We start from the raw sequence: 144179 nt of genomic DNA on the forward strand, positions 1-144179 counted from the left end.
GGGGACGGAAACATGGTGATTGACATTGAATGGAGGGAAGTGTGAAGTGATACATTTTGATGGAAAGATTAGGAAAGCTGATATGAAATTAAATATAGATCTGTAAAGGGGGTGTAGATGGAGCTGGGGATGCATAAGAGTCATAGAGCCTTACAGCATGGAGACAGGCCCTTTGGCCCAAACTGGTCCATGCCAAAATGTCCATCACGTTAACCCCATTTCCCTGCATTTGGCCCATATCCTTCTAAATTTTTCCTATCTATGTATTTGTCCAAATATTTTTAAAATGTTGATAATGTACCTGCCTCAACCGCTGGCAACTCATCTCATATGTGTACCAAACTCTGTGTAAAAATGTTGTCCCTCAAGTTCCCTTTTATTCGTTCCCCTCTAACCTTAAACTGATGCCCTCTAGTCCTCGATTCCCCAACCTTGGGAAAAAGACTGAGTGCATTCACTCTATCTATGCATTTTATGATCTTATACACAGATATAAGCCACCCCCCACTTAGTCTCCTACACTCTGCAGAAAAATGTCCCAGCTTGTCCAATGTCTCCCGATAACTCAGACCATTGAGTCCAGGCAACATCCTTGTAAATTTCTTCTGCACTCTTTCCTGTTTAATAATGTCCTTCCTATAACAAGGTGACCAAAACTGAACACAATACTCCAAGCACAGTCTCACCAATGTCCTGTATAACTGCAACATAACTTCATAACTTCTATACTCAGTGCCCTGACTGAGGAAGACCAGCGTGCTAAAAGCTTTCTTCACTGCCCCATATACTTGTGACTCCACTTTCAGAGAACCATGCATCTGAATTCCAAGATCCCTTTGTTCCACTACATTCCTTAAGGCCCTACTATTCACCATGAAACTACTATCTTGACTTGACTTTCCAAAATGCAGGGCCTCATGCTTCTCTATATTAAACTCCATTTGCCATTTCTCAGTCCACTTCCCCAACTGATCAAGGTCCTGCTGCAATTTCTGATAACCTTCCTCACTGTGTACAATACCGCCTATTTTACTGTCATCAGCAAAATTACTAATCATGCCTTGTACATTCTCACCCAAATCATTGATATAAATAACAAACAGCAATGGGCCTAGCACCGACCCCTGAGGCACTCCAGTAGTCACAGGCCTCCAGTCTGACAAGCATCCTTCCACTATTACCCTCTGCTTCTTACTATCAACCCAATTTTGTATCCAATTTGCCAGCTCCCTCTGGATTCCATGCAATCCAACCTTCCAGTGCAACCTACCATGTGGAACCTTATCAAAGGCCTTTCTGAATTCCATATAGACCACATCCACTGCCCTGTCCTTGTTAACCTTCCTGGTCACTTCATCGAAGAACACCAACACATTTGTGAGGTATGATCTCCCACTCACAAAGCCATGCTGACTACTCCTAATCAAACTCATCTTTCCAAAAGCATGTATATCTTACCCCTCAGAATCTTCTCCAGTAACTTACCCAGCACAGATGTGAGGCTTACTGGTCTATAGTTCCCAGGCCTTTCTTTTGAGCCCTTCCTGAATAATGGCACAACATTCACTAAGCTTCAGTCTTCCGGGACCTCACCTGTGGATAATGATGATGCGAAAATATCAGCCAGGGCCTCCACAATTTCTCTCCAGCCTCTTGCAGGGTTCTTGGACCTATCTGGTCAGGACAGGAGATTTTCCCACCTTCATTCATTCTAATACATCCAACACCTCCTCTACTGTGATATGGATAGTCCCCAAGATATCACCACTAACTACCCCAATTTCCCAAATCTTCATGTCTTTCTCCACAGTAAACACAGTGGAGAAATAATTATTGAGAAACTCACACACCTCCTGCAGTTCTACACATCCATAAGGAACCCTATTCTCTCTCTAGATATTCTTCTTCCTATAATATCCTTAAAGTACCTCTTTGGATTCACCCTCATCCTCTCAGCCAAGGCTATCTCTGCCCCTTTTTGTCCTCCTGATTTCCTTTTTCAGTAAACTCATGTATTCTCTTTGTACCTCCAGGGATTCCCTTGATCCCAGCTGCCTGTACATGAGCCACACCTCCTTTCTTTCCTGGTCAAAACCTCAATATATCTTGTCATCCAGGGTTCCCTATTCCCACTAACCTTGCCCTTCACCCTCACAGGAACAAATAGATCTTGAACTCTAGCTATCTCACTTTTAAAGGCCTCCCACTTGCCAGAGATCCCCTTTTGTACAAACTACTCAATCAACTCCTGCAAGTTCCTGGTCAATTCCAAAAATTAGGAACTTGAACCTGTGAACCAGTTTTATCCCTCTCCATAACTCTTTTAAAATTAATGGAACTATGGTCACTGATGCCAAAGTTCTCCTTCGTTGTCACCTCCGTCACCTGTCCTACCCTATTTCTCAAGAGCAGTCCATGTTTTGCCCCTTCCTGAGTAGGGCCCTCTATATACTGCTTGACGAAGCTTTCCTGAACACACTTAACAAATTCCACTCAATCTAAGCCCTTAACACTCTGGCAGTCCCAGTCTATATGAGGAAAAGTAAAATCCCCGACTATGACAATCCTATTGCTCCTGCCAAGTCTCCCCAATCTCCCTGCATATTTGTTCTTCTAATTCCCGTTGACTATTTGGGGCTTATAGTACAACCTCAATAATGTCACCATCTTCTTCTTATTTCTTGGCTCCACCCACAAAGCCTCGCTGGTTCTTCAGTTTTTTTCTTCCATGTGATACTCACCTTAATCAAAAAAATGCAACTCTCCCTCCCCTCCTTCCACCATCTCTGTCCCGCCTAAAGCTCCTATACACTGGCACATTCAGCTGCCAGTCCTACCCTTCCCTTAGCCATGTTTCTGTAAAGGCTCTAATATCCCAATTCCATGTACCTATCCACATCTTGAGTTCATTGGCCTTACCTGTCAGCCCTCCTGCATTGAGATAGATGCAAGTTAATCCAACAGGCATTCCTTGCTCCCTGTTGTGTTCCAGCCTGACCTGTCTCTTCACCCTATTATTTCTGATTACTATATCTCCTTCCAGTCTCACACTTGCTTCCCTGCTGTTGAGGATCCCACTCTCCTGTCAATCCAATTTAAACCCCAGGTGCAGGATTTGTTGATGGTGACAGAGCAGTTGAGAAAGGAGTTACAAAAGTGTCCAAAAACCAGAGTTTAATAAATAGAGACAGAGAAGCACAACAGGGAGGTGATGATGAATCTTTATAAAACACTGGCTCTCCCTCAACTCGAGTGTGAGTTCTGGAGCCCGCGCTGTAGGAAGGTTGTGGAGGATTCAGAAAAGGGACAGTAACGATTGACAGGAATGGTTCCAGAGGTGACGGTCTTCAGTTCCCTGGAGAGATTGGAGAAGCTGGGACTGTTCTCCCGAGAGGGGAGAAGGGAGAGAGGAAATCAGATCGAGGTGTTCAATATCAGGAGAGACCAGGACAGAGTGGAGAGAAAGGAACTGTTTCCATCGGCAGAAGCAGCAAGAACCACCGAACACTGAGATAACGTGAATGGCAAAGGAACTAATGACCAGAGGGAAAAATAACAACTTTCTAACTGCAGGATGCACGATTTGAACATTTGAATCTCTCACATCTTTAATGCCCTTCCTGAGAGTGAGGTGGAGACAGATTCAATCGGGGCTTTCCACAGTGAATGGGATCAGCAGCTGAGGTGGAAATAAACCTCCTGGAAACAGTGGGGGGAGGGGGGGGAGGGGAGTGGATCCTGTGGGACCAGGTGAGGGCCTCTTGCAGAGAGCAGACCCAGAGACAAGCCACATCTTGTTCTGTTCTGTGCTGAACCTTTCTATGGTCACCCCATCGATCACCCAGGAACCTGGGTGAGCACTCCCCTTGGTGTTGGATGAAGGTTGGTGTGGGATCGAGGGTTTAAGGAGGGAGATATTAGATCAAGTTTGTATTTCACAGACACTGCATTTAAAAGGCAGATAAATTCATGTCAGCTCCTTTACAAGATAATTGTGATATCCCTATCCTGTTTCATGGGATTCCAGCCTTACCCCGTTATTGAGATGCTGCCAGACAAACTCATACAATAAACCCCTGGAGACTGCAGCACTCCACTCACTGCTTGGTCAGACTGTGTCTGACAACAAGCACAGGATCCACCCCAGGAATGAATGGAACAAATGACTGGATGTTAATGGGGGGTTTGTGGATGATAGGTATAAAAATTACATTACAGTGACAGAAATGATACAAACAGATCCTCGATCCATTTGATCAGGACATCCTTGCTTACTATAACCTGCTTGTACTGCTCGAAAACAAAGCTTTTCACTGAAAATTTGACAATAAATCAATCAGTTACTGGTGTAAGTATTTTAAGCTAATAATGGTTCTTTTTATTCAAATATCAAACTGTCTTTATTTTCTAGCAATGGGAAGACAATTCTGTCTGGGTTTCCCGGAGACTTCTTCAGTGAGTGAGAGAGATTCAAGCAGCTTATATAATATCTGTGACCATGGTGCTGCCTTCATAGGGACTGAGATCATGAACAACGAATAATTGAGAACATTACAACAATGACACAGGATCAGCACCATGGAGACTCAGAGTCATACAACATGGAAACAGGCCCTTTGGCCCAACATGTCTATGCTGATCAAGCTACACTAATTCCACTTTTCTGTACTTGGTAAATTTGAAACAAGACTTTGTTGCTTTTATATTCTATGCCCTGGCTAATGACAGCAAGGATCCCAAATACCTTCTTCACCACCTCTATACCTGTGCTGATACCTTCAAGGATTACTGGACTTGCACACCAATGTCCCTTTGTTCCTCAGTACTCTCTAGCTTCCTACTATTCATTGTGTGTATAATAGATCTCCCTTGGAGAGAGTGCAGGAGGAGAGCCTAAGGGGAAGTGAGTTCTTCATGACACCCAGTCACCTTCACCACGTTTTTCTAGAGATTGGTGGGAATATCGGACGATAATATACCTCCCAGAATGCATCACCTGGCATTTATCCTGATTAAATTGCATCTGTCATCGCTCTGCCCAATTTATCAGCTGATCAATATCAGACTGTAATCTGAGACCATCCTCCTCACTATCAACAACATCACCAATGTTCATGTTATCAGCAAACTCACTCAATATACTTTTCCATTCATATCCAAAAGGTCATCAGGTCATGTCATACAGAAATGGAAGATGTCATTATCACAATCAATCGCTAAAACAACATTTATTCCTCAGTTCTCTGATTCCCATCCTAGAAGGAGCTAAAATCTTTCACATCGGGATCAGTTTGGGAACCAGTGATACCAATTCCCCTCAATCCCTAATCATTACAAACTGGTCTATATTTCCCATCCTGTGAAGGGCCTGCCCTGATCTGACCCCATCTCCTGTGGGAGCTCCCATCAGACATATTCCTCTCTCATGAGGGTCTGACACACCCAAGATGGACGTTCACGCAGAACACCATTCCTTTTGTCACTCCTTCTTCCTCCCACCCAGTTGGAGGCTCAGAGCTTTGAGCTGCCTCACAACTGGCTCTATTTAAGACAAGTATCAACAGTTCAGTGTCAGGATAAGCCCGGGAAACCTGATTCTTTGTGCATTTTCACATATATTGGGCTCCCAGTCTCACAACAGATGACCAAGGCTCCCCCCCCCACGACACACACCCCCCCCCCACCTCCTCACACGCTCTCTCTGACACTACACATACTTCCACATGCCCACCAATCTTTGGGAAAATGAGGTACCCATTAAAGTGAAGGAGACTGTGTCTCATGGCGAACTCATGTCCCCTCAGGTCCTCCCCCGCCCCTTCTCCAAGAGAGGGAGATACAATCTGAGGGAGATTTGCTGGTCTGGGAACAATTTGATTGAAATCCTTGGGATTGAATGTCCCCAGGGAGGGGGAGGAGTTGGGGAATTCTCTGGCCTTAGAGTCATAGAGATGTACAGCATGGAAACAGACCCTTCGGTCCAACCCATCCATGCCGACCAGATATCCCAACCCAATCTAGTCCGGAGAAAGTAGTGAGCCCAGAGAAATGTTGGAAACAGCACCAACATGATTCCTACTGGTCTCCTGCCCCAAGCTGCAGCCAATTCTGGGCCTGCCCTTTTGGAAGGATGTCAAGGCCGAAGGGATGGTGCAAGGGGAGATTTCCCAGAATGGGACCACTGAACTTGGCCATCTGTGCTTGGGACTGCTTTGGGACTGAAGGATATGAAGGAGAGCAGCAGGCTGCCAGTCACTCCCAGGACAAAATTCCCAACCCGTTCCTATCCTCTCTCCACCCACACATCCCTGTCACCGTTTTTCTTGTACTGGTAAAACCTTAAGTTAACTCGGGAATGTGGCTTGAAAGAAGTTCTGGGATTTACATATTAATCATTCGAAACCAAATCCCCAATCTCGGTGATTAAATACTTCACAGCAATCTGGGTTTGTTCAATGCGTTGCATCAGTTGTATGACGCTTTGATCTTTTACAATACATGATGTGTCCTCTGATCCTGCCCGACTAGCTACCTGGTGAAAGAGCTGTGCTCCGAAAGCTAGTGTTTTCAGAAACACCTGTTGGGCTAGAACATGTGTTGTGTGACTTTTAACTTTGTCCATCCCAGTCCAACACCGGCACCTCCACACCCTTCCCCCTCATCGTCCGGCTTCAGCGATTCCCTCCCTGTCCCTGCTCAAACGCTGTTTATTCCTCATTCTACTCTGGGGGTTGTATCCGCCTCTTGAGGGAGTCACTGAGCTGCAGCAGTTAGAATCAGGAAGTGCTGAGTGTGAACATGGATTCCAGGCAGCAAGGAGAGAGCTGGATGGAGGATTTAAACTGCTCTATTTGTCTGGATTTCTTTACGGTTCCGGTTACGCTGGAATGTGGACATAGTTTCTGTCGCTCCTGTATCACCCAGAGTTGGGAAAAACGGGAGACGAACTCCTGCCCGGAATGTAGACAGGGGTTTCTGGAAGTAAACTTTAGGGTGAATCGTGTTTTAGCGAATCTGGCCGAGAAAGCTCGAAAATTCAATCAGAAGCCACAAGAGAAGGAAGGTGAACGTTACTGTGAGGAACATCAGGAAGAACTGAAGCTGTTTTGTGAAACTGACAAAAAATTGATCTGTGTGATTTGTAGAGATTCCCGGAAACACAAGTCTCACAACTTCCTGCCACTTAAAGAAGCTGTTGGAATGTACAAGGTAAAAGTTGTCAAACTAAATAGTGTGGGAAAAGATGAAGTGTGGGAAGATGAAATCTGTTAAAGAAGGAAGACAATGTAAGAGAACAAGGTAGCAATACTTGAAGCGATAATCAGCGTGACAGCCAGGGCCAGAGCCTCCAAATTTAAAGGTTGCACCAGGTGACAAGGCTGGGATTGCAAAAATGACAAAGTACAGAGTTCAAGATTCTGTATCTGAGTATGCAACCAGAGATTAATTAACAGTTCCAATCGAAATAAACATGCATGATCTGAGAGCTATTACAGAGACATGGCTGCAAGCTGACAAAGGCTTTGATCTGGTGTGTGACATTTCAGAAGAGCAGTAATTTAATGAAAGGCAGAGTATCAGGTCTGTTAATTAAGGATGACATTATTACATCAGGGAGAGATTACTTTTGTTCCAGTATCACGTTTTGGATACATTTGGGTGAAGATAAAAAGAAGTAAATTGTGAAAAGTTCCTTTTGGCAGTAGTTTAAAGGCTGCCTAACATTGATCACACTGGAGGACAGGGCAAGGGAGGAAAAAGTGGGGGGGGGGGGGGGTGAAATAATCACGAGTGATTTTAATCCGTCTACAGATTGAATCACTTTGAATAGCAAAGGTAGTGTGGAAATTGGGTTATTGAGTGTTTTTTATGATCGGCTGTTCGAATAACACATCCTGAAGACATCCACACAGCAATCAATCAGCTAATGTGCAATGAGTCCAGGTTAATGAGTGATCTCGTTGTAAGGGCTTCACTTGGTCGCAGTAGTCATAATATGATTGATTTTCAAATTGAGTTTGAGGGAGCTCGTGGTCAGTTTAGAGGAATGCTCTGAACTTAAATAAGTATATTTACAAGGATATGGAGAAAGAGTGGGTAAAGTGAACTGTGAAGTTTGGTTACAGAATAAGTCAGTTGACCAGCATAGTTAGTAAAAACAAAAACTGTGATGCTGGAAATATAAACTACGGATTTAAATTGGTGTAGGTACTTAGTAAGTTTAGCAGCATCTGTGGAGAGTAAAGCTTGTTCAGTGACCCTTTTTCACAACTGAAAATAACTGAGGATGGGGTGGGTTTGGGTAATGGAGAGAAGAGAGTGCTCAGAGGGAGAAAATGAGGCAGAGACAGGGTGTGTGTGTGTGTGTCTGAGTGAGATAGAAAGAATGAAAGGGATTGACAAACAAAGAGATTGCTGATAATAAGATTCAGTGAGAAGTCACATGACTCCAACAGGTTTCTTTTGGAGCATTGCTGCTTCAACAGGTGAAGTCTTCAAGGCTTTTTTTGTGAGTAAATTGCAATGTACCTCCTTTTAAGAAGTGACAGCACTCCGAGAACAAGTTCAAGGAATTAAGGATTTGCGAAACAAAATGAACACCCCAGTGAATTTGGGAGATTTAAGCTGGGCCTGAGGGGCAAATCTTTCATGAAGATCGGCATGTGTATATGGAATGAGCTGCCAGAGGAGGCTGGTACAATTACAGCATTTAAGAGGCATCTGGATGGGTATTTGAATAGGTAGGGTTTAGATATGGACCAACTACATTAATTTAGGATATGTGGTCGGCATGGATGAGTTGCTTCCATACTGTGCATCTCTATGACCTTATGACTCTATTGAACTTTTTTCTCATGCTTTCTCTTCCATCCAAAACACTGAGTTTTATTTATGACATTCTGTTTATATGTGGGCATGGGCATTTTAAAAAGCTGTTACTGATACAATTGTAGATATTTTCTAATCAACCTGTTCAGAGATGTTACGACACACCTCAGGAGCAGGTGGGACCTGAACCAAGGCCCCCCTTCTCAGAGGTAAGGACACTACCACTGCACCACAAGAATGTTTCGAGTACATTTTACATGTTGACAGTTCACAAACCTTTCCCTGTGGTTAGCATTTACTTATTAGTAGTAAATGGCAGTTGTTAAGTACAGAAACCTGGTCTGTGTTTTCTGTTAACCAGAGTCTAATCAGGCAGGTAAATTGGAGACTTTGCAAACTTTTTCTTAAAATTTTTTAATGATGATTCTAGAATTTTCAAGGTGCTACCCTGATGGATCATGACAAAGTTTGAGGGGACATCTGGGATTAGTTTGAAAAAGAGATGAGGATTTGGATGTTTTATAAATAAGTAATACGGTATTGGTAAAGAAATAGACAGGTTTCATTCTGCAAGTAAGGAATAGAATTGGAAATTCATAGATTTATAAAGTGCACAAAAAGCCTTTCAGTTTATTGAGTCTGCATCGACCTAACTACCACTAAAAGAGCACTAACCCAATTTCCTGTAGTTCTCGCATATCCTTGAATGTTATGATATTTCAAGTAATGATCCAAAAATATTTTCTAGATTGTAAAGTTTCCAGTGTCCACTATCTATCCAGACAGTGCATTCCAGATTCCCACCACCTGCTGACCGAAAACAAACAATTTTTTTCCCAAATCACCTCTGAATCCCCTACACTTACTACAAAACTATGCCGTCTTGTGACTGACCCCTCAACCAAGGGGAACAACTACTCTCTATTCACCCTGTCCACACCCCCTCATAATCTTATACACCTCAGTCATGTCCCCCTCACAGTCTTCTCTGCTCTAAAGAAAAACAATCATAAGAATTGCAAAGTATTTCCTGCAGGTGGCAGAACTATCCTTGACAAGTCTTAAGTGAATTACAAAAGCCAGACTGATTGAACCAGCAAATATGTTGAGGATGAAATTGCCTGCTGAAGCCACGAAAGCAAGCATAATTGATGGACTAGCATAATACTTGGCTTAAGTAGGAATGGAAGAGACATCAGGTACGCTGAGAAGTGAGACACCAGGAATCAGGTAATATTGAGTTACAGTTAAACAAGCTTTCCCATAAGGAAATAACAAAAAAGTGAACCATGGAATTCCAAGGAGAAGAAAATGCCAGAAAGCAACAGGAAAAGATAATGCTGTATCAAAATTTGAGGAAAATTTGAGTGAAGGCATTATTTATGTCCTTTGAGAAAAAAGCGACACAAATGAATCAGCAAAAGGAATGCTGGACATTGTCCATGCAGAGTGAGTTAGCAGGTGAAGCATGGGAAATGCATGTTTGATTGTGAGAAGCAATTTCTACATATTTATGACACTGTTAAAAGAAAACTGTTTTGGCTGAATATGAGTTGCTACCTGACACATTTAGGCAAAGACTCCAGAATGTAAAGGAACTGCCAAGGCAAATCGACCTTGAATTTGAAAGTGTTGAGCAAAGTAGTTTTGACAGGTGGATACAAAAATTACAAAGTAGATCTGAGTTTGCAACTCTTTAAAACAAAACTTTCAAAACTCATTGGCTTTCGTCACAAGAATCCTTTGTGAGGTCCAGAAGTCACAACTGCTGGACAACAGCAATAATGACTGATCCATTAAACTAAACATTACTTTCTGTTACTGTCATAAATTCAAAAGTGATAGAAAGTGGGAGCAGAAAAGAAAGGCAAATAGCCAAAGGAAAGAATGGATAGTTGGGAATGCTGAAGATTTTCTTCTCAACTGGGGATGCAAAGTACTGAAGATTGAGGTAAAAGTTGCAAGCCAAAGTGTTTCCACTGTAACAAGGTGAGATATATTTAATCAGAATGTGGGAACATAGATAAAACATAGAAACTAGGAGCAGGAGTAGGCCATTTGGCCCTTAGAGCCTGCTCTATCATTCAATATGATCATGGCTGATCCTCTATCTCAATGCTACATTCTCACTATCTCTCCTTACCCCTTGATGCTTTAAATTTCTCAAAAATTGTTGCAGAGGAAATCCATGTGATTTCTTAGTGTTTTTGAAAATGGGTTTGGAAAGAAACACAAAACAAAAAGGCCCTAGATAGAAATGTTGCTTTGACTACAACTCCGATACCAGAGGAAAAACTGCTGACAGTACAGAGGAAGTATACAAGGGAGATGAGAAATATAATGGCTTTTTATCCAAAGAGAAAACACCCAATTTTCTTTAGGTGATGCAGCCAAGCCCATAACATTTCAGACACAGAAGCTACTCAGAACTTTTCGTTAGGGAAGGATTTAGTTTTTCATTAATTAAAATTGAAGTGCTGGTAACTGAAGTAGATGGAGACTATATTTTGGTTCTTTTGAAGAAAATCCTATTGGCATGTAACTTGTTATCTGGACTAATGGTAGTTGGGCAGTTATAACAACATTTTCTGTGTCCATGGAGTTAACATACACCTGAGGGAAATAACTTCACCTATAATCACAGAGAATGGCTATGTAAATGTGAAATGTTGTTGCTATTTCAAATCAACAAGGTAAACTTGAGTATTTATTTCAGTCGAGTAAGAGTATGACGGATATTTCTCATGTGGCCCAGTAACTCTTTGCGAAATGAACAATTTATTATAAAGAATATGGGAACATAGAGAAAACTCATTGCTGTGGCATATTGGTCATCACATCTACATCATGGATCTTTATTCATAAAAGCAAATACAGAACAGAAATTAGAATCACCTACCATGTAGAAATATTATTGTCGAGTTCATTCCAAATGATATAATGAAAGCCAAAACCTCCTGTGATGAAAGGTGTGTAATTTACGTACATGTTACTATCATTCTTGAAAAATGAATTTCAAAATGGTTTGCACACAGACTTTGGATACTTCTGTGAAGGTTTTTTTTGAAAGCAATGCTCATTTTGGCTAACCTTTTCAGAACATATGTATCGTTGACAGCAGATAATCGCATTCCTTGTTCAATGCTAATGGAATAATATGTTTAACGAGTAGAATAAACATGCAAGGTTAATAACTTGCTTTCAGTTCAGAACAATTCAAGATTGGTTTTAGCTTAAAAATGCAGGGAGTGAACTACAATTCTCTCTTCTGTCACTTTTTGATGGCGCCATAAGAAGCGACATTGTAAACTTTTCACTGAATGATGTTAATTGTTTTGACATTTACATTTGGAAATTGCACAAATTAATTCACATTTTCATTCAGGAGGAACTACGAACCTTCCTAAAACCAATCAAGGACAAGAAAGAGGAATGTAACACAGTTATGAGAGATTATGAAAAAATATTAATACACATTCAGGTACATCTGACGTTATTTTGTTTCATATTCTGTAAACAGTTTTAGAATTGTGCTGTGCAGATTCTGATCTCTGTTAAAAGGAGGGGAAATGATCTGTGGAAAAGCTGGCCATAATCAATCACAAAGATGAGACCAGAATGTCATGTTATACTGATTGGGAAAGATTGAGCAAGGTTGAAGGTGACCTAACACTGGTCTTTAAAATTATGAAAGCATTTGGGAGTCTAGACAGAAACAAGATGTTTCCACTTGAGGGAGAATTTTAACTTAAGGGATTTAAAGACAAAATAGTGATTCTTAAATCAAATGGAGAAATTAACAATTTGATTTTCAGTGAGAGCTCCCTGTTCTGAACAAATAAAGACACAATAGAAAATGAATTAATTACATTGTATGGTGTTAGAGAATATTTGTCATTGTACTCAAAGAAAGCTCGAGTAAACCTCTCAAGATATCTTGCTGGGAATTAACCAAATTGAGAATGTGTTTCACTATAACGTTTTGAAGTGAACAGCAGCAAATTTTATTTCAAGAAATTCCCAGTCATTTTATCAAGTTTCTCAGGCTGTGCAACATTTTAAAAATCCTCATTTGCTTTTTCAATTTATCATTTTCCAAAGGACCAAGGTGTAAAAACAGAGAAACAGATTAAAGCTGAATTTGGAAAACTTCATCAGTTTCTCCGTGAAGAAGAGAAGATCTTGTTGGAAGATTTGAAAATGGAGAAAGAGAACAAGAGTCAGGAGATGGAGGAGATGATTGAAAAGATAACAGAGGAAATCTCATCCCTTTCAATCACTGTTCAGGATATTGAACAAGGGCTGAGGGAACAGGACAGCATCACATTTTTAACAGTAACTATTTTTCTCTCCTTTTGTTTCTCCTTTGAGTTTGATTTTCAGATTGTCCAGAGTACACCAATAAAATCTGTGATAAACCCCACTGAACAAAATCACGTCAGTGATCTGTGAGATTTGTTTTCTGTCTCACACCCATGAGCACTAACAATTTAATGACTCAATCTGGAGTGTGTTTCCTGGAGGCAAATATTACAAGGGAACATTTTGATGAACTGAAATAATGAGTAAAATTGGCTTCATGTGGAGTGAGATCTCCTCGGGATGGTCAGACCATTGTCGATATTCCTAGCTGGAAACTGGAATGATTCTGATCGAGGGAGCTCTCTACAATGTCAGACACTCAGACAGACAGAGTTTTCACCCAGTAGTTAAATATTCAGACAATCCAAACTACAGTGCAGGATCCAGCCAGGCTGTATCATGTGTACAATGTTCCTCACTTGAACTGTACTGATTCTGTTCAGGAGAGAGAGTTCTCCACAGGGTCAGATATAGACACAGGTAGAGCTTTCTCCCAGTGGTTAAATAGTTAAATGGAAGGCCGGAGTACAGAGTCTCCACAAGGCAGACATTTAAACCAAACATTTAATTTTGATTGTACAAAATTGCCAGAAAGTTCAGTGAGACAACCCCCTCCCCGATCCCAACCCTGAGAAAATTCTATGTATCGAAACAATGATTAGTCTGTGTTGACAAAATCTTCATGTTAATGTTTAAGTTTAAATGTTGACCAAGACACTGGGAGAACTCCAGTAGTCCTCTTGGAATCCAGGACTGTTTTCAGATCTTTTCCCTTCATCTGAACAGAGGATCCTCGATTTAACAGCTCAGCTGAAACCCAATTCCCCCAGACAATGGAGTTGCACTCAGCTGTTTGGTCATTGAACTCAATAGTGTCCCAGACATTCGAATTCATTCTATATGGTTCATGGTTTCAGGTTGCATCAAGTGGGCTGACACTCTATCTGGAATATAACTGCAGACAAAGATTCCGAGACTGTCTGAGTCCTGATGCTGAACATAAAACTAACTTTGCAGCTTCACCATCTTTCCAGGAGAGTCAGTGATTTCTATTGGACAATCCTAGTGTAGATTCCCAGAAACATTTTGTCTCCGTGACATATACAGATTATATGGAAGCATAAAGTGTATAAGTCCTGCCCTGATTTGCCTTTCTAATTTTGTGGAGTAACTCAGTTCAGTGAGGACAGGAAGAGACCGTCCAATTTCTTGAATTTAACTTGTTCATATTTTGGGGAATCCAGTCTGGGGCTTTATGTTTTGTGATAAAATAATCTCTAAGTAATAACAGGAAACATTTTTCATGTTCCACAGAAATTTCCGGATACACAGAAAAGGTAAAATTTACATCCTTAGTTTGATTATTATTTCTAACATATCTCTCACCTACAATGGATTGACCCACACAGACTTTTATCTCTTGTTTCAGAGTGAAGCAAACTCTCCCAGAGCCACAGAAGGTTTACCCTTTAATAAATGTGGGCAAGTACATTGGCTCCCTGCAGTACAGAGTGTGGAAAAAGATGCTGACAGTGATTAATACAGGTGGGTGTGAGCTTCCTGACACCAGCTATTCAATTGCTCTCATGATTATCATTCTCTTCATAAATATACAACTGCATTCACAATGTACTATGTTTTCTCTGTCATGTGCATATTGATATTCAAAATTGCCAGAACCACTCCCATTTTTTGCTATATGGTATCATAAAGTCACACAGCACAGAAACAGGCCTTTTGGCTCCCCGTGTCTTATGTCAATCAACAAACACCAAATTACATGACAGATGTGAACTCCCATTTTCTTGACACCAATGCCTTCAAACCTGCTGAGCTTCTTCAGCAGTTATTTTATCTTCTCATTTCGAACATCCACAGTTCGTTCTTTTTTTTTAACCAATTGTCATGGATCCCATTTACCTTCCAATGATCCAAATCCAACTACATCCTGGCATTTAAAGTGCTCACCTAGCTGCTGCTTAAATTTAGGGTGTAGGTTTGCTCGCTGAGCTGTCGGTTTGATACCCAGACGTTTCATTATCTGGGTAGGTTACATCATCAGTGGTGACCTCTAAGTGAAGCAACAAACCTTGCTGCTTAAATGTTATGAAAGTAACTGTCTTCACCACTTTCTCAGACAGAGCGCTCCATATTTCTATTACTGTCTGGGTGAATTTTGGTTTCTTAGATCTCCTTTGAATCATTTAGTCCTCACCTTAATGCCCTCTGATATTAAATATGTCTGCCATGTCCTCTGGCTCCATGCAGAGATTGCCCCTTTGGTCTCTAATAGGTACCACTCTATCCCTGGTAATTCTCTCGCTCTTAGTATTTTCCTTCATCATTTCTTCCAAAGGGTATTTCATGGCCACTCTTTGTCCTCCATATTTCTTTCTTTTTTTTTCAGCAAACACCCTCCCCCACACATTCTCTATACTTATGAAGATCCTTCCCTGTTTTTAATGCTCTGTCCCTAACATATGCTTTCTTCTTTGATTAGATTACATTACAGTGTGGAAACAGGCCCTTCGGCCCAACAGTCCACCCAGATCCATTCCCAGACTCAGGGTTTGAGTCATATGGATAGGCTGGGACTTTTTTCACTACAGCGTAGGAGGTTGAGGGGTGACTTTAGAGGTTTATAAAATCATGAAGGCCATAGTTAAGGTAAATAACAAAGGTCTTTTCCTAACTATGGCCTTCATGATTTTATAAACCTCTAAAGTCACCCCTCAACCTCCTACGCTGTAGTGAAAAAAGTCCCAGCCTATCCATATGACTCAAACCCTCCAGTCCCGACAATATCCTGGTAAATCTTTTCTGTACTGTCCTTTCACCAGCTTCATTCACAAGGATGAGCTCAAGCACTGTTCCACCTCCAGTTGGACTATCACCATACTCATTAAGGATGGTGTAGAAGTTGGCAAACATAGATTGAGAGCAGCTGCTTGCAGGTTAGTTTACTTTTAGAAAGTAGGAATCTTAAGTAGTACAGTGAGTATTCAGGACCATTGTGTTTTGGTAAGAGTAAAGGGCAAGGGTACAAGTCCACAGAACATTGGATTGCAAATTTGGGGCAGCACAGTGGTTAGCACTGCTGCCTCACAGCGCCAGAGACCCGGGTTCAATTCCCGCCTCAGGAAACTGACTGTGTGGAGTTTGCATGTTCTCCCTGTGTCTGTTTGGGTTTCCTCCGGGTGCACCGGTTTCTTCCCACAGTCCAAAGATGTGCAGATCAGGTGATTTGGCCATGCTAAATTGCCCGTAGTGTTAGGTAAGGGGTAAATGTAGGGGTATGGGTCTGGGTGGCAGGTCGGTGTGGACTATCTTTCTGTACAAAGAGCTCTCCTGGATGCACTTTACCAATACTACTCTGTCTATTTCTTTCACAGTAAGGTGATTCCCAGTTAACATGACCCAAGTTGAAATATCGTACAACTAAAACCATATTCCTTTCACATCTTCCTGCGGTGTGCCTACATATCTGCTCCTCTATCTCCCTCTGACTGCTGGGAGGCCTGTGGTATAATCCCAGCAAATAATTGCCCCTTTTTTTTATATTTCTAAGCTCCACCCACATGGCCTCATTTCAAGACCCTTCTATGACATCCTCCCTCGTTACTGCAGCGATCGTTTCCCTTATCAATAATGCAATGCACCTATCTCTCTTGCATCCCACTTCCCTCCATCCCACCTGAAATTTTTAAACCCTGAAATGTTGAGCTGTCCTTCATTCATCCATGTCTCTGTGTTTGCAACAATGATTATTACATGGGAATATAATAATGCTGTAAGTTCATCTGCCTTACCAGTCAAGATCCTGGCATTAAAATACAGTTTAGCTTTCCAGACCTTACATGTGCCTTTTCCTGTCCTTGTCTTCTCTGCCAACTGGAGTGTCCCAGAATTCCTTCTTTTTCTGATTGACCTTTATACCTATTCTGTGCCCCGAGTGGATATTTTCATAGCAGTCTGCTGAACCTCCACCTGCCTCATTGGTATTTCCCTGAACCTGACACGAATCCTATTGTGTTGGGGATTTCAACATTGAGTTGGAGCCAGTGCTATTTCCCACTTGAATAGGGAGCCAGTTTTGGGTGGGAGTGAATGGGTTAGGAGTGTAAGGGACAGGAGGAGCTGTTTGTAAACTGAACAAAGCTTGTGCTTTTACAGGAAACTAGGTTTCTGTGAGCTTGCAGTTGATTAAGTTTGGGAATCAAACCTTTTAAATGCTCAATATGCCCTTTGATTTCAATGATATTGGACATAAAATAAATTGCTGTGAATATTGTAAAACAACAGAGTAGCCATGCGCAAAGAAGCCCTCTAAGTAATATGTAACTGTTACAGCAGAGCCAGACACTGAGATGGCAGAGGTTTCAGCCAGAGGTGTGACCCAGGAATCTGGGTAGCTGCAGCAGGTCAATAAGATTCCTCTCCACGGTGTTGTCTCCTTTGGTGCCACTCCTTCACTATGCTTGCCCTGCCCCCACTTCACAGACTGGCCCCCTCCAGCCACAGTGGTGCCCAGGGAGGCCATGACCAGGGACTGGGACTGCACCAGCTCCTGCACCTTCACCACTTTCTCATCCAGGTTCTCGGCATGCAGCAACAGCTGGGCACCCCGGCAATACAAGGTGACTGGAGAAGGCAATGACAGCAGTTGGGCAAGTCTAGTGTCAAAGCAGATACCTCCAGGGAGATACCTCTCCAACAACCCCAGACTCTGCCTCCTCTCATTCACAGAATCTCTCTGCCTTACACCTCAACCCTCCCACAAGTCCTCCCCAACCCCCCCTCCATCCTCACCCTGTGGAAAGATGGCAAATTGAACAGAACAAATGCAGCCTTAGTGGAGGCTGTCTGTGAATGCGCTGCTGCTTGTATCACTACACATAGAAAGCAGGGATGTCAGTAGCACACGCTGAGACCTATCTTGGTATGTCAATGTAATCTGCACAGAGACTTCTGTGACATGACACAAGGTGTTTAGATAACTGTTCATTTATGCAAGTGACCACCTTGCATCAAAGTAAAACTTGATATTTAGCATGACAACAAGCAGTAACTGTTAAACACAAATAAGGCTAATTACATAGGAGTGAGGGCAGAGAAACTTAAAAAGGGTGAGGGACTAACAAGTAATTTAAAGCCGCATGGCAAGTGTTTCTTTAAAATCTATAAAGAGAAAGACTGAGGCAACAGTGAACAAAGGGACAATGAGACTGAAATTGCGAACCAGAAATTAGCAGAAGAATTGAAAAATAATTTTCATCAGTCTTCATGTCAGAGGAAACCAAGAATAATTCAAAAATACTACATAATGAAGGAGATAAACAGGAGCCTGGAACCAAACACAATCAGCATCACTTCAGAAAAGTAAGGAAACTAATGAGTTTAAAGACAGAGACCGCTGGGTTGCATCCTGTGATACTGACAGACGTAGCAGCAAAGATCATGGATGCGCTGGTAGTAATCTTCAAAGAACCCTCAGATTGTGGAAAAGTTGCAAGTTTGGAAACCTGCCAGTGTAACATTGTCTCCATCCCTCTGAAAAAAAGAAAAATGGGTAACTACAGGTCAGTCAGCTTGTCATTGTGAAAACCTGTCATTGGTGAAAAAGTTAGAGTCTATTATGTGGGATACGAGACTAGAATATTTAGAAAATGTAATAGATTCAAGCAGTCAGCCTGGCTTCATAAAGGACAAATCATTCCTGTAAAATTTATTATTAAAATTTTATAGAGGACGTAACAAGAAGGGTAGATAAAGAGGAGCCTGTAAATGTAATATATTTAGATTTCCAAAAGACATTCGCTAAGGCACTTAAAGGTACTTAAGACATAGGAGCAGAGATTAGGCCACTTGATCCATCAATTCTGTTTTGCCATTCAATCATGGCTGATGGGTTTTTCAAACCCATTTTCCCACTTTTTCCCCATAATGTTTGATCCCCTTCGCAATCAAGAACTAATCTATTTCTCTATTATTAAATCTACTCCATGATCTGGCCTCTACACCCTTCTGTGGTAATGAATTCCACAGATTCGCAGCTCTCTGGCTAAAGATGTTTCTCCTTCTCTTTGTTCCCATCACTCTAAGGCTGTGCTCTCGGATCCTCATCTCTCCTGCCAGTGGAAACATCTTTCCAACATCCACTCTGTTCAGACCATTCAGTATTATGTATGTTTCAAACAGATCCATTAGGTACATCCTTTAAACTCCGTCAAGAATAGTCCCAGAGTCCTCAAACGTTCCTCATTTGTTAAGCATTTCATTCCTGGGCTATTCTAGTGAACTTCCCCTGGACTCACTCCACAGCCAATACATCCTTCCTAAGGTATGGGGCCCAGAATTACTCTCAATACTCCAAATATGTTCTGACCATGGGGTACTCTTCGGAGGGTTGGTGTGGACTTGTTCGACCAAAGGGTCTGTTTCCGCACTGTAGGGATTCTAAACTAATCAAATCTTATACAGCCTCAAAGGCAAGTCCCTGCTTTTATATTCTTGTCCTGTAGAGATAAATGACATCATTGTATTTGCCTTCCTAACTACTGACTCGACCTGCAAGTTTACTTTTCGGAGAAACCTGGAATAGGACTCCTAAGTCCCTTTTGCACTTCTGATTTCTGAATTTTCTCCCATTTAGAAAACGGTCCATGCCTTCATTCTTTCTACCTCATACTTGCCCATGTTGTATTCCACTAGCCACTTCTTTGCCCACTGTCCTAACCTGTCTAAATCTTTCTGCAGCACCCCCCCCGCCCCCCCCCAATACTACCTGCCCTCCACTTATCTTTGTATCATGAGGTAAAAGCCCATGGTGTTGGGGGGAGTGTACTAACATGGATAAAGGGTTGGCTAACGAATAGAAGCAGAGACTGTGGATACAGGTGCCATTTTAAGGATGGCTACTATACCTAATGGAGTACCATGGGGATTAGGGTGAGGGCCACAATTATTTATAATATATATTAATGACTTGTATGAAGAATGCAAATGTACTATAGCCAAGTTTGTGGATAACACAAAAATAAGTGGGAAGACAAGTGGTGAGGATGGCGCAAGGAATTTATAGAGGGATATAGGTTAATTGAGTTGTCAAAAACTTGGCAGATGGAATATAATATAAGAAAGTTATGCATTTTTCAAGGAAGAAAAAAAGAGCTGAATATTATTTATTCAGGGAAAGCTGTAGCACTGTGATATATCTGGGTCCTAGTGCATGAATCATGTTAAGGTGGAATGATCAAATCATTCATTCGACACCTAGATTAGATTACTTAGTGTGGAAACAGGCCCTTCAGCCCAACAAGTCCACACCACCCCGCCGAAGCGCAACCCACCCATACCCCTACATTTACCCCTTACCTAACCATAAGGGCAATTTAGCATAGCCAATTCACCTGACCTGCACATCTTTGGACTGGGAGGAAACTGGAGCACCCGGAGGAAACCCACGCAGACACTGGGAGAATGTGCAAACTCCACACAGTCAGTCGCCTGAGGCGGGAATTGAACCCGGGTCTCTAGCGCTGTGAGACAGCAGTGCTAACCACTGTGCCACCGCGCCGCCCACCGAGTTCACTTCCAGCACCAAAGAGTTTATTGAAATTACATCAGTGGGAAGAAACCCTCTGAAAATCCTGCACAAAGGAAATTGGTGTATTTTCATATACGTACGTTTCATCATACTATTTCCAAACCAATTTTATTATTAATTAATTACGTACCCTTCCAATTAAGCTAATAATATGACTTCACGGCCAAAGATGGACTGGCTTGTGGTCAACCCCTGTCTTCTATGGTCTAATGTTGTCTCCCAGAGTCTCTGGGTGCTTGCTACAGTGGACTCTGCATTCACTCACATTCCCTCCTCGATATATTCTGGTTGCACCATGTTAACTGCCTGTTAACCGGACACTTAGCGATAACAGAAAGGCCTTTTAAATTCTGTGATGCAGTTTACTAACCTTATTACAGGACATATAAAGGAATGTTCATTTTAAGTAGTTGTTATAAAATTTATCAATTTCAATAAATTTATATGGTTGCATTTAATATTAGAATTCTTCAGTGACCTGGTTGTGAGCAGTTTCTTTTATCTCTCTTTTATCTGAACTTTTGTCTGTATCTCTCTTTCATTATCCCTACCTCCTCCCTATAGTTTTTCTGTAGTTTCTCCTGCATATCTCTGATTCATTGTGTCCTGCAGCCACCACTCCCCTCATCGCCCCACCACCACTCCACTCCAACTCTGTTTCAGTTTTTCTCTTTGCAGAATGGTGTTTCCTTAGCCTTGCTACAGGCTGGAGCCAGTAAAACATTTTCCCAGGAGCAGGTTCCCTTTTCCCCTAGGCACACACTGGTTTCTTCCTTGGCTGAATTTCTAGATTTGGTTTATTGCTGATTTTTCCCAATCACTAAGCAATTGTTATGTCAGAGTTATGGTGACTAGTTACCAATGAATGTGACTAATATTTTATTCATCTCTACCTGTTCCCAGCTCCAGTCACCTTGGACCCCAACACAGCCAATCCTTACCTTCTCCTGTCTGAGGACTTGAGCACGGTGCAAAACACTGACAAATGGCAGCAGGTTCCTGACAATCTGGAGAGATTTGATCCTTGTGTCAGTGTCCTGGGATCAGAGGGATTCGCATCAGGGAAACATTCTTGGGAGATAGAAGTAGGAAATAAAACTGAGTGGACTTTGGGAGTGGCCACAGAGTCCATAAACAGGAAGGGTGACATCGCCCTGACTCCAGGTGACGGATACTGGACAGTGGTGCTGAGAGATGGAAAGGAATACATGGCTTGTGAGAAATCAAGGAAACATTTAGAGTTGACTGTGAAGCCGAGGAAGATCCGAGTCTGTTTGGATTATGAGGGAGGGAAGGTGTCTTTTTATAACTCTGAGCACAAGAGCCATATCTACACTTTCACTGGGACATTCACTGAGAAACTCTATCCTTACTTCAGTCCGTTTCTAACTGATGGGGGTAAAAACACAGAGCCTCTAAAAATCTGTCCCTGCAGCGTAACAATCCAGGAGGATAAAGATTTGATCCCTTCATCCAGATAAAGCTTTTAACTTACATTGTGTGGGAAGAAATAAGATTAAAAATTGCCTGTGCCGTGCAATCGAGCAGCATCCCCCCCCACCCCCACCCCTCTTTGCCAAACTCAGGACAACTGCAGCTGTCTGTGAGAAGTTTATCTTTAATACCATCATTAAGACTTGGTGGAAGTCTGTATCTGGGTAAAGATGTCTTTACCCAAAAATTTTAGTTTTGGGTAAAGACATCTCGTTCCATGACCAGAAAGAATGTGAGCAGACCCTTTGACACAGATTTTTCTTGGCCTTTGAAAATGGTTAGTAAGATCCAGTTTGGAGATTCCTGTCCTCATTCTTGTTTCTGCCCCTGCAACTGGAAAAGATGCAAAACCTGCTGGTACACCACATCCCAGCACCTCCATCCAGGGCCCCAAACAGTCCTTCCAGGTGACACAGAGGTTCACCTGCCTCTCCTTCAACCGAGATTACTGTATCAGCTGCTCCCGATGTGGTCTTCTCTACATCGGGGAGACCGACCGTAAACTTAGGAAATGGCTCACCAAGCATCGTAGCTGGCCTGCAAGGGCCGACCAGACCTTCCAGTCACTGCCCATTTCAATTCCCCTTCCCACTCCCTTTCCTACATGACTATAATGAAACAAACAAGCAAACAATCTGGAGGAACAAAACCTCATTTTCTGCCTGGGCAGTCTACACACGGAGGAATCAACATAGAGTTCTCCAATTTCAAATAACCTCGCTTCCCTTCCCCTGACTCCCTTCCCTCTCCCTTCCACAGCTCCCTGCTACCAACGGATTCATCACTCCCATTGACCAACCGGGCCATACCCTCTACCTGTCTCCACCTAACTCCACTTCACCACCCTGCTCCCACCACCCCCTTTATCTGCAGCTCCCCCCGCACCCACCCCGCTGCTGAAGAAGACTTTCACTCAAAACGTCAACGTCTCCACCTCCTGATGCTGCCTGGCTTGCTGTGTTCTTTCAGCCTACTGCCTGTATCTTTGGATTCCAGATCTGGAGTTCATTTTTGTCTCATTCCTGTTTCTAGCCCTTTTGCTGGTGAGGGATAAGGGTGGAGATAACAACCTTGCACCTAGCACCTTGCCTCGCCAGCTCCATAGGAATTGATTGATTTGAGGTCTTTCTGATGTTATAAGTTCATCTCCCTTTGATATATTTTTCAATACCACTCTATATACTTGATCAAGAGCTATGATGTGCAATAAAGCTTTTATTATTGATACTATGAATGATATCTTATTTAAAATAATAAGATCAAAGATTTGTGAAGGAGGTATTTGAATATTTTTATCAAGAGCTTTTCAAGATTTACCACTAATTAGAGGGCATATGTTTAAGTTGAAAGAGGGAAAATATACACAAGACTGAAGAGGCAACTTTTACACACAGAGGATGGTGTGTGTACGGAATGTGTTGCAGGAGGCAGTGGTGGAGGCTGGTACAACTACAACATTTAAAAGGCATCTGGATGAGTACGTGAACAGGAAAAGTTTAAAGAGATCTGACAAATTGAACTAGATTTCTTTAGGATATCTGGTCAGCATGGATTAGTTGGACTGAAGAGTCTGTTCTGTGCTGTACATTTCAATGACCCTACAACAGCTCTGTTGTCTGCAGGTAACATTGGGAAGTGGTTTGTGATGGGTTTGTAAAATGTGACTCTCATTCTGAATAAACTGTGATTGATCCTGGCATCGACAGCAGAGGAGAGGCCATTCAGCCCATCATGCCTGTCTCAGTTCACTGAAAGAGCCATCCAATCAGGGACCAGGAGAGAAAGACAATAAACACTGTCCTTATCAGTGACGCCCCCTATCACAAGAATGAATTTGGAAAAGGGACAAATTGGACAGGATCAATATTGTAAATTACACTCAAGTGTAGGAGTCTGTGTATCATCTCTATACAGAGTGTGGGAGGCTGTACCCCTCTGTCATTATCTGAGTGTGGGGTGAGATCGAGCTGGGTGTCATCAGCAGACATGTGGAACTTGACATGTTTTCTCATGATGTGACTGAGAGGCAGCATGTGGCTGTGAAATAGGAAGGGGCCAAGGACAGATCTTTGGCAGATTCCTGAGGGAACAGTGTGGGAGCAGAAAGAGAATCCACTGCAGTTGAGTCTCTGGCTCTGACTGGGTGGGTAAGAATGGAACTGGGTGAGAGGAGCTCATTGCAGCTGGTAGTGAAATGATTGACTATGTTCCTGAATATAATCTGAGGTCAAGGCCCTTAAACCAGACACACCTACACAGTGTCAATAACATCAATGTAAACTATATTTGTGTCGGCTGCATTCCTGCTGCCACCTCCACCACTTTTCACAAATACCTCCACGATGTTGGAGAGAATGCGGTGGGATCTCAGGGTCCTGGAGGAAGTCTCCTTTCTATAGACAGGACAGCAGGCGGTGTCAGCTTTCTCCCAGTACTGGGTTACACGGGATCGACAGAAGCTGTGATCACAGTCGAGTAAGACAGGATCTTTATACAGATCATGGCAAACAGCACAGGAAAGATCAGCTTCCATCGTGAAGGATTAATCTCTGTGCTTTGTGCTCAAAGTAAAATGGTGAACAGTGTTCAGTGAAATACTTTCAGTTTCATTTCCTGATTCCAGCAGCAACATTATAAAACAGATTCCAGAAAAAGGCAGGTCAAGGTAGGAAGATAAACAGATCACAGATAAACAAGACTGGTTCTTTAATTTTTAACCAGGGAATCAGTCTGCTTTGCTGGTCTGACTTTGTTTCTGGTCAGTAAAAATATCAACATGTTTTCATGTTATTCTTAAGGAGGATAAAGAAAGAGCAGCTAACCTGGAGAGAAGTGCTTTAAACTGTGTTCCCACAGGACTCTGATTACAGCAGGACTGTCATAGAGTTACAGTGAGGGTAACTGAAGGAAATTATTACAGTGTCATTAAGACAACAGTTTGCTTTTACTATGGAGCGAAATATCAAAGGTTTGTGGAACAGAGATGGTGGGTATTAACCTGCACAGTGTCATGGTCTGTTTGTAAACATTATGGGAGGAATATGATTGGGGTCCAAATGACAGGGACAATGACAGGAAATCTGGGGAAATCTGGGGAAAATCCATTGAGCTCTTCTCCATGTCAGGAACAAGAAGTCACATTTTGAGTTTGAATTGAGATTCTGGATTGGGAATGGCGAAATGCCTATTAATGGGAATTATTGCCTGTGATCACCCTCATTAAATGTGAAATAATTCTACGAAATAAGACACTGAGAATTCCCAACATGCAAGTCAGAGAGTGTATCTGGAAAATCCAGCTCACCACTTGCTCCTCTGGACCACCATCCTGGGCACCACACCACCCAGAACATCTTCCCCTCCCCATCCCTTTCTGCCTTCAGCAAGGACTGTACCATCTGACAGTCCTTGGTTTACTCCACTCCCACCAACGAAGCTCCAGGTACCTTCCCCTGCAACAAGAAAAGATGCAAAACCTGCCGGTACACCACCCCCTCACCTCCAGGGCCCCAAACAGCCTTCCAGGTGAGACAGAGGTTCACCTGCCTCTCCTCCAACCTAGTTAACTGTATCAAGTGTTCCCAATGTGGTCTTCTCCACATCAGGGAGACTGAACGTAAACTTAGGGAATGGTTCAATGGGAAACTTAGCTGGGCAGCAGGGGCTGACCAGACCTCCCAGTCACCGACCATTTCAATTCCCCTTCCCACTCCCTTTCTGACATGACCATCCTTGGCCTCTTCCATTGCCAAAACAAACCACAGCTCCTATTGGAGGAAGAACACCTTATCTATCGCCTGGGCACACTAGAGCCCAGAGGATTCAACATTGAGTCTCCAATTTCAAATAAACTCTCTCCCCATCCCCCGACTCAATTCCCAGTCCCTCCCCCCCTTCCACAATCCCTGCCACCAATTGAATTCATTCCTCCCATTGACCAACCAGGTCGTACCCTCTACCTGTCTTCACTTATCCTCACCTCACCAGCCTGCCCTCACCACGCCCTTTATCTGTAGTTCCCTCCACACCCAGCCCTAGTCTTGAAGAAGAATTACAACCAAATTGTTAACATCTCCACCTCCTGGTGCTGCCTGGCTTGCTGTGTTCTTGCAGCCTCCTGCCTGTCTGCACCAACATCTCAGGGCACACTCCCAGGCAGCAGCTGCACACACCCCACTTCCACAGACATTGGCATTCAACATGTGCCAGCCTCTCCACACCATCATGGCACAGCTCCCATCCACTTACAGTATGTGTCTGCACTTTAATGTTGTCCTTTGGGTCACACCGGTAACTATCATTGGAACGCTGCTGCCAGGACACTTTGCTCACAGGGACAGGCATCCAGCTCGCGGATTGGACCAGGCTCCCTCAGGGCTGTTTACCAGCTCTCTCAGTGTACACTCACTCTGCACCTCCCTGGATGCTCACAGCATCCCTGCCTCACCCTGCCATTTTAGCACTCTGTTCCCCCCTCAGTCCCACTTTAAAGCTCCCAGTCCTGCTGCCTTGCCTTACGGTCTGGTGCAGGCACAGAGCCAGGCAGATTGTCTGCAGGAGTCAGTCAAGGAACTGGACATCTTGCTGTGCGGCACAGTGCAGAATCAATCTCCCACCGAGAATACTGCCCGTCTGCCAGGACAGCAGACAGGCTGCATGTGTCTCAGCCAAATGGCCACATCCCCAAGCTGAAGGGGAGTGGTCCTCAGTCGAGTCCAGTGAGGCTGCTGCCAGTCAGTGTGTCCCAGTTAGTGTGTCTCATGGTTAGTCAGCCGCTTGGACCGGACACGGTCAGGGGTCAATCTCAGTTCAGCCTGAGGAGTGGGCCCTGGTCAGTCCTGCACACCAGGGGAATGAGCACTGGGGAGAGGTGTGGGGGTGTTATTATGGAGCACTGTCAGTGAAGGGAGCTGGAGACTTCAATGCTGGGGATTGTAGGCCACAGCCTGGGATGCGCAAGGCACAAGAACAATGATGGAGAAGATTATTGATATGTCTAGGGAGGAGACGGTAAGAGCATGGAGGCCCTGGGATACTGTGGGAGGGGGTTGATGATCAGTCACTGCTAACATGGCCTCAGTGGGGTAGGGGAGGGTGTAAAGGGGCACAGAGCTGATTCCTTCTCCACCTGAACTGTCAGGATAATGGAAGACTCTCTGAGATACAATGATGGTTTGTGTGGGTGATGTGGGTCTGGAGGAGAAGGGTACCAGGCTCATGCAGCTGCTGCCTCTCTTCAGTCTGTCCAGGGGAGCACTCCTCAAAATAAGGTCCCATGTCAAAGTGGCAAGATGTGTCATTCCATGGCCCTCCTTGTCAGAACGCAACAATGTCTCCCTCGATAGAGGAACATGTTCAGTTGCTATTTCTCTGAGGTGGGACTGTAGACTGTTCCCATTGCTAAGAACTTCTTCAGTTCCTGACACAGGGTCATTGCCAGTGTGACCGATGGAGCCAGCTACAGCCGGTATCATTCCTGCAGTTGCTAACATATAACAATGGGGCAGGGAGTTACAGGAGGGACAGATGCACCAGGAAACCCTGGGCCAGCAGCAACCTGCAGCAGAAGCTGAACAGCCTCCACCAGATGAAGAGGTCACTGCTGAAGGGCTCCTCGGGGTATATCACAGACTGAGGAGGGCCAGAGTCTTCATCCTCAATGCCATCTCCTCTGGATGAGTGAGGCACAGTATCTGAGCTGGATGGGGATGTCCCAAGACACTGTCACTGACCTATATCCAGCGGCTGGAGTGAGACCTGGGACCTGAAAGGAGTGGGTCACCACCCTCTCCCAGTGGCCCTCATGGTAACAGCTGTGTTGGACAGTTATGTGACTGTCCCATTTCACCCCAAAGTGAACAATGATGTGAAGCTGGGATCAGGTGGGCCCTGGGGACATAGCAGCAGGAACTTACAGGGAATGTTAAGAGGAGCTGTGAGTGTGGGCCATTGAGGTGTGTGGCCTGATGCTGAAACAGTGATTGGGAGGGGGATACGCAGTTGGTACCAGGCAGCTTTAACCATGTCACCTCTGTGCTGTGGGAAGCTCTGGGTTATAGCTGCTGTTCCATGACATAGACAGTGAAGAGGAACTCTCGACTGTCACACCCATCATGCATTCTGACAAGGAGGGCCACACAAGGACACATCTGGGGATTTTGTGGATCCCAAGATGGCATCCTTCGGGGGTCCCAAGATGGTACTGCCATCAACAACGTGCGTACATTCTGGGACACACCAGCAATGACCAGTTTGTCTGGCTGCAGTGAGTTGTAGAGTCCAGCTTACACTGGACAAGAGCAGTGCCACACGGGCAGGGCAGAGAGTTTTTCTTATTCATTCATGGGATAAGGATGTTACTGGCTGGGCCAGCATTTATTGCCCACCCCTAATCCCTACAGGACAGTAAAGAGTCAACCACATTGCTGTGGGGCTGGAGTCTCATGACGGCCAGACCAGGTGTGAATGACAGATTCCTTCCCTAAAACAGATGAGCATTCCCAACAATCGATTCGTGGGCATTATGAGGCCCTTAATTCCAGATTTTTGATAAATTCAAATTCCACCATGTACTGTGGCACGATTCAAACCTGGGTCCCCAGATTAACATTCCAGCAGTAATATCACTCGGCCATCACCTCCCCCCTCGGTTGATGAGGCACATTTGGGATGGTAGTGTGAGAAAACCTGCTGGAACTCACAGTGAGAGAGAATCCCTCCAAGAAAACCCACTGAGAATAACACTTTTGCCAAAATATGATGAGATTCAGCCTTTGCATGTAACCTTGATTTCCTTGTTTAAGGAAAATTTAAATGTTTTAGCAAAGTACAGAGGAGGTTTACTGGATTGATATCTGGAATGAGTGAGTTTTGAGAATAGGTCAGACAGACTGAGCTAGTTTCCACTGGAGATGAGAAGAGTGAGGATTGAATGAGTTGAAGCATATCAGACTCTGAATGATCTTGACAAGATGAAGGTGTCAAGGACGTTCCCCTTCTCGGCCAATCCAGAACCCGAGGGCACTGCATTAACCTTAGGGCTCATCCTCTGAGGACAGAGATGAAGGGAATGTTTTTATCTTAAGGTTCTATACTTCAGAACTCTCTGCCTCAGAATGTTGTGGAGGTGGGGTTATTAAATATCTCAAAGACAGAGGTGGATAAATTCTTGTTAAATAGGGATTCAAGGCTGGTTGGGAAAGATGGGAATGTGACATTAAAACACAAACAGATCAGCCATGATCTTATTAAATGGTGGAACAGGCTCGAGGGAACAAACGGTTTGCTTCCACTCCTATTTTGTACATAATCAAAACACATTAAATGCAGCAGGATCGGGACTGTGTCATGGTGGGTGATACATCAAGCTGGGGCAATGAATTCTTTGTATGAGGAGGCGATCACACCCCTCAGGGCAGTGTCTTCTGAATTGGTTAGTGAGCAGCAAAAGGAGGGTATTGCTACAAGTGAGGCAACAAAGCTGACCCAGAGAATGGAAGCACAGGGTCCTCAGCCTTTGCAATTGCTCAACAGGTTTTTGCCACTGTGACTAAAAGATTAATGAAGAACGAAAATTAGAATATAAGGGAAATCTAACTACAAATATAAAAGGAGATCTTAAGAGTTTCTGCAGATATTTAAAAAGAAAGGAGAAACAAGGTGAGTGTCTGTCTTTGGGAACTTGAGTCTGGGGAACTAAGAATGGAAAATGGGGAGGTGGCAGATGAATTAAACAAGTGTTTTAAATCTTTCTTCTGGTCGAGAAGCAAAAAGGAACATCCCAGCAATAGACTTTTTTATTCATTCAGAGGATATGGCAGTGCTGGCTGGGCCAACATACAACGGCTATAAAGCTGTAAACCAGGAAATGGATTGAAGACAGTAATTTGGGAAAATTGCAATTGTAACCAGGGAGCACGTACTCGGCAAAGAATTGGAGCTGCAGGCTGAGAAGTTTGAACTTGATTTATTGTTGTTACATGGACCGAGATACAGTGAAAGGTGTTGTTTTCCATGCTGCACAGGCAGACCACACCAGATCAAGTGCACCAGGTTAGCAGAACAGAGTGCAGAGAAGGTGCAGAGAGATCAGAATTAACATTTGAGAGGTCCATTCAGAAGTCTGATAACAGCAGGGAAGAAATTGTTCTTGAACCTACCTGTACATGTATTCAAATGTTTGTACCTTCTGTCTGCTGGGAGAGGGTGGAAGAAAGTGTATCTGGGGATCAAGCGGTCTTTGATATTGGTTACTTTTTTAAGAAAACGTGAAGTCACAAAAAGTCAATGGATGGAAAACTGGTTTATGTGATGGACTGGGCTGTGTTTATGACTCTCTGCAGCTTCTTGTGGTTTTGGGAATAACAGTTGCCATATCACACACTTGTATCCAGATAAGATACTTTCTATGGTGCATCTGTAAAAGCTGAGAAGACTTATTCACTCCTTGTGGACACGCCAAATTTCTTTGGCATCCAAGGAAGTAGAGATATTCCTGCCCTTTCTTCACCGTTGTGTTGATGTGTGTGGACCAGGACAGATTGTTGGTGACCATCACTCCCAAGAACTTTATGCTCTCGACCATCTCCACCTCAGCACCATTGATGCAGTCCTGAGGCCCTGGTAGAATTTACCCTTCGGTCTGAAAAGAAGGGCTGAGTGAGATAGTTAATGTATTGGAGTTTCAATTTCCCATGATTCCCTTCTTTCAGAGAAGGTTCCATGAGATTGGAAAATAGTAAATTCTTCAAAAGAAGGGAGGCAGAAAGCAGGAAACTACAAGTCAGCCAACTGAACAATTATTCAGGGGATATTATTGGAAGCTGTTGTTGAAAATGTTACGAGTTGGACTCAGAAAAGTTCAAGATAATCATACAAAGGCAAAATGTTAAAAGGGAAATCCTGCTTATCCATTTTGTTGGAGTTTTTTTGAAGAGGCCTCATGCTGTAAATAAAGAGGGACTAATGGATACAGCAGACCGAGCTTCCTCGAAGGCCTTTGATAAGACACCATGTCAACGGGTATTGCACAAAATAGAAACTTTACTCACCAACAGAAACCACAGAGTAGACATAAAAGGGCCTTTCTTGTCTGTTCATTTGTGAATTCTAGAATCCCTACAATGTGGGAACAGACCTTCGAGTCCACACTGACCCTTCGAAGAGCATCCCACCCAGACCCATCCCCATCCCCCTACCCTGTCTCTGTAACCCTGCATTTCCTGTCGCTCATTTGCCGAGCCTGAATCTCCCTGGATGCTATGGCCTTTTCAGCATGGCCAATCCATGTAGCCTGCACATCTTTGTCTGTGGGAGTAATCCAAAGCACTCAGAAGAGACTCATACAGACATCTCTCTCTCTCACTGCAACCCCCAGGTACCTATCACCTCATCCCTACCCCAACCACCTATTGTACTCTTTGCTACCTTCTCCCTACCCCACCCCCCTCCCATTTATCTCTTCACCCTGGAGGCTCCCTGCTTTCAGTCCTGATGAAGGACTTTTGACGGAAACCTCGATATTCCTGCTCCTCGGATGTTGCTTTTCCAGCACCACTCTAATCTAGACTCTGATTTCCAGCATCTGCAGTCCTCCCTTTTGCCAAGGTAGAATCGAACCCTGTTCCCTGGCACTGTGAGGCAGCACTGCTAACCATTGAGCTGTACCACCCAGAGAAGGCTCTTCAGGCTGGTCATTCAGGATATTCAAGGCCGAGACAGACAGATTATTAATCGGTGAGGGAATCAAGGGTCATGGGCCAAACGCAGGAAAGTGAAGTTCAGGATGATCAGATCAGCCATCATCTCCCTGAATGCTGAGGTGTCCCAAAGGGCTGAATGACCCACTGCTGCTCCACGTCTCATGGTCATTTAGATGGTTGTCTGGAAATTTCTATAGTTCTGGTCAATCAGGAAGACTCACCTAATAGTTTGATGTGGAGGTACTGGTGTCGGACTGGAGTGGAGAAAGTTGAAAATCACACGACGCCAGATTATATTCCGACAGGTTTATTTGAAAATACAAGCTTTCAGAGCCACGCTCCTTCTTCAGGTAGCTAGTGGGCGGGACACATAGGACACAGAATTTATAGGAGAAGATCAAAATGTCATACAACTGATGTAATGCACTGAGTATGTCGAGGTTACTGTTTTTAATCTTTAATCATTCTAAGTATTTAATCACTTCGAATGGGGATGCAGGTTTCCATTGATTAATATGTTTGATTAAAATAGTTTGAAACAGTGTCAATCATTTGCACGGCATGTTACTGTCAGTTTGTCTGTGTAACAGGACCCACTGCCTTTCTGTCTGGGCCCTCCCTTTCCGGGATCGAAACCCAACCTGTCATGATCCCAAAATAAAGCCCCGTTCCATTCTTCCATTGACCTGTTCCATTTTACCTTGTTACCATCACCTCGGTATTCAGGCTGCCCTGATACTTGGAGAATCAATCTTTGCTCTGCCCCAACGTCACCATCAATTGAGAAACCTCCACAGTGAATCCTGAGAAGAGTATAAAGGAAGTAGGAGTATATTGAAGAGGGAAATCAGGAGGGCAAAACGGGGACATGAGATAGCTTTGGCAAATAGAATTAAGGAGAATCCAAAGGGTTTTTACAAATATATTAAGGACAAAAGACTAACTAGGGAGAGAACAGGGCCCCTCAAAGATCAGCAAGGCAGCCTTTGTGTGGAGCCACAGAAAATGGGGAGATACTAAATGAATATTTTGCATCAGTATTTACTGTGGAAAAGGATATCGGAGATTTAGACTGTAGGGAAATAGATGGTGACATCTTGCAAAATGTCCAGATTACAGAGGAGGAAGTGCTCTGTGTCTTGAAATGGTAAAAGGTGGATAAATCCCCAGGACCTGATCAGGTGTACCCCAGAACTCTGTGGGAACCTAGAGATTGCTGGGCCTCTTGCTGAGATATTTGTATCATTGATAGTCGCAGGTGAGGTGCCGGAAGACTGGAGGTTGGCAAACGTGGTGCCACTGTTTAAGAAGGGCGGTAAAGACAAGCCAGGGAACTATAGACCAGTGAGCCTGACCACATTGGTGGGCACATTGTTGGAGGGAATCCTGCGGGACAGGATGTACATGTATTTGGAAAGGCAAGGACTAATTAGGGATAGTCAACATGGCTTTGTGCATGGGAAATCATGTCTCACAAACTTGATTGAGTTTTTTGAAGAAGTAACAAAGAAGATTGATGAGGGCAGAGCAGTAGATGTGATCTATATGGACTTCAGTAAGGCGTTCGACAAGGTTCCCCATGGGAGACTGATTAGCAAGGTTAGATCTCATGGAATACAGGGAGAACTAGCCATTTGGATACAGAACTGGCTCAAAGGTAGAAGACAGAGGGTGGTGGTGGAGGGTTGTTTTTCAGACTGGAGGCCTGTGACCAGTGGAATGCCACAAGGATTGGTGCTGGGCCCTCTACTTTTTGTCATTTACATAAATGATTTGGATGCAAGCATAAGAAGTACACCCTCCACCAACCCAACCTCCACTCCCGGCACCTTCCCCTGCAACCGCAAGAAATGCAAAACTTGCGCCCACACCTCGCCCCTTACTCCCCTCCAAGGCCCCAAGGGATCCTTCCATATCCACCACAAATTCACCTGCACCTCCACACACATCATTTACTGCATCCGCTGCACCCGATGTGGCCTCCTATACATTGGGGAGACAGGCTGCCTACTTGCAGAACGTTTCAGAGAACACCTCTGGGACACCTGCACCAACCAACCCAACCGCCCCGTGGCTGAACACTTTAACTCCCCCTCCCACTCCGCTAAGGACATGCAGGTCCTTGGCCTCCATCATTGCCAGACCATGGCAACATGACGCCTGGAGGAAGAGCGCCTCATCTTCCGCCTCGGAACCCTCCAATCACAAGGGATGAATGCTGATTTCTCCAGCTTCCTCATTTCCCCTCCCCCCACCTTTTCTCAGTCCCAACCCTCAGACTCAGCACCGCCTTCTTGACCTGCAATATTCATCCCGGCCTCTCCGCCCCCACCCCCTCTCCGGCCTATCACCCTCACCTTAACCTCCTTCCACTTATCGCATTCCCAACATCCCTCCCCCAAGTCCCTCCTCCCTACCTTTTATCTTAGCCTGCTTGGCACACCCTCCTCATTCCTGAAGAAAGGCTTATGCCTGAAACGTCGATTCTCCTGCTCCTTTGATGCTGCCTGACCTGCTGCGCTTTTCCAGCAACACATTTTTAATCTTTAAACTGCCGGCAGGATCCAGATGTGGGATCCAATCCACACTTTCAGCACAGCCCATTTGTGTCTCTTGGGACGGGGCAGGAAGTCAACGCCCAGAAGGTAAAACCAGAGAAACTTGCAATTGGCCCCTACTGGTCCCATTCGTCATGTGTTCCACAAAGTGTAACTCCAGGCAGACCAGTACATTGCCAAGTGCTGCTGTTTATTAAACTGCTTTTTCCCCTTTTTGAAACTGTACTTGCAGTTTGGAAACAGCCACAACCCTTTCTCACAGATGGTCCAATTAGTTTTCAATTAAATTTAACTTTAACCCTGGAAAAAAACCTTAAATGAAGTGAAGCCTGTTTTTCTTTGCCAGTGTTTTCTCCTGGAAAGAGTGGTTCAGTTTCTCCTGCTGTTTGTCCCAGAAAGATGATCCAGTTTATTGCTGAGGAGGGGATCTCCAGCTCGATGCCAAACCCTGGTCTGACCAAGGCTGAACCGAGCGGACCACGCCCCATGCACTCGAATTGAATTGGAATTGAATTGAATGGAATTTATTGCCATTTGTTCCGAGGCACAGTGAAAAGGTTTGGATTGCAAGCAATACAGGCAGATCACAAAATTAAGTAGCACAGATAAGTAAATAATCGGTAAACAGCAGCAAAAACAAAAACACAGGTACAGGCAAATGTTAAGAGTTTGTGAGTCCATTCAGTATTCTAACAACAGTAGGGTAGAAACTTTCTGAAACCAGCTGATGGGTGTTCTCAGGTTTCTGTACCTTCTCCCCGATGGTAGAAGTTGTAGAAAAGCATTACCAGGGTGGGATGGATCTTTGAGAATGCGAGTGGCTTTTTCTTGACAGCTGGCCTGGTAGATGGATTCTATAGATTGGAGGTTGGCCTTTGTGATTGTCCGGGCAGAGTTCACCACTCTCTGTAACCATCTCCGATCTTGAATGGTACAGTTGCTGTACCAGGTAGTGATATATCCAGACAGAATGCTCTCAGTGGTGCTCCTATAAAGGTTGGCAAGGAGGTTTGCCAGCATGCCAAAGATCCTCATCTGCCTGAGGAAGAAGAGATGTTGATGGGCCTTTGTAATCTGTCCGTCCACATGAAAGGACCTGAAACAGACAGGAATTCTTCGCTGTTCCTGAATCTGCTCTGTAACATGTAGTAAAGGCAGCACTCTCCCATGTGCCAACTTCCTTCCAGTTTTTCCTAGTGGAGTCAGGCTGATGTTGGGGAATTCCTGGCTCTCACCTCAAGATGACAGTGCTTCTTCCTCATCTCCCTCTCTCCACAACTATCCCTGTTGGTTTATGTCAGCTTGAAGTCTGGCCATCTCTGCTGTCTCAATCACCTGTCTAAACCCTCTCACCCAATGACCACTGGCAGCTATGCCAGGGTGGCCATTGTCCCCTTCCCCACCTCCATTTGAAGATTAGTGTTCATTTCTTTTCAGAAGAAAACCTTATGATTTCTGATGGTCAAATTCTGGTCCTATCATCTGTAATTAGATTAGACTTACAGTGTGGAAACAGGCCCTTCAGCCCAACAAGTCCACACCGACCCGCTGAAGTGCAGCCCACCCATTCCCTTACATTTACCCCTTACCTAACACTACGGGCAATTTAGCATGGCCAATTCACCTGACCCTGCACATCTTTTGGACTGTGGGAGGAAACCGGAGCACCCGAAGGAAACCCACGCAGGCACGGGGAGATCGTGCAAACTCCACACAGTCAGTCACCTGAGGCGGGAACTGAACCCGAGTCTCTGACGCTGTGAGGCAGCAGTGCTAACCACTGTGCCACCATGCCGCCCACAACCGCCGCCCATGCAACCCATGTTCACACTCAGCAATTCTGGATCCAGATCATGTTCAGTTTCAATCTTCCTGTGCAGCTGAATATATTCGGGCCATGGATTTTCTGATTGGATTCACTCTGGTTCGTGGGGAATTGTTGTGATCTGGTGTTTTAGATCCGTTGAGTAATGTCTCCCTGTGTGAAGTTGATGATAGAGCACAGAACATAGATCATAGAACAGTACAGCACAGATCAGGCCCTTCAGCCCACGATGTTGTGCCGACCACTGATCTTCATGTATGCACCCTCAAATTTCTGTGACCATATACATGTCCAGGAGTCTCTTAAATGTCCCCAATGACCCTGCCTCCACAACTGCTGCTGGCAACGCATTCCATGCTCTCACAACGCTCTGTGTAAAGAACCCGCCTCTGACAGCCCTCCAACCAGCTTAAAACTATGACCCCTCATGTTAGTCATTTCTGCCCTGAGAAATAGTCTCTGGCTATCGACTCTATCAATGCCTCTCATTATCTTGTACACCTCAATTAGGTCCCCTCTTCTCCTCCTTTTCTCCAATGAAAAATGTCCGAGCTCAGTCAACCTCTCCTCATAAGATAAGCCCTCCATTCCAGGCAGCATCCTGGTAAACCTCCTCTGAACCCGCTCCAAAACATCCACATCTTTCCTATAATAGGGCGACCAGAACTGGACGCAGTATTCCAAGTGGGGTCTAACCAAAGTTTTATAGAGCTGCAACAAATCTCACGACTCTTAAACTCAACACCCCTGTTAATGAAAGCCAAAATACCATATGCTTTCTTAACAACCCTGTCCAACTGGGTGGCCATTTTAAGGGATCTATGTACCTGCACCCCAAGATCCTTCTGTTCCTCCACACTGCCAAGTATCCTATCCTTAATCCTGTACTCAGCTTTCAAATTCGACCTTCCAAAATGCATCACCTCGCATTTATCCAGGTTGAACTCCATCTGCCACCTCTCAGCACATCTCTGCATCCTGTTAATGTCCCGCTGCAGCCTACAACAGCCCTCTATACTGTCAACAACACCTCCAACCTTTATGTCATCTGCAAACTTGCTGACCCATCCTTCAATCCCCTCATCCAAGTCATTAATAAAAATTACAAACAATAGAGGCCCAAGGACAGAGCCCTGTGGAACACCACTCACCACAGACTTCCAGGCAGAATATTTTCCTTCTACTACCACTTGCTGTCTTCTGTTGACCAGCCAATTCTGTATCCAGACAGCTATGTTCCCCTGAATCCCATTCCTCCTGACCTTCTGAATGAGCCGACCATGGGGAACCGTATCAAATGCCTTGCTGAAGTCCATATACACTACATCCACAGCTGAACCCTCATCAAATTTTCTAGTCACATCCTCAAAGAACTCGATAAGATTTGTGAGGCATGACCTGCCCCTCATAAAGCCATGTTGACTGCATTTAATCAAGCCATGGTCTTCCAGATGGTCATAAATCCTATCCCTCAGAATCCTTTCTAACATCTTACAGATGACAGACGTGAGACTTACTGGTCTGTAATTGCCGGGAATTTCCCTATTTCCTTTCTTGAATAGAGGAATTACATTTGCCTCTCTCCAGTCCTCAGTTACGACTCCAGTGGAGAGTGAGGATGCAAAGATCTTCGCAAGTGGCGAAGCAATTGCATTTCTTGTTTCCCAAAGCAGCCAAAGACAAATCTGGTCTGGGCCTGGCGACTTGTCAATCTTAATGTTTGACAAAATTTTCAGCACATCAGCTTCCTCTATCTCTATCCATTCCAGCATGCACACCTGCTCCTCAAAGGTTTCATTCACTACAAAGTTTGTTTCTTTCGTAAAGACATAAACAAAAAACTCATTTAGGGCTTCCCCTACCTCCTCAGACTCCACACACATGTTCCCTATGCTATCCCTGATCGGTTCTGCACTTTCTTTGACCATTCTCTTAATCCTCGCATAAGTGTAAAATGCCTTTGTGTTCTCCCTAATCCGTTCTGCCAAGCCTTTCTCGTGCCCCCTCCTGGCTCTCCTCAGACCATTTTTAAGCTCCTTCCTCACCTGCCTGTAATCCTGTAGAGCTGAGCTTGACCCTAACTTCCTCCACCTTATGTAAGCTACCTTTTTCCTTTTGACAAGAAGCTCCACCACTCTCGTCATCCAAGGTTCCTTTATCTTACCACTTCTTGCCTGTCTCAGAGGGACATATTTATTCATCACTTGCAACAACTGTTCCTTAAACAGTCTCCACATGTCTATAGTGCCTTTACCATGGAACAATTGCTCCAAATCCATGCTTCCTAACTCATGTCTAATCGCATCATAGTTTCCTCTTCCCCAATTAAATATCCTCCCATTTTGCCTAATCCTCTCCTTCTCTATAGCTATGTAGAATGTGAGGCAGTTGTGGTCACTATCACCAAAATGCTCTTCCACCACAAGATCTGATACCTGCCCCGGCTCGTTTCCGAGCACTAAGTCTAGAATGGCCTCGTTGGCCTGTCAATGTACTGAGCTAGGAAACCCTCCTGAACACACCTTACAAAAACAGCTCCATTCAAATCTTCTGCTCGAAGGAGGTTCCAATCAATATTGGGAAAGTTAAAGTCACCCATTACAACAACCCTACCAAGTCCACACTTTTTCAAAATCTGCCGAGCTATACTTTCTTCCATCTCCCTGCTGCTATTGGGGGGCCTGTAGTAAACCCCTAAAGAGGTGACTGCTCCCTTGCTGTTCCTAATTTCCACCCATACTGACTCGGTAGGCAGATCTTCCTCGACAATGGAAGCTTCTGTAGCTGTGATACCCTCTCTGATTAGTAGTGCTACAACCGCTCCTCTTTTTCCCCCCTCCCTATTCTTTATAAATGCTCTAAACTCTGGAACGTCCAGCGACCATTCCTGCCCCTGAGAAACCCATGTCTCTGTTATGGCCACAACATCATAGCAGCAGGTACTGATCCATGCTCTAAGTTCGTCATTTTTATTCCTGATACTCCTTGCGCTAAAGCAAACACACTTTAACTGATACCTTGGTTCCTTGCCAGGAAAATCCTACCTCTTGCTATTGCCTCATCTGCATCACCTCTCACCTCCGGTATACAGCTCAGGTTCCCACCCCCCTGCCATACTAGTTTAAACCCTCTCGATCTACTCGAGCAAACCTTCCACCCAGGACATTGGTCCCCTTCCAGTTCAGATGCAACCCGTCCTTCTTGTACAGGTCCCACCTTCCCCAGAAGGCATCCCAATTATCTATATATCTGAAGCCCTCCCTCCTACACCAGCTGCGCAGCCACGTGTTAAGCTGCGCCCGCTCCCTGTTCCTCGCCTCGCTATCACGTGGCACCGATAGTAAACTAGAGAACACTACTCTGTTTGTCCTGCTTTCCAGCTTCCGTCCTAACTCCCTGAAATCACTTTTTATATCCTCGATCCTTTTCCTGGCTATATCATTAGTACCAATACGTAACAAGATTTCTGGCTGTTCGCCCTCCCTTTTAGAACCTTATACACCCGTTCGGAGACGTCCCGGACCCTGGCACCAGGGAGGCAACATACCTTCCGGGAATCCCGATCCTGACCACAAAATCTCCTGTTGATTCCCCTAACTATCGAGTCCCCTACCACGAGTACTTTTCTATTCTGCCCCCTTCCCTTCTTTGCCACAGTGTCAGGCTCAGTGCCACTGATGAAAGTACACACTGGAACTTCATGAATCTACTTTATCCCAGCGCTTGGGGACATTGCCCGGCTTCCCCATCCCACCTCCTCCTTCCTTTTCACTCAATACTCAGCACGGCCACACTCCTGTCAAACTAAAAAGCATTTGATGGGTTTAGGGTGAGAAACCCCCCCCTCCAAACAGAATGAAGACAGGGTGCCCCTTGACCCCACTTTCCACCTCACCAGCTTCCACACCCAACATATCATCCTTAAACACTTCCACCAACTCCAATTCAAACTCACCCCCCAGAACATCTTCCCCTCCCCAATCCTCTCTGCCTTCCAAAAGGACTGTTCCCTTCGCCATTCCCTGGTTCATGTTGCACTCCCCATCAACCCCGTGAACCCCTTCCCCCCCCCCCCCCCCCCCCCCCCCCCCACCTTGGAACCTTCCCCAGCAAATGTAAAAGAAGCAAAATCTGATGGCACACCACCCCTTCACCTCTATCCAGGGCCCCAAACAGTCGTCCTGGTGAGACACAGGTTTTACCTACCTCTCCTCCAACCGAGGTGACTCTATCCGGTGGTCCCGATGTGGTTCTCTCGACACTGGGAGACCAGTGGAAACTCAGGGCATGTTTCACTGAGCATCTTAGCTGGACCCACAAGAGCCAGCCTGACCTGACCACCCATTTTAATTCCCCTCCACCTCCCTCTCAGGCAAGTCCATCCTCGGCCTCCTCCATTGCCACAGAGAACCAGACCACAAATTGGAGGAACAACACCTTATCTTTAGTCTGGGCAGCCTATAGCCCAGAGAACTCAACACTGAGATCTCCAATTTCAAATAAGCTTCCTGCCTGTCCCCCGATTCCCTTCCCAGCCCCACCTCCTCCCTTCCATTCCACCTGTTGACCCTTCCTTTCAGCTACCAATCAGATTCATTCCTCCTATCGACTTACTAGGTCATACCTACCACCTGTATTTGTCGATTACTACCTCTCCACTACCCCAAAACAATGCCCCACCCCCTCCATTGATGTGACATGTTAGTTACATTCGGTAAAAGCATGGACAGTCTTTCCCGTTTAAGCCGACCCTCCCGGATTGTATTGTCGATATAACCAGGTGCTGAGTGCAGGATTCACAAACTTTCATAAAGTTACAATTATCATAGAATCCCTGCAGTATGGAAACAGACTCTTCAGCCCAACAAATCCACGCCAACCCTCCAAAGAGTAACCCACCCAGAACCATTCCCCCTTCCCTACATTTACCCCTGACTAATGCACATAACCTACACATCCCTGAACACTAGGGGCAATATAGCATGGTCAGTTCACCTCACCTGCACAGTTTTAGATTGTGGGAGGAAACTGGAGCACCAGGAGGAAGCCCACGCAGACACAGTGAGAATGTACAGACTCCACACAGACAGTGGTCCAAGGCAGGAATCAAACCCAGGTCCCTGGTGCTGTGAGGCAGCAGTACTAACCACTGAGCCACTGTGACCCCCATTCCCTTCCTTCAAACATTGGCTTCAAACGTGTCCACCAGCAGGAATTCCAATTTGAGTTTAGAAATGGGAAATCTAGAGAATGAGCGCCGATGATTGCACTGCATTGGATTCTATGAGCAGAAAGGCTGACAAGTTTTCCTTCGTGTCAGACCTCACACAGACAGTGAATTGGGAACTCCAGAGATAAGGATTTTCCAAGAACAGCTACATAAGAATCCTACTCATTGACTACAGTTCAGCCTTCAACACTATTATCCTCTCGAGACTGATTAATAAACTTAGTGGTCTCGGACTAAGACCCACTCTCTGCAACTGGATCCTCAGTTTCCTGACCCACAGGCCACTGGGGACAATATTTCATCCCCACTAACACTCAGCACTGGAGCCCCCCAGAGGTGCATACATACCCCCCCTAATGTACTCACTGTCTTCCCATAACTGCTTCGCCAAATACCATTTCCAAGTTTGCTGATGACATCACTATAGTTGGTTGAATCTCAGATAGTGATGAAACAGACTACAGACGGGAGGTGGAAGACCTGTCTGAATGAGGAAACTGTATTTGTGAATCCTCCAATAGACAGGAGAGGGAAGAGGAGTAATGGCGAGAGAGGGAGGGGACAGTGAAAGAGAAAGAGAGGGAGAGGGATGGGGAAAAAGAGGAAGGGTGCAGTGAGGGAGAGAGGGAGGGGCAGTGAGAGGTGGGACTGTGAGGGGTAGAGAGAGAGGTCAGTGAGGGAGGGGACAGTGAGGGGTAGAGGGAAATGTTTGTGAGGGAGGAGCAGTGAGGAGTAGAGGCAGGGAACAGATGGGGAGATGGATTAGACACTTTGGGAATGGGGAGAGGGCACTATTTGAGTTTAAGAAGGGAGTGGTGATGGTGTGAATGGGAGGGAATGGGTATGGTGTGAATGAATAACTGATGAGTTATTGTCACTGATACTGTCCAATGAACAACCTGATAAATACAGAGAAAGTATCAACTGACACCACAATCCAGCGCCATTTGGATACTTCAAAAATTGAAAAGATAATGTTGAAAGAATGTCCATCTTCGCTCCCCCATCTCCACTATTTCACCACCTCTGCCAACGTTGGCAGAAAGAAGACGATAAAAAGAAAGAATATAAAAAGGGTAAGGAATGAAGGGAGGAAGCTGCCACCTGGGGTGTATAAGCCCAGGAGCCCAAATGCTGCCTACCTTGCTGGTGTCATCATCTTGGATATCCTGGGAGCTACTGGGTTTGGGGAGTGAGATGTGATGGTGTGAATGGGGACTGGTGGGACTGGGGAGGGGGTGATGATGGTGTGAATGGGAACTGCTGGGTTTGGGGAGGGAATGGTAATGGAGTGAATGGGAACTGCTGGGTCTGGGGTGGGAATGATGTTGGTGTGAATGGGGACTGCTGGGTTTGGGGAGGGAGTGGTGATGGTGTGAATGGGGACTGCTGGGTTTGGGGTGGGAAGGATGTTGGTGTGAATGAGGACTGCTGGGTTTGGGGAGGGAATGGTAATGGAGTGAATGGGAACTGCTGGGTTTGGGGTGGGAATGATGTTGGTGTGAATGGGAACTGCTGGGTTTGGGGAGGGAATGGTAATGGAGTGAATGGGAACTGCTGGGTCTGGGGTGGGAATGATGTTGGTGTGAATGGGGACTGCTGGGTTTGGGGAGGGAGTGGTAATGGTGTGAATTGGGACTGCTGGGTTTGGGAGGGAGTGGTGATGGAGTGAATGGGGACTGCTGGGTTTGGGGTGGGAATGATGTTGGCGTGAATGGGGACTGCTGGGTTTGGGGAGGGAGTGGTGATGGTGTGAATTGGGACTGCATATAAGATTATGAAAGGATTGGACACTCTGGCAGCAGGAAACATTTTTCCGCTGATGAGTGAGTGCCGAACCAGAGGACACAGCTTAAAAATACGAGGTAGACCATTTAGGACAGAGATGAGGAGAAACTTCTTCACCCAGAGAGTGGTGGCTGTGTGGAATGCTCTGCCCCAGAGGGCAGTGGAGGCCCATTCTCTGGATTCATTTAAGAAAGAGTTGGATAGAGCTCTCAAAGACAGTGGAATCAAGGGTTATGGAGATAAGGCAGGAAGAGAATACTGATTAGGAATGATCAGCCATGATCATATTGAATGGTGGTGCAGGCTCGAAGGGCAGAATGGCCTACTCCTGCACCTATTGTCTATTGTCTATTGCTGGGTCTGGGGTGGGAATGATGTTGGTATGAATGGGGACTGCTGGGCCTGTGGTGGGAATGATGTTGGTGTGAATGGGGACTGCTGGGTTTGGGGAGAGAGTGGTGATGGTGTGAATGGGAGAAGGTGATGATAATGTGAAGGGGAGTTCCCAGACAGAGATGTTGGCCAGGGTACGTTGGGGTGTGTTGAATTGGCAGGCAAATGGAAGCTCAGGGTGTGAACGTTGGTGTTCTGCAATCAGTCACCCAGTCTGCGTTTCATCTCCCCAGCATTGAGGGGAGCCACACTGTGAGCAGGAAATTCCTCCAACAGTCTCACCCCAGGTGATTCATAATCGATGCAATATTGCCACCATCTGGCAGTGAGCGGTACTGCCGGGAAGAGAGGGCGCGGAGATTGCTGAATAGTGATGTTATACGTGGTACAGCACCGCCACCGGCTGGTGAGAATCAGTACTGCGGCCAAATATCATTGAATGACAGAACACAAAGATCTGCGATGCTGGACATCTGAAACAAAAACAGGAATTGCTGGAGAAACTCAGTGGGTTTGGCACGATCAGTGGAGAGAGTAACAGAGATCAGGATGGTGGCGGTGGAGCACCGCAGTGAGCGGGGTCCTGCCCGGAGACCATCTACTCCGTCCCCTTTGACTTGTTTCCTTCCTTCTCAGCTTTTGTTTTCTTACTTTAATCTACTTCCATAGAACAGGAGAGCACAGGAACAGGCCCTTCAGCCCATCGTGTCTGTGCTGACCAGGATGCCATTCGAAACTAATCCCATCTTCCTGCACATGGTCTGTCTCCCTGTATTCCCTATCTGTCGGTGGGTATGTAAAAAATGTCAGTGTCAAGTCGGTCGTCACTAATGGAGATGGAGAGGTCCAGGAAGGGGAGGGAGGTGTCAGAGATGGTCCAAGTAAATTTAAGGTCAGGGTGGAATGTGTTGGTGAAGTTGATGAATTGCTCAACCTCCTCGCGGGAGCACGAGGTGGCGCCAATGCAATCATCAATGTAGCGGATGAAGAGGTGGGGAGTGGTGCCGGTGTAATTACGGAAGATCGACTGTTCTATGTAGCCAACAAAGAGACAGGCATAGCTGGGGCCCATACGTGTGCCCATGGCTATGCCTTTGGTCTGGAGCCAACAAAGAGACAGGCATAGCTGGGCCCCATTACCTCCATTAATGACGACCGACTTGACACTGACATTTTTTACAAACCCACCGACTCCCACAGCTACCTGGATTACACCTCTTCCCACCCTACCTCTTGCAAAAATGTCATCCCGTATCCCCAATTCCTCCGCCCTCTGCCGTATCTGCTCCCAGGAGGACCAGTTCCACCACAGAACACACCAGATGGCCTCCTTTAGAGACTGCAATTTCTCTTCCCACGTGGTTAAAGATGCCCTCCAACGCATCTCATCCACATCCTGCACCTCCGCCCTCAGACCCCACCCCTCCAATCATAACAAGAACAGAACGCCCCTGGTGCTCACCTTCCACCCTACAAACCTTCGCATAAACCAAATCATCCGCTGACATTTCCGCTACCTCCAAACAGACCCCACCACCAGGGATATATTTCCCTCCCCACCCCTTTCCGCCTTTCGCAAAGACTGTTCCCTCCGTGACTACCTGGTCAGGTCCACACCCCCAAACAACCCACCCTCCAATCCTGGCACCTTCCCCTGCCACCGCATGAATTGCAAAACCTGCGCCCACACCTCCTCCCTCACCTTCATCCAAGGCCCGAAAGGAGCCTTCCACATCCATTAAAGTTTCACCTGCACATCCATCAATATCATTTATTGTATCCGTTGCTCCCGATGCAGTCTCCTCTACATTGGGGAGACTGGACGCCTCCTAGCAGAGCGCTTTAGGGAACATCTCCGGGACACCCGCACCAATCAACCACACCGCCCTGTTGCCCAACATTTCAACACCCCCTCCCACTCTGCTGAGGACATGGGTACCTGGGCCTCCTTCACCGCTGCTCCCTCACCACCAGACGGCTGGAGGAAGAACGCCTCATCTTCCGCCTCGGAACACTTCAACCCCAGGGCATCAATGTGGACTTCAACAGTTTCCTCATTTCCCCTTCCCCCATCTCACCCTAGTTCCAAACTTCCAGCTCAGCACTGTCCCCATGACTTGTCCTACCTTCCTATCTTCCTTTCCACCTATCCACTCCACCCTCCTCCCTGACCTATCACCTTCATTCCCTCCCCCACTCACCTATTGTGCTCCATGCTACTTTCTCCCCATCCCCACCCTCCTCTAGCTTATCTCTCCACGCTTCTGGCTCACTGCCTTTATTCCTGATGAAGGGCTTTTGCCCGAAACGTTGATTTTGCTGCTCCTCGGATGCTGCCTGAACTGCTGCGCTCTTCCAACACCACAAATCCAAAATCTGGTTTCCAGCATCTGCAGTCATTGTTTTTACCCAGACATGTGGAACTTGACATGTTTTCTCATGATGTGACCAAGAGGCAGCATGTGGCTGTGAAATAGGAAGGAGCCAAGGACAGATCTTTGGCAGATTCCTGAGGGAACAGTGTGGGAGCAGGAAGAGAATCTACTGCAGGTGAATCTCTGGCTCTGACTGGATGGGTAAGAATGGAACCAGGTGAGAGGAGCTCATTGCAGCTGGTAGTGAAATGATTGACTCTCTTCCTGAATATAATCTGAGGTCAAGGCCCTTAAACCAGACACACCTACACAGTGTCGGTAACATCACTGTTTATTTGTGACACACTTGAAACATACTCAGCAACACGTCACAGCAGGAAGGGGACATTGTACAGCACTCCCTCCCTGAGACAGTCTGACCCAACAGGGTACAGTGATCACAATGACTGTCTCTGTCCTGGGAGCTACACCAGCCCCAAGGTTTCTTCTCTGGGGGACTCACTGTAATCTCCTCCAGATTAGAGTTTAGATTCCTGAGTCACTTGGTGAAGGATAGAGCTGGAATCAGTAGTTCCACAATTTTATAACAATTTATTTGCAAAATTATACACACACGCACTTCCTGACCCAAATGTTCCAGTTTCAATTTGTGTCTATTTAAACCCTTTGTGAAGAACCCAAAAACAATGAATCCTCGATTTAAAAGGGACAGCACTGACCCACTGTGACCAAAAGAAAGAGGACTTTAAAGGAAGTTTAAATCTCAGTAAAAAGGCATTTCCAGGATTAATGACACAGTCCAGTGCCCCCTGTGCCCACCAGCCAGTGAAGGTCTGAAGTGTACCCATAGACACCATGTGTCTGATCTCCAGGGACACCCAGGCACTGACCCAGCTGAGGAAGAGGTTCAGACAGTCAGGACAAACAGCCCCCTTGACTGCCCACTGCCTGTACCCTGTCGAGGGTCACTTTGGTCAGGCCCAGGAGCAGGTCCATGAGGAGGTCTCCCGATCTGCCTGGTCCCCTCTGCACCCGGTGGTCAAAGGTCAGGAACATGGAGCTAAAGTGGATCCAGAAATGGAGCAGCAGCCCCTTCACATCATGGAAGAGGAGGAGCAAACCCAGGAAAGCCCTTCTGCACCAAGAATGGGGGCCTCCCCCACCCAGTGTCCCCAGAGTGTGGGGTCTCCCCCTCCCCCACCCAGTGACCCAGTGTGTGGGGTCTCCCCCTCCCCCACCCAGTGACACCGTGTGTGGGGTCTCCCCCTCCCCCACCCAGTGACCCAGTGTGTGGGGTCTCCCCGCCCCCCCACCCAGTGACACAGTGTGTGGGGTCTCCCCCTCCCCGCACCCAGTGACCCAGTGTGTGGGGTCTCCCTGTCCCCCCACCCAGTGACCCAGTGTGTGGGGTCTCCCCCTCCCCCACCCAGTGACCCAGAGTGTGGGGTCTCCCCCTCCCCCACCCAGTGACCCAGTGTGTGGGGGTCTCCCCCTCCCCTACCCAGTGACCCAGTGTGTGGAGTCTCCCCCTCCCCCACCCAGTGACCCAGTGTGTGGGGTCTCCCCCTCCCCCACCCAGTGACACAGAGTGTGGGGTCTCCCCCTCCCCCACCCAGTGACACAGTGTGTGGGGTCTCCCCCTCCCCCACCCAGTGACCCAGTGTGTGGGGTCTCCCCCTCCCCCACCCAGTGACACAGTGTGTGGGGTCTCCCCCTCCCCCACCCAGTGACCCAGTGTGTGGAGTCTCCCCCTCCCCCACCCAGTGACCCAGAGTGTGGGGTCTCCCCCCTCCCCCACCCAGTGACCCAGTGTGTGAGGTCTCCCCCTCCCCCACCCAGTGACCCAGTGTGTGGGGTCTCCCCCTCCCCCACCCAGTGACACAGTGTGTGGGGTCTCCCCCTCTCCCACCCAGTGACACATTGTGTGGGGTCTCCCCCTCCCCCACCCAGTGACCCAGTGTGTTGGGTCTCCCCCTCCCTCACCCAGTGACCCAGTGTGTGGGGTCTCCCCCTCCCCCACCCAGTGACCCAGTGTGTGGGGTCTCCCCCTCCCCCACCCAGTGACCCAGTGTGTGGAGTCTCCCCCTCCCCCACCCAGTGACCCAGAGTGTGGGGTCTCCCCCTCCCCCACCCAGTGACCCAGTGTGTGGGGTCTCCCCCTCCCCCACCCAGTGACCCAGTGTGTGGGGTCTCCCCCTCCCGCCACCCAGTGACCCAGTGTGTGGGGTCTCCCCCTCCCCCACCCAGTGACCCAGTGTGTGGGGTCTCCCCCCTCCCCCACCCAGTGACCCAGTGTGTGGGGTCTCCCTGTCCCCCACCCAGTGACCCAGAGTGTGGGGTCTCCCTGTCCCCCACCCAGTGACCCAGTGTGTGGGGTCTCCCCCTCCCCCACCCAGTGACCCAGTGTGTGGGGTCTCCCCCCTCCCCCACCCAGTGACCCAGAGTGTGGGGTCTCCCCCTCCCCCACCCAGTGACCCAGAGTGTGGGGTCTCCCCCTCCCCCACCCAGTGACCCAGTGTGTGGGGTCTCCCCCTCCCCCACCCAGTGACCCAGTGTGTGGGGTCTCCCCCTCCCCCACCCAGTGACCCAGTGTGTGGGGTCTCCCTGTCCCCCACCCAGTGACCCAGTGTGTGGGATCTCCCCCTCCCCCCACCCAGTGACCCAGTGTGTGGGGTCTCCCCCTCCCCCACCCAGTGACACAGTGTGTGGGGTCTCCCTGTCCCCCCACCCAGTGACCCAGTGCATATGGGATCTCCCCCTCCCACACCCAGTGACCCAGTATGTGGGATGTTCCCCACCCCCACCCAGTGCATGTGGGATCTCCCCCTCCCTCCAAACAGTGACCCAGTGTGTGCGATGTTCCCCTCCCCCCAGCCAATTACCCCATGTGGGATCTTCCCCTGCCCCGCCCAGTGACCCAGTGTGTGGGATTTTTCCCTTTCCCACCTAGTGTGTGTGTGGGATCTTTCCATTCCCCCAACCAGTGACCCAGTGTGTGGGATCTTCCCCCTCCCCCACCCAGTGACCCAGTGTGTGGGATCTTCCCCCTCCTGCACCCAGTGACCCAGTGTGTGGGATCTTCCCCCTCCCCCACCCAGTGACCCAGTGTGTGGAATCTTCCCCCTCCCCCACCCAGTGACCCTGTGTGTAGGATCTTCCCCTTCCTCCCACAGAGAGGGTCTTTATTTGGATGAAGCGATGAATCCCTCATCCTCCTGGATTGTTACTCTCCGGGGACAGATTTTCAGAGGCTCTGTGTTTTTACCCCCATCAATGAGATACGGACTGAAGTAAGGATAGAGTTTCTCAGTGAATGTCCCAGTGAAAGTGTAGATATGGCTCTTGTTCTCTGAGTTATAAAAGGACACCTTCCCTCCCTCATAATCCAGACAGACTCGGATCTTCCTCGGACTCACACTCAGCTCTAAGCATTTCCATGATTCCTCACCAGCCCAGTATTTATTCCCTTCTCTCAGCACCAGTGTCCAGTATCCATTACCTGGACTCAGGAAGATTTCCCCCTTCCTGGTTATGGACTCCTTGGCCACACCCAAATCCCACTTAGTCTTATTCCCCACCTCCACCTCCCAGGAATGTTTCCCTGATATGAATCCCTCTGATCCCAGGACACAGCCACAGGGATCAAATCTCTCCGGGTTGTTGGGAAGCTGCTGCCGATTCCTGGTGAGTCTCACGGTGCTCAGGTCCTCAGACAGGAGAAGGGCAGGATGGGCTGTATGAGGGTCCAAGGTGACTGGAGCTGGGAACAGAGGGACACCAATAAAATGTTAGTCACACTCACTGTAACTGTCACTGCCGCTTAGTGACTGGGAACATCAGCAACGATCCAGGATTAGAAATGCATCCCCAGGGAAGGAGTTAAACAGCACTTGGGATAGACTCTGCAATGAGGCTGAGGAAACCCCATTACAGAGAGAGGGTGGGACAAAGAGAGAGAAAGACAGTGTGCCACAGAGAAAGAGGGGGAGAAAGAGAGAGGCAGTGTGCGACAGAGAGAGAAAGGGAGAGGGAGAGAGATGCTGTGTGTGACAGAGAGAAAGAGGGAGAGAGGGAGAAACAGTGTGTGAGACAGAGAGCGAGTGAGAGAGGATGTGTGTGACAGAGAGAGGGGAACTATGTCTGGGCTAAATACGGAGAAGGAGAGAGATGGTGAATTTGACAGAGAGATGCCGAGTGTGACAGAAACAGAGATGGAAAGAGATGGTATCTCTGACAGGGAGAGAGAGAGAGAGAGAGAGAGACGGTGAGTGTGACAGAGAGAGAGGAAGGGACAGTCAGTGTGGCAGAGAGAGACACACAGTGTAGTTTCTGGGAGAGAGAGATGGTGTGTGTGATGTAAACAGAGACAGTGAGTGTGATAGAGTGAGAGATAGAGATGGCGAGAGTATCAGAGAGAGAAAGAGATGGTTTGTGTGACAGAGGGAGAGGCACAGTGTTTGTGACAGAGAGAGAGGCAGAGAGTGTGACAGAGATAGAGAGAGATAGAGAGAGAGATAGTGAGTGATAGAATGAGCAGGACTTTTCCACTTAATGGTAATGTTCTGGGGAGTGTTGCTGAACAAAGAGACCTTGGAGTTCAGGTTCATAGATCATTGAAAGTAGAGTTGCAGGTAGATAGGATAGTGAAGAAGGCATTTAGTATGCTTTCCTTTATCAGTCAGAGCACTGAGTATCAGAGTTGGGAGGTCATATTGCGGTGGTTCAGGACATTGGTTAGGCCACTTTTAGAATATTATGTGCAATTCTGGTCTCACTCCTATCGGAAGGATGTTGTGAAACTTGAATGGATGCAGGAAAGGTTTACAAGGATGTTGCCAGGTTGGAGGATTTGAGCTATAGGGAGAGGCTGAGTGGGCTGGGGCTATTATCTCTGGAGCATCAGAGGCTGAGGGGTGACTTTACACAGGTTTATAAAATCATGAGGGGCATGGATAAGGTTAAAGAGACAAAGTCTTTTTTCCTGGGGTGGGGAACCTGAGGGGCAACCTTTTCATGCAGAAGGTGATGTATGTTTGGAATGAGCTGCCAGAGGAAGTGGTGGAGGCTGGTACAATTACAACATTTAAAAGGCATATGGATGGGTATATGATTAGGAAGGTTTTCAAGGGATATGGGCCAAATGCTTGTAAATGGGACCAGATTAGGGGAGGATAACTGGTCGGCATGGATGGGTTGGACCGAAAGGTCTGTTTCTGTGCTGTACCTCTCTATGATTCTATGAGTGAGCGAGCAAGAGAGAGAGAGAGAGAGAGAGAGAGAGAGAGAGAGATGGTCCATGTGACAGAGAGAAAGGAAGAGAGAGAGAGAGAGAGACGGTGTCTGTAACAGAGTGAGAGACAGTGACTGTGATAGAGTGAGAGTGAGAAAGAGAGACAGGGACAGAGAGAGACAGTGTGTGTCACAGAGAGTGAGTGTAAGAGAGAGAGAGATGGTATGTGTGATAGAGAGAGCGAGATGTATATGTGTGACAGAGATAGACAGTGAATGAGAAAGTGACAGTGAGGGAGACAGTGAGTGTGACAAAAAGACATGGTGTGTATGACAAAGAGACAGAAAGAGAGAGACAATGATTACGACAGAGGGACAGAGATACAGGGAGAGAGACATGGTGATTGTGACAGAGAGAGTGAGAGAGGATGAGTGTGTGACAGAGAGGGTCGGAGAGAGAGGGAGAGTGATGGTGAGTGTGACAGAGTGTCACAAAGTTGGTGTGTAAAAAGGGTAAAATTGTAAATGAATTGAAAAGCAGAGTATGGTCCCTTTTGGAGGAAAAGTGCTCTTTAAGCTTGGAGTTCAGCAGAGAAGGAGGTCTGTGTGCAGCTGTGGGAGACAGACTGTTCTAACATGGAAACATGTTACTGTTGGCTTTGTTCATGGACACCTGAGATTTGCTGCTGTTTTGACGACCAGTCGAGTTTGACCAATTAATTTAAACCGAACACTCTGCCATTCAAAACCCACTGAATTAAAAAACCGATGGTGTTTACAGCCTGAAACCAATCACGTTGTGAGAATTTGGTGCATCATCAGGAATATTGAAGGCAGGGTTTTTTGAAAATTGAGAGAAGCCAAATGTCAGAGAGACAAACCTGACTTTGATACAAAATGATGAAGCTCTCTAACAAGGACCCATCAAAGGTACCATTTCCAGCTCCACATCCTCACCGAAGAATCATCAAAAGAAAGGTGTTTGTGATGTGAGGTCAGCAGAAGGAAGATTGGATACAGCGGGGAAGACATAGACTGTGTAATGTTGAGAGACTAAGTTTAATTTATTGCTCTTATGAATTGGATTTATAAGTGGGAACTGTGTTATTGAAACAGCATTCATTCCAGTAGAATTTAATTCAACTAAGGAATAGTTAGTAATTCTGTTAATTTGTTCATTGCTGGTGTTAGATCAATACATTGTCAGTGTATGTGACAGAGAGAGAGAGAGATGGTGCATGGACAGAGAGACAGTAAGAGAGAAACTGACAGTGCGTGTGTCAATAGAGTGGATGTGTGTGACAGAGAGAAAGAGACTGTGTGACAGAGAGAGAGATGGTGCATATGACAGAGAGAGACAGAGAGAGAAACATTGTGTTTTTCACATAAAGACAGATGTAGAGAGATGGCATGTGTGACAGAGAGAAAGAGAGAGATGGTGTGTGTGACAGAGAGAGAGATGGTCTGTGTGACTGAGAGACATAGACAGAGGGTCACAGCAAGTGTGACATAGAGAGAGAGGTTGTGTATGACAGAGAGAGAGAGGATGTGTGTTGAAAGAGGGTGAGAAAGAAGGTTTGTGTGGCAGAGAGAGAGAAAGCAAGAGAGACGGTGTGTCTGACAGTGATGATGAGAGAGACAAAGAAAGAGATGTGTGTGATACAGAGATAGAGAGAGAGGGTGATGGCAAGTGTGGCAGAGAGAGGTTGTGTATGACAGAGAGAAAGAGAGTGAGATGGTGTGTGTGAAAGAGGGTGAAAAAGAGAAAGAGACAGTTTATGTGACAGAGAGAGAGAACAAGATGGTATGCATAACAGAGACAGTGACGGTGTGTGTGACAGAGAGGAAGAGAGAGAGAGATAGTGCATGTGACAGGGAGAGAGAGGGAGAAAGAGGTGGTGTGTGTGACAGAGAGAAATAAGAGAGTCAGAGATGGCAAGTATGATGAAAAGAGAGAGGTTATGTGTAACAGAGAGAGAGCGAGACGGTGTGTGTGACAGAGGGTGAGAGAGTGAGGTGGTGTGTGTGACAGACGGTGAGAGAGTGAGGCGATGTGTGTGAGTGTGATAGAGGGTGAGAGAGTGAGGTGGTGTGTGAGTGTGACAGAGGGTGAGAGAGTGAGGTGGTGTGTGAGTGTGATAGAGGGTGAGAGAGTGAGGCGATGTGTGTGTGTGTGATAGAGGGTGAGAGAGTGAGGCGGTGTAGGACAGAGGGTGAGAGAGTTAGGTGGTGTATTTGACGGAGGGTGAGAGAGTGAGGCGGCCTGTGATACAGAGTGTGATAGAGTAAGGTGTTGTGTGTGACAGACGGTGAGAGAGTGAGGTGTTGTGTGTAACAGAGGGTGAGAGAGTGAGGTGGTGTGTGTGAAAGAGGGTGAGAGAGAGAGGCGGTGTGTGAGTGACAGAGGGTGAGAGAGTGAGGTATTGTGTGTGACAGAATGTGAGAGAGAGAGGTGGTGTGTGTGACAGAGGGTGAGAGAGTGAGGCAGTGTGTGTGACAGAGGGTGAGAGAGTGAGGCGTTGTGTGAGTGACAGAGGGTGAGAGAGTGAGGTGATGTGTGTGACAGAGGGAGAGAGAGTGAGGTGGTGTGTGTGACAGAGGGAGAGAGAGTGAGGTGGTGTGTGTGACAGAGAGTGAGAGAGCGAGGTGGTGTGAGAGTGACAGAGGGTGAGAGAGTGAGGCGGTGTGAGAGTGACAGAGGGTGAGAATGTGAGGCGGTGTGTGTGGCAGAGGGTATGAGGTGGTGTGTGAGTGACAGAGGGTGAGAGAAAGAGACAGTGTGTAAGTGACAGAGGGTGATCAAGTGAGGTGGTGTGTGAGTGACAGAGGTTGAGAGAGTGCGGTGGTGTGTGTGACAGAGGGTGTGAGAGTGATGCGGTGTGTGTGACAGAGGGTGAGAGTGTGCGTCGGTGTGTGTGACAGAGGGTGAGAGTGTGCGTCGGTGTGTGTGACAGAGGGTGAGAGAGTGAGGCGGTGTGTGAGTGACGGAGGGTGAAAGAGTGATGCCGTGTGTGTGACAGAGGGTGAGTGTGTGAGGCGGTGTGTGTGACAGAGGGTGAGAGAGTGAGGCGATATGTGTGACAGGGGGTGAGGGAGTGAGGCAGTGTGTGTGACAGAGGGTGAGAGAGTGAGGCGGTGTGTGAGTGACGGAGGGTGAAAGAGTGATGCCGTGTGTGTGACAGAGGGTGAGTGTGTGAGGCGGTGTGTGTGACAGAGGGTGAGAGAGTGAGGCGATATGTGTGACAGGGGGTGAGGGAGTGAGGCAGTGTGTGTGACAGAGGGTGAGAGAGTGAGGCAGTGTGTGAGTGACAGAGGGTGAGAGAATGAGACGGTGTGTGAGTGACAGAGGTTGAGAGTGTGCGGCGGTGTGAGTGACAGAGGGTGAGAGAGCGAGGCAGTGTGAGTGACAGAGGGTGAGAAAGAGAGGCGCTATATTTGACAGAGGGTGAGAGAATGATGCGGTGGTGTGTGAGTGACAGAGGGTGAGACAGTGAGGCGGTGTGTGTGACAGAGGGTGAGAGAGAGAGGTGGTGTCTGTGACAGAAGGTGAGAGAGTGAGATGGTGTCTGTGACAGAGGGTGAGAGAGAGAGGCGGTGTGTGAGTGACAGAGGGTGAGAGAGTGAGGCGTTGTATGTGACAGAGGGTGAGAGAGAGAGAGAGAGAGGCGGTGTGTGAGTGACAGAGGGTGAGAGAGTGAGGCGGTGTGAATGACAGAGGGTGAGAGAGAGAGGCGGTGTGTTAGTGACAGAGGGTGAGAAAGAGAGGCGTTGTATGTGACAGAGGGTGAGAGAGAGAGAGAGAGAGGCAGAGTGTGAGTGACAGAGGGTGAGAGAGAGTGATGCAGTGTGTGTGACAGAGGGTGAGAGAGAGAGGCGGTGTGTGAGTGACAGAGGGTGAGAGTGTGAGGCGGTGTGTGTGACAGAGGGTGAGAGTGTGCGGCGGTGTGTGTGACTGACAGTGAGAGAGTGAGGTGGTGTGTGTGACAGAGGGTGAGAGAGTGAGGTGTTGTGTGTCAGAGGGTGAGAGAGTGAGGCGGTGTGAGTGACAGAGTGTGAGAGAGTGAGGTGGTGTGTGAGTGACAGAGGGTGAGAGAGTGAGGCGGTGTGTGTGTCAGAGGGGGAGAGAGAGAGGCAGTGTGTGAATGACAGAGGGTGTGAGTGACACGCCGCCTCGCTCTCTCACCCTCTGTCACACACACACCACCTCACTCTCTCACCCTCTGTCACTCACACACTGCCTCACTCTCTCACCCTCTGTCACACACACTGCCTCTCTCTCTCACACTCTGTCAGAGGGTGAGAGAGTGAGGCAGTGTGAGTGACAGAGGGTGAGAGAGAGAGAGGCCGTGTGAGTGAACAGAGAGTGAGAGAATGAGGCAGTGTGTGTGACAGAGGGTGAGAGAGTGAGTCGATGTGTGTGACAGCGGGTGAGAGAGTGAGGCGGTGTGTGTGACAGCGGGTGAGAGAGTGAGGTGGTGTGTGTGACAGAGGGTGAGGGAGTGAGGTGGTGTCTGTGACAAAAGGTGAGAGAGTGAGGTAGTGTGTGTGACAGAGGGTGAGAGGGTGAGGCAGTGTGTGTGACAGAGAGTGAGGGAGAGAAAGTGATATTTTGTGGAATGTGGCAGGACAGACACTGTCTGTGGCAGCGAGAGAGAGAGATTTTGAGTGTGATGGAGACAGAAATGGGGGGGGGGGAGAGAGAGAGAGACGGTGTTGTGACAGAGAGATAGAGAGATGGTGTGTAATAGAAAGAGAGAGAGGGAGATGGCAAGTATGACAACAGGAGTGAAGTTATGAATGACAGGGAGAGAGAGAGAGTGGGTCCTTATGTCTGACAGGGGGTGAGAGACAGTTTCATCATGAAGAGAGAGGGACAGTGGATGTGACAGACAGTGAGTGCGACAGAGAGAGAGCGAGATTGCGTGTGTGACATAGAGAGAGAGAGAGAAAGAGAGACTGTGTCTGTGACAGCGACAAAGAGAGGTTGGTGCGTGTGAAAGAGAGTGACTGTGAGTGTGACAGAAAGAGAAGGAGGGAGACAGCAAGTGTGACAGAGGGAGAGAGAGGGGTGATGTTTTTGACAGAGAGAGAGAGAGAGAGAGACGGTGTGTATGACAAAGAGAGTGAGAGGAGAAAGTGAGGACTGCAGATGCTGGAGATCAGAGCTGAAAATATGTTGCTGGAAAAGCGCAGCAGGTCAGGCAGCATCCTAGGAACAGGAGAATTGACATTTCGGGCATAAGGAGAGAGTGAGAGGGAAGATGTGACAGAGCAAGAGATAGAGAGATGGAGACTGTGGCAGAGAGAGGGAGTGAGAGATAAAGGGAGGGAGATAGTGAGTGTGATAGAGAGAGAGAGAAAGAGAGAGGGTGTATGATATAGACAGACCTTAAGGAGTGTGTCAAAGTCAGAGAGACATAGAGACATGGCGAGTCTGACAGAGTGAGAAAGAGAGAGAGAGAGAGATGGTTTGTGAGAGAGAGAGGGACAGTGAGTGTGATAGAGAGAGATAGAGTGTGTGAGACGGTGTGCGATAGCAAAAGAGAGAGAGATGGATGCGTGTGAAAGGGAGAGACAGTGAGTATGACAGAGAGAGAGAGAGGGAGGGAGATAGCAAGTGTGATAATAGAGAGAGAGAGAGAAGCAGTGTGTCTGACAGGAGGCAGAGAGAGAGAGAGAGAGAGAGAGAGAGACTGTTTCCATGACAGTGAGAGATAGGGAGACAGTGAATGTGACAGAGAGAGGGAGTGGGAGAGGGAGGGAGAGAGATGGTGTGCACAATAGAGGTGGTGTATGTGACAGAGAAAGAGAGGGATGGTGTGTGTGACTGAAAGAGAGAGAGGGAGAGACAGTGTGTGTGACACAGAGAAAGAGTGAGAGTGAGATGGCAAGTGTGGCTGAGAGAGAGGGATGGTGTGTATGACAGAGAGAGAGAGATTGCGACAGTCTGTGTGACTGAGAGGGAGAGAGATGGTGCATGTGACAGAGACAGAGAGAGCAAGTGACGGTGCGTGCAACAGAAACACAGATAGACAGAAAGAGATGGTGTGTGACATAGAGAGAGAGAGAGAGAGAGACTGTGTCAGAGAGAGATAGGGAGAGAGGGTGATGGCAAGTGTGACAGAGAGACAGAGGTTGTGTATTACAGAGAGAGAGAGTGATGCAGTGTGTGTGAAAGGCAGTGAGAGAGAGAAAGAGATGGTTTATGTGACAGAGAGCAAGGGGGGGAGAGGGATAATGTGTTTGATAGAGGGAGAGACAATGAGTGTGACAGAGTGAGAGAGAGAGAGAGAGAGAGATAGTGACTGTGACACAGTGTGAGAGAGAGAGAGAGAGGAAGACAGTGAGTGTGAAACACAGAGAAAGAGATGGTATGTATGACAGAGAGAGAGATGGTGTGTGTGATAGAGAGATGGTGAGTGTGACAGAGAGAGAGAGAGAGAGTGTGTATTACAGTGAGAGAGAGTGACAGTGCATGTTACAGGGAGAGACAGTGCTTATCATAGAGAGAGAGAGAGAGAGAGAGAGAGACAAAGAGAGAGAGAGACAGACAGACAGACAGACATGGTCAGAAGGTCACAATATTATTGTCGAACAGGTTATTGTCGAACAGGTTTATTTTGAATCAGAAGATTTCGGAGTGCTGCCCCTTGACGAGGTGCAGACTAAGATGGTGTGTGTGACAGAGAGAGGGACTTGCAGACTGGCCCAGCTCTGGGAGCTGTCCACCCAACAAGGCCTTTTATCTGGAAGCTGCAGCCACTGACATCAGTTTAAGGGAAGCCCTCCAGTTGGAAACAAACAATCACTTGTGACCTTAAGCCTTTAACCATCACAATCTGCTGTCAGACAGAATAATCAAAGAAGGAACAGGATCTTATGCTGGAGTTTTGTGGAAGATGGATAAAGATAAACAGAATGTTGGGTCAATGCTCCACAAAGGGAGGTTGAAGAAGCGATGTCCCTTCGCAATACTAGGTGTGTCCAGCAGTGGAGTGGGTCACTGTGACTCTGTGATCAGTCAATTCTGTATTTTCGTCGAAAACTGACTGAAGTGAAATCTTATCAGTTACAAAGACAATTAAACATTTATTGTGAATACACAGCTCCCTTCTACTCATAAATATGAGAGTTGTTGAAGAGCTGGTGTCAGGAAGCTCACACCCACCTGTATTAATCACTGTCAGCATCTTTTTCCACACTCTGTACTGCAGGGAGCCAATGTACTTGCCCACATTTATTAAAGGGTAAACCTTCTGTGGCTCTGGGAGAGTTTGCTTCACTCTGAAACAGGAGATAAAGGTCAATGTTGGGTCATTCCAGGGTGGGAGAGGCATATGTTAGAAATAAAAATCAAATCAAGGATGTAAGCTTTACCTTTTCTTTGTATCCGGAAATTTCTGTGGAACAAAACCATTTTTACAGTTAGTGTTTCGCGAACATTTTATGACAAAAAGTAAAGTCCCAGACTGGATTCCACAAAACATGAACATTTTAAATTAAGGAAGTTATTAGGCAGTGTCTTCCTGTCCTCACTGGACTGAGTTACTCCACAATATTACAAATTACTGGATCTTACTGCATAGAACAACTCACAGACATACAACCCAATTGGAATATCTTCATGGATGTTAAATTGCTGGAATTACTTTATTGTTTACAGAGTTTCTTTAATGTTTACTTCCCTGTTATAATGTGTATGTGTCCTGAAGACAAGTGTTTCTGGGAATCTACACCAGGATTGTCCAATAGAATTCACTGACCCTCCTGGAAAGAGGGTGAAGCTGCAATTTTAGTTTTATGTTCAGTACCAGGACTCATCAGCCAGTCTCCGAATCTTTGTCTGCAGTCAGGTCACTCTGTGTAACCTGAAACCCTGAACCATGCAGATTGAATTATAATGTAAGGGACACTCACTGTGAGTCACTCTGAGCTCAATGACCAACCAGCTGAATGGCAACTCCATTGTCAGAGGGACCGGGTTTCAGCTGAGCTGTTAAACTGAGGTTCCACGCTCTCTCCCCATTGAATAGTGTCACTATGTACTGAGTTTCTACCTGTCCCCGGTGTTGGGAAGGATGGGCCTGGCCTTGCTGCTGTGGAATGCTCCAAGTAGTTGGACTGTTCCCCATCACCGTCCTTCATGGAGACATTTACAAAGAGAAACACCTTTCACCACAATCCATCAGGAAGTGGTCAGCATGTAACATCCTTGATACCCTGAGGGAAAAGGAGAGGCTGGATCCTGTCGTGGTGAGAAGGGCACTTCCTGTGAGATCGTTCATGTACACCCGGTCGGTCTGTGTCACCAGATAAGACCATAAGACCATAAGACATAGGAGTGGAAGTAAGGCCATTCGGCCCATCGAGTCCACTCCGCCATTCAATCATGGCTGATGCGCATTTCAGCTCCACTTACCAGCATTCTCCCCGTAGCCCTTAATTCCTCTAGACAACAAGAATCTATCAATCTCGGCCTTGAAGACATTTAGCGTCCCGGCTTCCACTGCACTCCGTGGCAATGAATTCCACAGGCCCACCACTCTCTGGCTGAAGAAATGTCTCCGCATTTCTGTTCTGAAATGACCCCCTCTAATTCTAAGGCTGTGTCCACGGGTCCTAGTCTCCTCGTCTAACGGAAACAATTTCCTAGCATCCACCTTTTCCAAGCCATTTATTATTTTGTACGTCTCTATTAAGTCTCCCCTTAATCTTCTAAACTCCAACGAATACAATCCCAGTATCCTCAGCCGTTCCTCATATGCTAGACCTGTCATTCCAGGGATCATCCGTGTGAATCTCCGCTGGACACGTTCCAGTGCCAGTATGTCCTTCCTGAGGTGTGGGGACCAAAACTGGACACAGTACTCCAAATGGGGCCTAACCAGAGCTTTATAAAGTCTTAGTAGTACATCTCTGCTTTTATATTCCAACCCTCTTGAGATAAGAGACAACATTGCATTCGCTTTCTTAATCACGGACTCAACCTGCATGTTTACCTTTAGAGAATCCTCGACTAGCACTCCCAGATCCCTTTGTGCTTTGGCTTTATTAATTTTCTCACCATTTAGAAAGTAGTCCATGCTTTTATTCTTTTTGCCAAAGTGCAAGACCTCGCACTTGCTCACGTTAAATTCCATCAGCCATTTCCTGGACCACTCTCCCAACCTGTCTAGATCCTTCTGTAGCCTCCCCACTTCCTCAGTACTACCTGCCTGTCCACCTAACTTCGTATCATCGGCAAACTTTGCTGGAATGCCCCCGGTTCCCTCATCCAAATCATTAATATATAATGCGAACAGCTGTGGCCCCAGCACCGAACCCTGCGGGACACCGCTCGTCACCGGCTGCCATTCTGAAAAAGAACCTTTTATCCCAACTCTCTGCCTTCTGTTAGACAGCCAATCCTCAATCTATCCCAGCAGCTCACCTTGAACACCATGGGCCCTCACCTTGCTCAGCAGCTTCCCGTGTGGCACCTTATCAAAGGCCTTTTGAAAGTCTAGATAGACCACATCCACTGGGTTTCCCTGATCTAACCTACTTGTTACCTCTTCAAAAAATTCCAACAGGTTTGTCAGGCATGACCTCCCTTTACTAAATCCATGTTGACTTGTTCTAATCAGACTCTGCTCTTCCAAGAATTTAGAAACCTCATCCTTAATGATGGATTCTAGAATTTTACCAACAACCGAGGTTAAGCTGATTGGCCTATAATTTTCCATCTTTTGCCTTGATCCTTTCTTGAACAAGGGGGTTACACCAGCCATCTTCCAATCATCCGGGACTTTCCTGACTCCAGTGACTCTTGAAAGATCTCAACCAATGCCTCTGCTATTTCCTCAGCCACCTCTCTCAGAACTCTAGGGTGTATCCCATCGGGGCCAGGAGATTTATCAATTTTTAGACTTTTTAACTTTTCTAGCACTATCTCTTTCGTAATGGCAACCATACTCAACTCAGCCCCGTGACACCCTTTAATTGTTGGGATATCACTCATGTCTTCCACTGTGAAAACTGACGCAAAGTACTTGTTAAGTTCTCCTGCTATTTCCTTATCTCCCATCACTAGGCTTCCAGCATCAGTTTGAAGTGGCCCAATGTCTACTTTTGCCTGTCATTTGTTTCTTATGTACTGAAAGAAACTTTTACTATTATTTCTAATATTACTGGCTAGCCTACCTTCATATTTGATCCTCTCATTTCTTATTACACTCTTTGTTATCCTCTGTTTGCTTTTGTATCCTTCCCAATCTTCTGATTTCCCACTGTTCTTAGCCACTTTATAGGATCTCTCTTTTTCTTTAATACATTTCCTGACTTCCTTTGTCAGCCAAGGTTGTCTAATCCCTCCCTGGTTAATCTTTCTTTTCTTGGGAATGAACCTCTGTACAGTGTCCTCAATTATACCTACAAACTCCTGCCATTTTTGCTCTACTGTCTTCCCGGTTAGCCTCTGCTTCCAGTCTATTTTAGTCAGTTCCTCTCTCATGCCCTCATAATTACCTTTATTCAACTGTAACACCATTACATCCGATTTTGCCTTCTCCCTTTCAAACTCCAGACTGAACTCTACCATATTATGGTCGCTACTTCCTAAGGGTTCCCTTACTTTAAGATCTTTTATAGAGTCTGGTTCATTGCAAAGCACTAGGTCCAGAATAGCCTGCTCTCTTGTGGGCTCCATGACAAGCTGTTCCAAAAAGCCATCCTGTAAGCATTCCATGAATTCCCTTTCTTTAGATCCACTAGCAACATTATTTACCCAGTCCACCTGCATATTGAAGTCTCCCATGATCAATGTAACCTTGCCTTTCTGACATGCCTTCTCTATTTCCCGGTACATGTTGCGTCCCTGGTCCTGATCACTGTTAGGAGGTCTGTACACAACTCCAATTATGGTTTTTTTGCCTTTGTGGTTCCTCAATTCCACCCACACAGACTCCACATCATCCGACGCTATGTCATTCAATACCATAGATTTAATTTTGTTCTTAACTAACAAGGCAACCCCACCCCCTCTGCCCACCTCTCTGTCTTTTCGATAAGTTGAAAAACCATGGAGGTTTAACTGCCAGTCCTGACCCCCCTGTAACCAAGTCTCTGTGATGCCTACTACATCATAATCATTCACTATTATCTGTGCCATTAGTTCATCGGCTTTGTTATGAATGCTACGAGCATTCAGGTAAAGTGCCTTAATGCTAACTTCCTTATCATTAGAGATGTTGGAAGTCATATGTCCTAAGTTATCCTTAGGGAGTAGAGACTGCAGGGAGGAGAGACTGTCACACATCTCCTTCTGGAAAGGGCCTGGAAAGGAAGGCTGGAGGAATATGCAGTGGTTTGTGTCGAGGTTCATCCAGAGCAGCTCCATGGCGTGGGACTCTGGGCTCGATGGTGTGTTCCCCGAGGGACACACCGAGACAAACAGTGACTGTACCTGGAGGACCATCAACTCAGTGAAAGGTGCTCTTTGGTCCTCCCAAAACTTGTTGGTCTTCCAAACAGAGAGTTGACCTTGACCGACTGTTGCAGACTGGGACATTCCGAGGCCCAGGACTACGTGCTGAGGGACACATTAAACCTTGGGGCAGCTGCCGCCCAGGCACAGTGGGGAAAGACCACTGTCTGAGGGCTTTCTATTGAAGTGAATCCGTTCAGTTATCAGTCCCTCCTGGAGCCTCAAATGTTATGTAAATCTAGTCTTGGACAAGTCACAACTTCCTTTGGTTTGTTTGGTGGATAGAGTCAAACTCCAATATTTGTTGTTTCTCCATATGTGACAGTACAGAACCAAACTGCTTTACTGCCTGTGTATATAAAGATAGCTTTATGAATAAGGTATATTTTTCAAATTTAAATAACAGGTGAACTGAGTAGATACCAAGACCAACACTGGAGTTCTCCCTGTGTCCTGGTCAACATTTATCACTCAGCCCACATTGACACCGCAGACAGTGGTATTGCCATAGTCTTACCAGACCGTAGGGCTGCTCTCTCATTGGGGAGAGATGACTGGTGGTGATTACCCTGCGGGCCACCATACCTCAGACAAGGGGAGAGGTTGGGAAGGAAGGCCCTTCATGGTAACCTCAGACAGTGATGGGAAATGAGCCCTTGCTGTTGGTATCACTCTGCTTTACAAACTGCCCCCTTCAGCATTTCAATACACAACAGAGGATTACCAACATTAAGTTCTCAGGGGCTCACTGAACACAGTGGAAATTATGAAAAATCATATTCATTCTGATATAAATGGTTGTCATGTGGGGACACACCCCTCCCATTGTCAGAACATTTCACTATTTAACTGCTGAGAGAAAGCTCGATCTGTCTGTGTATCTGACCCTGTGGAGAGTTCTCTCTCCTGGACAGAATCATTCCTGTTTCAGCCAGGGACACTGTAAACATGTTACAGCCTGGCTGGACCCTGCACTGTAGGTCCCAGTGTCTGATCAGCAGCTGGACTGGAAATGTACCCTCAGGGGAGAATGGTCTGACCATCCTGAGGGTTTCTCACTCTTTATGAAGCTGATTTTCCTCATGGTTTCAGCTCATTACAATGTTCCCCTGTAATATTTCCCTGTAGTGGGCACACTCCAGATTGTGCCATTTCCATGTTAAAGACAGCAATTCGTGCTCTTGGGTGTGAGACAGAGAAAACCCAATGTCCCAGGTCATTGCCGTTCGGTTACTCAGAGAGGTTTATACTCTACATTTTAAGGACAGAATCTGCAATTCATCAAGACAATCTCAAAGAAAAGAGGCAAAGGAAAGAAAAATAAATAGTTACTGATAAAAATGTGATGCTGTCCTGTTCCCTCAGCTCTTGTTCAATATCCTGAACAGTGATTGAAAGGGATGAGATTTCCTCTGTTATTTTTGCAATCCTCTCCTTCAGCTCCTGACTGTGTTTCTCTTTCTCCAGGTTCAATTCTCCCAACACAATCCTCTCTTCCTCATGGAGAAACTGATGAAGTTTTTCAAATTCAATTGTAATCTGTTTCTCTATTTTTACACCTTGGTCCTTTGGGAAATAATAATCAGATTGAACAAAAAAAATGAAGAGTTTTAAAATGTTGTTCGGCCTGAGCAGTCATAGAGTCATAAAGATGTACAGCACAGAAACAGACCCTTCAGTGAGACCCATCCATGCTGACCAGATATGCTAAATTAATCTCGTCCCGTTTGCCAGCACTAGGCCCATATCCCTCCAAACCCTTCGGATTCATACACCCATCCCGATGTCATTTAAATGTTATTCTTGTACCAGCCTCCACCACTTCCTCTGGCAGTTCATTCCATACATGCACCGCCCTCTTCACAGGTCTCTTTATAGACCTTTTATAAACTTCTATAAGGTCATGCCTCAGCCTCCAATGCTCCAGGGAAAACAGCCCCAGCCTATTCAGCCTCTCCCTGTAGCTAAGTTCCTCCAACCCTGGCAGTACCTTGTAAATCTTTTCTGAGGCCTTTCTCATTTCACAGCATCTTTCCTGCAGCAGGGAGACCAGAATTGAATTCCAGCAGTATTCCAGAAGTGGTATAACTAATGTTCTGTACAGTCGCAACATGATCCCCTAACTCCTGTACCCAATGCACTGTTCATGTCCGACTCATATCAGTATATTATTAAAACTTTCCCAATCTGGTCAAATCTATGATGTGTAGAAACATCTTCTCTGGATCTACGTTTTCAAATCCTATTAGAATTTTTAAAAATTCAAACAGGTTAGCCTCAGTCTTCTCTTTTCCAAAGAAATGACTCACAACCTGTTCAAAGTGCTAAATTCTGATAGAATATAGAGCATTACAGCGCAGTACAGACCCTTCAGCCCTCGATATTGCACCGACCTGTGAAACCCATCTGAAGCCCATCTAACCTATACTATTCCATTTTCATCCATATGTGTATCCAATGATTATTTAAATGCCCTGAAAGTTTTCGAGTCTACTACAGCTGTAGGCAGACCATTCCATGCCCCACCTATTCTCTGAGTAAAGAAACAACCTCTGATATCTGTCCTATATTTATCACCCCTCACTTTAAACCTATGTCTCCTTGTGTTAGCCATCACCATCTGAGGAAAAAGGCTCTCACCGTCCAGCCTATCTAACCCTCTGATTATCTTACATGTCTCAATTAAGTCACCTCTCAACCTTCTTCTCTCTTATGAAAATATCCAGGTTAGTTCATGCAATATCTATTTATAATATGGAGACTGGAATTCTGCACAGTGCAATTCTGAATGGTTACAATTCTGTACAAAATATAGAACAAAGTAAGATCAGAAGTACCTGAATGTGGGACATTGTTTTCTCATAATCACTTTTGACAGATTCACATTCCTTCTTCTTGTTCTGAATTGACTTCAGGGAAGTTTCCAGTTCCTCCTGAACAAAACCATCAATTAATTAGCACATTTTCAGAAATGCAATCCCCAAAAATGAAATATCATTAAATTGAAATTCATATTCGCACAGACTCGGGATGATTGGGGAAATGATTAAATCAAGTCTGAGAAAAACATTCAGTCAATGAGTGACCTTTGTCTGGAATTTGCTGCCCAGTTTGGTTGTGGAGGTATGAGAGATGTTGTAACCTGCAAGACTATGGGTCAGGGCCTGGACGGTGGGATCAGTATGGGTGGCCAGTGTTTAAATTTGTATTTACACTGATTCAGAAATGATCAGCTGAATAGCCTCTTCCTGCCATAACTTTCTCTGGTTTTATCAAATGAAGGCCATAAAAGTACAAATGTTGCTTCATGGTGTTCAGTGTAACAAACAGAGCCAGAGAAGTGGTCAATGAAATTCATTCTGGAGAAGTGTAAGGTGATGCATTTGGAGAGAATACACAATGACTGGTCAGATACTGAGAGGTGTAGAGGCACAGAAGGACTTTGAAGAACATGTCCACAGATTCCTGAAGGTAGCAACACAGCAAGGTAAGGTTATTAAAGAGATAGATGGAGTCTTTATTTTATGGCCAGTGTATAACTGTAGGAACAGGATGTATACGTTTGAATTGTAGAAATCATTAATAAGGCCACATTACGGGAAGGATGGGCCCACACCACAGCAGTGTGTTACCATGGAGAATTGTACACAGAAGGAAAGATGAAATAAACCAGGACTGTTTCCTTCAGGAGGGGGTTGTACTAAATTAAGAGGGGTGCCGTGAAAAATTGGATAGGAAGAACATAACTTCCTAAGTAATGATTTAGTGGAACTGCTATAACACTTGAGGGGAACTGAGAGATCTTTTCACAGGGTTCACTGCCTGAAAGTGTGAGAGAGACAGAAACACTTGTCACAGTGTGGCAATGCTGTCACTTTAAGAGTGATTTTGTCCTTTTTTTTGAAGAGAGGTTGTAAGGCAGAGATACTGAACTAGCTACTAAAGACCTTGTGACCTTGGGGGTCATTGGGTTTTTTTCACAGGCTGAATGGGTGTGGCCAGCTCTCATATTTCTGGGATTTGTTTTTTTCAGTAACATTCGAAGATATTAGGGACTCAAAAGAAGCTTCAGTGACTGTCTCTTTGCTGCTATTCTCTCTGAATCTTCTCTTGATGTTTTTTCCTCCTGAATTAGAGAACTGCATGAGAGAATCTGTGTCTGAATTTTCCTTTGTTCCAAGGGATGTGTTTAGGGATGGTTCATTAAACACTGCCATGAGAAAGACTGTCAGAATCCTGAACTCCCAACCAGGTCTCTCAATGCAGTGAGCTCCCTCTGAGAGGGTAACTCCCATGCAGCAGCTTTGGGTGGATGGAGGGAGGGAGGAGGAGGCTTGGCAGTGCTTGCATGTGAAGCCATGCAGGAGCCTACACTGCCCTGGGACTCTGGATCAGGAGGAGATGGAGATGGATCCCTTATACATGTTACTCTTTCCCAGGTTACAGGGCTAGGTCACTAGGACAGTGAGAGTCAGACTGAGCTACGTGCCACATACATGGAATGCACTCTCATGGTCAAGGTTACAACCTCCTTTCACATGGCAGAGTGAGGAAGAGGAGAAGCAGTCATGGGGTGTGCAGGATGGGCCGCTCCATGTTGAGGAGGGGGCAGGGCAGGCTCTCACTCACCATGTGAGCAGCCTGAGAATGTCCCAAAGGTTAGGGTGCTGAGGTCAACTGTACTGAGGAGACTGCACTGTCAGCCATGGAGACCAGCTTCCACCTGCTTCCCCCATCCTTCTGTCTGATCTGGGACCAGGAAACTGTTCTCACCTAGAACACGGCAAGTGGCCTATCTGCCTATTGATATCATGTGTAATATCTGAATGGTTGTTTCTTAGTAAATGTCATAAACCTATCTTGGTGAGTTCTGCACCACTTCCTTTGGAGAATTGGACCCTCCTGAATGTTAAACCTTCCACATCCTTATTTTAAAACCTCTCGCTGACCTTGTCTTCCCCATTTCTCTGGAATCTCCTTCAGCTTCACAATCTCGTCAAATTCTGAACATTCCCGATTTTCACCACTCCCCACATTGGTGGCCACACCTTTAGCAGCCAGGACCTGAGCTTCTGGAATGTTCTCCCAAAATCTCTTTGCCTCTCTCTCTCTGTCTCGCTCTCTCTCTGTCTCAGGAGGATAAACTTCTCCCTGTTTGACCAAGTTCTGGCCATGGCCCTTATGTCACCTGATGTGGTATGGTGTCTAAGTTCACTTCATAACATTCCCGTTAAAGGCCCTTGGAAGTTTTATGACCTAAAGCACTGATTAGATATATGTTTTTATTGTTGTTCTGAAGTGAACAATTTCATCGAACTGTTAAGTAATTGAAGGGTAATTAGTGAAAGATGGTCAAACTTGAATCTCTGAATGTTCCCTGTTCAGGATTCCATCCTCTGTTTTCATCGCCTCCTCGAATCCAATTCTGGCCTCTTGTACACCCCCATTTTAAACACTCCCCCATCGGTGTCGCCATCTTTCACATTCCAGGCCCTGAGCTTCTCGAATTTAAATGTCTCCCTCTCTTTTTCTCTTGTTCTCTCTCAGGAAGATAAACCTCTCCTCTTTGACCAAGCTTCTGATCATTGTTCTAACATCACTTGATGTGACTCAGTGTCTAATGTAATTTGAGAACACTCCTGTGAAAAGCCGCAGGATGTTTTATTAGATTAAAAGCACTGCACTGGATAATTATAAGTTTTTGTTGGCATTGTAAACAGGAAGTTTAGATTAAAGAGAATCTGCCACCCTCTGTGATTTATTGGAAGGAAAAAGATTCGCTAATTATTTGAATAATAACCGGTGTGAGACACTCAAACCTGAGTCTTTGAATGTCCCCTGCAGGATTCTGGATTTCATTTTACTCAGTGTCTCCTCACCTTAAACTCTTCAGCAGCTTCTTCCACTGGCAGCAACTCGTGATTTTGATGACTTTTTAAAGACTGGCAAATGAGACAGATGAGCTGATTATCGATTTTACAGAATAATTTCAGTTTCTCCTTGTGGCAGATGCATTCCTGCTGAATTTCACCACCTCCACCGCTTTTCACAAATGTCTCCACGATGTTGGAGAGAATGCGGAGGGATCTCAGGGTCCTGGAGGAAGTCTCCTTTCTACAGACAGGACAGCAGGCAGTGTCAGCTTTCTCCCAGTACTGGGTTACACAGGATCGACAGAAGCTGTGATCACAGTCGAGTAAGACAGGATCTTTATACAGATCATGGCAAACAGCACAGGAAAGATCAGCTTCCATCGTGAAGGATTAATCTCTGTGCTTTGTGCTCAAAGTAAAATGGTGATCAGTGTTCAGTGAAATACTTTCAGTTTTATTTCCTGATTCCAGCAGCAACATTATAAAACAGATTCCAGAAAAAGGCAGGGCAAGGTGGGAAGATAAACAGATCACAGATAAACAAGATTGGTTAATTAATTTTTAACCATAGAATCAGTCTGCTTTGCTGGTCTGACTTTGTTTCTGGTCAGTAACTATCATTGGAACGCTGCTGCCAGGATACTTTGCTCAAAGGGACAGGCATCCAGCTCGCGGATTGGACCAGGCTCCCTCAGGGCTGTTTTCCAGCTCTCTCAGTGTACACTCACTCTGCACCTCCCTGGATGCTCACAGCATCCCTGCCTCACCCTGCCCTTTTAGCAGTCTGCCCCCTCAGTCCCACTTTAAAACTCCCAGTCCTGCTGCCTTGCCTTACAGTCTGGTGCAGGCACAGAGCCAGGCAGGTTGTCATCAGAAGTAAGCCAAGGGGCTGGACATCTTGCTGTGCGGCACAGTGCAGCATCAATCTCCCACTGAGAGTACGGCCCATCTGCCCGGACAGCAGATAGACTGCATGTACCTCAGGCAAATGGCCACATCCCCAAATCGAAGGGGAGTGGTCCTCAGTCGAGTCCAGTGAGGCTGCTGTCAGTCAGGGTGTCCCAGTGCAGTCAGTCAGGGACAGTGCCCAATCACAGTCCAGGGACAAGGCCATGGTCAGTCAGCCACTTGGAGCTGTCATGGTCAGGGGTCAGTCTCAGTGCAGCCTGAGGAGTGGGCCATGGTCAATCCTGCACACCAGGGGAATGGCAATTGGGGAGCGGGGGGTCCTTATCATGGAGCTGGAGGGATCAATGCTGGGAATTCTAGGCTGCAGCCTGGGATGCAGACAGGACAAGGACGATGTTTGGGTGGGGGTTTGATGATATGCCAAGTGTGGGATATTGGTAAAGTAATATTACTTCTGCAGTTATAATTACTTATGCAAGGTAAATGAACTCACACCAGTGTATAATTGTTTCAGCCAAGAGCTGAGTGAACAAGAATGAAAACTATGTGAAGGAAATATATAATTGTTTTTGTATGAGCTAAAATGTGCATACAAGAATGAAACATGCCTGCAAACAATGGTAGATGTTATAAACAAATAGATAAGGTGCTGTGAGGACGTAGGTTAAGACAGATATGCTTGTACAAATGGTAGTTATAAGCATCTATTTCCCATTTCTGCAAAAACAAAATAAACAAACCCCAATTAAAATGTCCTGAGGTTCAATATGGTTGAGGAATGGGAGGAAATATCACAAGTGGGGAAATAGATGGTAGTGAAGGAGGATATACCTAACAAGGGACCACAGCAGGATGTGGTGAAATGGCCAAGTAAAACTTGTACTTTGTTGTGCACAAGGCTGGATATGGCAAGAGATAAAAAATAGTAATGGGCACCGGGTTTGGAGTAGTGAATCCTATATAAGATATGTACTTGCTAAACTCTGTGTTCCCTATTCCAGGCACCATGCTTGCAAGCGTATAATAAACATACTGATTGCTTCAGATCTTGTCTCGGACTGAAATTATTGAAGTGAGTGAGCTTCGTTTCTCACACCAAGGCAGGAGTTGGTCAGGCATGGGAGGCCAAGGGATACTGTGGGAGGGGGTTGATGGTCATTCACTGCCAACATGGCCTCAATGGGGTAGGGGAGGGTGCAAAGGGGCACAGAGTTGATTCCTTCTCCACCTGAACTGTCAGGATAATGGAAGACTCTCTGAGATACAATGATGGTTTGTGTGGGTGATGTGGGTCTGGGGGAGAAGGGTACCAGGCTCATGCAGCTGCTGCCTCTCTTCATTCTGACCAGGGAGCACTCCTTGAAATAAGGTCCCGTGTCAAAGTGGCAAGATTTGTCATTCCATGGCCCACCTTGTCAGACACAACATTGTCTCCCTCGATAGAGGAACATGTTCAGCCGCAATTTCTCTGTGATGGGACTGTAGACTGTTCCCATTGCTAAGAACTTCTTCTGTTCCTGCCACAGGGTCATTGCCAGTGTGACCGATGGAGCCAGCTACAGCCGGTATCATTCCTGCAGTTGCTAACATGTAACAATGGGGCACAGAGTTACAGGAGGGACAGATGCACCAGGAAACCCTGGGCCAGCAGCAACCTGCAGCAGAAGCTGAACAGCCTCCACCAGATGAAGAGGTCACTGCTGAAGGGCTCTTCTGGGTATATCACAGACTGAGGAGGGTCCGAGTCTTCATCCTCGATGCCATCTCCTCCAGATGAGTGAGACACAGTATCAGAGGTGGATTGGGATGTCCCGAGACTATACCCAGCATCTGGAGTGAGACCTGGTACCTCCATGGGGCCATCATGGTAGCAGCTGTGTTGGATAGTCATGTGACTGGCCCCATCCAGGGAGCCACAGGTTCTTGTGTGGGGTTTCCCAATTGTCCACCCACAAACGTCCCAAGACTGCGACCGGTGCCATCTCTGACAGATTACACCACTTCACCTCCTTTCCCTGTGACAAGGTCAGTGCTGCAGCCTGAGCAGGAGGGATCAATAACACAGCTGGCATTTCCCAGGTGTGGGCACCATCAACTGCGCACACCTCAAACTGAGACAGCTGTATCACAACACTGCAGAGTTCATCAATACGACAGGTTCCTTTCCATCAATGAAGTTAACATATTAAAATATTCATAAATAATCAATGATGTACTTCATTGAGCCCCAAAGTGACCCATGATGAATGTGACCTCCAGTTGGCACTGGGGCTGCAGCAGTGGCAGGAGCCTGTAAGCTATGAGTACGGGCCATTGAGGTGTGTGGCCTGGTGCTGAAACAGTGATTGGGAGGGGGATACGCAGTTGGTGCAAGACAGCTTTAACCATGTCACCTCTGTGCTGTGGGAAGCTCTGGGTTATAGCTGCTGTGCCATGACATAGACAGTGAAGCGGAACTCTCGACTGTCACACCCATCATGCATTCTGACATGGAGGGCCAGGGAATGACACATCTGGGGAATTTGTGAATCACAAGATGGCATCCTTTTGGAGGTCACTTTTGGGGTCTTAAGATGGAACTGCCAACAGTAATGCCAGTGTATCCCAGGACACAACAGCAATGACCAGTTCTTCCGGCCACAGTGAGTGTCAGAGCCCAGTTTACACCAGACAAGTGCAGTGCCCCATGGGCAGGGCAGGGAGATAATGAGGCACATTTGGGACGGTAGTGTGAGAAAACCTGCTGGAGCTCACAGAGAGAGAATCCCTCCAAGAAAACCCACTGAGAATAACACTTTTGCCAAAATATGATGAGATTCAGCCTTTGCATGTAACCTTGATTTCCTTGTTTAAGGAAAATTTAAATGTTTTAGCAAAGTACAGAGGAGGTTTACTGGATTGATATCTGGAATGAGTGAGTTTTGAGAATAGGTCAGACAGACTGAGCTAGTTTCCACTGGAGATGAGAAGAGTGAGGGGTGAATTAGTTGAAGCATATTAGACTCTGAATGACCTTGACAAGGTGAAGCCGACAAGGACATTTCCCCTTCTCGGCCAATCCAGAACCAGAGGGCACTGCATTAACCTTAGGGCTCACCCTTTGAGGACAGAGATGAAGGGAATGTTTTTATCTTAAGGTTCTATACTTCAGAACTCTCTGCCTCAGAATGCTGTGGAGGTGGAGTTATTAAATATCTCAAAGACAGAGGTCGATAGATTCTTGTTAAATAGGGATTCAAGGCTGGTTGGGGAAGATGGGAAGGTGACATTAAAGCACAAACAGATCAGCCATGATCGTATTAAATGGTGGAGCAGGCTCGAGGGAACAAATGGTTTGCTTCCACTCCTATTTTGCACATACATTTGTATCTGTCTAATCAAAACACATTAAATATGGCAGGATCAGTCCTGTGCTATGGCGGGTGAATGAATTCTTTGTATGAGGAGGCAGTCAAATCCCTCAGGGCAGTGTCTTCTGTTCAGGGCGATGATCAGGAACAAGAGGGTAATGCTGCAAGTGAGGCAGTGAAGGTGACCCAAGGAATAGAAACACAGGGTCCTCAGCCTTTGTAATTGCTCAACAGGTTTTTGCCGCTGTGACTAAAAGATTAATGAAGTGGGATCCACAAAGTGGCCAGATGTGTCATATCAATGGCCCTCCTTGTCAAAATGCACAACAGGCCTGATAGTCAAGAGTTCCTCTTCACTGTCTATGTTGTGGCACAGCAGCTATAACCAATAGAAACGCAGATCGTAAGAGTGTCTACAGATATTAAAAATAGAGAAACAAAATGAATGCCTGTCTTCAGGAACTTACGTTTGGGGAGCTAATCAAGGAAAATGAAGAATTGGAAGTGTTTTATATCTTTCTTCTGGTAGGGAAGGTATAGGGACCATCGTCGAAATGGACTTTTTTATTCATTCAGAGGATATGGCTGTGGTGGCTGGGCCAACATACAGTGCCAAGAAAGCTGTAAATCAGGAAATGGATTGAAGATAGAATTTCAGGAAAATTGCAATTGCAGCTGGGAAACACGTACTCGGCAAAGTATTGGAGCTGCAGACAGCGGTGTGCTGAGGCCTTGTTAGACTTTTCCCTTCAGTCTGGAAAGATGAGTGACATGGTTAATGGATTGGTTTAAACTTCCGAAAATTCCCTACTTTCAGAGAAGTTTCCATTTGGTTGGAAAGTAGTAAATGGAGGGAGACAGAAAACAGGAATCTACAGGTCAGCTGGTTTGATAGCTACGAAAGGGATAATGTTGAAGGCTCTAATTAAAGATGTTATGAGGGTGACTTAAGAAAATTCATGGAAAGACAACAGCATTTTTGTTACCCCACACTACCCGCCTAACTGCGGTAGTGCTTATTTTTCCCCCGCACCCATGTTGTGTGTGTGCAGGTGTGAGACACAGTGAAAGACACAAGGTGCACAAATCTTTATTCGAAGTTCCACCACCAGGAAGAAAGGAAACACCCGAGTGGCCAGTTACAAGCAGTGCCCTTCACACCAAAGGACACAGGAGGCTGCAAACTAATGCAGACAGGTTAAGGTGAGTGGCTCTGGCCAAACTGACCATAAACAGGTCCAGGCAGTGGGCCATGGAGGGAATCGTTAGAGCCGACTGCCTGCTCCTCTTCCGCGGTTACTCTGCCCGGGTGTCTCTGGAAAAGGAGCATGCGGTGTCCACCGATACCCTGGAATTGTTCAGGGAGAGGTGGGCGCCACAGGGAGTGAAGCGTATTATTTCCCCCTCCAACTCTATTTTGATTTGATCTCTGCCCTCCCCTTCACTGTTTGATCACACAACATTGCCATTTGGTGTGAAGGGCACTGCTTGTCACTGGCCACTAGGGTGTTTCCTTTTTTCCTGGCGGTGGAAATTTGAATAAAGATTTGTGCACCTTGTGTCTTTCACTGTGTCTCACACCTGCACACACACAACATGGGTGCTGGGGAAAAAATAAGCACTACCGCAGTTAGGCAGTAGTGTGGGGGTAAAAAATATAAAGTGAGTGGCTAAAGATCTAGTGAATGGAATGTCCATTGTTAAAATGTTTTCATGGGATGTGGCCGTAACGAGTGAGTCCTGTATTTTCGTTATCTCCCCAATTGCCCAGACAGTGGTTAAGAATCAACCACATTGCTGTGAACTGGCGTTACATGTAAGCCAAACCAGGTAAAGATTTCCGAATTAATCAGATGGGTTTTAACAGCAATCCACAATGCTTTCATGGTCACCAGTAGATGGGCTTTATCTAAGACCAGATGTTGTTTTAAAAAAATATATGAAATCCACTAGCTGTCATGGCGGGATTCAAAGCTCTGTCCCAGAACGTTGGCTGGGGGTTCTCGATTACAAGTCCAGTGACTTTTCCATGATACCACTGTTCCCTATTGGAAAAAAAAAGCATATGATCTAAATGGTAAGAGAATGCAGAGCTCTGAGGTGCAGAGGGAATTGTGTAGCCTTGTGCATGAGTCTCTTGATTACTGTGACTCAAGTTGGGGAGTGCCACAGCCATTCTTTATCACTCTGTTCCATAGGTCACAAAATCAATGGAATTGTGAAACCAATTCCCAATATGTCGCTCATATGCTCTGTTCATGTTAGATTTAACATAAAACGATCAATCAACCAGGTTCTTTTAACAAATACAAAATTATTGATTTATTATAAAACGCAATGTATTCCACAAGGATACCTTTGACAAAATCTAGGTGTTGCTACATGATTCAAATAAAACCATTTTTCCACAATCCTTCCAAACTCAAATGCTCAAAGAGATATTTAGCTGAAGCCTGTGTAACAAAGTACAACAAGCAATTAGGAAATCGAATGGAATATTATCATTCACTGTGAGAGGAAATGAATAAAAAATTAGGGATGTTATGCTTCAGTTCCTCCAAGATCCAGTCGGGATGTGACCAGGTGGATGCTGAAAGGATGTTTCTTCTTGTCGGGGAATCAAGAATGAGGGTTGATAGTTTAAAATAAGGGGTTTATCATTTAAAACAGAGACAAGAAAACATTGTTTTTTTTCCTCTCAGAAGATTGAAATTTTGGATTTCCTTCTCTCAGAAGCCAGAGGCTGCAGAATCTTGAAATATTTTTAGGTCAGAGGTAGATGGGTTCTTGATATTAGGGTATACAGGAATGTAGCATTAAGGTCAAAATCTGACTAGCCAGCATCACATTGAATGGCAGAGAAGGCTTTCAGGACTCTCGTTCCTTTTTTCTATGTGTTTATTTGTGAAGTCTTTACCACAGAAGGCTGTAGAGGCTTCGCATTCAGGATCCTCAAGGCCGAGACAGTCAGATTCAGCACCGCTGAATGTCTCCACCCAATTATGTCGACAATACTTCTGGAGGAGTCAAGTTAAACAGAAAGGACTATCCATGCTTTTACTGAATGTAGCTAACATGGACTGTCACATCAAACATATTTCATATCATCAACAGGGAAATTTACAGACTACTCAATAATTTAATACTGTAATCATGGATCTGATTCTGGTGTGTTGTGGATATCCTCACAGCAGGATCCTGAGCTCTCTGAAAGTGAAGAATGCTGGTTTTGCAGGCAGTGGTCAGTGACTGAGCACACTGCAGCTGCCTATCAACCGAGTTCACTCAGACTCTGGGTGAGTTAATGCTGCAGTGAGTCTGTTGTGGTGACATTTGGTGGCCCTTCACCCGCGTTGGCACCAGATGAGGATGCCATGCTTCAGTTAGAGCCAACCTGGAATATGAGGTTCAGTTCTGGGCACAATTCATCAGGAAGAGAGGGTTGTGGGGCAAAGTCACCAGCATGGCCCAAGGAAGCAGAGTTAAATTATGAGGATAAAGTCCATAAACACAGCTTAATATTGGAGGGCTGATCTAATCGATGTGGTTTAACTGTTCAAAGGATTCATTCAGATGAATACAGAGAGACTGACTTCATTGGTGGAGTGGGAAGGGGTCCAGAATGGGGGGGTTGTGGTGGTGGTAAACTTCAATTAACACGAAACCATTTGGGAGAGTGATCAAGAAGCTGTTTTTCAGAGAGAGCAGGAGAGATCTGGGGGGGGGGGGGGGATGGTGGATGAGTTGAAAGTTTCAAGGATAACACCGACAGTTTTTCTGGGGGGTGATTTGTGAGATGGTAGGTAAATGGGATTAAGGTACAGTTCAGTCATGATCTGAATGAATAGAGAAACAGGCTGGAGGAGCTGAATAACCTCAGCCCTTTATTATATTTTTAATTTTCCAACACTCAGTTGGTGTGGTCAAGGGAATGTGAATTTTAATGTTAGTGAAGTCCATAATGTAAATATGACAAATGTAACTGAACCTAATAAAATCAAATGATGTCCTTTGAACATTGAACTGCTTTGTGCTTTGACCTGGTTGGAGTTGGGATGATTGTCTGCATGCTCATTGACTGTGCTCCTTGGACCATTTTCTCACTTCGTTCCAACATGTGGTTAGATAGTGAGAGGGTGAGAGGGGAGAACTGTGCAGATCTGTCCCCCAAACATGGGAACTTCTGGTTAGGAAAAATCATTGCCTTGAGGTGTAAAGTGGTTTCAAGATAAACCCCCCTGCCCCCCCAGCATACTCCTACCAAATGTTCTGGCTATCAAAACCAAACTGGAAAATGGACAAACTCAGATCTAGACTTACCATCTAGAGGAAACTGAGAGACTGTGTGTTCTGGTGTGTTGTGGATATCCTCACAGCAGGATCCTGAGCTCTCTGAAAGTGAAGAATGCTGGTTTTGCAGGCAGTGGTCAGTGACTGAGTTCACTCAGACTCTGGGTAAGTTAATGCTGTAGTGAGTCTGTTGTGGTGACATTTGGTGGTCCTTCACCAGATGAGGATGCCATGCTTCAGTTAGAGCCAACCTGGAATATGAGGTTCAGTTCTGGGCACAGTTCATCAGGAAGGAAGGGTTATGGGGCAAAGTCACCAGCATGGTCCAAGGAAGCAAAGTTAAATTATGAGGATAAAGTGCATAATCACAGCTTAATATTGGAGGGATGATCTAATCGATGTGATTTAACTGTTCAAAGGATTCATTCAGATGAATACAGAGTGACTGACTTCATTGGTGGAGTGGGAAAGGGTCCAGAATGGGGGGTTGTGGTGGTGGTAAACTTAAATTAGCACTAAACCATTTGGGAGAGAGATCAAGAAGCTGTTTCTCAGAGAGAGCAGGAGAGATCTGGGGTGGGGATGGTGAATGAGTTGAAAGTTTCAAGGATGACACCAACAGTTTTTTTTTGGGTGGGGGGTGGATTTGTGAGATGGGATTAAGGTACAGTTCAGTCATGATCTAAATGAATAGAGAAACAGGCTGGAGGAGCTGAATACCCTCATCCCTGTATTATATTTTTAATTTTCCAACACTGAGTTGGTGTGGTTAAGGGAATGTGAATTTTAATGTTAGTGAAGTCCAAAATGTAAATACGACAAATGTAACTGAACCTCATAAAACCAAATGATGTCCTTTGAACGTTGAACTGCTTTGTGGTTTGACCTGTTTGGAGTTGGATGATTGTCTGCATGCTCATTGACTGTGCTCCTTGGATCATTCTCTCCCTTCTTTCCGACAACTCATCGTGCACATGTGGTTAGATAGTGAGAGGGTGAGAGGGAAGAACTGTGCAGATCTGTCCCCCAGACATAAGAACTGCTGGTAAGGAAAAACTGTTGCCTTGAGGTGTAAAATGGTTTCAAGATAAACATCCCCCTCCCCATCCCCCACCCCACAGCATACTCCTACCAAATGTTCAGGCTATCAAAAACAAAATGGAAAATGGACAAACTCAGATCGAGACTTACCATCCAGAGGAAACTGAGAGACAGTGTGTTCTCTGTTTCACAGAAACTTGGGTCACCTCTGCTATTCTCAACTTCGTCCTCCAATCCATATATCTCATGGACCACACCATGTCCTCGGCTGAGGTGAAGGGTGGTGGGGTTTGCTTCATGATCAACACCTCCTGGTGCTCACACATAGCAACCCTGGCAGGCCATTGCTTCCCAGACCAAGAATACCTTACAGTACCTTGCTGTCCCTCCTACTACTGTGAGAGTTTACCTCCACCATCCTGACAGCAGTTTACATACCACCCCATGTGGATGTGAAGAATACCTTAGATGTGAGTTAAACCACCACAAACACTCCAGAGACAAAATTCCCTGAGGCCTTACTCATTGTGGCTGGTGACTTTAACCAGGGCAACCTCAACAGGGTGCTGCCTAACTACCACCAACACATCTGTCCCACTAGAAGACCAAACATCCTGGACCACTGCTACACAACCATCAAAGACACCTATCCCTGCCCAAACTTCAGAAAATCGGATCACAGCGCTGTGTTTGTCCTCACGGCTTACAAAGAGAAGTTGAAATGGGAGGATCCCTCACGAAAATAAGCTGCTAGTCCGAGGTTGCAGAAGACCATCCCGAGGATTGCTTGGAATCAGTAGACTGGACCGTGTTCAAATACTCAGCGGAAAACCTGAATGAGCATGTCCACACCTGTCACAGACTTGTTAGCAAATGTGTGGAGGACTGTGGACCAAAGAAGGAGAAAGTGAAGGCAGCAGATGCTGGAGATCAGAGCTGAAAATGTGTTGCTGGAAAAGCGCAGCAGGTCAGGCAGCATCCAAGGAACAGGAGAATCAATGTTTCGGGCATAAGCCCTTCTTCAGGAATGAGGAAAGCGTGTCCAGCAGGCTAAGATAAAAGGTAGGGAGGAGGAATTTGGGGGAGGGGCGTTGGAAATGCGATAGGTGGAAGGAGGTCAAGGTGAGGGTGATAGGCCGGAGTGGGGTGGGGGTGGAGAGGTCAGGAAGAAGATTGCAGGTTAGGAAGGCGGTGCTGAGTTTGAGGGATTTGACTGAGACAAGGTGGGGGGAGGGGAAATGAGGAAACTGGAGAAATCTGAGTTCATCCCTTGTGGTTGGAGGGTTCCCAGGCGGAAGATGAGGCCCTCTTCCTCCAACCGTCGTGTTGCTATGGTCTGGCGATGGAGGAGTCCAAGGACCTGCATGTCCTTGGTGGAGTGGGAGAGGGAGTTGAAGTGTTGAGCTACGGGGTGGTTGCGTTGGTTGGTCCGGGTGTCCCAGAGGTGTTCTCTGAAACGTTCCGCAAGTAGGCGGCCTGTCTCCCCAATATAGAGGAGGCCACATCGGGTGCAGTGGATGCAATAGGTGATGTGTGTGGAGGTGCAGGTGAATTTGTGGTGGCAGGCGACTCTCTGTGTGGAATTTCCACATTCTCCCCGTGCCTGCATGGGTTTCCTCTGGGTGCTCCGGTTTCCTCCCACAGTCCAAAGATGTGCAGGTCAGGTGAATTGGCCATGCTAAATTGCCCGTAGTGTTAGGTAAGGGGTAGATGTAGGGGTAGGGGTATGGGTGTGTTGCACTTCGGCGGGGCGGTATGGACTTGTTGGGCCGAAGGGCCTGTTTCCACACTGTAAGTAATCTAATCTAATCTAATCTAAATATGGAAGTATCCCTTGTGGCCTTGGAGGGAAGTAAGTGGGGAGGTGTGGGCGCAAGTTTTGCATTTCTTGCGGTTGCAGGGGAAGGTGCCGTGAGTGGAGGTTGGGTTGGTGGGGGGTGTGGACCTGACGAGGGAGTCACGGAAGGAGTGGTCTTTTCGGAACGCTGATAGGGGAGGGAAGGGAAATATATCCCTGGTGGTGGGGTCCATTTGGAGGTGGCGGAAATGACGGCAGATGGAAGTTGGTGGGGTGGTAGGTGAGGACCAGTGGGGTTCTGGAACAGATTGTGGAACAGTCCATCTTCCGCAGCTACACTGGCCCCACCCCTCACCTTTTCCTCCGCTACATCGATGACTGTATCGGCGCTGCCTCGTGCTCCCACGAGGAGGTTGAACAGTTCATCCACTTTACCAACAACTTCCACCCCGACCTCAAATTCACCTGGACCATCTCAGACTTCTCCCTCCCCTTCCTAGACCTTTCTATTTCTATCTCTGGCGACCGAATCAACACGGACATTTACTATAAACCGACCGACTCACACAGCTACCTAGACTACACCTCCTCCCACCCTGCCCCCTGTAAAAACGCCATTCCATATTCCCAATTCCTTTGTCTCCGCCGCATCTACTCCCAGGAGGACCAGTTCCAAAACCATACAACCCAGATGGCCTCCTTCTTGAAGGACCGCAATTTCCCCCCAGACGTGGTCAACGATGCCCTCCACCGCATCTCTCCCACTTCCCGCTCCTCTGCCCTTGAGCCCTGCCCCTCCAACCACCACCAAGAACAGAACCCCACTGGTCCTCACCTACCACCCCACCAACCTCTATGTACAGCGTATCATCCGCCGTCATTTCCGTCACCTCCAAACGGACCTCACCATCAGTGATATATTTCCCTTCCCTCCCCTATCAGCTGCAGAAAGGCTGCCAACATCATCAAAGAGCCATCACACTCCGGTAATGGTCTCCTACGACCTCTTCATCAGGCAGAAGATACAGAAGCCTGAACACACGCACCAACAGGTTCACGAACAGATTTTTCCCAGCTCTTATTAGACTGATGAATGGATTCTCCAACTTCAAATAATGCTCTTTGTGATAACATTGATCTTGCCTAGCACATGCCCTGTGCAATGTAACTTGTATGCCTCTGCCTATGTTTTATTTTCACCCTATGCTCTGTATGTTCTTGCGCACTATGGTTTGCCTATACTGCTCATAAACAAAGCTTTTCACTCTACTTTGGCACACATGACAATAATTAAATCAAATCAAATCAAACAGGTAGATTTAACATAGTTATCCATTTAAAATACTTATCCAAAAATCTTGACAAGTCACTTTACACATCGCAGTCATGAATTTTACTGTACAAACGGTGCATTCTGCATGGCCATTTGACTGAAGGTAGTGAGGAAGGGAAGTAATATGTGTTGTACAGGAGATGATGGTCTAGTGGTATTATCATGAGACTATTTCTCCAGAAAATGAGCTAATGCTCTGGGGACACAGGTTTGAAACCCGGTGGATTTTGAATTCAATTGTTGTCTGGTTCCTCTTGAAACAAGTTGGATGACTCCGACCAGAATATTATGAATGAATTTGCCCAGGTGTCCCACAATACTGCAGTGGTCAAATCCATGAAAACACAAGCTGGTACCAATGCAAAACAGTCACAACTTCATTCCAAACAAAGTGACAATAACCATTAATACTGAACATACTACCTCTAATCCTATATGGCCCCTTAAGGTTATTACACTCCCTGAGTCTCCTGTATATTTATTTTCACTGTTGTTTTCTCTTTGGCAGTCTCTGGATCTGTAAAGCTGCTTTCTTCCTCTCCCTCTATCTCTGGATGAGCCAGCCGGTCTCTGCCCCTTGCTATGCTGGTCACCTTGGAAGGCCTCACAAGATTCGAAGAAAGCAGTCTCCAGGTGAACCCTGTTTTTATACTTTTCAGATGATTTTCTGGAGCCTTCTATTTTTTTCTGGCCAATCAGGGAGAGCCACTTAATAGTTTGAAACGGAGGGAATCATTTGTTTCTGTTTGTTTCTTTGTGTAGCAGGACCCAGTGCCTTTCTGATAGGGCCCCTATGTTTGGTGGGTAACTTGTTGCGGGTATGTCTGTCCAGGATAACTGTTGCCTTTTTCATGATGCTAATGTCATTCATACCTGGCTGCTGTGTTTGCACTGTTTCTCGTGTGTGGATTTTGTGATTTCAGATTTTTCTTGGTCAATGTACCCAGCATCCCTTGCTGTTTGGCTAAACTCACAATCTATCAGTGTTTTTGCAGCCAGGAGGCTGCTACATTTCTCCCCTTTTGAATGGAAAAAGGTTTATGTGAATGAAGTTCAAACCTAATTGTAAAAGTTGGTTAGGTTTGTTATTGGGGAGTCTATGTGTTCATGAGAAAGCTATTGTCCACATTGGTCAAGCCCACTATATAATTATATGTACAAAAGAGGAAAACGCTCGACACGATAATCCATTCAGTATCATGGTGCTTGGTAACTTTCAGTAAGCAGAATAAATAGAAGTGACAATATTGATAAGCCTGAGGGTTAATCCACCTTAAAGCTGCTGTGTGTATGTGCAGTATGATCCAGAGTGAATGCAGTGATCTCTTGGGATATCTGTTTTTCCAAGTCTGCGATCATAACCACCAGTATCCTGAGGTACATCAAGGTGAGTGCAGGAAGAAATACTGTGGTGAGTAACTCACCTTCTGTCTCTCCAAAGCTTCTCCACTATCTACAGGGCAAAGGTCAGCAGGGTGACAGAATAGTCCCCACTTGCCTGGATGGTTGCAGTTCCAAAAGCACTCAAGAGGCTTTTGACACATTTCAGAACAAGCAGCCCACTTGAATGGCACCATATCGACAAACATTCACTCCCTCAACCACCGATGCTCAGTAGTAGCAGTGTATTCTAACTACAAGATGGACGCAGAAATTCACCAAAGCTACTGAGACAGGACTTTCCAAACACGACCATTTCCATCCGAAAGGACAAGGGCAGCAGATGCATTGGAAAAATCATGCCCTCTGCACTTTCCCCTCCAAGCCACTTACTATCCTGACTTGGAAATATAACACTGCTCCTTCAGTGTCGTGGATCAAATTCTTGAATTCACTCCCTAAGGGACATTGTGGGTGTACCCATCGCACATGGACTGCAGCGGTTCAAGAAGGCGGCTCACCCCCCCCCCTTTTCAAGGGGAATTCGGGATGGGCAATTAATGCTAGAGTTCAAGGTGGGTGACCTCTACCCAATCCATATCCATCTATTCCCAGCCTATTCATACATCTGTTAGTGCCTCTTCAATATTGTAATTGTATCCACCTCCACCACCTTCCCTGGCAGCGCATTCCAGGCACTTATCACCCTCTGTGTAAAAACTCAGATCTCCTTTCAACTTACCCTGTTTTACCTTAAATCTATTGTTAGGTTCTTTTTCCTGAGGTTCTTACACACATGCTACAACTACAACACACCAACTTTTGTAAACAAGCAACCAAATTTATTAAGCACAGTACATTACAAGCAGGTACGACATACTCTGACCAGAAAGCATTTCTGAATGGAAGAGATTGAATTGACAATTTAATTTGACAATAGTAGGGGAGTAATAGCAAATGACTGTCTGAATAAAGTGCAAATTACAATGGATAGTCATCCACATTCTTTCATCGTTGTCGTCCCCACCCAAAGATAGTGCAGTTTAACCCTTTAATATGACATGAATGTCCAGAGAGATAGTACAATTTAATCTTTTTAACATTACATTCCTCCCTTTTATCATTCCATGATAACCACCTTGATGACACTCTCAGCTTCCATAAGACTCTGATAGCCAGTAGTTAGGCATGTTATTGATACACAACATGCAATGGGTATAACAAGAAAAATTACTAGTCCGTGCAGGAAATAAAATTTCTAGGATCCTCTCCACGGAGAAATCTGAATTCTTGGATAAAGGCAGTTAAATACTTAACAAAACTGACGCGACTTCCATCCTTCTGGAGATGCTGCATACGGAGGATACCAGCAGCATTCGAGCGTACAGCAGCTGCAGCTACAGCCGCAGGCTCAGTGAACATAGTATTCTGTGCTGCTTCTGCTCCAGCTCTGCTGTTAAATGTAACAAAGCCAACTGGCTATTGTGTTGTTAGCTTAATCAGTGAACCTTCATATCCCTTAAATGATCGAAGGGCACGGTAAAGCTCACATGGTTTAGTGTCCATAGGAAGGCCACTGACAAAAAACGTACCGACCTCCTCTTCACTCTTGTCAGCTTCTTCACTGTTCGTGTTCATGACTGGGGAGCTGATTGAATCTATTGGTTCAGGTTGTGAAGAGACGAGTGGTGGTCTGAAGGCGTGCTTTACCTGTGAATGGAGAAACTCGAGAGATGATGTTAGCTGCTGAAAGTATCTCTGCCTTTCCTCTCTCATTCCTTCCTTGCCAAGGTGGTTATCAGTATGAAGACAGTCACCCACTTAACCACACTAAATTGTGTCTGACTATTTCAATGTTCTTTGAATTCTTGATGTCTGTTACTCTGTTCACTACTTATGACATTGTCAAGTTTTATACTATTTATAAACTTATAAATTGTACAACCTCAACAATTCATTCAATTATAAACAACAATCAATGGTCCAAAAATCAAACCCCATTCAAGTTATTCGCAAATTATTTTCCTTGGACAAATTGAGACTAGGCTAATGTGAAAGCTGTCAGGAAAAGTATTTCAAAAGTCTGGAACAGGTAAGAAAACCACATAATGCTTCCTGTGCTTTAACAATTGAAGAGACAGTATCAGTTCAGATTTAAATCTCAAATATTTGTGGGAAACAAATGCAGAATATTTGAAAATATGTTCTCCAAATGAAACTTCCCAAATAAAACAGTTGGAATTACAGTGGCAACTCTGGCGGAGATCAACATTCTTTGACTTTGCAATATGAAGGGAACAATGACATCTTAACAATAATTAACAGACGTGAAACAACTCAGCCTCAAGTTCTAATATTTTCTTAAATCTGAACAAAGCATCAAACTCAAAATGCACTCTTCTTTTTGTGAACACTCTGCATTAAAAACACAGCAGCAAAGATACTTTAGTACAATATTCTCATCTGGCTAAAGCATGACCTCTGACCCAATCATTATTTTTAAACAGGCACTGTAGAATTTCAACCAACTCAGGGGCTGAATGCACTCAGTCAATTTGTTTTATGGTTCCAAGTTTGACCAGTTTTAAAAAGGACATAATGTTGAACAATTTCTTGTAAAAACAAAAGCTGCCCCATTGCATAGTCCACAAAACATATTGAACTGAGATCCTGATTCAAACAAGGCAAAACAGTTACTTAAGGATTTTCTGAACTAGTATTTTAACAAATCAAACTATTTAAATATCCAACACTCTCAGCATGGCACAATTTACATAGAAACTTCTTTTTCCAACCCAAGTGTGAGTACAACCTTAATTTCACATCTTCTCACTGAAATTGCACTTAGAAAAAGAGAAAGCCCTTGCAGTGAACCACATGGTGCCACAGTCCAAGCCATTCTCTTCCAAACAAAGGCTCGCAGAGACGAGTTCACAGCACAGAAACTTGGACACAGCATCCCCAGAAGTCAACGCACTTTACTGTTGGGAGCCAAGTGGAGGCGCTTCACTTTCAACCCCTTTACCCAGCGACTCCATAAGGTCAGAAGATACTGCTGATTTCACAGGTTTTGAGGAAGTATTTGTCTTCCGTCCATATATAATTTTTCAATATTTGATCATCAGATATCCTTGAAACCACAGTCAACAGGATTTGATGTTAGACTCTATCTTCAGTCAATTCAGCTGTTTGCAACCAACAATCCCAAAACAGCAGCCAGCTTTACTGTCTATGACTGAACCCAATAAAATAATGCTATCCAAATGATGCTCTTAGAATGAAAGGATCACTTGCAACTTGTGATTGTCAGCAGATTTTCACCAAATCCTAGAAAAAAGATGGGAAAGATTCTCCCAGTGAAAGTCTGGATATAAGTGTAAAGATGGGACATGTTATCCACATTGTAAAATAACATCTGTGCAGGTGAAATGACACCAGGAGTACTGTGTGCAATTTTGGTTTCTTTATCAAAGAAAAGATGTACTTGGATCCCCTGTACAGCAGCAAAGTCACACTGGACTAGTTCCTGGAATGTCATACAAAGATAGATTGGTTAACCTGGACCTGCATTCACTGGGGTTAAGAAGAATGAGAGGGGATCTCATTGAAACATAAAATTGTGGCAGCGCTGAACAGTCAGGATGGGGGCAATGATGCATCCCCTTGCTGGGTGTTGAGAACAAGGGGTCATGGTCTCAGGGTACAGGGCACACCATTTCAAACTGAGTGGGAGAATATTTAATTTGCTCAAAGTGTGTTGAACCTCTGCCATAAAAGGCTGTCGAGACCAAAAGACAAAGTAGGAAAAGAAATATATTTCTTCTTGAAATTATTATCCTGATATTCGAGAAAGGAAATCTCAAGTTTAAGATAGATCAAAAACACCAGAGCACAAGCAGAGGTGCACGGAAAACAACCCAATGAAGCTGTACAGTGTCTTAAGTCTGTTTCAGATCCTGACCTTGATGACTGTCCTCCGAGACCTATAGCTCCCCAACGAGATCCGCCTGGTGAAGACCCCAGGTCAGCGGCCACCGTCCCAGGGTCTGTTAAATTACTGATAGCATATTGTACCCACAACCAATTGAAGCAAGAAGCCCAAAAGGAGGACAGCCACTCCAAAACAGAAAGGCATCCAGGGCCTGTTCGCGATCGTCCCATGACGGACGATGAGTCAGACAGTGAGGGTACTGGCGTACAATCACCTAACCAGGTGGTTCTGCAAGCACCAATGGTTCAAGTTGCAGGTCCAGAAGGGTACCCAGTGTTGGCCCACCGGCCATGGACCATGAAAAATTTAGAAAGTGCCTATTGGCAATTGCCTGTCCCACGCGAGGTTGGAGGTAATAAGTTCGCCAAAGAAGTAACAAAGTTCTGTACAGAGTTCCATCCCACGTCACATGAGATGAGACGTCTCCTGAGACAAAAAGTGGGTGCCAATGTCACCAAAATCAAGTATATATGGCCAGCCGCAAGCATCCATGACAGAGTAACCAATCCGCAAGTGGAGCAGAATGGAACCTTACCGCCTGTAGGGAGGCATTCCCAGTGTGAATGGACATGACCAAAATTGCAATGTGTAAACAACAAGAAGGTGAGACATTATCCCAGTACCTTACGCGCCTCACTGAAGTCCATAATGCCTGAACTAATACCACCCAAGGACATAACAACAACATAAATTCCGCCGTAAGAGGCATAACTGAGGAACAGCTTCATCAATGGAATGAAGGACGAAACAGCAAAAATGGTAAAAGACACATGTGTTACCTGGGACACGGGAAAGCTGAATTTGATAGAACAACACGCGATACGTGCTGAAAAATCGCTGGCCCAAGAGAAGGATATGCGGAAACTAAAGATGGAACAGCAAGCGCATAGAGCTCAGCTTACTCTGATGCAGATGGTCGCTCAGCCATTGGAGGGAGGTGCTGCAGGAAAAGGGAGAGGAAGAGGGGCTGGCAGAGGTAGATCTGGCAGGTGCTTTGTTTGCAGATCAATGGACTACTGGGCAAGACAGTGCCCGCACAGACAGCTTCAATCAGTCCTGGATACTGGACAGCAGGATCATTGGTGGGGAAAAGCTGAGATTGAGGTAGGCAGCCCACAAGGTACAGGTATGCCTCTTTCCTTTATGCTTGGCAATGAAGACTTGCTTATGCTAACCTCTGCTACTAACCTTAATGGCTCTGAAACATGTCCCACCCCCAAATTGAGTGCTGCGATTGAGAAGTGTGGACTATATGTTCAGTATAACGATGATGTGTATAAGTCAATGCCTACCTCTATGTTATAAGTGGAAGGTAAACCACTAACCTTTTTGGTAGATACAGGGGCAACATATTCAGTCCTTAATCAAACCAGTTCAGAGAGTCAATACAAATAAAAATGAGTGGAAGGTTCCTGCACTCAATGGGTGCATCAGGAGTCGTGATACGAGAGAAATTTACTGCGCCCCTATTGTGTGAAACCAGCAATGGGGACATATTCCAATTCTGATTTAAGTAATCGGAATTCTGAGCTTTAAATCTGATGGCTCGGGATCTCATAGTGAGACTGGGGTTGGATTTGCTCAGTACCCCGATGGGCTTGCAGTTAATACAAAAAGAAGATTTACCCGTGCAGGCTGTAAAATACGACCCACGACCCCTGATGTATTCCTATGAGTGGCGATTAAGCCAGAGAGCGATAAGTTCAGTGAGCAATTCACTCGCCCTGGAAGCGAGTAACTATGTTAATCCTATTAACACCAATTTTCTTGCTGGGGACATGCTGCACTGCTCAGCACACATACACCACGATGGCCCTGATGAATCATATGAGAAGGATTGGTTCAGGGAATTGGTTAAACCAGATCAGTTGTTATTGTGCGAATTTTATTGGAATGATCACAAATGTGCAGTCAGTGTCACTGGTGAAGGCATCCAGTGTCAGGTGGCAGGATTTGGGACCAGAGGTACTAAGGACACAAAAAAATGAAAGATTGGGTCTTCAGGGACGATGTAGTTCAATGCAGATATGCGGACATATAAGAAGAAACTGAATTGGCTAACTCAGGCAGATAGGACAGTCCAGGTAACCCCTGCTAGCCCTGAAGAGCCTAGGAGGATAGACTGGTGTTTTCCTAAGATAGAGGTCTCGGACCCAGGATTAAATACGGCCCCTACTGAGTTGTGGGCAAAAGGCAAACATGATGTGGGGCTCATACGAGGCTGTGTAATCCTGAAGTCTGAGTATCATCCTTGCAGAGCACAATACCCAGGAAAACCCAAGGCTATAGAAGGAATTACTCCAGTTTTTGAATCCCTCACCTCAAGGCTGACGTGATAATCCCCTGTGAAAACTCGCTGGTGAGGACCCCCAATTTTCTGGTCAAAAAGGCAAACATTCCCAGTGAACAGGAGGTTTATTCAAGACCTGCAGGCAGTCAATAACACTATTGTCCCACGCGCCCCAAATGTTCCCAATTCCTCTACTATATTGGCTCAAATTCCACCGGACAGTAAATGGTTCTCTGATGTGGATTTAGCAAATGCCTTCTTTATGTACCGGTACACCCAGATAGTCAATTTTGGATCACTTTTTTATTCAAAGGGGAATCGTATACCTTAACTTTGTCGAGATTACTGTGAGTTCCCCACCATATATAATGAAGCTCTACGCAGGAGTCTGGAGACTCTTGTTTTCACCCCGGGGTCAGCGCTTCTGCAGTATGTAGATGATTGCTTAATAGCAGCACAACGACACCGACACTGGGGATTCCGAATCCAAATAAACCTTTGGTACAAATGGTAGATGAGATTCGTGGCTGCTTGACATCTGTGCTGTTGCAGGATCATAGAAGAACATTGAGGTTGGTAGCTTATGTTTCGGCTAAACTAGACCCTGCAGCGGCAGGATTGCCTAAGTGTCTGTGAACTGTTGCTGCAGCTGAAAAGGCTGTTGTAGCATCCATGGTGAATTAACTCTACTGGTCCCATATGCAGTATCCTGGAATTTGCGGCCCCAGACCGGACTTGCAGGATTCACCACTACAGAATCCAGATATGGAGTTTTTGTGGATGGGTCAGCATTCAGGAGCAAGGAGGCAGGCCAGAAGTATGTTGGCATTATGTAGTAACTACCCACGTGGTAGTCAAAACGGGATCACTCCCTTCTCATCTGTCAGCACAAGCAGCAGAGCTAATTGCCTTAACTGAAGCATGTAAATTGGCTGAGGAAAGGACTGAATATTTACACCGATAGCAGATACGCATTTGAGGTTGTACATGATTTTGGAACCCTGTGGAAACACAGGGGCTTCTTGACCTTCACCAGAAAGCACACCACACACCGTGGCCTGATGTCTGACCTCCTGGAAGTGGTCCTATTGCCTAAATCAATTGCTGTGTGTAAAATAACAATTCCGTTTCTCAAGTCAATGCAAAGGCGGACACAGCGGCAAGGACAGCAGCCCAGCAGCCACCAAGTGATCAATTTGACATGTGTATGACAAAAATTTGTACCCCAACAGCAGACATATGGGAGGTACAGTCACAGGCCACACCAGGGGAGAAGCGTGAGTGGACAAGGGCAGGGTGCAGCATGAGGGAAGGGGTGTGGTGTGGCTCCAATGATTTTGGAGTCTACGCTGTCTACCGCGATCGTTATTCCCACTCTATGCCAAACTGACACAAGATAATACCATGTGTCAAAAGGGGGAATATACGACAGTATTTCGGCACACTGGTACACTAAGAGATTCACTCATTACTCCCAGAAATATAGTGAACGATGTGTGATCTGTGCCACTAATAATGTGGAAAGGGGAATACAGATGAGTCAGGTCGCACATCCCCAACCCCAAAGACCTTTTGAACATTTACAGATGGATTTTATTGAACTAACACCCAGCAAAGGGAAAAGGTATTGTCTGGTAATAGTTGATATGTTTTCCAAATGGGTGGAAGCGTTCCCCACATCTAAACAGATGTCTGTGCAGTAGCCAAAGCTCTGCTCTCTGAAACAGTTCCGAGATGGGGCATGCCTGAAAGGCTTAGTAATGACAATGGGACACCATTTGTCAATAATGCCCTCCAGCAGATCAGTGGTTATTTGGGACTAAACATGAGACAACACTGTGTCTACCACCCAGTGAGTGGTGGGGCAGTGGAAAGAGGGAATGTTATCCGAAAACATAAATTAACAAAATGCTGTGAGGAATTCGGGGTGACATGGACAAAGGCACTTCCAATTGTGTAAAAACAAGGACTGCAGATGCTGGAAACCAGAGTCTAGATTTGAGTGGTGCTGGAAAAGCACAGCAGATCAGGCAGCATCCGAGGAGCAGGAAAATCGACGTTTCGGGCAAAAGCCCTTCATCAGGAATGGCAGGAATTCCTGATGAAGGGCTTTTGCCCAAAACGTCGATTTTCCTGCTCCTCAGATGCTGTCTGGCCTGCTGTGCTCTTCCAATTGTGCTAATGCATATGAGATCCAGAAGGAGAGGAAGGGGCAATCTTAGCCCATTTGGGATTTTGTTTGGTAGGCTGCCCAACATAGGAATTGGCCCAAGATCTAAAGTAAGACAGATAACAGACCACTGTGAGGATGAGATGTTGTGTTACTGTATAAAACTCTCTACACTTTTGTCTCAAATACAGCATCAAGTGAAGGCAGCACTACCCCAAGCAGCAGAAGGGAGGCTGCACGATCCAAAACCTGGAGACTGGATAGTGGTGAAAGACTTCAGGAGGAAAAGCTGGAAGGTGAAAAGGTGGTTGGGGCCATTTCAAGTGCTCCTTACAACACAGACAGCTGTAAAATTCACTGAAAGAGCCACATGGATACACGCAAATGTGGAGCTGGACTTGATGAGACATCAGATGACACTGGAACCAAATAAATGCAAGTAGTGAAACTCTGAAAACCAGATTGGATTTATATACATAGGGATTGTAAAGTTGCCAGATGCCTCATATAAATAAGGGGCTGCCCCAGCTCACACTATTAGCAAGCACCTTGGCAGGACTATTCATAAGGGCAGGGGTGTCTGGGATACAACAGCGTACGGTAATCTTAACTGAGGGTGCTAAGGGGACCTTTACATGTGACCCATGGCCATTTAGTAACAAGAACAACCATAAATGGGATAATAAATATTTATGCAGAGATCCTTGTGGTCCCAGTGACTGGCACTTAGTAGTAGCACTACGGCTACAGGGACACCTGACATGGGAAATAGATATTCCATGATCAAGGTAGGAGGTGCCACGGCACGGGTGATAATATCCAGGACTCAGAAGAGCACTGAGGGAGTCTGCTGGTGGAATAGATAGATCCTTCTCCAGCATCTATCGGCAGGTGAATATAGTGGTACAGTCGCTCCCTTGAGATGCAGTGCAGAAGGTCCTATAGAAGCTAGTAGCACTCGGGCATGGCAACCAACTAAACCAGATCATGGACCTAACCCCAAGCAGGGCAGAGGGCATTAATGTCATGCCCAAATCTGAAGGGAGTTGGCTGGGTCTCGAGAGCGAGTCGAACTCAGTAGTGGAATTGGCCCTCCAGGAGATAAATGGTGTAAATGCTATGCCAGTAGGTTGGGAGGTGCAAAGGGCCATCTCTAGATGTGAAGGGAACAGAGCATGTGCTTTAGCCCGAATACAACACCGGAGATTAGATTACCCTTGTTGGATATGTTTGCACACAGCCCAACGGTGGACTGCCAAACCAATCACAGAGAGTCTGGTGAGCAATGCAAGCTGCCTGCTTCCGTGGGTGGCGACTACTGTGACCCTGATAGGGGGAGCAATTAGGGCAAATCTCACGCCACCACCCAAACTCAAGGCTAATTGCTGTCCCAAGGCTGACACACTTCCAACCACAGCCTTCCATATAGTGGAAGGCGGGGAGAAATGTGAATTTGCACAAATCAGGGGAGACTCCATTTGGGGATCTCTCAGTGTACTATGACGCTGTATTTGAACAATGACTCTGGCTTAGCAACCTATGTGAATGGTACGATCATCAACAGTTCGTGTTCCTTTATCAATAATCAGACCATGATGGCGAGTATCATATGGGCCTGTGCAGAGAGAGGATACCACCACCTTCCCCTGGGATGGAAGGGGTGCTGCTACCCCATGGTACTGTCCACTTGCACAACAGTGTTTGTACCAAAGGCCAGTAATGCAAACCCGAAGGGACATCCCACGGCATTGGAATGGGTACACACTTGCAGATCCCTGGACTACACCATGAGTGAACATTGGGTGGTCTATTCTCTTGGGAGCAGGGACAATGCTGGCAATAAACAAGATTAATGGCCTCGCATATTACTGTTAGCAAATGAGATGGAGGAGGGTCTACCACTTATTAACACTGAATTAACGGCAGTAAGGGAAGCAGTGATATAAAATTGACTAGTACCAGACATACAGACAACTGAGAGAGGGGGTGTCTGCAAAATATTAGGTACCTGATGCTGTTTTAATATTCTTGATGAGTCCCAAAATATCACGAGTGTAATAAATCATATGAAGGCAGCGATACAACTGCCCTCCCCCAGCAGATAGCACACCTCCCTTTGGGGAGGATGGGAGAATTGGATCCTACACGTTCTACTAATTATAGGATTGGTCTTACTCATAGCGCTTTGTATAGGACCCTGCTTGTGTACCTGTCTATGCCGTTTGCTTATGAGTGCAGTGGGATACCAAATGGGAAAACGATCAGTGACGCCACAGCAGGAAGATCCGATTGCATGGACTCCAATCTACCATGATGTTGACAAGTGTGACATGTAAAAATGGGCTGTGTACAGGGCACACCAGAGGAAGTGACGATACCACCACAAAGCTGTGTTACAGTACATGGTGTCTGAGGAAAGGCCTGGTGCTCCATCAGCAATTTGATGTATAGCTATCTAGCTCCGTACATTGTTTTGTTGTTTTGTCATTCTTGTCATGACAAAAAAGGGGAAATGTAATGGAAAATTAACAAAATTAACACTTATTGTGAAATCTGAAAAAGAATACTTTGCTAAATCTAATACTTTGTTAAATCTTGTAGGTAGACAGCCTGGCTTTGCTGAATTTTGCAGGCAGACAGCCTAGCCTTGCAAAGTCTTGCAAGCACTCGATTCAGCAGAGTCAGGGAAAACACAAGGGCAGTAAGCAATTATATCAACAGCAATGGAATGAGAAAAACAACTCCATATGTGGAAAGGAGCTTGAATGTTCCCAGCTCTTGTTCTTGAATGGCGTGATAAAGCTAAGCGAAGGATAGTATAAAGTGAATATGTGAAAGCTATTCAGGGCCCCTTACATGAGGCGTTTTGCAAATGTATTGGGTCCCCTGCAGAGGTTAAAATAAACTTTTTCTTTGCTCTTGCTAGCATTTGAGTTGAGTCAATTTATATTGCACGACAGTGGTATAACAGACTGTTACGTGCTTAGGTCATTTTGATACTTTTTTGAGGGGACAGTGGCTTGTGAAATGACTTTGTATGGCTTTGTGTATTGTTGTTAATTGCGATGAGATTTGGGGCATTTTGTTTTTGTGTCCCTACTCTCCAGTGTATTGTAAATGTTGATATGTATTGTATTTTGTGTAACTTAGAATAAAACAACAGACAGCACAGTGGGCTCAGTGCTCCAGTTTCCTCCCACAGTCCAAAGATGTGCAGGCAAGTTGAACTGGCCTTGCTAAATTGCCCATAGTGTTCAGGGATGATAGGTTAAATGCAATAGTCAGGGGTAAATATAGGGTAGGGGAAGGGAAGAGGTGGGTTACTCTTCAGAGGGTCTGTGTGGACTTAAAGTCATAGAGTCATGGAGATGCACAGCACAGAAACAGACCCTTTGGTCCAACTTGTTCATGCTGGTCAGATATCCCAACCCAATTTAGTCTCACTTGTCAGCATCAAGCCCATATACTTCCAAACCCTTCCTATTCATATACACGTCCAGATGCCTTTTAAATGTTGCAACTATACTAGCCTCCACCCACTTCCTCTCATAACTCATTCCAAACATGTACCACCCTCTGCTTGAAAAGGTTGCCCCTTAGGTCTCTTTTATACCTGTACCCTGTCACCCTAAACCTATGCCTTCTAGTTCTGGACTCCCCGACCCCAGGGAAAAGACTTTGTCTATTTATCCTATCCATGCCCCTCATGATTTTATAAACCTCTGTAAGGCCAACCCTCAGCTTCCGATGCTTCAGAGAAAACAGCTCCAGACTATTCAACCTCTCCCTATAGCTCAAATCCTCCAACCCTGGCAACATGCCTGTAAATCTTTTCTGAACCATTTCAAGTTTCACAACATCCTTCTGATAGGAAGGAGACCAGAATTGCATGAAATAGTCCAAATGTGGCCTAACCAATGCCCCATACAGCCGCAACATAACCTCCCAACTCCTGTACTTAATACTCTGACCAATAAAGGAAAGCATACCAAATGCCTTCTTCACTATCCTATCTACCTGTGACTCCTACATTCAAGAAGTTATGAACCTACACTCCAAGGTCTCTTTGTTCCGAAGGGCCTGTTCCCACACTGTCGGAATTCTATTCTATAACAGGAGTGTCACACATCCTGTTCACTCTGAGACCTGGCTCTGAGAGAGCAGGTCAATGTCAAGGTCTTTCCATGTGACTAGGGGACAGAATACAGACCTCAGCAGAGCTATTTCACCCACATTCCCTGTGCAACATCTCTATCTCATACCTGCTGCAGTGCTTCAGCGAGGCTCAGTGTAAACTGAAGAAACAGCATGTCACCTTCTGCTTGGGGACATTACAGCCTCAGGCCCCTATTGAGTTCAATAATTTTTTAGAGCCTGAACCCTTCCTTCCATGTCCTTTACCAACTTTCAGAGCCCAGGCTCTACTATGTCAGCCAGCCCACTTTGACTCACTCACTGTCCCATTATCAGCTTTTCTTCTTCCCTAGCTTGCTGTCAAACATCCTTTTATCTGCTAAACTTTGTTTCTCTCTCTCGTTAGGAAGTTGAAGGAGTGGACTGTACCTTTATGTGAGAGTAAATACTGTTCTGAACTGAGAGATTGCAAGCACCTGTGTATATAACTAACTAGCAGTCTCAGAGTGGACTGGAAAATTGAAAATATATGACATTTGGCTATGAAATGGATATCTGAGTTTTTATTGCTGTTTTGACAACAATTCAAATTTAACCAATCAGTTTAAATTATGCCACAGGATACTAAAACCCAATAGAGTTTGAATTTATTGTTTGCCAATATTGAACCAATGAGACGATTCATTGGAGATATAAAAGTGTGGACAGTTTGAAAATTGGAGAGAAAGCAACTGCCATCGAGAGAGAAACCCAAGAAATAAGGAAACACTCTTAATCAAAGGTACCCTTTTCATATGAAACATATTTGCAGTAAAAAGAAGTCAACACAAGGAGAAATTTGCTTGGAAGAAGACACACCAAAGACGATAGCGGTTGTATGATTGAAATTAAATTGATGTAATTTTCATCAGTATTAAAACGTGTGGTGCTGGAAAAGCACAGCAGGTCAGGCAGCATCCAAGCAGCAGGAGAGTTGATGTTTCAGGCATAATGCCCAAAACATCGACTCTCCTGCTCCTTGGATGCTGCCTGACCTGTTGTGCTTTTCCAGCACCACTCTTTTTAACTCTGATCTCCAGCATCTGTAGTCCTCACCTTCTCCTAATTTTAATAAGTGTCGTATTGGAACAGCATATTGTTATAGAGTTGGAGGCAGATAATAAACAGTTAAGAGAAAGGGGGGCTTAGAGTTGTGAATAGTTATATTTAGTGTTCACTTTTAGAGCTAAAAAATAAATTGATGTTATTTTCTTTAAATAGTGGAATTTTGGAGTTCTCTGTCACTCATATGTTAACAGACTATGAAACAAGATGAGCTTTTCTGTGTGTTTGGTCTAATTAACAGAGGGGTTCACTGCTGTGTTGTAACACTCTCCCTATTTCTGGGCTCTGTCTGTACCTATCTGCTCACTCCCCCACCTTCTGTTATCAGTACCACCATTTCCCAGCTGCTATCAGTTCTGAAGAAGGGTGACTGGACTTAAAAGGTTATCTCTGCTTCTCTCTCCAGATGCTGCTTGACCTGCTGAGATTGCTTTCTTCCTCAGCAGTTTCAATTTTTTGATTCAGACCTCCAGCATCTGCAGTTCTTTGTTTTATTTTATCTTTGGAACTGTCCCAGGGAAGTTGGGGATCTTATGGAGTCCTGCCCTTGATTCACGTAGCACTTGTGGAATTGATGGTCCCTTGATAAGGAATTAGTCACCATCTGGTCCCCACTTGAATTCTCTTTTCTCAGTGACCTGCACAGGTCTGTTCAGATTATTTGTTGTCCGTGGTGCATTTCTTACTTTGGTCTCTCCCAAGACTGAACCCATTACTTGTGACTGATACCAATTATATTATTACACCAATCACATCAATACCATTGTTTCACCCTAACCCATACCTGTCACCCCTGACACTCCTGTGCAGACTTTGGTCCTTTGATTCCCGAGAGCCTGGGATGGGACAGAGTCGAATTCCATGTCAAGAAAACAATACACAAACAGTGACTTGTCCGACTTCTCTCTCTGTGTCCTTTAGATCCTATTCAGGAAGACATGCGAAAGGCCAAGTGGACAGTGTTAAATGACACCAAGCAATCTGAGTCCAAGATATAAATGGTTTATTCATATGAATGTAGGGAGCAGCTCAATGGCCCTCCACTGAATTACAAGTAATCATGGCTTTTATACACAACATACAGTCACACAAAGGGGCACGTAAGTAGATTTGCTGATGACACAAAGGTTGGAGATGCTGTTGATGGCATGGAGGGCTGTTTCAGGTTGCAGTGCAACATTGACAAGATTCAGGGCTGAGAAATGGCAGATGGAGATCAAACGGGATAAATGCAAAGTGATTCATTTTGGAAGGTCGAACTTGCACGCTAAATAAAGATAGGATTCTTGGCAGTGTGGAGGGACAGCATTCATATCCATAGATCCCTCAAAGTTGCCACCCAAGTGGATAGGGTTGTTAAGAAAGCAGATGATGCTTTGGCTTTCAGTAGCAGGGAGCTTGAGTTTAAGAGCTGCAAGGTTTTGCTGCAGCTCCACAAAATTCTGGTGAGACCACACTTGGAACATTGTGTCCAGTTCTGGTCGCACTATTATAGGAAGGTTACAGAGACTTTGGAGAGGGTGCAAAGAGGGTTTACCAGTATGCTGCCTGGACTGGAGGGCTTGTTTTATGAAGAGAGGTTGACTGAGGTCAGACTTTTCTCTCTGGAGAGAAGGAGGAAGAGAGGCGACCTGATAGAGGTGTACAAGGTAATGGGAGGCATGGATACAGTCGATAACCAGAGACTTTTCCCCAGGAGGATTGATTGCCATGAGGGGTCATGGTTTTAAGATGTTTGGAGGAAGGTATAGGGGAGATATCAGAGGTAGGTTCTTTATGCAGAGAGTAGTGAATGCATGGAATGCGTTGCCAGTGGTGGTGGTGGTGGAAGCAGAGTCATTAGAGTCATTTAAGTGCCTGCTGGACATGAACATGGACAGCAGTGAATTGAGAGGTGCATAGGTTAGGTTATTTTATTTTAGATTAGGATTAATTCTTGGCACAACATTGAGGGCCAAAGGCCCTGTTGTGTGCTATACATTTCTATGTTCTATTTTCTATGTTCTACAACATACAGTTGCACACCTCTTCCGGAAGGTTAATTTATCTGTCACTAACAATCTCCTTTGAATCCTCCCACTTCCTACAGACCAGAGGGTTGGCTGTGGTTACGTTCATGAGTCTTAGCAATGCCTGCCTCTTAGTAGGATACACAGAATAGTCTCTCTTCCACAGCAATACCTGCAGCATCTGCCACATTTTCTTCTGTTACATCGATGAAGTATTGGCGCTGTTTCATGCTCACACAAGAAGGTCGAACAATTAATCAAGTAGACCAACACCTTCCACTCTGATCTCAAATTTACCTGAACAATCTTTGATCCTACCTCCTCTTCCTCGACCTCTCCGTCTCCAACGACCAACTCAAAACTGACATCTACTTCAAACCCACTGACTCTCATAGCTACCTTGGCTACACTTCCTCCTAGCTACCCCCCTCCCTCCCCCAGTAAAAATGTGATCCCTTACTCCCAATTCCTTCAACTCTGCTGTAACTGATCTCAGCAGTAATAATTCCAGTCTAGGACAGCACACCTCCTCCCTTCCTCTCAATGACGCCCTCAATCGCATCTGCTCCATTTTCTGCATTTTGGCCCTCGAACCCTTCCCTCCCATCCCCAAGAAAGATAGAATCCCCCTGATCCTCACATTGCACCCCACCAATCTCCAAATCCAGTGTATCATCTTCTGCCATTTTAACCAGTTACATTCCCTCCTCACTCCTATCTGCGTTCCGTAAGGACCATTCTCTCTGTCACTGCCTTGTTAGGTCCACACTCCCCATCAAACCCCACTCTACACCTGGCACCTTACCCTGCCATTGCAAGATGTGCAAAGCCTGTGCCACACCTTCCCTCTCACCTCCTTCCAAGGCCCCAAAGGATCATTCCAAATCTAGCAGAGATTTACTTGCACATCCTCGAACCTCGCTTATGAAATCTGTTGCTCTCTACATCAGAGAGACCGAGCGTAAACTTGCGGAATGATTCACAGAACATTTCTGGTCCGTACGCAGCAACCAACCTCACCTTCTGGTGGCCATCCATTTCACCTCCCTCCGCCCACTGCCCCCATGACATGGCCATTCTGGGCCTTTTCCACCGTCTAAACAAGGCCATCTGCAAACTGGAGGAGGAACACCTCATCTTCCACCTTGGGAGCCTAGAACCACATGGTCTCAACATTGAATTCACCATTTCCAAATCTCCCCCCCACCCCCCCCCCCCCCCCACTCATTGCATATCCAACCAGCCGACTCAACACCTCTGTCTTGACCTGACCTACCTGTCCATTTTCCTTTCTACCTTACCGCTCCACCCTTCCCACTGCCCTATCACCCACTGACCTATCACAATTACCTCCTACCTATACCCCCATCACTATCCCATCTACCTTTCCCCTAGCCCCAACCCCAATGTATCTTTCATCCCCCTTCCCCCTCCCCACACCTGATGAAGGGACCTGCCCAAATCGTTGATTCTCCTGCTCCTTAGATGCTGCCTGACCTGCTGTGCTTATCCAGAACCACACTCTAGTTACATGTCACATGTTCTGACTTCTCACTGTATATTTAAACCTGGCTGTTCAAGATCCCAAACAACTTTAAAAATATAACCTTGCTACAGTGAGTGGGATTCACTTATTCAAAACTAAAAATATGCTCCTTGAAAGCAGAAGAAAGAAAACATAATTTTCTCATAACACTACATTGTTGCTTAAGTGTCTAAGATTCTGCTTAGCAATACTAAAATTATGATTTGTATGTATATTCATAAAACTGAGATGACATAATAATTGGCAGAAATCATCTTCCTGACATTATTCAATGACATTACTCTGTGCAAAGTGATAGTTATACTTCTTTTTCTGATAAGATAAAAACAGAGAAAATACATCATATCCCTTATTTTGTCTCTGAGACATTGACAAGAATATTTGTATATTAATAGGCATTTACATGAAGTTAGTCCCTGTGTAAGAAATGGATCCTTTAATAAATAATACATTCTCAGAATGAATATACAATCCTTCTAGAATTATGGGACATAGCTTGAGGCCACCTTGGCAGAAAAACTATTTCCTTTCTCTCTAGAAAACTCACCCTACCTAGAAATGTCCAGGTTCTCTGATTCAGATTTCCATCCCTAAACTCAGCGAGTCGTGAGTTCATGGAATGCCCTGCCAGTAGCAGTGTTGGACTCTCCCCCTTTTGGGCATTTAAACAGGCATTGGATAGGCATATGGAGGATAGTGGGCTCGTGTAGGTTAGGTGGGCTTGGATCGGCGCAACATCGAGGGCCAAAGGGCCTGTACTGCGCTGTATTTTTCTATGTTCTATGTTCTATGTTCTAACTTGTAGGACAGTACCTTGTCCCCTCTCATCAATACAAGCGTCTGGTAGGGACTAATAAATGACCCTCAGCATTAGGTAAGCTAAGACGTGAGCTCAAGCTGAAATGATGGCAAGGGGAGAGTTAACCACCCTGACATCTGAGGTAGCTGTCCTGTATTCACTGGGTAGAAGGTGCCATCATGTGATGCTGACACAGGGTGACCTCCTAGACCCTGGAAATAAAGCCCATTAAGAGCTTGGAGACAGGGGGCAGTCCTTATCAGGCAGTCGCCTTCTTCAGATTGAAGGTGGAGCAGGAAAGCTGACCAACACTTCTTCTCCTCATCAATGGTCAGCGGGTGAAGCCAGGGTTGAGGGTGAAACCAATGTCAGGAGTTGAAGTTGGGTCAGGGATGTAGTCAGGGGTTCAAGGGTTAGAGGGTCAGGGATCATGGGTCACGTATAACTTTCTGGGTAAGTCCTGTCTCTGACTCTGAAGACCAGAAGCTCTGACCCAGTGTGACATTATGGGATGGATGTATCAGTGAGTTTTCATCCCACAGATTCTCAGAGGTTTTTTGTCAAGCCCCGGTCGGTAGAAGGGAAAGATTCTCTTCGTGAAAGTCTGGGTGAAAGTGTACAGAAGGGACATGTTGTCTGCATTGTAAAATGACACCTGTCCACCCTCACAGTCCAGGAACACGCCAATCTTCCAGGGTCTTACTGTCAGGGGGAGTGGGGTCTGTGACGGGGAGCTAACGACAAAATAACGACCAAAGCGATCTCCCCACAGGTACCAGAATCCAGCCTCAGAGTCCGGGATGTATCCCTGTTGTCTCTGCATAGACTCTTCGGTCACTCCAACAGCCCAACAAATTCCATCTCCCACCTGGACCTCCCAGTAATGTTTTCCTGCGGTGAATCCGCCTGAGCCCCGGACACTGAGGGAGGGATCAAACCTCTCCAATTTGTATAGGGTTCGAGCGAGAAAGCTGTCACTGTCTCTGAGTCTCACACTGGTCCGCTCCTCATTCATGATAAAATCAGGATGGGCTGTGTTTGGATCCAGGGTCAGAGAGGCTGGAACTGGGAGAAATACAAACAACAGTCAGTAACTGAGCATCTCACTAAGTTTTATTCTAACTCGTTCCTTTCTAATGAGGTAACTCGAGGGATTCCCAGGAATTCTGCTGTATTAAATGACTCCAGGTTGTGTTATTGGAATCAGGGTTTCCCCTCCTGGGATCACTCTGCCTGTCCAACCCGGTGAGAGCTGAGCAGCGATCGGGAACGCACTGTGTTTTATTTTTACCTTTCCTCAGCCCCCTGTCTCCTGCTTCAATCCTGACCCAATACAAGGAATCCTGTGTCCCTCAGAGCTTTGGGCTTCTCAATGATTGTAGAGTGAGCTCCAGACCATATATCTACTTGTTTGAATACTATAAGGGAGCTATGGACAAAACCCAAGATCCCTCTGTACTTCAACATTGTTAAGGGTCTTACCATTAGCTGTATACTTACTCTGCATACTTTCCACTGCGACCATGAGATACACAGTAATGTAGAGTCACTGAGTAGAAACTGATAGACAAGTTCCATATACATAAAGAGAGCCTCAACCATGATCTTAGGCGTATGTCACACTACATCTGACTCCACCATACCATTCTGTATCTGCTAATTGTTCCTTACTGTCCTGCGTTGATACCACTACTTTGATAAATTGTTATGATCTGTCTACCTTAATTAGTTTGTACAGTTTTGGATTACTTATTACTTTGGTTAGACCTTCAGCATGCAACTCATTTCAATCCTGTTATTCCAATCATTTGGTTTGTCTCCAGTACCAGCTTATTTTGAATTATTTGTAATTATCTCTCTACCTCATTTAGCTGGATTATAGGTCATCCCTTCACTTGTTATTCAGCTGTTGACACTTTACTCACATCATCTGACACTTTTGATCATCTGAAGAGACCTATTATTTGACATTCCACTCACACCATTTATATGATCATTTCCTCTCTCTGCCTTTGATCTCTCTGCCTATAAATTCTGTGTCTGTGTGCATCTCTCTCACTTCACCTGATGAAGAGGCTACGCTCTGAAAGCTTGTGATTTCAAATAAACCTGTTGGACAATAACAAGTGCCGTTTGACTTCTGACATTGCCCACCCCAGTCCGACACTTGCACCTCCACATCACACTTTCCTTTACATTTGATCTCCCAATGCGCAATACCTCCGTTTTAACTCCATCTGATATTTATCCACCCATATCTGCAACTGATCTACATCCTGCTTTATCCTTTAAAAACCTTCTATACTATTCACAATTCCACTGACCTTTGTGTCATCTGCAAACTTTCTAAAGCACCGATTTATGTTTTCATTCAAGCCATTTATATAAATCATAAACAGCAGAGGTCCCAGCACTAGGCAGAGACCTCCAGCCCAAAAAGCACTCTTCCACCATTAAACTGTCTTCTATGGGCAATGTAATTCTGAATCCAAAAGGCCAAGGCACCATGGATCCCATGCATCTTAATCTTCTTGATGAACTTACCATGAAGGAACTTGTGGAAAGCTTTACTAAAATCTATGAAAGTAACATCCACTGCTCTATCCTCATTGAACATCCTTGTCACTTAGGCAAAAAAAATACACTTGTCTTGGAGAGTGGAATATTTCCTCAGGATGATTGAGAATAATCCTTGGGGACACTTTCAGAAATTGAGTTACAATCCAGAGCTTTCTCCCCATGTCCACAGTGAGCACCAGCTGACTCCATATTCCCCAGCACCTCCCCTCCCTCAGCAAGGACAGACAAAGCTTCATTCCCAGGCCTCCTGTCCCCACCTTATTCATGGTCATGAGTGGGACACACAAGATGGAGCTCCATCAGGGGAATGCTCTATTGTGGAAGGGGAAAGGTCCCATTGGGAAGGAAAGGTGATGGGTTGGTGTGGGGGAGGGGAAGGGGACGGAGTGTCTCTTGCTGAATGCTGCGAAGTATTGCAGGTTTCCAGAGGCAGAGCTTCGCTCAGGGCTCTGTGTGCAGTTCAGGCCCAGTGAGCTTATGAGGTGAAGGTTTTTTTGGTGATGCTTTTTAGAAGGGGATCTGGTGTCTGAGCAACTCTTTAATTCCAGTCAGGGTCACTTTTAGCTGGGCTCCTCAGTAATAGTTCAGTCCAACAAGATACTCTGCCAGATATAACATGATTCAGTCATCACAAACAATAATTATAAATCAGGAAAATAAAACTGAGATTTACCGGGTTTAATAATTCCATTCAGTAACTTTTAACTGGGATCCTGGGAAACTACTCAGCCCAACAAGATACTATTTTAGATATAATCTAATTCACTCATCAAATGCATTAATAATAAATCATAAATCAGGACAAATAAAACTATTTGTGGTTTACCAGGTTTAATGACATCAATCATTTCTCTCCATGCTGTGTACTGTAAAGGGCCAGTGAATTTTCCGATCATCAGAGCACCATCTGCTAATGACAGTTTATGACTTTCATCACTAATCCTGTGAACATCAAACATTGGATTATAAATTGACTTGAAGGCATCTCTAATTTATTTTAATTCACTGTGCAGAGTTTCAGTAAAAAGCTCACCCTACCTCCTCTTCCTAGATGCTTCCTCCTGGAATAAATCAAACACAAATCCGAGTTGAGAGACTGTCTATATTCAAACAGCAGCAATAATACAAACTTGCAAGCTGCTGAGCATGCCCCATTCTCCCTGCCACCGATACACAGGGAGACAGATACTGTTACTAAACTAAAGACTGCAGATAGTGCAACACTAATGAGTCGCTGATAATGTGTTATTTACTGTCACACATATCTAGAAAAATACAGTGCTTTGTTGTGCAAGAATAATTGCAGACTGACTAGATGGGATCATCTGGAAAGTCTGAAATATCTGACCATTTGTCAGATCCTGGATATTCCTATCAATCCCAGTGACAGACAAGATTTGGAGATGCCGGTGTTGGACTGGGGTGTACAAATCTAAAAATCACAACAACAGGTTATAGTCCAACAGGTTTAATTGGAAGCACACTATCTTTCGGTGCGACACTCCTTCATCAGCATTGCTCTGAAAGCTAGTGTGCTTCCAATTAACCTGTTGGATTATAACCTGGTGTTGTGTGATTTTTAACCTGTGACAGACAAAGTAGACTGGAATTTTCCTGGAAGTGGGGCTGGGGAGGGATTGAGGCTAGGAATGGAGACAGGGGTTTGGATTATGGTCAGGAATCCCAGCAGAATAGGTTTATTTCAGGTGCTGCTGAATGTCTCTGTTTCTGGGCTCTGCCAATCACACTGGGAGGCTGTGGGGCAGAGAGAGTTTCAGCAGCAGCTTATCGCTGGGCAGGGGATAGCAGGGTCAGAGAGATCAGAAATTAGATCAAAGGAGTGTCAGATCAGAAGCCTAAGGGATCAGAGACTGGGACTGAGGGGGAGGGGAAGAGGAGTGAATGGGTTAGAGACTCACTGTTGGGGATGGGTGAGCGCTGAGAATTGGGGACCAGAGTTCGAGTAGATTTTTGTGCAATGAAAAGCCGGAGGGATCAGACTAACTACAGGGTAGGAGGTTGATGACAGGTAGAAGTTGAAGGTATTGGAGGTCGGGAAATGATTTCAGACGATTTTGATATTTGAGGGGGTCCACGGTCAGAGGCCAGGGGTGTGAGGATGTCTGGGCCCTCATGGAGGGTTTTGACTGCTGGAAAATGAAATAACTGGGCTCAGGAGGGTAAAAATGGAGATCTCATGCGGCAGGCAATGGATGAGATTGGAAGTGTCAGGGATTGATGTCTGATCACTTGGGTCTGTCGGGCTGTCACTGGATTGAGTCAAGTGACTGGAAAGTAAGATGTGCATTTTATTTGCTGCCTTTCACCATCACTGAATATCTGAAAGCACTTTACAGCCAACTTGAAAGGTTGTCATTGTTTGAAAGTGGGAAACATAGAGCCAATTGTGCAGAGGAAGCCCCAGCAAACAGCAGTCTGACTAGAGAGTATATTTGTGATTGTGATGTTGACTGTGGCGTAAATACAGGCCAGAACATTGAGATTAGTTCCCTGCTCTTCTTCAAAAGTGTGACAGGGAATCTATTACACCATCAAAGTTTCACCTGCACGTCCACCAATGTCATTTATTGTATCCGTTGATCCCGATGCGGTCTCTTCAACATTGAGGAGACTGGTCACCTCCTTGCAGAGCGCTTCAGGGAACATCTCTGGGATACCCACACCAATCAACCCCACCATCCCGTGGCCTAACATTTCAATTCCCCCTCCAATTCTGCCAAGGACTTTCAGGACCTGGGCCTCCTCCACCACCACTTCCTCACCACCTGACGCCTCGAGGAAGAACACCTCATCTTCTGCCTCGGAACACTTCAACCTCAGGACATCAATGTGGACTTCATCAGTTTCCTCATTTCTCCTCCCCCCACCTTACCCCAGTTCCAACCTTCCAGCTCAGCACGATCCTCATGACCTGTCCTACCCGCCAATCTCCCTTCCCACCTATCCGTTCCAGCCTCCCCTCTGACCTATCACCTGATCCTCACCCCCATTCACCCACTGTACTCTTTGCTACCTTCCCCCACCCTCCTCTCTGACCTATCACCTCCATCTCCACCCCATTCACCTATTGTACTCTTTGCTACCTTCTCCCCAGCCCCACCCCACCCCCACTTATCTCTCCACCTTGGAGCTCCCTGCCTCCATTCCTGATGAAGGGCTTTTGCCCGAAATGTCGATGTTCCTGCTCCTCGGAAGCTGCCTGACCTGCTGTGCTTTTCCAGTACCACTCTAATCTAACCTCTGGCTCAGGGCTCATGGTGAAGATGTCGGAATGAAGGTAGACATTCTCTCAGCTTCACCTTTTTATTCTCAGAATGTTCAAATGGTGCCTGATTGTAAAGCTTTTCACTGTTTTTTTTTTGACTGGGTTGTTTATTGCAGTGGAAAAGTGACAATAAATCATCATCATCAAGATACAGTATAGAAATTCACCAAAGATCATTGCCCATAGAACACAGAGGGTAGTGGTCAAGAGGTGTTTTCAGGCTGGAGGTCTGTGAGTAGTGATGTTCCACAGGGATCTGTACTGGGACCTCTGCTGCTTGTGATATTTATCGATGACTTGGATAAAAATGTAGATGGGTTTGCAGGTGGTACAAAGTTGCATAGAGTTGTGGATAGTGTGAAAGGTTGTCAAAAGCTGCAGCAGGACATGGATTAGTTGCAGAAATGGGTGGAGAAATAGCAGATGAAGTTTAATCTGGGTAAATATGAGACACTGCATTTTGGGAAATCAAATGTTAAGGAAAAATATACAGTTAATGGCAGGACCCTGAACAAATTGACATACAGGGGAACCTTGAGCTTCTAGTCCGTAGTCCCTGAAAGTGGGCACACAAGTGGATAGGGTGGTAGAAAAGGCATATGGCATGCTTGCCTTTATTGGTCAGGGAACTGAGTAAAAGAGTCAGGATATCATATTGCAGCTTTTTTTCGAATTTGGTTTGGTCACACTTAGAATATTGCATTCATTTCTGGTCACCACATTACAGGACAGACATGGAGGGCTTGGGAGGGTGGTTGCAGTAAGAGTGTGCAAACTTTAAGGCGAGACTAGAAAAACTCGAGTTGTTTTCTTTGGGGGGGAGGGGGGCTGCTGAGGGGAGACTTGATAGAAGTCTATAAAATACTGAAATATTTGGATAGGGTTGACTGTCAGAATCTTTTTCCCAGAGTTGAAATGTCTAAAACCAGAAGGTATGCATTGAAGGTTTGGCGGGGGTGGGGGGGGGGGGGGGTGGGGTGGGGGGGGTGGTGGAGGGGGCAGAAGTTCAAAAAATATGTGAGGGGCAAGTTTTTACACAGACAGTGGAACGAATCTGGAATGCTATGCAAGGGGTGGTGGTGAAGGCAGATATGAAGTGGCAATTAAGGGAATTTTAGATAAGCACACCAATATACAAAGAATGGAAGGATATGGACCAAAGGCAGACAGAAAGAATTAGTTTAATTTAGTGTCATGTTTGTCAATAACATTGCCCATTCCTGTGCTGTAAAGTTCTATGTTCTATGTTCTGGTACCTTCCAACACACGACCACTTCCATCTAGAAGGGCAATGGCAGAAGATCCATCATTTTGGTGGTGATACATCATCACCTGCAAATTTCCCTTCAAGCCACTCATCATCCTGACTTGGAAGTATATTACCAGTCCTTCACTGTTTCTGGGTCAAGATCCCGGAATTCCCTCCACAACAGTATTGTGCACCTACCTACAGCACAAGGACTACAGTAGTTTATGAAGGTAGCTCAATACCAAATTCTCACGCGCAAAAAAGGATGGGCAATAAACACTGGCCAGACCCCAGTGATGTCCACGTCCCATGAGTGAATAAATAAAAACAGAAAAAAAATGTCATTCCAGACTGAAACCTTTGACATGGCACCACTTCTTCAGTAATGAATCTTTGACAGTGTAGAATTCATCAGTACTAACCCTCTGAGACTGCAAACTTTCCTCTGTCCTCAATCTGACAGAGAAGCACTCCATCAGTACTGGGTCTGTGAGACTGCGGCAAAGTCTCAGTGTTGACCCTCTGACAGTGCAACACTCCCACAGTACTGACCCTCTGACAGTGCAACACTCCCTCAGTACTGACCCTCTGGCAGTACAGTACTCCCTCAGTACTGACCCTCTGGCAGTACAGTACTCCCTCAGTACTGACCCTCTGGCAGTGCAGTACTCCCTCAGCACTGACCCTCCTGCCATGGCTGACACTCACTCCTTGGATCCAGCAGTCCTCACCTCTCTTTACTTACTGCATTACCCCAGCTCAGGGAAATCTTGCCAACCGGAGTTGGAAATGGTGTAGAGAATCATGAGACACAGAACCACAATGTAATATTTAAATTGCCAAACCACCTCCTGGTAGAGGATTAGATTCCCATATCCTGTACAAATTCTGCTCAAACTGGAACTGAATGGGTTAGAGAGGCATTGGGAAGAGATTCAGAATCTTATCCCTTTAACTTTTCATACCCAGCTGTTTTATGAGATTGAAAGCCACACCCCTTCCCCCGATCCCCGTCATTCTCACACTCAACAATCAGACAGACAGCAGCTCATGCAGGGATGTACGCCTTGATTGCAATGTGAATTTTAGGAGTATGTTAAACTCGGACGAAACAAAACCTTACAAACCCCGGGGCGGTGACATATCTTTCTGGGATTCTGTAAATATTGTATGAGGCTGTTAGCTGAGTGAGATTAACTAATCTGCCTTGGGATGGATAAAACAATTAAATGTCTTAAACTCGTTTGGAATTGTTGGGAAAATGCTGCATTTCTTTCACAATCTGAACCCATCACGTTGTGACTGAGAACTTTCGCTGAATCAAATTGGAATATAACGCCTCACCTCAATAAATAACACTTCATCTTTCTGTTCCATCTGTTTCTGCAACTTTGAGAGATTCTCCTGAATAGAATTTAAATTCTTCTGAATTTCTTGAAGATTTTTCTCCATTGCTTCTAGAACCTTCTCCTCTTCTTCCCTGAGATCTCGGAGTAAACGCTGCTCTTTCTCATTGAGAAACTGATACATTTTAGTGAACTCGGATTTGATATGGCTGCGCAGACTGTTCACTAGTTTCTATAAAATGAAATATGAAACATAATTAATGTCCCACCATAAAAAAAAAGCCAGATCCGACAGAATTAGCGCGAAGTAACTTTACCCTCATTTTGGAAATCTTCCGTTTCTGTTTCAGTTCAGTTTCTATAAAGGCTTTTTTTTCTTTGTTAGAGAATCAAAGGAACGCTTGACTTTCTCCTGGGGTTTGGAGAGAATTTAAAAAAGTTTAACAGAAGATATAGTAATTACAATAAATGTAACAACAGAATAAAAGTTAGACGATGAAAATGTGATGAAATAATTAGGGGATGAAATCTGTTTTCTTTTACCTTATAGATGTCAACAGTTTCTTTAATCGGGGCGAAGAGGTGCTCTCTATGTTCCCGGGAATCTCTACAAATCAGACAGATCAATTTCTTGTCAGTTTCACAAAACAGCTTCAGTTCTTCCTGATGTTTCTCACAGTGACGTTTACTTTCCTTCTCTTGTGGATTCAGACTTGATGTCCGGAATTTCTCGGCCAGACTCGCTAAGGTCCGATTTACCCTGAGGTTTCTTTCTGGGAACTCCTGTCTACATTCCGGGCAGGAGTTTATCTCCTTCTTTTCCCAACTCTGGGTGATACAGGGGCGGCAGAAGTTATGTCCACAATCCAGTGTAACTGGTTCGGTGAAGAAATTGAGACAAATGGGACAAATCAAATCCTCGTCTAAACTGGGGAACTGCTGACTGGAATCCATGTTCACACTCAGAATTTCCTGGTCCAAGCCCTTTTCCGTTTCTATGTTTCTGTGCTGGTGAATTCCTGTCGTCCAACAACTTCATAAAGGGGTTTCCTGCAATACTCCATAAATTATTCATATAGCTCTCCTCAGTTTTATTGTTTTTTTTAAACAAACAGCAAAACTGAGGGCCGTAGACAGGATAAAGGGTGAGAGTATGACAACATTAGGGCGAAAACTGAACCCAGGTGAAAGTCCATGCAAAGTTTGCAGATTTGGCGCAGGTTTGGAGGCAGCGGATTGGACAGAGGAAGGGAAAGGCTCGGAGGTTGGGGAGAGAGATTTCATTGCACTCATCTCCAGACTGAACTCACAGACATGTACAAATTCTCTGGTGGAATAATGTGTAAGATCCCGATTCAGAATCTAAACGTGTTGATTCTAGTTTTGAAAGACATTGTTCATAAGATAAAACAGAGAATTGCGGACACTGGAGATCTGAAACAAACACAGAAATTGCTGGAGAAACTCACCAGGTCTGACAGCATCTGCTAAAAGAGAGCAGAAGTCAATGTTTTGGGTTCAGTGATCCTGCTTCAGAACAGAGGCCCTGCCCCGGCCCATTGAGGCAGGGAACATGGAAAATTCCCACTGCCTGGGCATTTAACTGCAACATGCAGCCCAGTGTGAACTGCAATATTAACTGCTAAAACAAGTTGCTGGAAAAGTTCAGCTGGCCTGACAGCATCTATGAAGAGAAAGCAGAGTTAACATTTTGAGTCCGGTGATGCTTCCTGAGAAAAACTGGCTATACACTGAGTCAGAGTCCAGCTTCATGGATGGCCAGCAAGATACAGAGCTCGCCTGGATCTCTTAAAGAGATCCTGCCCTTTTCAAAGTCAGGGCATACTTTCTTATAAGAGGAGACAGAGCTGCTCCAGCGTGGATCCAGGTAGTAGAATGGTATGTTGAAGGTGCTGATGGTTTACTCTGTAATGTTGTTAGTTACTGCGCACCTCCCATCACAGGAGTCCTGATCCCCCATGGTCAGGTTATGAAGGAGAATCAGAAACCCCCTGCATTTTTTAGGCTACATCCCGACCCCCTTCAAACTGGGGGCTGCGTAGCCATGTTCAATACATTAACACAGATCAGGAATCAATCTTCAGAGATTCCTGTTCTGCATAGTCCATTACCACACGAGAATATATATTTGAGAGTTACGAACCTTTTTGTGGGGGTGAAACGAAGGGGAGAAGTCCTGGCTGATACATTAGATTAACACGGTTCAACAATTGTTCTCTCTTTATAATTTCAGTCCTTGGGGATTTGGTTACTTGGAGCCTTTACCATCTTTGAGTATAAACTTGAAAAGAAGCCAGGCCCCTCTCACTTTTTTTATCATTCGTAATTCAATGTACACAAGGCCAGGTACGCTCTGGGAGACAGGAATTCTGGATCAGGAACTTTCCTGACATTACATTCCTGCCTCCGATAAGCAGTGCTGCTCAGTGGGATTTTGATGCTTTGGGGCAGGAAGATGTAAGATCTCATATTTTCCAATGAGAGTCCGAGTCCAGTGGTAGATTCAGGTGACTTTTATTTGTCTGATTTACAGCACAGTTACAGCATACAGCAAAAAGGCATACAAAATCTTCAGTTCAAACTTAAGACTGCACAAGTTTCCCCGCATCCACTCCTTTGATACAATTGGCCAGCAGCACCAGCTTCTCTTTCTGCAATTGGTTCTCTAGTGCAGCGTAGAGTGCGTTGCTGGAAAAGCACAGGGAGGTCAGGCAGTATCCGAGGAGCAGGAGAATTGACGTTTCGGGCACAATCCCTTCATCAGGAATGAGGTTTGTGGGCTGGGCCCTGAGAGATAAACAGGAGGGTGGGGTGGGAGGAGGAAGGTAGCTGAGAAAGCGATAGGTAGATGAAGGTGAGGGAGAAGGTGATAGACCAGACGGGGGAGTGATGGACAGGTCAGGAGGACAGTGCCGAGTTGGAGCATTGGGACAGGGATAATGTGGACGGAGAAGGGGGAAAATGAAAAAGCTGTTGAAATCCACATTTATCCCGTGTGGTTGCAGGGTCCCAAGGTGGAATATGAGGCATTCTGCCTCCAGGCGTCGGGTGGTAACTTCATGTCCTTGATGGAGTTGGCGGAGGGGGGGGGGGGCGGGGGGAGGAGTTGAAGTGTTCAGCCATGGGATGGTGGGGCTGGTGGATGTGGGTGTCTCAGAAATGTTCTCTGAAACAATCCGCAAGAAAGCGTTCTGTCTCCCCGATGTAGAGGAGACCACATCGGGTGCAACAGATGCAGTAGATGACGTTGGTAGAGGTACAGGTAATTTTCTGATGGATGTGGAAGGATCACTTTGGGCCTTAGATGGAGGTGACAGGAGTAGTGTGCAAGCAGGTTTTGCATTTCCTGTGATTGCATAGAAAGGTGCCAGGAGTGGGGTGTGGGCTGGTGGGCAGCATGGACTTGACAAGGGAGTCATGGAGGGTAAGGTCTCTCCAGAACACTGATAGGGCTGAGGAGAGAAATATATCTTTGGTGGTGGGGTCCGTTTGGAGGTGGCAGAACTGTTGGAGTATGATGTGATGTACGTGGAGGTTAGTGGGATGGAAAAAGAGGACGGGGGCGGGGGGAGTTCTGTCCTTGTTGTGTTGGAAGGGGTGGGGTTCCAGGGTGGTCGTGTGTGAAATGGAGACATCCTGCAGGTCATCATCAACCTCATGGATTTTGGTTAATTGAATGAATGAATGCAGACTGATTCACTGAATGAATGAGTCAAGTTTGATTCAATCAATGAATGAATGCAATTCGAATCATTGAAGGAACAAATGAAGTTGGATTCATTGAATGAATGAATTCTGTTTGATTTCTTGAATTGATGCATAAAGTTGGACACATTGATTGAATGTATTCAGTTTCCCACCTGGTTGACGATGCCCTCCAGTGCATCTCCTCCACTTTACACACCACCACCCTTGATCCTCACCCATCCCAACACAACAAGGACAGAATCCCCCAGTCCTCACTTTGCACCCCACCAACCTCCACTGACATCATATCATCCTCTGCCACTTCTGCCACCTCCAAACAGACACCACCATCAAAGATATAGTTCTCTCCCCACCTCTATCAGTATTCTGGAGAGGCCATTCCCTCCAGGACTCCCTTGTCAGGTCCATAGCCGTCACCAGCCCACATCCCACTCCTGCCACATTTTTTAATGTAGTGAGGGTGGGGGGGGGGGAGGGAGGTGGGCACATTTTCTGTCTGAAATTGGCTTAAACCTTTTTCTCTAAAACTTTTGATGATATTTTTGTGTATAAGCCAATCTATAGCTACTTTGGAATCTATATAAAATCATGAGACCATCAGAAATAGGAGTGGAAGGAAGGCCATTCAGCCCATCGAATCCACTCCACCATTCAATCATGGCTGATGGGCGTTTCAACGCCAGTTAACCCGCACTCTCCCCGCAGCTCTTAATTCCTTTCGAGATTAAGAATTTATCAATCTCTGCCTTGAAAACATTTAACATCCCGGCCTCTGCTGCAATTCCACAGGCCTACCACTCTCTGGCTGAAGAAATATCTCCTCATTTCCATTCTAAATTGACCCCCTATAAGTATAATGCTGTGCCTATGAGTCCTAGTATCCCTGCCTAATGAAAACAATTTCCCAGCATCCATCCTTTCTAAGCCATGCATTATCTTGTAAGTTTCTACTAGATCTCCCCTTAACCTTCTAAACTCTAATGAATACAATCCTAGGATCCTCAGCCGTTCATCGTATATTAAGCCTACCATTCCAGGGATCATCTGTGTGAATCTCCCCTGGACATGCTCCAGTGCCAGTATGTCCTTCTTGAGGTGTGGGGCCCAAAACTGGATACATTATTCTAAATGGGACCTAATCAGAGCTTTATAAAGTCTCAGTAGCACATCACTGCTTTTGCATTCCAACCTTCTTGAGATAAATGACAACATTACATTTGCTTTCTTAACCATGGACTCAACCTGCAAGTCAACCATTAGAGAATGCTCGACTAGCACCCCCAGATCCCTATGTACTTTGACTTGAAGAATTTTCTCACCATTTAGTAAATAGTCCATGCTTGTGTTCTTTTTTCCAAAGTGCAAGACCTCACATTTGCTCACATTGAATTTCATCAGCCATTTCTTGGACTATTCTCCTAAACCATACAAATCTTTCTATAGCCTCCCCACCTCCTCAGAATTACCTGCCTGTGCACCATGGACGGCATGGTGGCACAGTGGTTAGTACTGCTGCCTCACAGTGCCCGAGACCCGGGTTCAATTCCTGCTTCAGGTGACTGACAGTGTCGAGTTTGCATGTTCTCCCCTTGTCTCGTGAGTTTCCTCTGGGTGCTCCGGTTTCCTCCCACAGTCCAAAGATGTGCAGGTCAGGTGAATTGGCCATGCAAAATTGCCCGTAGTGGGAGGTAAGGGGTAAATGTAGGGGTATGGTTGGGTTGTGCTTTGGCGGGTCGGTGTGGACTTGTTGGGTCGAAGGGCCTGTTTCCACACTGTAATGTAAACTAATCTAACTTCATATCATTGGCGAACTTCACCAGAGTGCCCCCAATCTCTTCGTCCAGATCATTTATATATCAAGTGGATAGCTACGGCCCCAACACTGAACTCTGCAGGACACCACTTGTCACCAGCTGCCATTCTGAAAAAGGACCTTTTATCCCAACTTTCTGCCTTCTGTCAGACAGCCAATCCTCAATCCACGCCAGTAGCTCACCTTGAATGCCATTGGCCCTCACCTTACTCAGCATCCTCCTGTGAGGCACCTTATCAAAGGCCATATCTATGATTATGTAAAGAATCTTAACTAAAACCTACTCTTAATGTTGTAACAGGTTGATAAAATAATTCAACAGAGCTTAGTGTGAATGTTATTATACATCAAGAACTGCAGCTGACCTTGCAGAAGAAATGTGTTATGTATCTCTTATGCACAGAGCTGTTATTCTTTGACTTGTGAAGTCCCTAAGTGCTCTAACTACTGTTGGCCATGTTGTGTCACATTATCCACTGGCAGCCGTCAGCTATTTTGTGCAACACAGTCATGAGCAGCCCTAACAGAAACAGACAGAAGTAGAGGCAGCCATCTCCAGCAATTGGCAGAGGCAGAGTTAGAGTAGGCCAATGCTGAAGCAGCTAATCTCGACAGGATAAGAGGGAAACTAGCCAAAGATTGATCAGAAAATTGGAACGGAACAGTGGATACTTTTTGGGGAGGAGCTTCAGATGTAATTACATTCCAATAAGGGGAAAATATTTGGAAATGAAAGTCTTGAAGGATTAGGGAAATAAGGACATGGTGCTGCAGAAAAAGAGGGTGCATGATGCATGTCAGGTGAATCTTTAAGTAGCATCTAGATGATGCTACCATGTGTGAGAACAAATAATAATGGAAATATGACTGATTGGGAAAGAATATGAGATGAAATGTCAGCATTCCTAAAATACAGAACAAAATCTTTCACTGATATGCAAATAATTATTAGGGAGAAAGAGGTGGAGATGGATCCAATTGGAAATAAGGACAGTAATGTATCTTTGAGGTACAAGACATGAGGAGGCCGTGTTGACGACTTGATGTCAATCTTTACTAAAGGACGGATTTATTGACAAAGCATCAGCAGAAATGGAGATGTTTGAAGCAATGGATTGAGTGAAAATGAACAGGCAGAATGTTCAGGAATCCAGCCCAGAATGTGGAGCTGGATTTCTGGTCCCCAACTCAAAGCATTTCTGGACTGAGGTTTGTAGCTTGCACCTTCTGTCTCTGAAGAAAGAAGACTAGCACAGAATCAAAGGCTCAGCTGGCTCTGGGTGAGATTGGTGAATGCAATGGAAATTCATCGGACATTCTTCAGCATCACATCCAGTATACTCTCAAGGTTCATACAATGAAAGGTAACCTGTGTGTTTTAACTGCATTCGCTTATCCTCATCCGAACATCGCTATTGCTGTGAATGTTACCAGGAACATATTCATAGTAACCTTACTAGGGATTCTTAGCTCTCTGAGCACATGTTACCTTTCCCTTTTCATATATATTTTAATGAAGTACTGAAGGAATACTACATCGATAAAGGTGTTATTTTCAAGTGGGATTTTAAGGGGGATAACTAGGAGTGCTGATGATTTGGTCTTCATTAACATTAGCAATGCTAATTGATCATGAAAGTAAGAGTCCATGGGATCCAAGATGAAGCGGCACACCACATCTAAAATTGGCTGAGAGGTAGGAAATAGAGGGCAATGGTAGATGGATGTTCTGTGACTGGAAATCTGTTTCCAGTGGGGTTTTACAGGCCTTGGTTTTGGGGCCTTTACTCTCTGTGTGTACATTAATGATTGAGATATAAATGTAGTAATATGATCAAGAAGTTCATGGATGACATGAAAATTGGTCAGATGGTAAATAGTGAAGAGGATGATCTTAAACTGCAGGAGAATATCAAAGGACTTGGTCAACTGTGCAGCACAGTGACAAATGGAATTCAGCTTGAAAAATGTGAGATAGTGTACTTACTGAGTATGATCAAGGCAAGAAATTGTACTATGAATGATAGGGCCCTGGAAAATATTGAAGAACCAAGGGATCTTGGTGTGCACATCCACAAATCACTGAAAGTAGCAGGGGAGATTGAGAAGGTATTTAAAAGCATTGTACATTTATTAGATGAAAAACAATATAAAACATTAGAGCACAACTGGAGTACTGCATGCAGCTTTTGTTAAAACATCATAGGAATGATGTATTTGCATGAAAGAGGGTGCAGAGGAGATTTACCAGGATGCTGCCTGGTTGGGAGGTTCTGAACTATGGGGAAAAATTGGACAGGTTGGGATTGTTGTCCTTGGAGCAACGAAGGCTGTGATGGGACCTGATAGAGGTGTATAAAATTAGGGGAGGCCTAGATTGGAAGCAATTTTTCCTGGGGCCAATAATCAGGACTATAGATTTTATTGAAGAGGCAGAAAGCTAAGAAGAGATTTGAGCGGATGATTTCACTCAGAGGTTTGTGGGAATCTGAAACTCAATGCCTGAAAAGGTGGTTGAGACAAATCTTCTGTAACATTTAAGTAGTATTGAGATATTAATATGGGTTGAATTAGCCTTCATGGCAGTGGGCTAACAATGGAAAATGGGGTTAGTGGAGTCAGAGCTTTGTTTGACCAGTGCAGACTCAAAGAGTCAAATGGTCTTCTGCTATGTGCTGTGAGTCTATGAGACTCATTCTATGTGTCTTTGTGTAAATTCTGTAAATATTCATATGACTGAGTTGGGAGGGTTGCACTGCCTATCTCTTAATCTAATAATTTAGGGTTCACAACATCAATTTGATTGTTTCACCCAGATCACAACAAAGATAATCTTGTGTTTTCTCTTTATGTGACATTGATAAGATCCATCAACCAAGTTTCCTTAATGACCATAAAATTATTCATTTATTGTTAAAATCAAACATATTCAACAAAGATACAAATCTAGGTTAGTAGTACTTTATATTATTAAAATATAAAAAGCTTATGCTTCTAAGTAATACACACACACACAAATTGATTTGTTTTTGCAGAGATTTTTTTGGAAATAAAATTACTTCAGCTGAAATTGGTTGATTCTTGGGGGATTCTGGATTAGTGGTACTGGAAAAGCACAGCAGTTCAGGCAGCATCCGAGGAGCAGTAAAATTGACAAAAGCCCTTTTGGGCAAAAGCCCTTCATCAGGAATACAGGCAGAGTGCCTGAAGGGCTTTTGTCCAAAACATCGATTTTACTGCTCCTCGGATGCTGCCTGAACTGCTGTGCTTTTCCAGCATCACTAATCCAGAATCTGGTTTCCAGCATCTGCAGTCATTGTTTTTACCTGATTCTTGGGGGAGAAAAGGCATGGAATTTTGCACATAGACAGGTCACAGACTTGCCCAGTTAACTCTGGGATCTCAATAGACACAGTTTGCTTCGGAAACACAGTATTGAGAAGTCTTCAATATACTGTTCAAGAGGATAATTAGGTTCCATACTGGGCATGTAACAAGGGTGTTTTTGAAAGGCAGTGAGATGACTTATGCTATCTTTCCTGAGCAGGCTTCTTCCCAACTGGAAACCACACATTGTTCAAACTATACAACTCAAAATCCTAGTCATGAGGTTTCCTGCAAATAAGGCCAGCAGTTAGCTGAAACATTCTGGCTTCAAAGAAATGCCTTGTTACAATAAAGTTCCAATGTCCAAAATTACTTTTCAGCAACTCAATTTGAAAACAAAAGTCAGAGAACACCACAGAACTTGAAAAAAAAAGATTTTTCATAATTCTTTAAAACTCAAGTCCCAAAAAAATGAAATACAACGCCTTCATAAGCTTTTATATTAAATGAAGGGTTTTGAAATGTGCAGTTATTAATGCAACTTTCTGTCCTCTAACAGATTGGATCAAATGGATCATTCATTCTTCAATTCAAATCAATTTCATCAGTATCAAGGGAATGACAAATAGGGATACCGAATTTTTGATAGATTTACATCCAACAATCTTACAAATTGTCACATGGATGATTCAAGATTTAATTTAGTTTCCCATTCTAACTAATTGTCACAGATCCAAGCACAGCTAGCTCAGCCACACCTAACTGCACTTATCACCAGATCATTGGTTTGAACATTGGACTTATTTATACTAGCAACTGCCCATAATTCTAGTTCTTTCTTGTTGGAAAACAAGTCCCATCTTCCTTTGAATTCTATTTATTTCAACTTAACATTTGAAACTTAAACACAGACAACATCATTTTAAATGTTTGGGCATTGGGAACAACTTTGTAAAAGCTCTTTAATAAGCTGCAGATATCCAATCAAGATGTTTTGGGGGCCCTCTTGCTGCACTGTGGTCATGTCCCTATCCCTGGACTGAGAGGTCTGAATTTAGGTGCAGCTGCTCCAGAGAAGTGGAATAACATCTCTGAAAAGGTTGGTTAGCAAAGTAGATTAAACAGAAAAAAGGAAATCAGGTTTTTTTTTCTTAAACTCCCACACTACCGCCAAACAGCTTATTTTCCCCAGCACCCATGCAGGAATAGGCCACAGTGAAAAAACAATGAATGCAGAAAACTTTATTCATATTCCACCACCAGGAAGAAGGAAACACCCGAGTGGCCAGCGACAAGCAGTGCCCTTCTCATCAAAGGCTAATGCCTGAGTGATCAAAGGTGAAGGGGAGGGCAGGGACTGAATCAAAATAGAGTTGGAAGGGGAAATAATACACTCCATACCCCACAGGAAATCAGGTTGTTTTGAAAACTGTCCAACATGTGCCCAACAAAGGATCTTTAAACTGAGATAACAACATTTACTGCCGTGTTAGCTTTAGGTTAAACTGAGCAAAGTTCTCACTTGATAACAGATGCTCATTGGAAAGTTTCAGTTTGATGTAATCAGTAAGTTCACTCATTTGAATGATTGTTACTCAGCTATCATCAGTCACGAATGAGGTTGAGCAAAATGTATACAGTGGTTTTGATCAAAGTTTATTTCTATGTTGTTACAATTGTGATGGAAGGAATGTGCTGATAACCCAGCCCCACTCCAACACTACTCACACCATTTGTGTAAATGTGTTGATTCAATTCTCAAAATGGCTAATTGCTTCTGTTTTGTGCTATCACCTAAATTAAAAGAAACATCTACCAAGCTTTTGAGATGAACTCAAAATAATCAATTTATTATCAGCAAAACACATTCATCAAAGCAAGTTGTAAATTCTGATGAACACAAAAGCAATGATCTGGGATCCCCTTCATCGGAAACATAGATAAGTCCACACTGCGCAATAAGACAAACATCTGCAGAGATGATGGCTTAAAAAAAACAAAATGGAAAACACAATGACACCTTGGGGCCAAGGGTCTGGAAGCAAAGGAGAGAATATTCATATATCTCCTGTTCACTTTCTTCTCTCGGCAATGCCAAATGTTTGGCAGCCATGTTGTCACCATCCACAACCGTTGCTTTTCCCAGTCAAACCGAAATTCTGCAATCAGGAAACCGTCTGGTTCCCAGGGACTTCTGTTGAACATATGATTTCAGGAGAGAATCTTGTGTCCATTCTCAACATACGTTAATGATTTAGATGATGGGATTAAACGTAATATCTCAAAGTTTGTCAATCTAAGTGGGAACAGATTAGGAAAGATGTAGGTGCAACATGACCTGAGAATCCTTGTGCGTCTGTTGCAGAATGTAAGAATGTAGGTGCAGCAGGCAGTGAAGAAGGCAAATGATATGTTGGCCTTCATAACAAGAGGATTTGAGTACAGGAGCAGGGGTATATTGCTGAACTTGTATAGGGCCTTTGTGAGACCACACTTGGAGTATTGTATGTGCTCTTGGTCTTCTGGCTATGGAGGAAGTACAATAGAGATTTATTAAACTAATTCCTGGGATCAGGACTAACTACAGAATTCCTGTATACAAATCCTCTTGTTATGAAGGCCGACATACCATATGCCTTCTTCACTGCCTGCCGCACCGACATGAACAGGGACTGGTTTAGTTCGGACTTAATTCATTCGATACAGGTAAGCTAGTTAGCACAGAGATGAGGAGAAATTTCTTCAACTGAAGTGTGGTGAGCCTGTGGAATTCTCTTCTACAGAAAGCAGTCAAAGCCAAAATAATGAATGTATTCCAGAACGAGTTTGATGTAATTCTTAGGGCTGAAGGGACCAAAGAGTTTGGGGAGCAAGTGAGAATAGGCTATCGATCAGCCATAACCATATTAAATGGTATCGCACTCTTGAAGGGCTGAATTGTCTATTCCTGCTCCAATTCTTGATGTTACCATGATAACATAAAACGTAAATAAAATTCATTCAGCTAGTAGAGTTTCTTGCCACTTTTTTAATCCAGACTATTCCACTTTATAATATTCTTGACTGTGCATCAATAATATTATTGGTTTTTATTCCAACAATATGAACAATTCCGATGTCGTCAGACTTCACTGAAAAAGTCTGGCAATTTGATTTTTTTTAAATCTCTGCAAATGCCAAAGGGTTATGGTCAATGTATGTTAATATTCTTTGTTATCATGGTGGACATAAACTTCTCAGTATTTAAGAACCAGTAATAAGCTCAGTGGTTCTGTTTCTATTGCAGAACATTCCTTTTGATGTTGATTTAGTTTTGTAGAAAACTACCCGACTGGCTTCTCTGTGTCTGATTCATCATCTTACAAATAGAGCTCATCCTTTACCAAGCTACTAACAATTATTGCTATTTTAAAGGATTTGGTGAAATTGGGAGCAACCAACATTGGTTCATTAATTTGGAATCCCTTCTTAAAGCCCATTCACTGCTCTTTTGTACAACTTACCAAGAGATGTCTTGAGAAAAATCTAAAATTCAGTGCAAACTTTTAAGAGAATCCACATATTTCCAAAAATATTATTATTTCCCATTCAGTTTTTGGAATGGAGAATTCTTTCAAAGCTTTTACCTATGAGTCTTTGGCAACACTTTTTCTTGCCAATCACTCTTGGCAAGATTTATCATAGTGTGGCATCAAGGAGACTTGGTAAAACTGGAATCATAAGGAAAACTCTCTGTGGAGTCATACCTGGTACATAGGAAGATGGCTGGGGTTGTTGTAGATCAGTTATCCCAGCTCCGGGACATTTCTGCAGGAAAGGTTGCTGAAAAGTAGTGAAAGAATTGAAACTATCATGGTATTCAAACAGATGAAAGACTCAACAGACAATCAATTTTTCAATGTATAATTTCAGTTACATCACACTGTAAATTTTTGCTATAAATTCTCTGTGTTACGATCAAGCCCTCCACTATCACCTGATGAAGGAGCGACACTCCAAAAACTAGTGTGCTTCCAATTAAACCTGTTGGACTATAACCTAGTGTTGTGTGATTTTTAACTTTATACACCCAGTCCAACACCGGCATCTCCAAATCATGCTGAAAAGTAGGTTTTAGTTCACTTAGAATAGCTTGTCTGGTGTAATTTGTTTTGAAGCAAAATCATAAGTTAGAACAATTGTGGCTGATAAGACAGAATATATCCGAGGCAACAGATTATATGCAGCTGTTATTGTTTATGGAGCAATAATAAGAAAAAAAGCATTCTTCATGCAGTCAGACAAATTTTATACTTAGTTAATTTAGAGTCTAAGATTCATCACAAATAGTAAGAATAATCTGGTCACTTTAGTTAAGATTTCCAGTTAACCATAGATATAGATTTCAAATATAAAAATATTTTTAAAAACTACACAATAAACATTAAAGAGATTCCATATTTAAACATCCTACAAAGGTGAAAACCCACTTACAGAATGAGAATAGAAGGAGTTATAATTGTAGCTGAAAGAGAGAGAAATAGTGTTTGTGTAACCTTCCAAGTTCAAGAGAGAAAGAAGCCATTCTTATTCTAACTTTAGGTATAACTTTAGGTGCAAGAAAAGCTAAAAGGTCTGAAAATCGATAAATCTCCAAGTCCCAATGGGCTACATCCTGGAGTTAGTATAACTTAGCGAAGATAAGTGGGAAAACTGAGGACTGGGAAGCTTTTAAAGAACAACAGAGGATTAGTAAGAAGGAAATACGCAGAGAAAAAATGAGGTACGAAGGTAAACTGGCCAAGAATATAAAGGAGGATAGTAAAAGCTTTTTTAGGTATGTCCAAGGCAAAAAAATGGTTAGGACAAAAATTGGGCCCTTGAAGACAGAAGCAGGGGAATATATTACTGGGAACAAAGAAATGGCAGAGGAATTAAATGGGTACTTCAGATCTGTGTTCACTGGGGAAGACACAAGCAATCTCCCTGAGGTAACAGTGGCTGAAGGACCTGAACTTAAGGGAATTTCTATTTGCCAGGATTTGGTGTTGGAGAGACTGTTAGGTCTGAAGGTTGACAAGTCTCCGGGACCTGATGGCCTGCATCCCAGGGTACTGAAGGAGGTGGCTCAGGAAATCGTGGATGCGCTGGTGATTATTTTCCAGAGTTCAATAGAATCGGGGTCGGTTCCTGAGGATTGGAGGGTGGCTAATGTTGTGCCACTTTTTAAGAAGGGTGGACGGGAGAAAGCAGGAAATTATAGACCAGTTAGTCTGACCTCAGTGGTGGGAAAGATGCTGGAGTCTATTATAAAGGATGAAATTACGGCACATCTGGATAATAGTAACAGGATAGGACAGAGTCAGCATGGATTTATGAAGGGGAAATCATGCTTGACTAATCTTCTTGAATTTTTTGAGGATGTAACTCGGAAGATGGACGAGGGAGATCCAGTGGATGTAGTGTACCTGGACTTTCAGAAAGCTTTTGATAAAGTCCCACACAAGAGGTTAGTGAGTAAAATTAGGGCGCACGGGATTGGGGGCAAAGTACTAGATTGGATAGAGAATTGGTTAGCTAATAGGAAACAAAGGGTAGTGATTAACGGCTCCATTTCGGAATGGCAGGCAGTGACCAGTGGGGTACCGCAGGGATCCATGCTGGGACCGCAGCTTTTTACAATATATGTAAATGATATAGAAGATGGTATCAGCAATAACATTAGCAAATTTGCTGATGATACAAAGCTGGGTGGTAGGGTGAAATGTGATGAGGATGTTAGGAGATTACAGGGTGACCTGGACAAGTTAGGTGAGTGGGCAGATGCATGGCAGATGCAGTTTAATGTGGATAAATGTCTGGTTATCCACTTTGGTGGCAAGAACATGAAGGCAGATTACTACCTCAATGGTATCAAATTAGGTAAAGGGGCTGTTCAGAGAGATCTGGGTGTTCTTGTCCACCAGTCAATGAAGGCAAGCATGCAGGTACAGCAGGTCGTGAAGAAGGCTAATAGCATGCTGGCCTTCATAACAAGAGGAATTGAGTATAGAAGCAAAGAGGTGCTTCTGCAGCTGTACAGGGCCCTGGTGAGACCACACCTGGAGTACTGTGTACAGTTCTGGTCTCCAAATTTGAGGAAAGACATTCTGGCTATTGAGGGAGTGCAGCGTAGGTTCACGAGGTCAATTCCTGGAATGGCAGGATTGCCTTACACAGGAAGACTGAAGCGACTGGGCTTGTATACTCTTGAGTTTAGAAGACTGAGAGGGGATCTGATTGAAACGTATAGGATTATGAAAGGATTGGACACTCTGGCAGGAGGAAACATATTTCCGCTGATGGGGGAGTGCCGAACCAGAGGACACAACTTAAAAATACGGGGTAGACCATTTAGGACAGAGATGAGGAGAAACTACTTCACCCAGAGAGTGGTGGCTGTGTGGAATGCTCTGCCCCAGAGGGCAGTGGAGGCCCAGTCTCTGGATTCATTTAAGAAAGAATTGGATAGAGCTCTTAAAGATAGTGGAGTCAAGGGTTATGGAGATAAGGCTGGAACAGGATACTGATTGGGAATGATCAGCCATGATCATATTGAATGGCGGTGCAGGCTCGAAGGGCTGAATGGCCTACTCCTGCATCTATTGTCTATTGTCTATTGTCTATAGTTCTGAGAGAGGTGGCTAATGAATTAGTGGAGGCACTGACTGTGATCTTTCAAAAATCACTGGAGTCAGGGAAAGTCCCAGATTATTGGAAAATTGCTGTTGTAACCCTCTTGCTCAGCAAAGGATCAAGACGAAATATGGAAAACTATAGTCCGATTAATCTAACCTCGGTTGTAGGAAACATTCTAGAATCCATCGTTAAGGATGAAATTTCTAAATTCTTGGAAGTGCGGGGTCGGATTAGAACAAGTCAGCATGGATTTAGTAAGGGGAGGTCATGCCTGACAAACCTGATCATCATATGTTCGGCTTACCATTCCAGGGATCCTCTGTGTGAATCTCCGTTGGACACACTCCAGTGCCAGTTTGTCCTTCCTGAGGTGTGGGGCCCAAAATTGGACACAATATTCTAAATGGGGCCTAATCAGAGCTTTATAAAGTCTCAGAAGCATGTCGCTACTTTTATATTCCAACCCTCTTGAGATAAATGACAACATTACATTTGCTTTCTTAATTATGGACTCAACCTACAAATCAACATTTAGAGAATCCTGGACTAGCACTCCCAGATCCCTTTGTACTTTTGCTTTATGAATTTTCTCACTGTTTAAAAAATAGTCCATGTCTGTATTATTTTTTCCAACGTGCAAGACCTTGCACTTGCTCACGGTGTAATTCATTAGCCATTTGAAGAGATAACAAGTAGGTTAGACCAGGGAAACCCAGTGGATGTCATCTTTCTAGACTTCCAAAAGGCCTTTGATAGGGTGCTTCACGGGAGGCTGCTGAGTAAGGTGAGGGCCCATGGTGTTTGAGGTGAGTTACTGACATGGGGATCGGCTGTCTGACAGAAGGCAGAGATTGGGATGAAAGGTCCTTTTTCAGAATGGCATCTGGTGACAAGTGGGGTCCTGCAGGTTGAGTGTTGGGGCCGCTGCTGTTCACTTTATATATTAATGATCTGGATGAAGGGACAGGGGGCATTCTGGTGAAGTTCACCAATGATACGAAGTTAGGCAGACAGGAATTGGCGGACAGGAAGGTAGTACTGAGGAGGTGGGGAGGCTGCAGAAAGATTTAGACAGTTTAGGAGAGTGGTTTAGGAAATGGCTGATGAATTACATCATGAGCAAGTGCAAGGTCTTGCACGTTGGAAAAAATAATACAGACATGGACTATTTTTTAAACAGTGAGAAAATTCATGAAGCCAAAGTACAAAGAGATCTGGGAGTACTAGTCCAAGGTTCTCTGAAGGTTGATTTGTAGGTTGAGTCCATAATTAAGAAAGCAAATGTAATGTTGTCATTTATGGGTGTAGATTTGATATCCAGACGCTTCATAACCTGGCTAGGTAACATCATCAGTGGCGACCTCCAAGTGAAGCGAAGCTGTTGTCTCCTGCTTTCTATTTATATCTTTCTCTTGGATGGGGCTCCTGGGGTTTGTGGTGATGTCATTTCCACATCAATGAATTGACATCATCATAAACCCCAGGAACTCCATCCAGGAGAAAGATATAAATAGAAAGCAGGAGACAACAGCTTCGCTTCACTTGGAGGTCGCCACTGATGATGTTACCGAGCCAGGTAATGAAACGTCTGGATATCAAACCTCCAGCTCAGCGAGCAAAGCTAAACCCTAAAGCTCAACCTGAGCTACAATCCTTCACAAACCTTGTTGTCATTTATCTCAAGAAGGTTGGAATATAAAAGTAGTGACGTGCTTCTGAGATTTTATAAAGCTCTGGTTAGGCCACATTTAGAATACGGTGTCCAATTTTGGGCCCCACACCTCAGAAAGGACAAACTGGCACTGGGGTGTGTCCAATGGAGATTCACTCAGGTGATCCCTGGAATGGTAAGCTGAGGATCCTGGGATTGTATTCTTTAAAGTTTAGGAGGTTTAAGGAAGATCTAATAGAAAATTACAAGAAAATGCATGGCTTAGAAATGGTGGGAAGTTGTTTACATTAGGCGGGGAGACTAGAAACCGTAGGCATAGCCTTAAAATTAGTGAGGGTCAATTTAGAATGGAAATGAGGAGACATTTCTTCAGTTAGAGAGTGGTGGGCCTGTGGAATTCATTGCCGGGACATTGGGTGTCTTCAAGGCAGAGATTCTTAAATTCTTAATCTCACAAGGAATTTAGGGCTATGGGGAGAGTGCGGGTAAGTGGAATTGAAACACCCATCAGCCATGATTAAATGGCAGAGTGGACTTGATGGGCCAAATAGCCTGGTTTCCACTCCTATGTCTTATGGTCTTATTACCAATAAACCATATAGAAAAACAACTAACTTCATATTGGAACTGATGTTGCAATTTTTAAAATATCTGGTAGAAATTAGCATCCATTTCTATCTTCTACAATGACAGCAGTAAGTAAAATAAATTGCATAACAGAGTTTGAAGGTCCTCCCTCCCTATTTGTTTGTCCTCAGGTAAGGCTGAATGGACTGCTGGACTCAGGCACATGATGATTAATTTGGTCCGCTCGGCGGCATGTCGGCTGTGTGTAACGGACTTTTGGTAGATCTCATCAAAAAATGTATATGGGGCTGAGGTGGAATCAAAAAGAGTCACAGTTTTGGTGATGTCTACCACTTGGTGGCTAGAATAGGTGTTCTATTTGTTTGACACTGGGTGACCGCAGGAATCCTGGACTTTGGGCTGGGTTGGAGTTTGAAGGTACCATCACCTAGAGAATAGGTGGCAGGGTTCTCCATGTGGGGTGGAGGTGGATTGGGTGTGGATGTGTCAGTGAGGGGACCTCTCACTATCTCCCTGGGGAGATAGATCCTTAAAGCACCTGTTGTCCCATTCTGAGCAGAGACTTGCTTTGCTCGAGACTGTAATCTTTGAATGCTCCATACGAGCGCCTGATGTGCTTTGCTCCACATTACAGCCTTGGAGAAGCTGTATGGCTGCTTGGAGCTCCATACAGTGTTCTTCCAGTTTATCAACGTACGCTGAGGCAGCCTCCCAGTCCCCAATAGCGCTCCTCTTAATACAAAAGACTCATTTAAATTGTGAACTGTTCCATATGGATCAGGTTTTTTTTTACAGTCTGTGTCCTGCTGTTTGATTGCAAGGTTTAACATTTCCAGTTCACTCGTGGTAATTTGTAATCCTACTTGCAGTGGTCTAATCTCAGCTAGAAGGCCATGGGAATCTTCTAGGCTACGTGATATTGCTATTGCTGTGGTTATCTTCATGGCCTTCTTTCCTAATATGAGTTTCTTGCTATGTGTCTTGGGCCATGGAACCCAGTCTGTACTGCAACAGAATTCTGTCCATTTGGGCTACTTTTTAAAAGGGCATTATCTGAGAGTGTCCTCCCATATCAGATGAGGGGATATTTGTCCCATTTTGCTTATGAGCATATTATTGCTGGGTCCTTTACTGGATTTCTCTTCCATGTTATTAAATTCTGGGAAGTGGCTGAAGTTATGGAGAGGTTTCAGCTAAGTTTTTGTTGCAGTCTTTCGAACTTTTAGATGTGTAGAACAAAAGCATGGTAACACTGCCCAGAGATAAGGCTTTAATGCCTCTCATAACCTGACTGTTAGAGAGATCCCTTACTTAAGTATTATGTCTTCAACTCTGAAAATAATGAACTACTTTACTTCAACTGTGTCCCCACCAAACAGTCTTGGGGTAGGGACAACAAGGGGTCAAAATGCAGAGTAAAGTTTCCCCTACTCATTCATGTTCAAAGGTGAACAAAAAATTAAAACCACTCACCTTCATTCCCGTCAAACTCTCGAAGAACACAGACATAAGGGTCTAAAATTGAGACAAAGACATTTACTCATTGGAACTGAAAAAAACTTCAACAAAGTTCCGTGACACGAAAGCACCGACACCATTGAACACTTCTGGCCCAGGAACAACAAGGGGTTAAAATTAAAGCCCTTTTAGTTTTTTCAATGAGTCGAAAATGTCTCTAGGATTTCTACACAAGAGGCAAAACACCTGTCCCCATCTAGGCTGACTTCCTCAGGTCCATCTATACTCCACTACCCTTTTGCAGCTCATGCTTTGCACGTTCTGACTGTAGAACATCTGTCTGACAGGTCAATTTCTAATCAGTTGCCTGTATCCTTGGTTACTCATGTGAATCCTGGCTTTCAAGTGGGGTATTTACCCTCTTAAATATACCTCAGGCTGCATTCTGTGAATACCATGCTGGTGGATTTGACTTCAAAGGACCTAACAGTCATTTCTTAAAGAAGCCCACCCATGGAAATCATATGTTGTCTACTTCCTCCTTAAAAGTTAGACAATTCCAACCCAAAGTTATGAATGAATTTGCCCAGGCGTCCCACAATACCAAAGCACTCAAATCAATACTAAGACAAGTCGGTACCAATGCAAAACAGTCCCAACTTTAGTAGGAAACAAGTTAAACATGCTATCTCTAATTTTATCTGGCCCCTTAAGTTACAATACTGCCCAAGTCTCTTTGCAGATTTATGGAGCTGCTCTCTCTGTGGCTCTGTCTCTGGGTCTAGGAAGTTACTTTCTCTCTTCCTCTGGATGGTCAGCTGGTCTCTGCCTCTAGCCATGCTGCTCTTCTATGAAGGCTGCCAGAAGATTCAGAGAGCAGTCTGCAGGCATTTGAGAGTTTTTTGAGGGTTTTCTAGATCTTTCTATAGTCTGGCCAATTGGAGACTCCCTTAATAGTTTGAAACAGTGTCAGTCATTTGGGTAGCTTGCTACTGTTTGTTTCTTTGTGGAACAGGCCCTGGCGCCTTTCTGTCTAAGGCCTCCTTCGTTTAGGTTGTTGGGGTACATCTGTCCAGGATAACCGTTCTCTTTTATAGTATGCTAATAATTAGCACCTGACAGCTGTATCTTCACTGTGTCTGGTGTGTGAAATTTGTGATTAGAGTTTTACTTAGCCAATGTACCCATTGTTGTTTGGCCGAGTTAGCAATCTATCTATGTTTTAGCAGGCAGTAGGCTGCTACCCATTCATGAGATGTGAGTGTTGCTCGCTAGACCAGCATGTATTGCCCTTCCCGAGTTGCCCTTGAGAAGGTGGAGTTGAGTTGTGTCTTGAATAGGTGCAGTGTATGTTTTGTAGGTAGGCCTATGATACTGTCAGGGAGGGAATTGCAGAATTTTGACCCAGCGGCACTGAATAAACAATGATATATTTCCAAATCAGATTGGTGAATATCTTGGAAGGGATCTTTCAGGAGGTGGTGTTCCCATATATCTGCTGCCGTGTCCGAGATGGAAATGGTCATGAATTTGGAAAGTTCTAAGGAGGTTTGAATATCTACAGTGCAGCTTGGAGGTGACACACACTGCTGCTACTCGCATCTGTGGTGGTGGACTGAATGTTTATGGAAGTGAGGGCAATCAGAACCTGAGATGAACATTAACCCCTTTTTCCTGAGAGGACTTTGAACTCTTGTTTATCTAGAAGACTCTAATTCGTTTTTACTTCGACGAGTCTAACCCATTTTTAACTCTGGGACTCTAACCCAGATCTAACCGTGGGACTGTAAGCCTGATTCAACCCTGAGACTCGACCCAGATTCAAATGCGGGACTCTGACCCTGATTCAACCCTGAGACTCTAACCTAGATTCAACCCTGGAATTCTAAACCAGATTCACCCCTGGGACACTAACCCAGATATAACCATGGGACTCTAACTCTGGTTTAACTGTGGAGACTCTAACCCCGATTCACCCCTGGGACTCTAACCCAGATTTAACCCTTTTCAAAACCTTTTTAAAACCCAGCTTCATGCAAAGTGACTCGTTGGTGTGCAAGTGTGTGAGTTACCTCAAATGTTCCATGACCACAGAGTCCCAGGAGACGAGGGATCAACTGAGTGGTAGGTTTAGACAGTGAGATCAAGGTGAAGTTTACCTTGTGGACCCATCCATCTCACGCAAACAACACTCAGACAATTCTTTGTTCAGTCCACTTGGAAGCTCCGTGTACGTTGGAATTCCACCACTGCCACCACGTTATGTTCTTTTCTCAAGGTTTCGCACATGAGATACAATTCACACACACCAACTTCTGCAAATAGTTAAAGTTTATTAAAGCATGTCTGAGCTAGGTGACCCCCTTTGGCCCTCCTCACCGGCATGCGAGGTTGAGTCAAAGTGAGGCCCTGAACAAAGAAAACACATCCCCTATTCTCAGAGATAATGCAAATGCTAATGCCCTAATCCTGGGCAATCATTATGCAGATGATTTCCTGACTCAGCGATCCCCCAAGGCCATGCAGGTGCAACATACCTCTGGCCAGAAAGCATTTCTGAATGGAAGAGAGTGAATTGAATGGTGCCAAACATTGTACAATCATTCACAAACACCTCCATTTCTGAACTTATGATGGCGGGAATGTCTGGATGTAGGAACTGAAGATAGTTGGACCTAGGACACTATCCTGAGAAACTTCTGCAAAGGTATGACTACCCTCCAAAAACCACAACCATTTTCATGTGTGCTGAATATGTCTCCAATCAGCAGAGAGCTTACCCCCGACATCCATTAATTCCATTGACTAAGTGGTCGGTTTAGACAGTGAGATCAAGGTGAAGATTACCTTGTGGGCCCATCCGTCTCACGCAAACAACACTCAGATGATCCCTTCTTCAGTCCACTTGAAATCGGGGGCTCCTTTATGCCACATTCAGGTCCCTCTGTTAAATCCAGCTGTTTCTTTTGCATTTCCTGACCTTGATGCAACCTCATGCCCCCATTCTCAGCCCCATTTCCAGTCCCACTCTGAGGAATATTCCAGCCTTTTGTGTCTGCCATTGGGATTGATGAGAATATCCAATATCCGACAAACCATTTAGAAGTTTCAGTTTTTCTGGATGGTTGCACCCAGTCAATACCAGTTTCATTCTTGCAATAGTTTTGCACGATTGCTCGTCTAGCTGCCATTTTAATAACATCATCTTCTCCCAGTCTGTCAGCAGCAGGGAGGATGGGGAATTCTCAGCAGCTGGTGACAGTCTGGGTGTCATTGTTGCTGTCTGGACAGAGACAACCAGTCTCTCTCTCTCTTTATCAACTCAGATTTATATTTGATTTATTTCAGGAGGAAGCAGCTAGGAAGAGGAGGTAGGACATGCTCTTTTCAGAAACTCTGCACAGTTTATGAAAGTCATTCAGAAGTGCCAGTTGCTCATTTTGTAACCCATTGTTTGGTATTTGCAGGATAAGTGAGGAGCGTAATATATTGTCATTAGCAGATGGTGCCCTGTCGCTTGGAAAATTCACCAGCCCTTTACACACACAGTGTGGAGAAAAATGATTGATGCCATTAAACCCGGTAAATCTCAAATAGTTTTAATTGTCCTGATTTATTATTAATGTATTTGATGAGTGAATTAGAGTAAACCTGAGACAAATCTTGTTGGGCTGAATAATTGCTGAGGATCCCAGTTAAAAGTGACCCTGAATGGAATTAAAGTGCTGCTCAGGCACCAGATCCCCTTCTAAAAACCATCACCTTCACCTCCTCAGCTGAAAATGTCAGCTCCGGGACCTGAGAGCCCTGACTGTTTGTAATTCCGTGGAAAGCAGCTGGGAAATGGTGGTACTTCTACTGATACCAGGGATTGGAAGGAATGAATGGATAAGTGCAGACAAAGCTCAGAGATATATAGACAGAGTGAGAAAAAGAAAAGTGAGAAAGAAAATTAAACAGACAAAAACACAACAGTTCATAGCAAGACAGCAAGAAGAAAAAGCTGATATCATCATCATCACTGTCCTTTTGAAAGTGATGGTGACTCTTATCTACTCTCAGTGTGAGTCTGTAGGTGGCAAAACAGTCCAATGCAACTCCCACAGCCTCAGTAAAGCTGTTAATGGGGACACAAAATGAGTGAAAATGGGTTGACCGTGCTGAAAACAAACCATATCATGCGTAAAGGACAGGGAGGGAGGAATTCAGGCTGTAAAAAGTATTGAATTTCAGACTGAACCTGAGGCTGTAACGTGCCCAAGTGGAAAATGAGGTGCTGATCCTCCAGCTTACACTGAGCCTGGCTGAAGTACTGTAGCAGGCCTGAGACAGGGATGTTAGCCAGGGGACATGGGGGAGGTGTTGAAGTGACAGGCAACTGGAAACTCAGAGGGCACTTTGGCAGACTGAACGTCACCTTTCTGCAAACGGTCATCCAGTCTGTGTTGCATCTCCCCAAAATAGAGGAGACGACATTGTGAGCAGTAAGTTCCTACAAGTCCCAATTGTACTGCAACAGTCTAATCCCAGTTGAAGAATAATCGGTGCAACATGACCACCTTCTGGCGATGAACGCTCAATGTCAGAAAAAAACTGAAACCAAAACAGAAATTTTTGAAGAAAATCAATGGGTTTGGCATGATCAGTGGAGACAGAATCAGGGATCAGGATGGTGGTGGTGTAATAGCTGGAACAGAGTAGCTTAATTGAGGGCATTCTCTGACAGATTATTCCATGTTACTAACAGCACAACACATCCATGTTGACATTTCTGTTTCACATGAGCCTCCTCCAACCTTTACTCATCAAACCCCATCAACACCTCCGTCACGAGATTATCCAGTTTCCTAGGAAATACAGTGAAGCTATTCCCCTCACTGACTCCATGTGACAGCGAGTCCCACATTTCCACCAGCTCTGGGAAAATGTGATACCCATTGAAGTGAAGGAGACTCGGTTTCGTGGAGAACTCATGTCCCCTCAGGTCCTCCCCCTGCCCCCTCTCTGAAAGAGGGAGATACAATCTGAGGGAGAATTGCTGCCGTGTGTCAGGTTTGATTGAAAACCTTGGGGTTGAATGTCTCCGGGGGCGATGTTGGGGGGATTCCCTGGACTGGACATCGTATTTAGTGGGAACCAGCAGCGAGCCTGGAGAAATGGTGGAAATGGCACCGACAGGATTCCCACTGGTCTCCTGCCCCAAGCTACAGCCAATTCTGGGCCTGCCCTTTCAGAAGGATGTCAAGGCCGAAGGGATGGTTTAAGGGGAGATTTCCCACAATGGGACCAGGGATGAAGCTCTTCAGTTCTGTGCAGTGACTCCCAAAGTGAGGATTGAGAGGATCCTGGTGGATTGTAAGGGAGCGGTGAGGAGGTGCTGGGCAATATGTTTCAGCTTGTGTTTCTCACAAAGTCAAACACAACTTGGCCATCCGTGTCTGGGACTGCTTTGGGGCTGAAGGATATCAAGGAGAGTAGCAGGCTTCCAGTCACTCCCCGGACAAAATCCCCACCCCCTCCCATCCTCTCTCTGACCCCCGTGGCACTCCCAACTGTGATGATAGTGCTCCATTAACAAGATTATGTTGTCCTTTTTTCCCAGAGAGGTTGTAAAAGACACAGACTCCAAAAAGTCTAAGTTGAAGGGTTTTTGAGCCAATGTGAGTATAGCTAACAGATACTGCTTCAGGGAAAAGGCTTTTAAGTTTTGAAAAAAAAACACTTGCACAATGAAAAGCTTGTGGCCAATTCTCCCAGCTCAGGTTTTCTCTCGTTTGATCTGCTTTTTGGCAGACTGGCCATTCACTGAAAGTAGTCAGGTAGTTTTGTTGAAGCCACTGGACCCAAGAAAAGCAGGTCCATGGTGGCCCTCTCTCTGTCTCTGACTTCTCTTCTGTAAGACCCTGTGTTTGATTTTTCCTTTTGTGCCAAGAGATTGTTGCATGTTTAAGAAACAGCATCATTAAATTGGGATAATCTGTTGGGTTTTCGGATAGGTTAAGCTATTTGCAAGTTTTGAGAAGATTTGTCACTCAGGTTGAGGTTCTAGATGTAGGTTTGCTTGCTGAGCTCAGCAAGTAAACCTATATCTGGGTTGTTATCCTGCATTCTGTTCGGTTTTTATTTGTGTTTCATTCAGTAATCTTGTAAATAAATTGTTTTGTTTAAAACAAAGTGGTTTGACCAGCTGCATTCCTCCTGGAATATCCACGTTACACCTGCTTAAAACAACTAGCAAAGTTAGTGTCTGGGCTACTTTCTTCAAATGTTTTGAGGGGGTCTAGCCTGGTCCATAACACAGTCGATGTTTCCTCTCATTGCTTGGCTTCAGTGATTCTTTGTCACTGCTCGAACACTGTTTATTCCGCATTCTGCTCTGGGGATTGTCTCCACCTCTCACAGTGGTTGGGATAGAGACAAGAATTCCTAGAGGATTGTAGTGCATGTTTTGAGGAACTGACTGAGCTGAACGTATTCATGAAGTCACACAGTTATATGACCCTTAGTTCTAGTACATCCATGCTGACCACATATCCAAGTCTGACGCATTCCCATTTAGACCATATCCCTCTAACCCCTTCCTACTCACACACCCATCCAGATACCATTTAAATGTAATTATTTCCGTCACTTCCTCCAGCAGTTTGTTCCATGCACTCATCACAGTTTATGTATTACCCCTCCGGTCGTGTTTAAATCCTATCCTGTCTCACCGAAAACCTATGCCCTCTAATTTGGACTCCCTTACCCTTGGAAAACGACCTCAGCTATTCACACCCCTCATGAGTTTATAATCTTCTCTTTCTCCAGCTACAGACTGAGAAACAAATCACTGAATCAAGGAGCCGCTGCCGTTTGGGAATAACCTTCCCTGCCCACCTCCCTGGGTTTCCTTCCTCACCTGAGATCAGAGGTTTCACTGGTCTCCCCCCAGAGTGAAAACTCTTGTTCATGACACACCGCCCGCCCCGGGACTTGAACCATCATCCTTTCCCCACCCCCAGGATGGAGGCTGGTACCTCCCAGGCCGTTTTCCCGAAGGGAGGTTGAAACCCCCGGCTGCAGGCCCGGGGGCTGCCCATTCTACAGACTCTGTGACCTCACAGAGAGAAAGGCCCGGGGGCTGCCCATTCTGCAGACTCTGTGACCTCACAGAGAGAGAGAGAGAGTTTCCGGAGCCTCCCGCTTCAACCGTCGCTGATTCGCTCCAAATGTGACCAGGTGAGGTCCAGAATAATGACACACCGCGCACCCGCAACTCCGTGTGAGCGCGCTATACCTTAGTGCAGGTGATAGAGGACATTCCAAAATCCGAGGAATGATGGGTAAAACTGCGGCCATATTAAAGCGGACAGTGGTGCTGATTATACATATGTTCTGATATTATAGATATAAATGTTTATTAATTAATGGAAAAGCGGAATCCCACACATTGTAATAATTATAGCGGAGTCCCATGCATAGTAACAAATAGAGCCGGAACAACTGCCGCAGTTAGTTAATATCCCAAAAATGTTCTGATCTGAGGAATATTTTCTGTGACGAACTATCATGGTCACATTCTCATAGATATTCCCGAGCAAGTAGTTTACATCGGCTGGTACAGGGAATTCCTGGGTCATTCATTACAGAATGCAGTTATTACCAGTAAGGCCTTCAGTTATTGCCATTTCCAATTACCATTGAGAAGATGAATTTGAAATCATTTCAGAACTATATTCCATTTGGACTATAGATTTGCCCAGAGATTTGAACACCACTACAGTGGGCAGTTAAAAATCATCCACATTGCTGTGGCTGTGCAGAGACCTGGAGGTCATTGGGAGATTGGAATGGCAGGTTTCCTTTCTGAAAGGAAGTCAGAAGTGCTGAGTGGGAACGTGGATTTCAGACAGCAGGGAGAGAGCTTGACCAAGGGTTTGGATAGTCCTATTCGTCTGGAGTTCTTCATGAATCTGGTTATCCTGCAGTTTGAACAACATTTCTTGCCCAGGTTGTCAACAGGAGTTTCTGGAAATAAACTTCAGTGTAAATTGGGCCATCGTGAATCTGGCCAAGGAAGCTCGAAAATTAAGTCTGATTGCACATGAGAAGGAAAGCCAACATTACTGTGAGGAATAGCAGGAAGAACTGAAGCTGTTTTGTGAACTGACAAGGTATTGATCAATGTGATTTGTGTAGTTTCAGGGAACCACAGAAAGCACTACTTCATACCAATTGAAGAAGCCGTTGAGGGGGGATCTAAGATGACGGCGATCTGAGAAGATCACACTGCAGAGCTTCGCATCGCAGCAGGAGCAGGACGGTCCTTTAACCCACCCAACCCAGGTCATCAGGATTTCTTGGGGCGTTGGAAAGATTGTGGAGCCCCAAGAAACACTTAAAAATTAACTTACCTGTATTTTCAGCTGTCCAGAAATGCCTAAAAAGGGAGGAGGAGCATCTGAGGCCTGGTCTGCAGCTCAGCCTGCAGCAGCGTCAGAGCAGGTTACTCTCCCAGACCTGGTGAACTAGCTCTCAAAATCTCGAGAGATGTTGGGGAAACAGATTGAAGTGAAGCCAGCTCCAGTCTCTCTCACATGCTGAGAAGCATGAGTAGCAGCTGGGAGACCTGGAGAAGAGGATGGATGAGGTGGAGCACACGGTCACAGTGGTGTACGTTGATTCAAGGAAGAGATCCAAGCCCTGAAGATGAAGGTTCATAATTTGCATGACAACTGGATGATCTTGAAAACAGGGTAAGGAGAAAAATCATCTGGATCATCGGTCTGCCTGAAGGTAAGGAAGGTAAGCAGCCTGTGGAATTTGTTGAAGATTGGCTTCTGAAATTCCTTGACTTGGAGACTGGCATGAGAGGATTGAAGATAGAGAGGGCTCACCACGTCGCAGCATGGTCTGGGTCTGGGTCAATACCCTCATCCTTTCCTGGTGCAGTTCCATCATTACCGGGATAAGGAGAGAGTCATGGAGGCTACCAGACTCCAGGGGAAGGATCCAAAGGCCCTAATTTATGAGGGGTCTAAGATCATATTTCTTCAGTTCTTTTCAGCGGTGATGATCCAGAAACAAAAATCATACGATGGTGTCAAGAGAAGATTGAAGGAGCTTGGGATTCAGTATTCCCTGAGATATCCGGCAGTGCTTCGGATCACCTTAGATGGATTCATGCATCTCTTTGACACATTGGAGAAGCCAAGAGACTTTGTGGACAAACTAACCTAATTTAAATAATTGTAGTATGTATAAATATTGTTGCTTGGGTATGCGTTTATCATTCTGTAAAAGAAATGAAGGAAATTCAGTGGAGCTTTGTTTTTCTCCCTTTTTTTGCCTCTATTGATAGTAATTTGGTTCAAACTATGTCTGGCAGTGGTTAAGACATACATTTCAAATTTCTAAGTTAGGACATACCAAAGGATGGGTGGGGTATTTAGTCCCCTTTTTTAAAATAAAATATTTTTTTATTCATATTGATATTCTATGGGGTGTTTATTCTTTTTAGCATGTGCTTGCGATGCGGCTCTAGCTGGGAAAAGTGAAGGTGGTTGAGATGGTTAGATGCCTATTTATGGACAGTTCAGGATGGGTCATTGCCCCCTCCGGGCAGGGGGTGAGTTCCCCTACTCAGTGCTATTGGCATTTTATATGTTGGTTTGTTTTCTGGTTTTTGTTGTTTTTTATTTTTAATAATCTTTTATGTTTGTTAAATGTAGAGGTTTTAGTTTATGTAGTTTTTATATTTGGTGGACCATGCGACACTAAGGCTCAGCAATTTGTGGTTTAGGTTCCTCCTCTCTGGAATTTAAATGTAATTGCAGAAGATTATGGCTAATGGTTTGATTAAATGGTGTATCTGGAATATCAAGGAAAGTCACTCACAAATTAAGAGAAAGAATGTATTCTTGGGTCTCAGAAAGGAGAAGGTGGATATTGCTTTGTTACAGGAGACACATTTGGATGACAAGAAGCATCTGAAATTACAGCAGAATGGCTTTGACTGAGTTTATTTTTCATCATTTAATACTAGAAGTAGGGGAGTGGCTATATTGGTTCGGAAAAATCTCTCATTTAAATTGTTGGAATGTGTTAAAGACACATACGGGAGGTTTGTAATTCTTAAAGCCTTGATAAATGGGGAAGAATATGGCATTTTAAATGTTTATTGTCCCCCAGCTCATCCTCTTAAATACTTGGTGGATGCTTTTTCTAAACTGATAAGTCTCAAGTCTCGGCACACCATTAAAGGGGGATATTTTAACTGCCTCATGGACCCCACAGTCGACAGGTTGCCTAAAGGTCCCATGATACCCTCTGCACAAACTAAACAGTTATTGGGTTTGTGTGTGGAATTAGGGTTGGTGGACGTCTAGAGGTGTCTCCACCCTACAGGTAGGGATTTCACGTTTTTCGCCAATCCGTACAGATGTCACGCGAGGATTGATTTTTTTTCTGACCCCTGCGGTAATCTTGGGTCTGGTGGCATCCTGTATGATTGGTAATATTGCCATCTCTGATCATGCTCCAGTGTACCTCATGGTTAAGATTAAGGATGTTACAGTGGATTCAAGGTACTGGTGAATGGACCCCTTTATTCTCATGGACAGCAAGTTTGTGGAGTATTTCTCGAGGGAATTTCAGGCATTCCGAGACATCAACATAGGCTCGGTTGATAGCTCATCTGTTCTCTGGGAAATTGCCAAAGCTTATGTCAGGGGGTTAGTTATTTCACATTCCATCAGTAGGAAGCAGCAGAAGGGTGAGCAGCAACATCTCCTTGAAGCACGGTTGAAGGCAGCAGAGAAGGCCTATTTTGACAGACCCTTGTTGGTCAAACTACAGAGGATTACGGCACTGCGGTCTGCACTAAATTCCATGCTCATGCAGACGGCAAAGAAGGAGCTGGCTTTTGCAAAGCAAAGGTTATACGAGCATGGTGACAAGCCAGGCAAATACTTAGCATACCTTACCAGAAAGAGATGTACCCCACAAATCATTACAGTGATTAGGGAAGGGTCTGGAAACCTAACATGTGATTCTAAAAAGATTAATGTTGCGTTCCAGAGATTCTACTCTAAGTTATACCAATCTGAGAATTGTGAGGAGAGGCAGGCCAAAATGGAATCCTTTTTTTAGAGATCTGAAGCTCCTGGGTGTGACTCCCGAACACCAGTCCTTTCTCAATGCCCCATTATCAGAGCAAGAAGTGCAGGAAGCTGTGAGGCAGCTTCAGAGTGGAAAGGCACCCGGTCCTGATGGACTTCCCAGTGAATTCTATAAGTATGCTGTCAGGCCCGATGCTGAATATGTTTAGTGATTCATACAGTCATGATTGTCTCCCACCATCTCTGAGAGAGGCCAATATTTCAGTTATCTTTAAAAAAGGGAAGGATCGGAAGACTGTGCTTCATACAGGCCCATCTCGCTCTATTATTAAAGAGGATCAGATGGGCTTCATTAAGGGTCACAGATCCTCCAATAATGTTAGGAGGCTGCTTAACGTAATTGAGGCATGCCAACAGCAGTCAATACAGGGATTGGTGATTTCTTTAGATGCAGAGAAGGCATTTGGCTGAGTTGAGTGGCCGTACCTTTTCTATACTCTAGACCATTTTGGTCTGGGTGAAAGTTTTCATAAGATGGGTAAAGGTTCTCTACAGTGTACCTCTCGCTGCGGTCATTACCAACAGGGTACGATCAAACAATTTTAATATTTCTAGGGGCAGCTGGCCGGACTAGCCCTTTCACCATTACTTTTTACGTTAGTGATTGAACCGTTGGCAGAGGCCATTCGTGGGGATCTCCATATATCAGCTCCAGAAGTGGGGTCAAAATTACATAGGATCACGCTGTATGCAGATGATGTTCTAATTTTCTTGACAAATCCAGCAGTCTCAGTGCCTAGCCTGATACAATGCATTCATGCTTTTGGCACTTTTTCAGAGTATAAGATTAATTTTGCTAAATCAGAGGCTATGCCTATGGGTGTTCTTATGAAAGAGTTGGCTCTTGAGAGTGACTATAGATTCCCTTTTAGGTGGTCACAGGGGGGTTTTGTGTATTTGGGCATATTCATAACTCCAGTTCTGGATTGGCGGTTCAAAGCCAATTTTACTCAATTATTTGAAAAAAATTAAACAAGATCTCCAAAGATGGGAGGCACTTCCAGTCTCATGGTTGGGTCAGATAGCGCTTATTAAGATGAATATTCTCCCTCGTTTGCTATACACTACACCGATGCTCTCCCTGATTTTCAATAAACAAACATGCAGGAGACTGAACAGTTAGTTCAGCTCCTTTATCTGGCACCGTAAACGGCCCCTCAATAAATTAGCCAAACTGTAGTTGCCTCACAGATTGGGGGGAGTAGACCTTCTGGACATTAAAAATGACCAATTAAGCTCACTTTTGACCTACGTAAGTGATTGGGTTTGTGGGGACCCTCTTTCGATATGGCTAGATATCGAAGCCTCCCAAGCAAGGTGCCCCCTTACCAGTTTGCTGTTTTTGGACAAGGTGAGGACAGTTGGGGAATATTGCCATAACCCAATAGTCATCAATACTGTTAAAGCATGGAGGGCAATTCGGCAGAGGGAAGGTAATATTGGCAAAACATCTTTGTTTACACCTTTAGTGGGTATGCCGAGTTTTCAACCAGGTATGATAGATTCAGGATTTAAACGTTGGGCAGCTAGGGGTATATCTTGCAGGGGTGATTTATTTGAGGGAGATGTAATGATGACCTTCAATCAGTTAGTACAGAAGTATGAGTTACCAAATAGAGATCTCTTTCATTTTTTTCAAGTTAGGGATTTTATTCAAAAAAAGACCACACTTTTGACTGATCCCTACAAATCTGACATAGAAAGAGGGGAACTAAGGGCTAAGAGTACACTCGCTGTCAATACTCTATAATCACCAATTGGGGGGTGCCAACTCAGATGAGTCTGATCAACTCTGCAAGATGTGGGAAAGAAAGCTGGGTCTTGAAGTTTCTTCAGAGGCATGGGAGGATATTTGGGAGAATGCAAGGAAGATATCGATTTGCAATAGGACCCATGCTTTACAGTTGAAGATTCTCCACAGGGTCCACTTAGCCACAGACCGTTTGTCAAAATTTAAACCAGGGGTATCTTCGGCATGTCCCAAGTGCAAGGTCTGTTCGGGTACTCTTACCCATTGTCTTTGGTCTTGTGACAGGCTTCAAACATATTGGAGCGCTGTGGTGGGTGCAATGGAGAGGAGTTTAGGTGTAGGGGTGGAGAAAAACCCTATTTCGCTCCTTTTGGGCTTACCCCTTGTATTTCCTGCAGACTCGTATAAGAAAAAACTTTTCAATATTCTTACATTCTGTGCAAGGAAGAAGATCTTGCTAGGTCGGATATCAGAAAACTCCCCAGGTCTGTCAGGTTGGCGGAAGATTGTTATGGAGCATATTCCCCTGGATTTTCTCACCAACATGGTACACCACAAAACTGAGAATTTTTACAAGACATGGCAACCCTTTTTGGAATACCTGGACACAGATTTATCTGCCACACTAACAAGGGCTTTTATATAGCCGGAACGATTGCGTTTCATGAATCCAATATCCAGGGAGGAGGAACTGTGAATGTCTGAGTGTTTTGTTTGGCTGGGCTGAGTTATTACTGTTTATTTGTTTATTGTTAGGTATTTATTTATTTAGTTAAATCGCTAATTTAGGTTTTATTTAATTTTATACTTCTCTATATATGTTTATACATTCGTACAGGTGGGGGGGGGCTGGGGAATTTTTTGTATTATTTGGATTTAGTTTTGTACTATTTTTGTACTGTTTTGAATTGCATTGTTTTGCATTTGTTGTAATATTTAAAAATCTATTTTTTCTTAATAAAACCATATTATATAAAAAAGAAGCTGTTGAAATCTGCAAAGTAAACGAAAACAAATTACATCCCCTGATTATTTCATCACATTTTCACAGTCAGGAATTCCAAATATGTGACCATTCTTTCCCTGTAATTGGGTCAAAATCTGGAAATTCTTCCCTGACTGGAAGTGGGCTATAATGGTTCTGGAAGGAAACTCTCGGGATGTTATGATTTAGCCATAAATATTTGTCAAACCAGTGACACAAATATGCTCTTAATGATAAAAAAAGACAAAAGTCATGCACCAAATGCATCTTCTAAACACCTATCAGCTCAAACCGCCAGATCCCAAAACTTCACCAGTCCAGGAGCAGTTGCTATCATTGCTCAGGCATTTGAGTCCAGGGAATGGGACGGTTTGGTGAACTTGTGCATGATATTGGTGAGGCCTCTGCTGGAGTACTTTCGTCCTGCTATAGGATGGTTATTATTACATTGGAGAGATTTTAGTCAAGATTTACCAAGATGTTATCAGAAATGGGGGCTTTAAGTTATAAAAATAGACTAGATATAGGCTGGAACGTTTTTCAATGGAGTGTAGGAGGTTGAGAGGTGACCTTTTCGAGGTTTATAAAATCATGAGGGGCATCGATGCGGGGAGTAGCCATGGTCTTTCCTATTATGTGTTTTTTTTAGTTCAGCCAATTGACTGTGATACAAAATGGAATGCTCGAAATCTGAAATAAAACTAGAAATCGCTGGACAAACTCAGCAGGTCTGGCAGCATCTGTGGAAAGAAAGCAGTGTTAACATTTCAGGTCCAATGACCCTTCTTCAGAACTCTATGGTTATGACTCTCACAATTCAGCTCCAAGCTGCAGCTGTGATAACAGTGAAGGCTCCAATTCCATATCCTGGAATCTCAGCCTGTTCTTGTTCCAGCAGCTCCTGCTAAATGTAAGAAGGATTTGCAAGTTGTTTCTCAAGCTTCTTGGACGAGGTATGAGCACAACTTCCTTAACCATCAATTCCGCAAGTGCGACTTGATTCAGGGACAGGGACATTTCCAAAAGACCACAAAGTCTCCACTCCCCCTGGATAGTTCCAGTGAGTCCCTTTCCATTTTAACAACTTAATCCCAAATGAAAAAATATTGGTGCATCATAACATCCTCTGGCGGTGAGCGGTACTGCGGGGAACAGGGAGCGCGGAGATTTCTGAACCGCGATGTTATAGGTGGTACAGGACCGCCACCGTCTGGGGGTAAGTGGTACTGCAGCCAAATATAATTCTGGAGCAATCACATCAAATACTGCAGATGGCTCGGCCACAAAACTAAAATGCTGCGTATGCTAGACATCGGTGATAAAAATCATAAAAAATCTTCAGCGGACTAGGCAGCATCTTTGGAGACCGAAGCAGACCCACCGGTAATACTTTGAGTCCGTTGTGAGTCTTCCGGGTGAGTTCAGGAAGTTCTGAACAATCACCTGATGAAGGAGCGAGGCTCCGAAAGCTCGTGTTTCCAATTAAACCTGTCGGACTATAACCGAGTGTTGTGTGATTTTTAACTTTGTACACCCCAGTCCAACATCGGCATCTCCAAATCCTAAACAACACTGTTTGAAGCTCAATGAAGCAACAGCATCACCAAATGTCGAAAACCGGTAATACCCGGGGAAATCACATGTGTTGTCCATCGCAACCACCAGATGGCGATGAAGGTCCATGGAAAATATCAACAAACATTGAC

General features: G+C 45.0%; 2 protein-coding genes across 2 annotated transcripts; one reads left to right on the top strand and one right to left on the bottom strand.

Moving 5' to 3' along the window:
• Positions 1-6798: 6798 nt before the first annotated feature.
• LOC140455198 (zinc-binding protein A33-like) lies at positions 6799-23479 on the top strand. Its single transcript, XM_072549913.1, has 6 exons — positions 6799-7209; positions 12215-12310; positions 12931-13164; positions 14506-14528; positions 14621-14736; positions 21701-23479. Exons 1-6 carry the CDS (start codon positions 6799-6801, stop codon positions 22276-22278), a joined length of 1458 nt encoding a protein of 485 aa, XP_072406014.1. The 3' UTR covers positions 22279-23479.
• A 25864-nt stretch (positions 23480-49343) lies between these two features.
• LOC140455092 (uncharacterized) lies at positions 49344-110412 on the bottom strand. The gene is given in 15 exon segments (XM_072549755.1): positions 49344-49921; positions 58559-58674; positions 58768-58790; positions 64187-64420; positions 65692-65787; positions 68734-69114; positions 82322-82467; positions 84421-84538; positions 101575-101936; positions 104278-104393; positions 104490-104512; positions 109331-109564; positions 109650-109702; positions 109705-109744; positions 109876-110412. Coding segments are annotated over 15 exon segments (2931 nt in total). The 5' UTR covers positions 110287-110412.
• Between the last annotated feature and the right edge of the window lie 33767 nt (positions 110413-144179).

Source organism: Chiloscyllium punctatum, chromosome 30 (assembly GCF_047496795.1).
Source record: "Chiloscyllium punctatum isolate Juve2018m chromosome 30, sChiPun1.3, whole genome shotgun sequence".
In the NCBI taxonomy this organism is placed as follows: domain Eukaryota; kingdom Metazoa; phylum Chordata; class Chondrichthyes; order Orectolobiformes; family Hemiscylliidae; genus Chiloscyllium; species Chiloscyllium punctatum.

Coding starts and splice junctions, on each gene's coding strand:
- LOC140455198 (XM_072549913.1), top strand. CDS start 6,799: ATGGATTCCAGGCAGCAAGGAGAGAGCTGGATGGAGGATTTAAACTGC. Junction 7,210..12,214: donor AAGCTGTTGGAATGTACAAG/GTAAAAGTTGTC, acceptor ATTTTCATTCAG/GAGGAACTACGAACCTTCCT. Junction 14,529..14,620: donor TTTCCGGATACACAGAAAAG/GTAAAATTTACA, acceptor CTCTTGTTTCAG/AGTGAAGCAAACTCTCCCAG.